This window comes from Peromyscus leucopus, chromosome 18, assembly GCF_004664715.2.
Source record: "Peromyscus leucopus breed LL Stock chromosome 18, UCI_PerLeu_2.1, whole genome shotgun sequence".
Taxonomy (NCBI): Eukaryota; Metazoa; Chordata; class Mammalia; order Rodentia; family Cricetidae; genus Peromyscus; species Peromyscus leucopus.
In genome coordinates this window covers 15005087-15123386 of record NC_051078.1, presented here as the reverse complement: position 1 = coordinate 15123386, position 118300 = coordinate 15005087, and the positions used below count along the sequence as shown (strand labels likewise).

Sequence of the window (118300 nt, the reverse complement as noted above, 5' to 3'; positions counted from 1 at the left end):
TTCTCGAACTGCACCACACATACATCAGTACTTTTTCTACATCTTCAGGCACTTCCAGTGTACACCCAATGTTAAAAGCCAATGCTTTCAAATGGCTGAGTTGATGATTTCAGGAGTAAGGGTGTCAACAGTTTCATTTTCTTTCCAGTCCAATTAAGTTTTAAATCAATAACCTATGACAGTAGACACTACTAGAAAGAGTAAGCGGCATTCACTCTGGTAGCATTTTATTCAGGGAGTTCTTCCTTGATTTCATCAAGAATGGAAGTGGGAAGGGGAAGAAAGGATAGGAAATCAAACAAGGAATATTTTAGGACATATTTAATAAAATAACCTGCTCCTTCAAAACCTCTTTTGTACAAGGTAAGACACAGTGAAGATCACAGTCACAAACAGAATCCACTTAGGCTGAGGCTACAAAGAAAAGGAATGCATGACTTAGAAGGTTCCTGATGGGAAATCACAGCATTTCCAGGCACTTACAAAATTAAGTTCAAAGTTCAAATGAAAGCAAATTAAAAAAAATAATTACACTGTTTTTCCAGTGACTCATTAACTGTTCCACACGGCAATGTGGCACCCAGATTCTTACGTGTATTTCAAAGACACGAAGGCATAAAGTGTAAACTTCCTTTCGGTGCTGGGCATCTAAACCAGGGTACTGTGTACCTGAGGTGAGTGTTACCACCAAGCTATACCTTCATCCAGAAGGTGAAAATTGAAGTGATTTCTTCTCGTAAAAAATAATTTTCTTTATGTTTTCTAATGTGATGAAAAAGAAATTTGTCCAAACAATGACATTATTAGCTGTGAGAGAGGAAGAGAAATGTGCAGTACCGATGCCTGCATTTTTCAGTTGGGACTAGACAGAGGATGGGGAAAGTTCAAGTTCAAAGCGTACTTCTGTGGGCTTCCACGTGTATTGGGTTGAGTCATTAAAGCAGATATAACTTTGGGGCAATTGTCATAGTGGTATGTTTCTACACAAATGGAAACCATTTTCAATTGTCAACACACTTGGATTTTAGAAGCTGAACAAAACAACATTTTATGGAGACCATGTAGACTCTCAGCTCAACATACAACCACAGAGGAAATAACAGCTCCATCGATCAAGAAGCTTCATGCAGCAGAAGAAAAATGTGCATAACTTTTACGCACTTTCACCTTTCACCACAAAGACATCGGCTATGAAAGGAGCTGAAAGGGCAGCAAGGAATCCCACCACACTGGAACACGGGAGGAGCCGGCATCCCCAAGGTTGGTGAAATTATTCACTAGGGAAAAATTCTTCACATGGCAAATTCAGCTGGACTCACCAGTATCACCCAGTTGGGAAGGAAAGAAAGTTCACTCTCTGGGCCAAAAGCCCGAAGCGGCTGTTGGGAGCAAGAGGGCGACCAAGACCGAGGAGAAGAGGTTCACAGCGTTGTTGTCCAGGATGGGCTTCCCTGCTATGTGCTTGGTCTCCCGGGCCGGGCTGCTGACCACCAGCCCGGTGCTTTCATCCAGACCTGAGATGGAAGGAGGAGAATGGTGTGGGAGACACAAGCAACCGTTAGTAAGAGCAAACAAGCACTTGTCTCCAGAGGAGACAATCTGTGCAGGAGTCTCGGTGCTTTGGGGAAAGACTGATATGGTGTTATATTTAAAACCCTTGATTATCAAAGACCTTCCTGCACAGGGGGCCTTTACAGCACCTCAGCAGTGGTCTCTTATATCTCTGGAGTTCCTTTAGGAATGGAAGGCCTGGCTTCCCAGTGGTCTCTAAGACAAACCTGGGGATCCAACATCTGGGGTCACATCTGGCCTCAGAACGGGGCATCAGGGACCAGTATGGTATGGCTGCAAAGAAGGCTGTTGGGACTCACGTCTATGCTTCTGCTGGAAGGGAAGACTGGATGTGACAGCATGTAGAGCTGGGGTAGGGGAGGTGATCACACCCGAGAGCTGTGCTCTCATGAACAGGGTTGACGACCTTACAAAAAGAGGCTGCAGGGAGCAGCTGGGCCCTCTGCTCACAGGACAACACAGCAACAAGGTGCTAACTTGGACACAGGGAGCCATTGCTGGATCCTGCATCTACTGAGGGCTTGATCACAGTTTCTGCTCTTAATAGACCACCTACTCCCAACATTTTCAAAAACAGCACAAACAGAATAAAATACAGGCACACTAAAACTCACACTTACATATTTTCTCTTTAAGATTGTGTGTGCTTGTGCACGGGTCTGTCTGCATAAGCACATGTGTGGGTGCACGTGGAGGCCACAAGAGGAAGTCAGGTCCCTTGGAGTTGGAGTTAGAGCTATGGACAGCTGGATGTGGGTGCTGGGATCTGGACTTTGGTCCCCATGATTGATTGAGCAGCAAACATTCTTAAGTGCTGAGTCAACTCTCCAGTCCCCACATATCATGAGTAAAAACTTAACTGCTGACAGCTAAGGGAAGTCCTAGCTACTAGGAATGCTAAGGCAGGAAGGAAGCTTTAAGTGCAGGAGTTTAAGGCCAACAAGAGCTTATTTTAGAAACAAATCAACCAAGAGACAAAAGCCTCAGGGGTGATGACAGAATGTCACGGTGGGGATAATCACCACAGGGAAGAAGGCCATTCATGTAGCCAGACGAGTATAATTATCAAATGCACTTGGCAAAAACAAATAGAAGGAGGGACATTAAAATGATCCAGGGCTGGAGAGATGGCTCAGAGGTTAAGAGCACTGACTGCTCTTCCAGAGGTCCTGAGTTCAATTCCCAGCAACCACATGGTGGCTCACAACCATCTGTAATGAGATCTGGTGTTCTCTTCTGGCCGGCTGGCATACAAAATAAACAAATAAATCTTAAAACAAAAAAAGATGTGATCCAAGTGTCCTGTTTTTCTAGGACCGACTTGGTGACAGCTCAAAATCAAAGTCTGTTTCTTGCACTATAATCACTGTTCCTTAGGATTTAGAAATCTCTCTGAATTAGTTTAACACAAAAGAATAAGAAAACCAAAATTATGGGGATTCCCCCTGTCACTTCTGGCATTTGGGTTGGTTTCATCGGCACATTTTCTTTTTCAAGTTTTTAAAGTGTTCATATTTCTTCCCTATTTCTTCAAACAAAAGTTACAATAAAATGGTGTCTTACAGCCGGCAGTGGTGGCGCACGCCTTTAATCCCAGCACTAGGGAGGCAGAGGCAGGTGGATCTCTGTGAGTTCAAGGCCAGCCTGGTCTACAGATTGAGTTCCAGGACAGGCTCCAAAGCTACAGAGACCCTGTTTCGAGAAAAGAAAAAAAAAAAAAAAAAAAAAAAAAAAAAAAGATGCTCTTACCAGAAAACTGCATTGTTGCCCCTAGGTATGAGTCCACAACTGATCCTAGTAACCCAGCCAGACCTCCAAATGCAATTATGGGCCACTGGGGAGCGGAGATGTCTAAATCATTCACAAACAGCAGCTGTGTGAGGAAGTAGGCCAGGCCCACACAGGTACCACCAAGGAGACTGGAGACGAGTCCCACCACGGTGACGCCTCCGTTGGTTCCTGAAGGAGAAACACACCAAAGCATCTGGTTAGGACTCAGCAAGTGAGGGATACCAAGGAGAGCAAAACAAAACAAAACCCCACACGGGTACATACATGCCTAATTAAAATGAATTCAAAGAAAAGAGCGCTGGCTCTCTTAAAAAATAAACAAACAAGCCGGGCGGTGGTGGCACAAGCCTTTAATCCCAGCACTCGGGAGGCAGAGCCAGGCGGATCTCTGTGAGTTCGAGGCCAGCCTGGGCTACCAAGTGAGTTCCAGGAAAGGCGCAAAGCTACACAGAGAAACCCTGTCTCGAAAAAAAATAAATAAATAAAAAAAATAAACAAACAAACAACTAATACACAGGGGCTGGAGAGGCTGCTTGTGGTATAGAGAACTTGCCAAGCACACATGAGATCCCAGGTCCAATCCCCAGAACCCACCTCTGCCCCCAAGAAACAAAAATCAAAATGCTGCTATGTGAAAGTTGCACACACTCATATGGGACACCGCCATTGGAATATATACATCCACTGTTTAATTCAGATCACAGGATCCACCGCTTCCTCAAATACTTGTCATTCCTTATGGTGAAAGCATTAAACATCCCATTTTTCTAGCTCTTACAAAGGATAACCTAGCCTAAGTTGTCTCTAGTCACCTACTCTAGACTACAATACCAGAATGTCATTCTTGTCTACTGAGCCCCACTGTTGATCTTTCCTCATCTCTCTCCTCTCTCTAGCACTGGCAATGACAGTCTATCCCCAACTTGTGGGCAGTCAACTATTTTCCCAGGTTATACCCACGCGAAACCATGCTGTACTTGGGAGAAAGTCCTCTAGGCTGGAGAGGCAGCTCAGCGGGAAAGTGGGTGAGCTTAACAAAAGTTAGAGTCACCTGGGAAGTGCCTCAAGGAAGGACTGCCTAGATCAGGCTGGCCTGTGGGCATGCCTGGTGGGGATTACCTTGGTTACAGTAAATGAGGCAGGAAGACCTGCATCATTCCCTGGGCAGGGATCCTGGACTATACAAGAGTAGACAGAGAAAGCCAGCTGAACACCAAAGGCATGCATGAACGGATGGCTCTGTGTTCCGGAGTGTGGTTGTGATATGACCACCTGCTTCAAGTTCTTTGCTGCTCTGACTTCCCTGTAATGATGGGATGTAACTTGGAAGTGTGAGCCAAATAAACACTTTTCTCTTTTCTTTCTTCCTTCCTTCCTTCCTTCCTTCCTTCCTTCCTTCCTTCCTTCCTTCCTTCCTTCCTTCCTTCCTTCCTTCCTTCCTTCTTTCTTTCTTTCTTTCTTTTTTTTGAGACAGGGTTTCTGTGTAGCTTTACACCTTTCCTGGAACTCACTTGATAGCCCAGGCTGGCCTCAAATTCACAGAGATCCACCTGGCTCTGCCTCCCGAGTGCTGGAATTAAAGGCGTGCGCCACCACCGCTCGGCCTCTCTTATGTTTATTTAGTCAGAGTATTTTATCATAGCAATGGGAAGGGAAACTAAGACACGAACATGTGCAAAATTTTGATATATAGGATCACAGGAATAAAATCAAAAGATAATTTTATTTGCATATAACCTATTAACAGCTTCCTTCCCACATACTTTAGATTACTCATAATTACTACATCTGGCATGGTGGTGTGCACCTTTAATCCCAGCACTTGGTGGCAGAGGCTGAAGGATCTCTGAGTTCGAGGCCAGCTACACAGATAAACCCTGTCCTCCCAACTCCAGTTACTACTACACTGTAAATAGTTATACAACATTGGTGAGTAATCATAAGGAAAAAGGACTGTAAAGGCTGTTCTTTTTAAGATTTACTTTATTTTTTGTTTATGAGTGCTTTGTATTTGATGGCTAAGGAGGCCGTCAGACCCCCTGGAACTGCAGGGATTGTGAATCGCCATGTGGGTACTGGGAATCAAACCTGGGTCCTCTGGGAAACACCCAGTGTGCCTAACTACTCAGCTATCTCTCCAGCAACCTTCCGTTTTATAAGACTTTATTTCTTGCTTATGAGTGTTTTGTTTGCATGTATGTCTGTGCACCGTATGTGCATGCCTGGTGCCGTGAGGTCAGAAGAGGGCCTGAGGTACCTCTGGAGCTAGAGGTATAGCTGTGAGTCGCCATGGTGGTGCTGGGAACTGAACAAGCACTGTAAGAACAAGCACTCTTAACTGCTCAGTTATCTCTCAAGCCCGCCCCCACCATCAAACTGTTTTATATATATATAACCCAATGTTGATTGAATCCATAGATTTGTAGGGCAAACTGTTTGTTAAAAATATAATTGAGCCGGGCAGTGGTGGTGCACGCCTTTGATCCCAGCACTTGGAAGGCAGAGGCAGACAGATCTCTGTGAGTTTAAGGCCAGCCTGGTCTACAGAGTGAGTTCTAGGATAGCCAATGCCACACAGAGACCCTGTCTCAAATACATATGGCCCTCAATACTTGAGTGTCCTCCTTTCTTCCTTGTCCATTGCTCTGTGGGTCAATCTCTTAAGTTTCTTTATTGTGTATCTAAGTCTCATTCACATTCTCTACAGATAGAATCACCAACTTACAATTAAAAAGACCAAATATAAACTGTAAAAGGCTCTAGAGGAAAACATTAACTCAAGAGGTTTGGCTCTTAGTTTGCATTAATCAAACTCAAATCGAGACTCACAGCTGGGGCTGGGGAGATGGCCCTGTCAGTAAGGTGGTGGCCACGTAAGCCCAAGAGCCTGGGTTCAGTTCCCAGAAGCAAAGGAAAAAGCCGGGTGTGGTACCATGTGCTTGCAACCCCAGCACTGGTGAGGCAGGTTCATCCCTCTGGCCTGCTGTCCTGCCAGCATCGCCTACTTGGAGAGTGCTAGACCAAGGAGAGATACTGTGCAAAAAACAGAGTGGATGGCTTCCTGAGAAGTACACCCAAGCCTGACCTTTGGCTTCCAAATGTGTACATATGCAACACAGACACACACAGACACAGACACACACACAGACACACACAGACACACACACACACACACACACACACACACACACACACACACACACACACAAACTCACCAACTGGAACTTTCTCCCAGGTCGTTATCAGCCGAGGTGTGCTTTTGCTCAGAACTGGGCCAACTTCAGAAGCCCAGGTATCTCCAGCAGAGCAGGCCAGTGCAGCCAAGAGAGACAAACACATCCAGGAAGCAGTGGGCTGCTTGGAGAAATCTACGGGCATTTCCCCGGGGCCATTCTCTATCATGTACAGCAGAGCCAGCTCCGTGGGCACGGCTCCATTACAGAATACCTGAACCCAGTTCCTTTGGCCTCCTGGAGACAGGCAAGCAGATGGAGAATGGAAAGCAAAAGAAAAAAAAATCATTTATAGAAACATCTATTTTTAAGTTTCAGAAAAGTAGAGTAGCCTAAAAAAATAAAAGTGGCAAGGTATCTTTGTCCATAGTCTATACCGTTATTAATAAATGCAGAATGAATAACAGCAGACTGGCACGAAAATCCTGCAGTTACTTGTTACTGTGGCACAAGAAATAATTAATTGAATTAGGCTACAGAAGCCATCCTCAGATAAGATTCATCTGTTCTTCCAGCCTGACGGCTTCTAATCAAAAGCTCCTGTTAGGATGAAGTAGTGTCAGAATAATTCATCTCACCTTCCTTATATTCCGAATCTAGACGCTTCTTCACCTCTCCTTTCCATTTGGTGAGTTTTGAAGATGAGAGGAAAAACATCAGCAGAGAGGTAAAAAAGCTGAAATTTGCAATGGTTAAGATAAATCCAACCACTAGCCCTGGAAGAAACACATGTAAGCGCAGAATTAGACTTAAATCCAGAAACTGATATTTTGAGAGGAAAAAAAAAAAGAATATTTTCATTCATTCATTTATTCATTCATTCATTCATTTATTTATTTAGGTTTTTAAGACAGTTTCTTTGTGTAGCTTTGCACTTTATTTATTTATTTATTTATTTATTTATTTATTTATTTATTTAGGTTTTTAAGACAGAGTTTCTCTGTGTAGCTTTGCGCTTTGGAGACCAGGCTGGCCTCGAACTCACAGAGATCTGCCTGCCTCTGCCTCCCGAGTGCTGGGATTAAAGGCGTGCACCACCACTGCCCAGCTCATTTATTTTCAAATCAAAATCTGACATACATTTCTAGCACATCTTCATGAATCCAACTCAGTTACTACCAAGCAGCAAACTGAAGCCGTTTTAACTGATAGTTTTCAACCATATTTTGATCTCAGACAACGATATAAGATCATTTTAAGGCAGACTTTCTATACTCAATTTGAAGATGAGAATGACTTAATTATTCGGCCATAAACATTATACAGCAGTCAGAACAGAAGGTAAATCTGGAGATTTTTTCAAACTGCCTGTAGTGCTCTCGGGAGTGGAGATTATCATTTTACAAGTTCCTAACTTTTGCATTTCCTCCCTTACATCCTGGGATTTTCTTTTAAAATGAAAAGTCAAAAGAAAATCAACTTCTCATGTCTTGCAAGAACTTTTATGAATGTGATTTTGGATTTTCACACTTTTCTCTGGTGTCAGGCAACCCTTCAGTTTTCAAACAGTGACTGATTTTAAGGAAGCATTCAAAACACATGCCCACACTCTCAACTGTCCAGAAGACGGAGGCGGGAGGATGTCCAGAGCCAAAGAGTTTGAGACTAGTCTGTGTAACGTGGGATCTCATGTACACAAACAAGCAAACATGTTTGGAGAGGATGCCCGCACCTGAAGGAGCGTGATGTTTCAGGATGCTCTCGCTGTCTGGGGTTACATATTCCTGCGGGCCCATGTGCCATATGGGTGAAGTGTGTCCTCAGAGTACCCCATCTGGAAGAGTCTGATGGCCACTCTCTCTTCACCAGGGATACCGATTATGGTTGTGTAAAGGAGGTGTCACACTTGCTGAGCTCTGCCCCAAGGAGGCCACCTCCTTCTGACCTGTCGATTTATATTGTTTCTCAGTTTGTGCTCATCAGAACAGCTTCTAACGATAATGTGACTTCTCCCATAGACTGACTACAAGAAGAAGGCATGTCTGAACATATGTTTTATATTCCTGTCCACCCAGTAGTTCTACATTTTAGATGATAATAAAGTGGCAATTAATCTCCGTGACAAAGGATAACATCAGCTTCTTTTCTTGGCTCTCATCAATTCAAAAGTGAGGCTTCTGTTTCAGGAAGATGAGCCAGAGCTGAACACAGTGAGGGAAATGGGTAAGACCACACTCGCAGGGACGATTATACTGCCTCTGGCCTTTCCTGACACCTCACCCTGCTGGTACCCTTATCTTCTGCTCACAGCACTTCCTGGTAGGCAGGGCTCTTGATGGGATCACATTTATCTTTGTTATCTATCTTCCATGATGAGAATTGGAAGTTCTGAGAAAGTGTTTGAATCCATTGCATTTACTGTTACCAATATCACAATATCCTGAGCACCTAGAACTGTGCCTGGCACACAAGGTCTTTTCACTGGGTATTTACTGAAAATGAAGGGAGAGGTGGTTACTCATTAAATCGAATTATCTAGGCAGTTGAAATTAAATTGAAACTTGCCAAGTCAAAGGCTGAATACGCTGTGCATTACCAGACGGAACTATGCTAACAATGACTGGACAGTCCTTCCTTGGAGTAAGTCGCCTGTACAGAGTCCTGTCCTTCCCACCACACCATCCTGAAGTTTCTTTTTCAGCGTGTACCTTATGCTCTGTGTCGGCTCCACACACGGAAGCATTTCTGTGCTATGAAGGGCTCTAAGTGTCTGGATCTTTTTTTTTTGTTTTTTTTTTTTTTTTTTTTGGTTTTTTCGAGACAGGGTTTCTCTATGTAGCTTTGCGCCTTTCCTGGAACTCACTTGGTAGCCCAGGCTGGCCTCGAACTCACAGAGATCCGCCTGCCTCTGCCTCCCAAGTGCTGGGATTAAAGCCCTGCGCCACCACTGGCCCACAAGAGCCAAGATTTTTCAGTCAATGTACACTTCCTTCCTAAACACTTATTTTGTGCCAGTCATTATCCAAAGAACATTCGGTACTCAGGGGCTTTCCCTCTGTGTGCTGTGACAGTTGTTAGGTAAACCGCTCAGGGTGGACGGAAGCCTTGTTCTCAGGAAGCTTACGATACTAAATACTGGGTATTTGGCAACAGTTAAAGACATTTCACTTTCCCTTTTGATTTCAATAAGAAAAGCAAGAATGACATCAGAGAAAGCTATCGAGAGCAAACAGAAGGGATCCAAAGAAGTTTAAAATTTTTATATGTTCTCACGTATATTCTCAAGAAAAGGCTCTAGGCCATTACCTCTCAAGTTTAAGTTCCATAATCTTAATATAAAAACATATTTGGCTATGAGATTTAGTTTGAAAAAAACCACACTCACACACAAATTCTAGGTAGAATTGTAACAATTCTTTTTATAAACAAAATGTAACTGAAAAGACACCATAGATGCAGAAGAAGGTTACGAGTTGGTAAAATGCAGAGAACATCTACAACAGTTTCTCAGAACATTTAAGCATGCTGGGGTTTTAAATATTTACCTCTCTTTATTTCTTAGCTGCTCCTTACAAATTTGCCAGTTATGAACACAGATTTCTACCTGTCTGAGTCCAGGTACCAGGAAGAGCACAAGTCCAAATTCTTATCTTGCTACTACAGTTTTCATTCTAAAAAATGTTGTTTAGAACAAACTGCCCAACAAGATACGTAGGGGCAATGACAAAACACAAAGGCAGGCAGCAATATGTAATTACAGTCATATGCAGTTCTTCATTATATGGGAAGTGTGTTTAAGGCTGGTGTCGGGGATGCACCTGCTCTAGGTCTCTTCAACGATTAAACTGGCCTAGACCAGCCTTACAAAAAATAAAGAGTGCTACAGAAGGGGTGCACAGTCACCTTGTGCTGTTCGTGAAGTGAAAGAAAGTGTCATCAAACAGTGTACGCACATCCTACATAGCGTCCACGAACTACCAATGGCGTCTACAAAATGTGTCCATTTCCCAGACCTGTACTATCACCTACCGGTAAAGGAGGGATGGGGTTAAAGGTGACGGCCCTGAACTGGATTGCTCGAGGCCACTGCCCCACATATGGGGAAAGTGCATTCAGTTCAGCAGCAATGGGGCACAGTGTGAAGACACCGATACCCCAGAAGAGAAGGATGCACAAGGTGAATCAAGACATAAAACTGCAATCTTTAGAGCGAGACATTCAAATCATTGTACAAGGGAGAAGTTTTTTTTTTTTTTTTTTTTGGTTTTTCGAGACAGGATTTCTCTGTGTAGCTTTGCACCTTTCCTGGAACTTGCTTTGTAGACCAGGCTGGCCTCGAACTCACAGAGATTCGCCTGGCTCTGCCTACAAGTGCTGGTATTAAAGGTGTGTGTCACCACCGCCCGGCAAGGGAGAAGTCTTCAAAATTACTTATTGTAGTAAATGATATAATGAACACATATAGCATATATAGAATATGTCTTTTGTGTAATTTATTTGCTATATTTTTTTCACAATTTTTTTGTAGATCTGCAACTTTCAGAAATGAGAAAAGAAAAACAAAACGAACAAAAAACTCTTTACCATGTTTCTGTTTCCCCAAAGTTAAGAAAATATATTTATTCTAGGAAAGGTCTCAATACCCCCAAACCCACAGATATGAGATCCAGTCCCAAGAGCCAGACTGTCTGGATTTTTGTCCTGTGGTAGGGATAATTCCAAATAATCATGATGGAGTCTATCCAGTAATCTCAACCTAGCAACAGCAACCACAGGAAACACCATTATACTTTCCAAGTTATTTCCTCTGGTGGAGCAGAAATGTTACTGTTTTCTAAATTTAGACCCCAAGCCACCACATTTGCTGATGATCTGGGAATTGCTGATAATCTAGTCTGTCTCAGGCCAGGGAGATTTAAACTGGACCGGTTTCCTATTGTATCTGGGAGGGTCACTGTGCTGCAAGTCAGGGTTGTTCATCTGTGTGCCATTTCCAATCTCCTTTGGAAGGTGTTCAAGTTGATTGTGAGCTACACCCAGATTTGTAATGAGGCTACATAATTCACTGGTTTCAGATAGCTGTTTGACTTTGTTCTCTCCAATGCTGAGTGTACTGAGTTTCAGCAGGTTTTTATGTCCTTTCCCACAGTCGTTATATAATTAGAATGAAGGTATGGGGGGTGGGGAGAATCTAGCCTATATATCACTGAAGGCATTTCTCTCAGCTCATTATGCCATAAATCAAGTATCTGCAACCTCATCAAATAAACTGGTCAGTGAATTTTCACTGAGAGCCAGCATCATGAGATTTACTAGACAGCCCAGCTCTGCGGAGGGTGGGGTGGGGGTAGGGGGTGGATGGAGGGATTGCAATTGGTTACTGCATGACAACGTTCTGTTAGTTTGACAGATGGTGGCAGGATATGTATAGGCCTCTTGGATAACTCCAAACACATTGAATTCTCCTTCCAGCATCTGCTCAGTTCCCCAGTTACCTTGGTTTTTTTTCCTGGTCTCAGGCGACAGATCTGGCTATCTGATGCCCTGATTGGGCAGCACTGACGTCTTTCTTCCCATCTCTGTCATTTTTCCCTTTGGTTTTCAGATTCTTTTCCTTTGCTTTCTTCCTCCCAAACCTCCAGAGGCCCCTGCCTCCTTTTCTCTTCCCCTGGAGGATGGCACTTTGGGATCTTTTAAATGTTCTTAAAGTCAACACTTCTTAAAGTGTTGACTTGAAGAAGTCATGAGCTTGGAGTCGCATCCATCTGTTCCATGTTGGATAGCTCTGGTAGCTCATTTTGAATGGTGCCGGTCAGTCAGTGATCTATCAGGGCTTCAAAATTCCCTCATGGCAAGGAGAAGACAGTAGTCTCCCCAGCCTGTGCCCCAGTGGGTGCCTCCTCTCCCAGAGTTGCAGAGTGAGGCGAGCATCCCTTGATACCCAGCAGTGGGGTGCCAGACCAGCTTGGGGAAACCTCAGAGGGATCCTTGAGGAAGACATGCTGGACCCAGGGAGGCTTCTGCTGGAAGCAAATCAAAAAGACTTTTCAAGAACTTCAGGCCTGGTGAGGTGGTTCAGTGGGTGAAGTCACTTGAGGACCTGAGCTTGACCCCCGGGAACTGGCATGCTTGGTGGAAGAGCTGACTCCCACAGGTTGTCCTCTGAACCCCAAATATGTATACTCACTACTCTCTCCACCAATACATAAATAAACAAATAAATAGATGGGGGAGAAAAGACTTTCAAGGCATTGGCCCTTCTTGCTGTAGATCAAGAATAATAAACACCGGGGTTGGGGATTTAGCTCAGTGGTAGAGCGCTTGCCTAGCAAGCACAAGGCCCTGGGTTCAATCCTCAGCTCTGAAAAAGGAAAAAAAATAAATAAATAAATAAAAGAATAATAAACACCAAGGCAAGGGCACATGAGAAAGTGTGGCAGTTTGAAGAAAATGGTGCCCCAAAGCCCAGAGGAAAGAGCACTATTAGGAGGTGTGGCTTTGTTGGAGGAGGTGTGGCTTTGTTGGAGGAGGTGTGGCTTTGTTGGAGTAGGTGTGGCTTTGTTGGAGGAGGTGCACCACTAGGGGGTGGGCTTTGAGGTCTTAGAAGCTCAAGCCTGGCCAGTGTGTCACTGTCTCTTCCTGCTGCCTGAGGATCCAGATGTGGAACTCTCAGCTCCTTCTCCAGCACCACGTCTGCCTGTGTGCCGCCATGCTTCCCACCATGATGATAATGGATTAATCCTCTCAACTGTAAGCCAGCCCCAGTTAAATGTTTTCCTTTATAAGAGTTGTCATGGTCATGTTATCTTTTCACATCAATCAAACTCTAAGATATAAAGTATATTTTTTAAGCAAAACATGATTGGTATTATAGTCAAACATTGGTTGCTCAAATTACTTGTTAAAGAGTCAATACTTCCAAAGTGCTAAATGCCCAGCACACAGCAAGAGTGACATTGCTCTTGTTAAGCAAATAGTACATAGTCATTCTTAATACTTACTGAATATATAGTAAGAACATTTATAAGAAAACGTCAATGCATCTACTTAACTTTCAATCTCAACTACTACAGAAAGAAAACCATCAGTAGCGTGCAAATAATATTTCTCAACTATAAAGGGAATTGTGATTCTGAAGATTTATATCCAATAGTAATCGATAACATCCAATAAACACTGGCTCTGTCTAGTGAAAAAAGAACTCTCAGGTAATCATTTTATTTAATTATCATTGATTCTATAGGGATATCCAGCTAAACTTGTAGGGCTTTTTTTTTTTGGAGACATGTTCTCATATAGTCCATACAGGCTCAAATTTGAACTATGTAACTAAGGGTGACCTTGGACTCTCAGGAACCTCCAGCCTGCACCTCCATGGTACAGAGATTATAGAGCTGTTGAGATTACGGGAATGTGCTGGAGGGCCTTTTTTTTTCCTGAGATGGGTTTCACTCTGTAGCCCTGGCTTGCCTGGCTTGCTATGTAGAACAGGCTGACTTTAAAATCAAAGAGATCCACCTGCCTCTGCCTCCTGAATGCTGGGATTAAACCAAAAAGGATCCGGGGCTGGGGACATAGCTCAGTGGGAAGAGTGTTTGCCTAGAATGGTCAAAGCCCTGGAACTGAGTCCCAGAATCACATAAACTGGTGTGATGCCAGATACTTGTATCCCAACACTGTAAGGTGCAAGCAGGACTTCAAGTTATCTTCAGCTCTGTAGAATTTACTAAGACCAGCTTGAGCTACGTGAGGCCCTGCCTCAAAATAAATAAAAAATAAAAAGTTCAGGGGGCTGGAAAGATGGTTCAGAAGTAAAGCATTGCTCTTCTGTTCCCCAGAGGACCAGAGTTCAGTCCCTAGCACCCACATCCGGCAGCTCACAACCATCTGTAACTCCAGATCCAGGGGATCCAATGCCTCTACATCCTTGGCCTCAGCAAGCACCTGCACTCAGGTGCACATACCCACATGGAGACACACACATACCTATACATAATTAAAAATAATAAAAATAAACCTTGAAAACGTGGTACACATACACAATGGAGTGCTACTCAGCAGAGAAAAACAATGACAGCATGAAATTTGCAGGCAAATGGATGGAACTAGAAAAAATCATCCTGAGTGAGGTAACCCAAACCCAGAAGAACAAATATGGTATGTACTCACTCATAAGTGGATACTAGATATAAAGCAAAGAACAATCAGACTGCAACCCACAGAACCATGGAGGCTACATAGCAGGGGGGACCCTAAGATGACTGTGGCTTATAATAAGTTTTGGTTTTACTCAATTACTGGGCAAACCTCAATGAAACATTTCACTATTAAGATAAGAATTTATACTGTATCAAGCTGATAACAGAAAAATAAATTTAAAAAAGCGAGAAAAAAAAAAAAAAAAGAGCCCAGAAACATCTTTTACTGTCAAGTGTGGTAGCTCAAGCCTGTAATCCCAGCACTGGAAAAGCCGAGGCTTTACCACAAGTTCAAGGTCAGCCCTTGGGGGGAAAAACATAAAACAACAAGAACAACAAAACACCCTTTTACTTTCACGAAACTATAGCACCATGGTAGCCCATGCTGTGACCTTGGGAAGGTACCAAGCCAGTGAGCTGGCCTGGTGTTTACGTTTCTTTAATTCTGTGATCTATCCTCCAGGTTAGACACTGGAAACCCTCACAGGAGACAGGGAGAAGGCCCAGTTTTTCTTCAAGGTCACCTTGCCTGCTTTTAGGGTTGTTCTTTTACCAGCCACACTCTTCCCTCTCTGAGGGTCTACTCCAGCTGACAGACCTTCACAGACAGTAACCTCTGTATAAACAGAGGGGACAGAGTGTTGACTGTGCACAGGGACTGGTAATCAGCAGCATTCCGAAGGCTGGGTAGGTGACGTCAAGAAAGGCTAGCATCGCCTGGGCGGTGGTGGCGCACACCTTTAATCCCAGCACTCGGGAGGCAGAGCCAGGTGGATCTCTGTGAGTTCGAGGCCAGCCTGGGCTACCAAGTGAGCTCCAGGAAAGGTGCAAAGCTACACAGAGAAACCCTTTCTTGAAAAACCAAAAAAAAAAAAAAAAAAAAAAAAAGAAAAGAAAGAAAGGCTAGCATGAACAGTCCTCATATATGGGAAGTATTTAGGGGGAGAGCACACGCCTTGGTGGTTGTGAATGTTCTCTTGCCAACGCAGATCCTGTTGGTCTTCTGCTCGGAAGCTAGCAATGCCTGATGCTTTGAGAGAAAACCCTTCCTGGAGGGCACCAGCCTGAATGGACCTGCTAGCCCTAGTCTGTTTCTTCAACTTTCTCTCTCACTATGCTCCCCGTCCTCACTACCACTTGCCTGACTGAGCTATCTCCTTACTGCTGAACAAGTTAGACCGGCATGTTAAGGCTGATGCACTTGTTCCTGTCAGCCCGGAACTGCTTCTGAACCATTCTCATGGCTGGCTTCTCTGGGCCATAGCTCCAGATTGCCTCAGTGAAAACCGTAGGACCGTATCTAGGGGAGAAAACTGCCCTGTGTCTTCTAACATACATGCTTTATTATATTTTCATTTTTTCCCCTCAAAAACCTCAATATTATCTGAAAAGTTTTTTTTTTTTTTTTTTTTTTTTTTTTTTTTTTTTTTTGAGACAGGGTTTCTCTGCGTAGCTTTGCGCCTTTCCTGGAGCTCACTTGGTAGCCCATGCTGGCCTCGAACTCACAGAGATCTGCCTGGCTCTGCCTCCCGAGTGCTGGGATTAAAGGTGTGCGCCACCACCGCCCGGCGTCTGAAAAGTTTTTATACATTTTTATTTACTTATCATTTAATGGCCCCCAGCCCCAAACAGTAAAAGTTCCTGGAAGGCTGAAGCCGAAAGATTTCATGTCTGAGACCAGCTTGGGCTATACAGTAAGACCCTGTTTCAAAAACAAAATAGGTGTGGTGGCACACACCTTTAATCCCAGCACTCGGGAGGCAGAGGCAGGTGGATCTCTGTGAGTTCGAGGCCAGCCTGGGCTACAGAGCGAGATCCAGGAAAGGCGCAAAGCTACACAGAGAAACCCTGTCTCGAAAAAACAAAACAAAACAAACAAAAAAATAAATAAAAAGTAAAGTAAAATAAAAGAGCCAGGCAAGCAGAAGCCTTGTGTTGGGTCACAGTTTTATTCCCTGTTTCTGGAATAGTGGCAGAGAGTAGGAAGTGCTCAGTAAATAAAGAACACAAAAGCCTGTGCCCAGTTCAGGTCTAAAAAGCAACCTAAAACAAGATTTGAACCCAGCTGTTTGAGATCATTGGGAGCAATTTCCAAGAGTTGTTTTTCTCTTCCGTTTTACACCTAGAAAGAGTGTCCCAGTAATTCTGCCAGTAGGAGACCACACTAAGCACACAAGAGCCAAGGTCAAGGTCCACAGAGGCCAGGCGGTGGTGGCCCATGTCTTTAATCCCAGCACTTGGGAGGCAGAGGCAGGTGGATCTCTGTGAGTTTGAGGCTAGCCTGGGCTACAGAGTGAGTTCCAGGAAAGGCGCAAAGCTACACAGAAAAATCCTGTGTCTGAAAAACAAAAACAAACAAACAAACAAACAAAAAAGGTCCACAGAGGGCAATCCTGTTCACCTATTCACATCAGTCACAAAGTGGAATGTGCACGTTGCTCTAAAGGTATTTGTTTCTGCAATTCTACAGAATGGGAATGCTGAATCACTGAGATGAAGTTCAGTCAGTTCAGTCATAGCCAGACCTGGTTGCACATGCCTTTAATCCCAGTACTCGGGAGGCAAAGGCAAGCAGATCTCTGTGAATTCAAGGCCAACCTGGTCCACATAGTGAGTTCCAAGCCAGCCAGGACTACATAGTGAGCCTCTACCTTTAAAAAGGTTTTAAAAAAATAAATAAATAAATAAATTCAGTCATCATCAGCACTCAGAAAACATGAGATTCGATAAAAGAACGTATTTACAGTAGAATGACTTCAAACACTCAGAATGAAAACATACCTCCTAGAGCTCCACTGTGGTCTAGACTTTTCTTTTTGAAGCCATTACAGGCAATCAGAACAGGAACCACAACGGAGAACAGCCAGCGCCAAGGAGAAACAGGCCGCAGGTTACCTGGGAAGCGACAGAGGCAGAGAGATAGGCTGTAAGCTACCTGAAAAATCACAGACATGGAGAGCAGTGTGACGTCTGCACAAGTTAGTCCTCTAAAAATGTACTCATTGGGTATTTAAAAAAAAAAATTCATACAATATACTTAGATCTTCCCATCTCTCATTATATTCTGTCACTCTCTAAAAACAAACAAACCAAATGCACACAAATGAAAATCAAAACAAACAAAAGACAAATGAGACGGAAGAATGCCGAAAGGAAACAAAAATTCCGCAAGGATACCATGGAATTCATTTTGTGAGCCAAAGACTCCTGGGCACTGGGCCCGCCCTGGAGTGTGGTTGATGCATCTAGTGAAACCCCACTGGAGAAAACTGATTTTTCCCTTTGCTAGCGAGGTACCAAAGTGCAAACAGATTCTTGGCTAGTGATGGGATCCTGTGTCCAACTCCCCTTCTCAGAGCTGGGACAACGGGTGCCTTGGATCTTGCATAGGTCACTCTTAACACTAAGCTTTAATAAAGTGAGTTCCAGCAGGGCAGTGGCGGCGCATGTCTTTAATCCCAGCACTCAGGAGGCAGAGGCGGGTGGATCTCTGTGAGTTCGAGGCCAGCCTACACAGAGATACTTTGTTTCCAAAAAACAATACATACATACATACATACATACATACATACATACAGAGAGAGAGAGAGAGAGAGAGAGAGATCCAAATTAAAATACTATCCTAGAGAAACAGATCAGGTCGCCCAAGGCAAATAATTATGTTCAGACTTGAATACTGTCAGAGGAACCATCGTCCTGGAGTGGGGCCCACTAGGCTATGTTCAAGTGTTGAAACCATTTACAACTTCTTAGGATAATATTGCACACATGAGCACCTGGAGAATTGAAATAAATCACTGCTTCCTAAATTTATTTTTAAAAGTTTTTAAATTTTTTTAAAAAATGCTGTGGAATAATCCCTTGGTATGATGTGAAGATATGTGCTTGGCTTAATAAACAAGCTGACTGGCCAATAGCTGAACAGGATATAGTTAGGCAGGAGAGCCAGACTAGGAGAATACCGGGAGGAAGAGGGCAGAGCCAGGAGTTGCCAACTAGACGTAGAGGGAGCAGGAGATGAATGTGGCATACTAATAAAGGTATTGCCATATGGCAGGCATAAATAAGGACTATGGGTTAACTTAAAATGTAAGGGCTAGTTAACAACAAGCCTGAGCTACTGGCCGAGCATTTACAATTACTACAAGTCTCTGTGTGGTAATTTGGAAGTGGTTCCTGGGACAGAAAAACTTCTGACTACAAGGGGGCATGATATTAAATTTCAGGCAAATTTATTTCTCTCTTTCAAAGAGATTATCTTAAATAACATTCTGATGGGCAACAAATCTGATTCAACAGTTATAAGTCAATTTACCCAAAGACGGCAAAACCCAAAGCTGTTTTGTTTGGTTAACACTGTAAATCTTTTGAGTTAATATGAAAAGGTAGAAGATTTGATATAAAAGTTCTGATTCTTCATTTTGTTTAAGTCAGATATTCTGGCCTACGTGGCAGAATTAACCAAAGGCCAAGAAATGGGCAGTCATCTCCTTCAGACAGGTTATGGAGTTCCCACCACATCTGATTGCCTTCTGATAGTCACTATGGCTGAGGGATTTCTTTATCTAATGAAAAACATGGAACTATTGCTTACAGTCACATTTCTGTCAAAAAATTAGGAAATGGCTAAGTGTACTGGCATGGGCCTGTAAACCCAGCCCTCGGGAGGGTGACACAGGAGGATCACAAGTTCAAGGCCAGGTCTACATAGTGAGTTACAGGCCAGCCAGGGCTATGTCGAATGAGGCCCCATCTCAAAAGCCAAATAAGAAACACCAAAACCAGGAAATAGAAAAATAAAAAACCAAGAGAGCCAACTGAACAACAAAACATAGGGAAAATCTTATTCCAGGAAGCAAAGATATGGCATCATTCATTTGCATTGGTATTTTTACCATGGGTGTCGGGTTCCCTGGAACTGGAGTTACAGATAGTTGTGAGCTGCCATGTGGGTGCTGGGAATTCAACCCTGGTTGAACCCCGGTCCTCTGGAAGAGCAGCCAGTGCTCTCAACCACTGAGCCATCTCTCCAGACCCTAGCTTGTTCTACTTATTTATATAAGAATGTTCATGTTTCCTTCCCTCCAGGCCTCCTCCACTGTGCATCTTTATGAATGAACATCTCTCTCTCTGCCAAAGGACTATGTCCCGAAACGGCAATTACTTAGGGCTCACACTCTCTCTCTCCTTTCCACTTGTTCTTTAGTTGTAAACTGTGAACTGACCAGTATTCTGGTTCTGTAGGGAAAAGTAGAGAGTGTATGGACTGGAGAACTGGCTCAATGGTTAAGAGCACTTGCTGTTCTTATAGAGGACCCAGGTTTGATTCCTAGCACCCACATGGTGGCTCACAACTGTCTGTAACTCCAGTTCCAGGGGATCCGATGCTCTCTTCTGAACTCCTTGGGTATTAGGCAAGTATCTGGTGCACATACATAACATGCAGACAAACACTCATATAAATAAATAACTAAATAACTAAGCCTTAAAATAACTGAGCCTTTTTTTCTTAAGTAGGTTTATATAGGCACATTCTAAACTCTCAACTTCAAAACTCGAAAACAAATTTTGTGTGTATGTGTGTGTCAAGAACTGTAGTGCATGTCTTTTAATCCCGGTATCTGGGAGGCAGAGAGATCTCTTTAAGTTTCAGGACTGCCTGGTCTACACAGACAGTGGCTTTCTCAAAAATAAATAAATAAATAAATAAATAAATAAATAAATAAATAAATAAATAAATAAATAAATAAATAAAAGTGTGGCCAGGCAGTGGTGGCACATGCCTTTAATCCAAACACTCGGGAGGCAGAGCCAGGTGGATCTCTGTGAGTTCAAGGCCAGCCTCGGCTACAGAGTGAGTTCCAGGAAAGGCGCAAAGCTACACAGAGAAACCCTGTCTCGAAAAACAAAACAAAACAAAAACGTGCACGTTTATTAGTGCTGTGTTGTGTGCAGACAATGTGTATGTTTGTGGAAGTCAAAGGATAACTTTGAATTGGCCCAAGGGCTCCTGGGACTTCTCCTCTGCCTCCCACTTCCCAGGAGCACTGGAATTATATATGGGTACTACTGTGCCCAGCTTCATGTGGGCTCTGGGGATTTGAACTCAGACACTCAGGCTTGCATACCAAGTGCTTTATCCACAGTCATTGCCTCAGTCCCTGTTTTGAAATTTTAAACATCTGGATGTGTTGGCCCATATAATTCCAGAACATAGAGATAAAGGCAGAAGGAGCCATATTTGAGGTCAGTCAAGGCTGTAAGCTGGGGCCTTGTCTTGAAAACAAGACAAAAACAACAACAAAACACACACACACACACACACACACACACACACACATACACAAACACACCAAAAACAAAACAAAAGAAACCAAAAAACCCCAAACAACCCCAATAAAACAACAAAACAAAGACCTGGGTACTAAGCAGCCCCTGCACTTGCAGAGAACATGCAAAACAGTACATTCAATTCCTAGCACTTAACAGCCAAAACCAAAATAATCCTTGAACACCATCCTGGGGTAGGAGGCTGGAGAGATGGTTCAGTGGTTAAGAGCACTAGCTGCTCTTCCAGAAGACCTGGATTCAATTCCCAGCACCCACATGCCAGCTTACAACTGTCTGTAACTCCAGTTCCAGGGGACCTGACACCCTCACCCAGACACATATGCAGGCAAAACACTAATACACATAAAAGAAAAAATCTTTTAAAAAAAGCTATGAGATTATAAAAAAATCATAGGACCAACGTATGTAATCTAAATATATGAATGCCTAAATGAAATATACATTATCTTGTACAATTAGTACACGCTAAGGAAGAAAATTTTTGAAAGACCAGAGCTAAAGTACCTTATGTAAAGTCACACACAGTGGCTTACACCTGTAATCTCAGCACTCAGGAGGCTGAGACAAGAGAATGATTGAGTTCAACTCCAGTGAGGGATACACAGCAAAATTCGGCTTCATAAAACCACAGACATACCAATAACCCAAGCGAAACCAAAGTCCTTGTTTCTGCCAAGTGGCTGTAAAGTATACTGAGAATCAAACTTGGACGCACACTGTGACAGCCCCAGCTCCAGCACTAGAGGTCTGTTCTTTTGCAGTGGCAAATTCTTCAGATCTCCAAATGTAAATATTACACCTTCTTTAATCTTTATTTTCACAGGATTGTAAAACTGTGATACTACTAACTAGCCATATTGCTAATCTTACGAAAATAAAAAGCATCACCAAATTTTTTTCACAAAACTACGTTTTATGTCTTTTTTTTCACTAAGGTAAACAAAATAATTACTTGATACATGCATTTTATGATAGGTATAATTAATATTATCACAACAAACATCATAAATGGCCGTAAAATAGTCAAGACATCGTTTATCTTGTTACAGTAGCAAACTAGATTCAGGTTGTGGTAGTACACCCAATCATTCTTAACCATTTACAGGACGTACTTTTTGGATTTTGAAGTGGTACTTTTAAATTCCACCCATAAACTTCTAGAACAACTTAGGGCACTTCTACTTACCATAATAGGTGCTAGCTGTCATTGACATAATCCAGAATGCTAGGGAAATGGAAATGATCAGGCTCAATATTACGATATTAGTAATCATCTTTATATATTTTTTGCATGTACTGTCTTCAAGATCTGTCATGGAAAATAAAGCTACGGGCACCTGGGGGAGAAGAAAAAAAAAATAGCATTTCAGACGAAGAAAGTCATTTAACTTTCTTGCAACAACACTCCTTTAGAGGCGAAAGGAAATGCCAACATCTTCCACCAACCGAATGACAGACTGCAATCGTCGATGATCCCAAACTTGTAGACACAGCGGCTCGCCCCTGCGAGGTTAACGCCTCCCTGGGCAAAGGCGCCGGGAGGTCGCGGGGCCAGCGGGGCGGCCCGGCGGGCTCGCACCTGGAGGGGCCCGGAAGGCGCACGGAAGCCCGGCAGCCAATGGGCGGCCCGCGCCGCCGAGCTCCGCCCCCCCGGTCAGCAGCGGCTCCGCCTGCACGGGTACGCCCGCCTCGGCCACCGAGCCTGGGCCCCGGAGCAGCTCGAGCGAGCGCCTCTGAGTCCGTCCCGGGCTGCCTGCCCTGGGGTCTGCACGGCGACACGCTGGGTGCGCGCATGCGCATGCGCAGTAGCTCCGCCCCGCTCACGTGACCGTGTCAGGCGGAAGCCGGGCTGCAGTCCCGCTATAGCGTCCTGGGCAGTTCGGCGGCGCGGTTGTAAGGCACCTCGGGAATAGACAGGACAGGACGACTATTGTGGACATCCTAGACTGAAAAAAAAAAAAAAGTCACCAGCAAGTGTGGCGTGCGTGGGGTGCTAAAACCTGCCCTTGATGGAATAAAGAAAGGCGAGTGAATTTAGAACCCGCAACGGGCTGTAATTTATGAAGCGTTCACACCAGGTGATGCGGTGTCATGTGAAGGACAAAGGGATGGATCGTGTAGGAGCAGACTTACTTAGGAGGTAGTTTAAAACAACAGCTTAGCTGGTACTGTGATGTGTAAAGAGAAGCGTAGCCTTCTGCTATTGAGGTTTCACGTAATTATTGTTCTAACACGTTGTGGCTGTCCCCACACACGGTATCAAGTGTGGGTATCCTGTCAGTTCACTGTGACACGGCAGACCATCCTATCCAGTTCACGGACAATCTGAGTCTCGTGACTGATCGCGCCTTTTATAGGGAGGTGCTCATCGTTTCGGCCCCACGTGGCTCTGGGTATTCGAACTCAGGTTCTCAGGCTGGCCCAACAAGTGCTTTACCTATACAGAGTCGTCTCCCCAGTCCCAGTTTCAAAACAAAGCTCTCACTAGATGTGGTGGCCCATGCTTATCATCCCAGAACATAGGAGGCTGAGGTGGATTATGAGTTATTTTCTCTGAGCGAATAGTAACTGGCTAATAACCACGTAGTTCTGGGTGTTTCCAGCTCATTGTTGACAGTGTGACGGAGGTGACGGGACTGTTTAGGTGTGGTACACAACTGTGACATAACCCAGTCACTCCTTAAAAGCTCACATTTCCACTGCTGGAGGGCACTTTTAAAAAATTGATGCTATTTTAAATTTCAAAATATACGCAAAGACTGCTTTTCTTTTGGTACAACACAAACCTGCAGTTAGCTGTTCTGCATAGGTAATTACTTGTATTACTCCATCACACTATTCGGCCACTATTTGTGTTGCCAGACTATTGGGTTACAAGTTACTAACAACAGGTAAATTCTTTTTAATTAAAATTTTTTGCATTGCTTAGAAAACTTCTAAGCTGGACTTGTCCATCGACAGCATGATCTTGTCTGATCAGTTGTTCTAAAACAGTGACCTCGCTGTGATTGTCAGCTTCTCTAATGACACTAAAAGTCTGTGTCGAGTCAGTTCTTTTGCTGGCTTTTTTAGTACTGGACTGTCAGCTCAGGACTTGCTTCATGCTTGCTAGGTAATTGCTCTACCAGTGAACTGTATCCTTAGCCTTAAGTCAGTATGGATGTCAGGGATGTTCTCGGCTGGCTAAAATGACACGTGAAATCATAGTACCAGTGAAATGTGCTTTCAAATGAGTATCCCTCCCCCGCCCAACCAGTCATCCAATGAAGGACGTTTCCCGTATAACTGAGGCAGAGTCGGGAGGGCCCCGATTTCCTCACGAAAGTGTCCTGCCTAAACAGCTATTTAAAATAACACTTCCATCAATGACTCAGACTCAGGAGTTGCTGACACCCATCTCAAGCTTTTCCAGACACCTTCAGGTGTAACATTCAGGGACTTCACAAATTAGTGCAGAGCGCAATGCTCATGAGTAGACTGTTGGATTGACAGCAAAGAGATACGTATGCAGAAATCCTGGGGCTGTATGCAGCAGCTGACTGTGGGCCCATAGGAACCTGTCTTTCTGTGCACATAAGACTTCTTCAGTCAGAAGGCCCTACTTCCCCTTTGTGTTCAAGCCTCATGCACGTGGTGTTACAGGCCTCTTTGTAACGTGGTGTTACAGGCCTCTTTGTAACGTGGTGTTACAGGCCTCTTTGTAGGTCCTAGCTCAAGTTTAGCAAAAGAATCCTGGAAGAGCCGAGACAGAGAAATAATGCTTCAAATGAATACTCTCCCATTGCCATTTTTGGACTGAATTAGCTGAATTTTGTCTTTTTGTGATGTGTTAAACTGACCAAACGTCTCTCCAACCCTGCCCTTTTGCTGATAGGTAATAAACAAATTATTGTTTCTTAAGACTGAATTTGGGGAAATTCTCTTCATCATGACTCTGTGGCTGTGGAGAGACATCATTACCACAGCAACCCTTACTTACGTATGTATGTATTTATGTATTTTTAAAGCATTTAATTGGAAGCTTGCTTACAGTCTCAGAGGGCTAGTCCATTATCACCATGACGGTACAAATAGGAGACATGGTGCTGGAGCTACATCTGATCTGCAGGCAGGCAGGCAGCGCACCCCCAGGGACACACCTGCTCCAACAAGGACACATCTCCTTCAACAAGGCTATGTACCTCCTAGTCCTTCCAGATAGTTTCTCAAGTGGGCACTAAGTATACAAATATATGAGCCTTTGGGGGCCATTTTCATCACACCGGTGTAGAAAAAAAAGTCCTTAAAGGTATTGTGGCCAGAATTCCAGTAGCATGAAGGCTAAGGCAGGAAAATAGGGAGTTCGGTTTGAGACTACTTCAGTTTGGATTGCGTGTTGAGACCTTCTCAAAACATACTGAAAGTATCCTTAATATGTTTAGGATTCATTTTAGGTAGAGGAGTATTTTGCCCTCATGTATGTATGTGCACCATGCATGCCTGGTGCACGTGGAGGCCAGAAAAGGGTACTGGATTCCCTGTAACTGGAGTTATGCACTTTTGTGATCCAGCATGTGGGTTCTGGGAACGGAACTTGCTTCTACAAGAGCAGCAAGTACTTTTAACTGCTAGGCCATTGTTCTAGCCCTTCTCTTATCTATTAATTCAAAGTAATTATGTGTATATATGTTTGTCTCTATGTGCGTGTGCGCGTGCACACACACACACACACACACACACACACACACACACACACACATATACATGCACATGTGTTTGGGTACCCTCGGAGGCCAGAAGAGGGTGTTGGAGTCCCTGTTGCTGTAGTTAGAGTTGAGAGCTGTGATACATGGATGCTGAACCCTGGTTCTCTGCAAAGGCATCGAGCGTCCCTTTTTATTTTTAAGGACAGGGCCTTACTATATGGCCTTGGCTGGCCTGGAACTCACTATGTAAGCTCTCAAATATTAAGGACCAGCCTTAACATTCTTCTTCCCAGGGGCCCAGAAGAGAAGCTACAAATGGCGAGAATTATTTTTGGGAAAAGAATCTAAGTACACCAAGCTCTTTTGTCAGTCTACTTTATTCCTCTGGGATAAAATTCTATTTACACAGCTTCAGTTCTGTTCTCGTGCCTAGCTCCTTTCTTCCCTGATTTCTCTCTACATTTATCTGTCGTCCCCTCTAACTTCTATCTTAATTCTCTCATCTTAGTTCTGCTCCATCTTGGTCTTTCTCATCTCGTTCTTCCCCATCTTCCATCTCTTTCTTCTAGTTCTCCAGTCAGAATCCTCCTCAGCCTCTGAGGTTTACAGTTAGATAAACCCATGCAATAGCAGTGCTCTAGCTAGAGCAAGGTCACCAGGCTTGAATTCTTGCAGGGTCATAAAGGCAGACAAGAGTTCAGGCTTTCGTTTACAACCCAAAAGGGGAGTGGTTAAAGGAGGAGGTCAACTGAGAGCTAAGACCGGTTCATCTATCAAAAAGGGAATTTATGCGCCGGGCGGTGGTGGCGCACACCTTTATCCTAGCATTTGGGAGGCAGAGCCAGGCAGATCTCTGTGAGTTCGAGGCCAGCTTGGTCTACAGAGCGAGATCCAGGACAGGCACCAAAACTATACAGAGAAATCCTGTCTCGAACCCCCACCCCGCAAAGGGAATTTATTTGCTCAATCTGCATTCCTAGAGGTGGTTAGGTAAATGTTAGGAGTCTATAATGTGAATATAAATACCACTAAGGCCGTATAAGAAGGGAGGGTCTGAGCTTAATTTACCTTAATTCAGAAGATCGTGTGGCGTTGGATGCTTGATAGGTATTTCAGATAAAATACATGGTTATGAGTTCTTGTAAGCATATATAGCATACAAGGAAATCTTTGCAGGAATCTGCTAATATATATACAAAAGCAGAAATATCACCAAGACTTCTTAAGTCATGGCTTGACCTTTGGAAAAGTCCTTGACCCTTCCAAGTAGTAGCTTTTGTGATAGCTGAATTCCATTACATTTTCCTGTGGCTTACAGCAGTAATCCAAGCTTGCCTTGAACTACAGAGATCCACTTGTCTCTGTCTCCCGAGTGCTGGAATTAAAAGTGTGCACCACTAGCCAGGCGGTGGTGGTGCACCCCTTTAATCCCAGCACTCGGGAGGCAGAGCCAGGCGGGTCTCTGTGAGTTCGAGGCCAGCCTGGGCTACCAAGTGAGTTCCAGGAAAGGTGCAAAGCTACACAGAGAAACCCTGTCTCGAAAAACCAAAAAAAAAAAAAAAAAAAAGAAAAGAAAAATGTGCACCACCATGCCCGGCCATCATTTCTTTAACCTCTGGGCCATCTCTCTAAACCTAATTCAAAGTTGTTTTTTTTTTTTTTTTGTTTTTGTTTTTGTTTCTGTTTTTAATAGACTTTACCGATCTCAGGCACATATATCATTTATTGACGTTGAATTTCATTCTTTTTAACTTTTGGAGAACAAACTTTAAGAAGGTAGGCAGCATGTAAACCACTTTGTTGACTTCCATTTAATTCCTAAGAGTGGGAATAGTGAGGATGGGAAAAGTGAATGGAAATCTTTTCCTACTATAGATTTGAGAAAAGGGACCGTATACATTTCATTTGTTCATCCAGAATGCCAAGTATCTCTTAGTAAATGTTAAAAAATACCATTTTTATAATTAAAGTATTAAAGAATACTATTAAAAAACAATGTGTTGATCATTGTATCTATCACCAAGTCTTTTTTTTTTTTTTTTTAATGCCAAATGCTGTTTATTGAAGGAGGGAGGAGGTCTTAAATACAGGCTTACAGCACAATGGGAGAACCCCACCCTGGAGGGCAGAAGTTCGCTACAGATGTTTTACAATCGTGCATCTAAGCTGTTAACACCCATTATGCAGGATACAGACAAGGAACTTCCCTTAACCATTCAGGAGGGTGAAACCTGGGAGGGAATTAGCATAGGGAGGATATCAAGGTCAAGGTCAGCAAGCAAGGCAACAGTCACCCAAAATGGGGGCCAGGACCCTACAGGTCCCCCTTTTACTAATAAATGAGCTTCTGACTTAGGTTTTGTGGGACGTCAGCAGGTCATCTTCTTGTATAATATTAGAGGGACCAGCCTTAATATTATACATCCCAGGGGCTCAGGAGAGAGAACTACTAACGGCGAGGACTATTATCAGGAAATATAATCTCAGCACACCGAGTTCTATAGTCCACTTGCTTTAATTCCTCTGGCATAACATCCTTTATACACAGCTTCAGTTCTGTTCTCATGTCTAGCTCCTTTCTTGCCTGATTTCTCTCTATATTTATCTACTGTCCCCTCTAGGTTCTATCTTAATTCCTTCATCTAGTTCTGTCCCTTCTAGGTTCTCATCTATCTAGTTCTTTCCCCTATCAGCTCTTCTCTCTCATCTGGCTTTTCCTCATCTTGTTCTTCCCCATCTGGCTCTTCCTCATCTTCCATCTCGTTCCTCTAGTCCTCTCTTTTAGCCCTTCAATCTAGTTCTTCCCCATCTCAGTTCGTTCCTCTCAAGTTCTTACCCATCTAGTTCTTCCCTTCTCTTTTCTCTTCTCCTCTGCCTCCTGGAAGTCTCGGTATATAAAGGGAGGGTCCGAGCTAAATTGTGTAAAGCTATTACTTAACGTCCACCTCTCCTAGGCGGTGTCTCCTTGTGGAATTTACCGTAAATCAGGAGACTTGCATGTGGGCTGTTATCATTGTTAGTCCACCTGGGACTAACAATGGGCGCCCACCTGGGTGGTGTTTCCTGTAGTCCTTGAAAGTGGCCAAGGGAGATAGATAATCTGATTCCAGAGAAAGCCTTTCCTGAGGCTGTTCTCCAAATACCTGGAATGTGTATGTCCAGAGAGTGATCAGTCTACACTGTTAGCCCTTCTTAGGGAAAAGTCAATTGGGAAAGCTATGAAGGCACACATGATTTTCATAACAGAATACAGCTGATATATAACAAGCCAAGTAACACCAAAAACTCCTTGGGATTTGGCTTCCTCTGGAGGAATTCCCTGATCCCTCCAGGTAGTGACTTTGCCATAACCAGCTGAGTTCTTATGATATATTCCTGCGGCCCGCAGCATCATCTTACCCTATCACCAAGTCTTTGTGTGTGCTGTCATAGAAGTTACTGTCATAGAACTATAAGGAAAGTGTATTTATTTACGTTTCAGGGTAAACACTCAAACCCAGAGCCTTACGTAGAGTAGGTAGGTACTTCTACCAATAAGCTATATCCAAACCCCACCGGAATTTTTATAGTCCTTTGTGTATCTAGCTTAGAATGCATAAACACTTCAAACAGTATACTAATGTATATTTAGCAACAATGTGGAACTAACTGTCATTAAGGCATCACTTATTTTTACCTGTTTGACAATTTCCTTCAACTTAGAGAGAAGGAAGACTAAGGAATTTTTATGGTTTCAAATTAGGATAAGGCCCTTTCCAGGTACATTTTACCTTCTAGAAATAATAATAGGGATGACAGTAATTCCTTGGGAAAAAAATTTTAATATTAACAAATTTCAAATACATTTTTGTGAGTACAATATTATTGTTTAATATACACTACAAAATCCTTAACTTTATAAAGTATCCAGCTGTCTAAATATCAAAAGAATTCCACTCCTGATATAAAGATTAATTTCTCTATTATATCAAAATTAAAATTTACCCGTATTCTAACACCGAGAAGTAACAACATAATAAAGTCTACCTCAACACCATCAACAAGGATCTCATAAACATCTTTGATACATTTAAAGTTTATCATTTGCTGTTCAGAAACACATGATTTTCCCATTTTAACACATATTAAAGGATCAAAACACGAGGGGAGAAGATGTGTTCATTCTACAGCTGTGTAGACCACAGGTATTTCCATTTCTTATGCAAGTGGGACAGAGCAATGCTTTGGTGAGAAAACAAAGACATCTTCTTGTGGGAAAAAGAGGAAGAATGGATAATTTTTTAAAAACTGTTTTCCAGAAACCTGTAGATAGGGTTATTTCCCCCCAAAATATCAAGTTTCAAATACTCCAGTACTTAGCTTTGACCTACTTATTGCTGTTTTTCCTTCGACAAAGCTATCATTACAGTTTTGCTCAGTTTTTTTTAAAGGGTCCAGTGTCTTACCACCCAAGCAACACTGAGCTCAGACCAAACTCTAGTGATCAACCCTCCTTTGAGAAGTCATTCTAAGAAGAAATCTGTTTGACCTCAAAAGAAAATCACTTGGTTGTAAGAAGGTCTAAAGTTCCTTTGTTTCCCATTGTGTTTCAACTCAATAGTGTGTACCAAAGCATTTTACACCAATTTCTTCTATAGATTTCATCTCATATTTGAAATACTATTTATTTTAGGAAGCTTGAAGCAACTTAAGGGCAGACAATGTTGTGTTTACCCCCTTTGGGGGGTTGGAGTTTCAACCCTAGGCTGCATGACGCTGAACATAAGTCACATCTCCCAGCCCAGTATTCCTCTTCATATCAGGTTCCTAACCTTCAGCTGTGGTGGGGTTTTTTGTTTGTTTGTTTGTTTGTTTTTCTCCCCTCTTGTAAAGGCTAGTAGCCTGTAGACACACTGGATCAATAGAAGATCTGTGAGGTACAACTGAGGGAAAGTGGTTGTGATTTTGATTAGTTTATTTTTGAAACATGGTCTCAATAGCATAGGCCACCCTGAGTTTCTGATCCTCCTGCCCACTCCTCCCAAGCACAGGCATTAGGGACATTTGTCCCCATGCTCCTCGTGCCTCATCCCATTTGTTTTACAGTATACAGTCAACTAAGAAAGCTATCAGCAAACTGAAAACAGGATTTAAAGATTCCTCGTATGTTTTCAAAAGCCTGGCCGGAAGTTACGTTTCTCCTACCTCCACTTCCTTCTCTCTCGTGGCTAAGATAACAGGTGTGCGTTACCATGTTCAGACACGCCGCTATCTTAAAGACAGACAGAGGGATTATTAATACATTCATGTAGGAAGAGTTTGAAGCATGTTATCAGGAAAGTAAGATGGAGAAGATACACAGGAAATCACAATTGCTGTGGTGGTTTATTCAATGGTGTCAGATAATAGTGAATGAGAAAGACTGGGGAAATGGTTAAGTGGTAGAGCATGCATGCACAGAGCCCTGGGTTTAATTCACAGCACACAAAACCCTCCAAAGAAACTCAATGTAATGTATATAAGAATGAAGACTAAGAAACTTGGCCAAAAGCTTGTTGTAGTTTATAACGTTGTACACTTATGACTTAAAAAAATACTAAGATATGAAGATACTGTATGTAGGTTGCAACTGGACCACATTAGTTAGTGGTTGACGCTTGGGGTACATGGGTGAAGCACATAAGGTTACACTTGGAGAATATATGTTATGTTAGTATTAGTTACCCAGCGTACTTTATCAAGTAGGTGCAGTCAGTGTGTTTGCTGTTGATATTTGAGAGGATACAGAGACATCTGAAACAGTATTAGGAAGAGATAGGCAATGACAAATCTGAGGAACTACATCCAATACTTAAGACAACTAACAAGGTTTATCACATCTACAAAAGGACTGTAAGACATTTGTTATAAGCATCACATGAAAACTAAAAGGGACACTTCTACCATTGCATTTGCAGGGAAGACATCCCCTACCACAGAGTGCTCGATAACTTGGGGACAAAGAGAGACAACCCAAAAGCCGGCAAACAATCCCATTCCATTTCTTTGTAGGAAAGACTTATAGTTCTTTAGGGTCAGGCAGGTCACGGTCATATGGAAATCTCACACACTCAAAGCAGAACTAAACAGCTCACTTCTCCGAGTTGCTTTACATTACTGAGCCATAGCTTTCGAAGGAAGAACTCTTACTGAACACTTAGTGACATAAGGCAGGCCTTTCCAAGTGGCAGCCAGAGGACCAAACTTGTACTTCTATCTTAGAAATAATCAGCGTTTGCATAGCTTCATCACAGAGATACACAATGTTTTAGAGAACTGTATTTTATTTCCATTAGGAATTAAGGTTGATTTTCTAAAAAAAAAAAAAAAAGAAAAAGTAAAAAAGCAGGTTGATGGGTAAGATAAATTGATTTTGTTTTAACACAACATAGTTAAAGTACTTTTCTGTGAGTGTGATTTATTAAGTGGGGAACAAGAGCTATTTTTGACATATAAAAGGCAATTAGAAACTAGTTTAGGCAGGGCAGTGGTGGTGCACGCCTTTAATCCTAGCATTCTGGAGGCAGAGGCAGGGGGATCTTTATGAGTTCAAGGCCAGCTTGGGCTACAAAGAGAGTTCCAGGATAGTCAGGGCTACCTAGAGGAACCCTGTCTTGAAAAACTAAAAAAAAAAAAAAAAAAAAAAGAAAGAAAGAAACTAGTTTAAAAAAAGAAATAATAACTTAAGGATTTTGCTATAATTTATCATTTATAATGATGGAAATTCAGTATTTTTATTATAAAAAAGATAATATACACTCATCTATTAATTTTGTTAAAGTAAAAGCTAGATCCTGAATTCTTCATTATTTTCTTAGAAGCTGAGTATAAATCACCAGTTTTTCCCAGTCTGAGGTAATTCAGGCCTCACCTAATTTGGAGTCTCAAAGGTATTTCACATTCAAAAATATTATTTTCAAATTATTTTACAACCTACTTTTAAACCCAATGTTCTCATAAGGAAGGCCATGATAAGCTTACTTTGACTGGTTAAAAAAAATACAAAAAGTTAAAAAAGAAAAAAAAAAAAAAAACTTGCCCTGTACCCCAGAGGTTTTATTCTATAGATTTTTCAACCACCATCCCAATAATTTAATTAATACAAAATCCAGTAGTTTTCAGTTCACATTTAATGATTAGCTCCTACCTTGCATGTTCTTTAGAACGTAATATCCCAACTTTGGCGTTGAATGTTTTCCTTATATGAACACATCATTGGTCATTCCTATTTGACAGCGGTTTACAAAGCAGAAACACCCTGCAATCGGTGTTTCCGAAGACAGTGTCTAAGAACATAATCCTCAGTAAGGCACTTTCGCTCGTTCTCAAAGTTGTCATTCAGGTTTTTCATCTTTCTTAGATTCAAGTCTCCGTAAGTCATGTAGTGATTGCTCCTTCAAGTAAAACTTTAAGTACTTGATTTTAGTACATTTGCAGTTAAGTAGCATCGATGATAAGATCGGAAGATGGGCATCAGGCTCTGGGAAGGAAACGTGACTGCAGATCTTCTTGTCTACTTTAGATTTAGAGACCTGGTAAGGTTTTCTCTTGTTGATCTTGTTCAAGAAGTTTGAAATCTTCCAAAGGAAGACTGCTTAAGGCCGCTGGTAAAATGTGTTCTGAGATGCCCTTAGGGAGCATGTTACTTGCTTCTAGATTCTTCACAAAGCACGTGGCTTTGATCCATCTTCGAGTTGCTCTGCGTTCCCTTTGCAGGCAAGTTTTCATTTTTCTTCTTAAGCTTGCTATTTCTTTTTCTAGTTTAATTATCCTTTTTTTCGCCTCCATAGGGTTCCTAAAGGCGTAACTGTGTTCAAGTAGTACTTGCTGACTACTGTTCGGCTTGAAATGACGTGGTCCAGTTGGAGTAAAACTGTCGTTTTTCTTCAAAAGATTCCTTGACTTGAGTTTCTGAGCCGAATAGAGAGTTTAATATAAATTATGGATATCACAAATAAGTAAACAGTGTCCAGTTTTGAGTAACATGGTATTTAAACTGCTCTTTTAAGAACTGCTTTTAAAGTTTAATGGGCAACACCATACTATCTCATGTAACCATGGCTTAAGTTTCTCAATAGATTGAATGAACTCTAGTCACCTTGTACTTTTCTGAGACATGGTGTCTCTACATAGACAACTCTGGCTGTCCTGGAACTTGCTTATGGAGACCAGGGTGGCTTGGAATTCAGAGACACACCTGCTTTGATCTCCTGAGTGCTGGGATTAAAGGCGGGTATGTGCCGCCATGCCTGGCTAGTTACTTTTTTCTTAGGTCCTTTCTCTACAGAGACATTAAACCATTGATTTAGAAATCATCAGTGGATTTTCAAGGAATCTTCCACATTATTCAATATGATTCTTTGGAGGTTTTAAAAATCCTTTTCAATTCTTTTTACTAAGACCAAACTAGAATTTGTTTAGATATTTCATTTATCTATGGCATTGATCTCCTTTTTGTTAAGTATTAGTCCCTCAATTTGATGAATAATTCAGACCTGGAATCTAGTTAAACAAAAACTCACGAATAGAGATATGTTCTCAGGCATCAAGTTCCCAAACAGATTTACTTATTAATTCTTCACACTAAATCTTCAAAGATTTAAAATCTGGCTAGGAATTTTTTTGTCCAAACCAAAAAGCTAAGGATCTTGTTCACTATACTCCAGAAACATTAAACAACTTATTGTTTTCCTATTGTGTCACATCTTCTAATTGTCTTTCATTTATTAAATAAACATTCATTCAAGGTAGAATGGTACACACTGTGATCCCTGCATTCAGGAGGCTGAGGCAGGTGTGCCATAAATTTGAAGCTAGCCCAGAGCTACACAGTGAAACTGTCTCAAAAATGCCAAAATATAAAGAAAAAGAAAAAACAATTTTTCCACTTTGGAGGCAGGGGCAGGACAGCTAGTTCAAGAGTAGCTTGCAGGGCTGGAGGGTAGCTCAGTAGTTGAGCACATTGGTTGCTCTTCCAAAAAAACACAGATTCAATTTCCACCACTTATATGGTGGCTAACAACTGGTCATGACTCCACCTTTCCAGGAGATTCAAGGTCCTCTTCTGGTTTCCACAGGCACCAGGCATACTTTCGGTACAGATATGCACTCAAGCAAAATACTAATACACACAAAATAAAATAAACCTTAAAAACAACAACAACAACAACAAAAAAGGAATAGCTTGGGCTAGAGTTTGAAGATAGATTGGGCTACCTAAATAGCAAGATTGTCTCTCCAAACAAACAAACAAACAAACAATAAAATAAAGCAAAGCAAAATCCAACTCAACCACTTACTGGGGACCACTTAATTCCTAGGGAAATAATGTTGAATAAATTATAGTTCCTACTATCATAAAACCTATAGCTGGCCTCTCTTCATAGAGAAATGGCACAGTCTCCCTTTGGTTTTCATTTTCTCAACATCTAACAGATTGTGGCATAATGAAAAGTTTAATAGTTATTGGATAATAAATGATCAAAATGTCAGAAATACGGTTCCTTCTTTTCTTTTCTTGAGATAATGCCACACATAGCCCTGGTTGGTGTCGACCTTTCTATGTGGCAGATGAACTGCTCCTCCTGCCTCTGCCTTCTGAGTACTTGAATTACAAATGTGCATTCCCTGTGCCCGTTGATGGACATTTCAATTTCAATATTTGAGTGCATACTCGGGGTCAGGTACTCTTTGAGGTGCTCAAATTTGGAAGATTTAGAAATAAGAAAGCCCTTGATGTCCTGTGGCTTTTCTAACATCATCATCATCAGCAGCAGCAGCAATATACCACCTTCTCACCCATTAAAACATTAACTCATGTCCACTTCCAAATTCAAATGTCACAGTTAAACAATAGCCTTTTCTTTCTCAGTGAGAAGACACCCTTTTTCCAAACTCTCTGCGGCTTCTACCTTTCCCTTTCTTTAGGTGACTTTCTCAGTTTTTCTTCTCTAATCAGATCTCCCTAATCACACCAATGTTTCCTTCTTTCTCCTTTGTCTCTTTCCTCTGGTGCTGGGCATCACTTTGGACACCCTCCATCACAGAGCTGTATTCGCAGCCTTAAACCAAGTGGTTCTGTTTGTTTGTTTGGTTTTTGAGACAGGGTCTTAGAATGAAGCTCTGGCCACCCTGGAACTCAGTACACAGACCTGGTTGGCCTCTAACTCACAGAGCTCCAAATGTTTCTGCCTCTGAGTGCTGGTATACACCACCAGCCTGGCTTAAACTTGTTTTAACTCATTCCCCCTGTACCCAATTCTCTCTTTTCTTTCAAATAAATCAACATTTCATAGTTTCTTACTCATCTCTCAAGCCCCTGGCTTTAGTTTTATCATCTACTTAAATTGCCAAATGCATGGTCAGAAACCTCCTCCAGTATTCCAAACTCCTAAGGCCTCACTCCTAAACGGAATGAGCTCTTTAGTTTCTTATAAAGCCTCAACCTGAACCACCATCTCTTGGCGTAACTGAATGTGTTCTTTAAGTACTGACTAGCACATCACTTGTCATCTTCAAGTCAGAGCAGAGTGACTCTGAAGAAGGCTTCATTACTAATCCTTTCTCTTTTTGCCAATGGTACATTTACTGATAATGACCAACAATTTTTAGTTATGTAAGGCTGCAATTCTGGTCAAGTACCCTATATGCAAAGTGCCTGGGACCACAAGTGTTTCATACTGTGAGGATTTGCATAGATTTTTTTAACCTGCTGAGCATCCTTAGTTTTGGACATTCAGAAGTCCAATGTCTGAAATTTGTTTGGACTTCACAGGAGAAACAACTGGAGTCAGGAGACCTGCGTTCTGATTCTGGCCTGTACCTTTATTACACAAGAGTGGAAGCTCTACAGCTGTTCTGAGGTGTGTCATTACACACTCATTTTAGCACAGTGTGAAGTGCTCACGTGCACAAACAAAAAGCAACAGGAGCTAAGACATGGTGTAAGAAAGGAGAGCGACATCACCTACCATAGACTTTATATGGGTACAAAAATCAAAAATAGTTGGAACGGCATCCATTTTAAGTCGTCGAGTTTGGCCTGTTAGGTCAAAACAGGAGGCTTCAAAGTGCTTTGAACAAAGAAAAGTGTGTTTTCCTGGCACAAAATTTTTGCGCCTAACCAGGCGAACCCATTCTTTTCTTCTTTTGGGATCCAAAGGAAACCTTAAAACAAGCAAACAAAGAGCAACTCAAATTCCAGCTGGCCTACTGTTGGTGTACTTCATAGTTAAGTTTAAAAGTCCCTCATTTATGTAAAAATTACACAACCTCCAGATGCCAATTTATAATAATTTTTACATTATAAAAATTAGTGAAAAACTAGTAGGTTTATTTTTCAAGACTTTAAAAAGAGGCATTCCTTCCAACCTAGCCCTTAGCAAGGGCAATAACTGAAGTACAAATAAGACTCTTATACAGAATGATCACAAGCAGGAGTAATTTCACGATGCTTTTATCTGCTGCTGCAACAAATATATCCGGTATGTTAAGGATTAAATTTTAACAAGAAAAATCTGGGCAGATACACTCCTTTCTGTCTTCCCTACATTTCACCATTGTTTTATACTCTTTCCATTAAAATTTCCAGTGGTACAAGTTATATATTTTCAAAGACAACTTAGTGTATGTGTGCATGCATGCAGAGGTGTGTGTGTGTGTGTGTGTGTGTGTGTGTGTGTGTGTGTGTGTGTATGTGTGTGTGTGTGTGTGTGTGTAAACAACTTTTGGGGAATTCTCTCTTTCCACCATGGGTTCTGGACATGGAACTCAGTTTCTAAGGCTTGTATGGCAATAATATGCTGAGCCATCTTGTTGGCTCCAAAGTTGTAAGTTTCTTGAGGAAAGCAATTATTACTATTTATCTGTTTACCTTTGACCATGCCTTGTAAACAATAAGAACTCAACAAAAATTTGATATATTAATACAAATACAGAATATATTAAAAAATTCTGGAGCTATGGAGCACAGCAGAAAACAAAAAAAAGATAGATGATCTGTAAGCTATCCTTTTCCTTTCATATTTATTTCAAATACGAAAGATACATCCATCCAACACATTCTGCTTACGGAAGACACAAATATAAAGGGCTGTTTTGTTTTTTTTTCTTTTTTAATTTTATTTATTTTATTTTACAATACCATTCAGTTCTACATATCAGCCACGGGTTCCCCTATTCTCCCACCTCCCACTCCATAAAGGGCTGTTTTTGAAAATTCTAATAATTCTAGCTTTGCTAATAATTGACTTGGAAACGTAAGACTAAACATCCACACATAGTTAAATTTCAATTACAATTCTTTTGTTTTCTTTTTCATTTAGGGCCAGTGCGATGACTCATTAGGTAAGAACATTTACCACGGAACCTTATAACCTGAGTTTGATTTCCTGGACCCACATGGTGGAAGGAGAAAAAACCAACTCCCACAAGTTGTCCTCTTCACAGGCAGGCCATGGCATGTACACACACAGTCTTTCTCTCTCAAAGACAATGAGTATATGAATGTTCAAAAGATCCCTTTGGTACCCTATGTATGTGATATATGTGTGTGGGCATGTGTGCCAGCTTGCAAATGTGAGGCCAAGCTGGTGGAGCTGGTTTTCCCCTTCCACTTTGGCATGGGATCAAATTCAGATTGATATGCATGCAAGTGTCTTTGCTCGATGGCAAAATTCTGCCAGCTTCTAAGTCTTCTTTAGTTTGATTACTATATCCTTTGTATGTACTAATTTGTGTTTAAAAAAAAAAACAAACATAAAATCCATGTTGAGACTATGTGGTGCAGAAGGCTTATCACATGTATGGAATTAGATGTCCACACATTGCCAGTGATGAGGAGCAGAGATGAAAACCCAGGTTTACTCTAAATGTCCTTCCTTACAACAGACATGCCCTGAAGATTTGCTCTCACTCCACAGCTCAGAATATTTTTAATTTCATTAGATGTCTTCTGATAAACTTACCAACCTTGCTTAGTTCTCAGTGCCCTCTGCCCCCTTTGAGACAGGTCCTACCTATCTAACCCAGGCTGGACGGACGGCAGCACACTATGTAGTCCAGGGCTAACCTAAAACTCTGCAGCCAACCTGCCTCGCCTTTCAGGTGGTGGGATTACGTGAGTGAGCAGCTGCATTTGGCTTAACACTTACCTCCTAATCTGTTCTCATTTCTAAGAACTCTTATCTCATTTAATGGTTTGTCAAATCGAATTAAGTGGATTTAATTTTACTAGGGAATCAGTAAAGATGAGCAGTAAGTATTATTTGGGGGTTCATTGGTTTCCACCTTGTGTGCTGAGATGATGGGCCTGTACCACCACAGCTGGCTTTTAAAGCATTTTTATTTTTATTTTTTTGGTTTTTTTCGAGACAGGGTTTGGTACCTGTCCTGGATCTCGCTCTGTAGTCCAGGCTGGCCTCGAACTCACAGAGATCCGCCTGGCTCTGCCTCCTGAGTGCTGGGATTAAAGGAGTGGGCCACCACCGCCCGGCTAAAGCATTATTTTTAATTATGCTTTACAGGTGTTATATTTTGTTTTTGAGACTCTAATGTCCCCGTGTTGACAGCAAACTCTATAGCTGAGGATGACCTTGACCTCCTGTGGATTACAGGCCTATGCAACGTTGCCTGGGCCTTGAATATGTTATTTGGATTTTTCACAGTATATTTTAAAGGTAGATGTATCTCACTGTCTAAATTTAAATAATATAAAACATCTTACAAATATTAACAAATTCACATGGTGGTAACAGATGGATATATTCTTGTCCACACAACAAACCCAGGTTTTTTTGTTTTTGTTTTTTGAGACAGTGTAGCTTTGGAGCCTGTCCTGGATCTCACTCTGTAGCCCAGGCTGGCCTCGAACTCACAGAGATCCGCCTGTCTCTGCCTCCCAAACGCTGGGATTAAAGGCGTGCACCACTACTGCCCAGCCACCCAGAGTTTTATAAACATTTACGTTTTGGGAAAAAAAAATTACTCAATAGTTTGAGTGATGCTATTTTGCTTGCATTTTAAATAAATGGTTGAGTACCTCTTACATTCTTAGGCACTGTAGACATGGTGGTTAAAAAAAAAAAGCCTACCCTCTGAGTGTATACCATATTGAGAAGGTAAAGAGTCACGTAGTCCTAACATATGAGCAGACTGGCTGAGAACATTGTTGTTGGACAACCAAGCTAGTTCCTCGGCATACTATCTGGACACAATAGGCAAATTTACTTAACTTTTTTAGAGCCCCTGTTTTGAAGTTAGTGGTGCTAGGATCAAAACCAGGGTCTCAGATATACTAAATAAGTAACCACCATTGATGAGGTAGATTCCCAGCCCTGGCTATTTTATTTCTACTATCTATATGGAAGGGAGAAATGCTTCTAAGGGGTAAGAAGACAGCTCTGGTGGATCCCTGTGTCAGTGACCATTTGGAAAGTTTCAGGTCAATGAGAGACCCTGTCTCAGACCAAAAAAAAAAAAAAAAAAAAAAAAAAAGTGTCTGAAGAACAACAGCGAAGGCTGGCTTGGTCTCCAAGTACATGTCTGCAAATTCGAATACATACACATATTTCTTTTAAAGATCAGAACATGTAAATGCTTAGCTTAGTGGCATAGTAAGTCTTTTGTAAAGGAGTAAGTATGGAGCTGTATGGAGTGGGACATGCTGACTTATTTAGAAGGCCCTACGAAAGGACCTTAAGTCGGAGTAGTTAAGTTATAGGAATATCTCAGGAGCAGGACATGAAATAAACACGGAGGCCTTCTATGTTGAAAATATCGCAATACATTCCAAGTGTCATTGACAAGCCAAAATGGGCTGAACTGCATAACAGAATCAGCTGTTAAATACAACCATTATTAAAGACTAATTTCCTAACATTTACTAATAACTTTTTTTAAAAAGATTCATTTTTAATCATATGTGTTTGTGCGGCTATGTACACACAAACCCAGGGACCCAAGGAGGCCACAAGTTAGATCCGTTAGAGCTGGAGTTACAGCTCGAGCTGCCGGTTTCAGGTGCTGGGAATTGAACCTGGGTGCTCTGGAAGGGCAGTACACATTCTCAGCTGCCGAGTCTTCTCTCCAGCCTCAATCTCTATTTTTAAAGTTATTTATGTCTACTGCATCTGTATGGTAGACCCACGATCAATTAGTGTGATAGTGTACATCTCTTCTTATCTCCACAATCAGTCATGTCATATCGGTGGATGGAAACCAAGCTTGGTGAGAGTAAATGCACCTTAGAAACTGGGCAAATACTACAGATTGGGGCCTTTCCCCTTTCATGGACAGACAATTGTTAGTACGGAGCTATAGACCATTGATTATAGAAGGGTGGTTAGAAGTGTATGAATGGAAGCCAGTAAACCAGTTAAGATGCTGTTACAATATCCAGTCAAGAGGGAATAGTGATACATCAAGTTGGATTGCTTCCAACTTGTTGGGTAGATGGTATTTGATTTACTGAAAAGGGGGATATGGGCATCAGTATATTTGTTGGATGGCAGTTCACTACTGATATTGTCTCTATGGGACTGGCAGAGGACCAGGGAAATTGTACACATTTAGCCCACAGTCTTTTACTCATTAGAGATAAGGACTCTTACTGTTTGGGGAATCTAAACATAGATTACAGGTGGGACAAACACAGGCAAATCATTTGGGTAAGAGTATAGGAAGATATTAAAACAAAGGAACCCAAAGGACAAAATTTATAAAGCTGCTGACAAATTTAAAAGTGGAGATTATTTCACTGAGTAAAAAAGATCACATCATTAAAAATGAGACACACAGGTCATGTTCACAGAAGCAATTTTAGAAGGTTATGAAGGAGATGTAGATTGGAATAGGTTAAGAAGTATAAAAAAATTGAAAATCAATTTAGGCAACAATTTTAAAAATGACTTTTATTTTGTATGTGTACATGCCTGAATGTATCTATGTGGGCAAGAGCCCAAGGAAGTCAGAAGAGGGGTTAGATCCCCCGGGTCTAGTTTGTGAGCTGCCATGCGTGTGCTGGGAACCGAACTCAGGTCCTCAGCAAGAACAGTAAGCACTTTTAACCCATGAGCCATCTCTCCAGCCCCTAGGGAACAGAATTTGTGCAGATGGATAAAGAAGTCTATGGTGGCCAGGCATGGTCGCACATGTCTTTAAGGCAGGGCAGAGAGATCTCTGTGAGTTTAAGGCCAACCTGGTCTACATAGTGAGACACATATGCGCACGCACGCGCAAACGGTCTCTAAGTCCTACAAGAGAAGTTAAATACTATTTGCATTTATAAAAACAGGAATATATTTTTATTATAATGCAATTCTAAAACCCACATGTTTGTTTGCTTTGTTTTTGCTTGTTGTGTTTGGAGACAGGGCCTTATCTTGTAGCCAGGCCTCAAATTCATTCTGTAACTCAGGTTGGCTTTGAACTCATAGTGATCCTTCTACCTACTCCCATGTACATGGAATACAGGAATGTGCCTGCCTAGCAATTATAAAGGCTTAAATTTCTAAGGCTATCATAAAATGCTAATTTCATATTAGATGAACAGTATTAGACACTGTGCATCTTTTTTTTTTTTTTTTTCTTGACCCAGAGTTTTATTCTGTGCTCCTGACAGGCCTCGAACTTGAGGTGGATCCTCCTGGCTCAGCCTCCTATATTCTAAGATTATAGCCTTGAGCCACCATACCCCGCTCTCCACTGTAAATCACTTAAACATTGCTTTTAGTGGCTAGACTCCTCCCTTTCATCTTCCACACCAGATTACCAAACCCAATAAATTCTCCTCCATCTTTCAACATCTGTCTGCTTCTCTCCACCCTCACTGCCAATAACATCTATTCTAGACCACTGAATGGATTCCCTACGTTCATGTAAATTTAATTTTGAGAACGGGTCTGTGTACCTCAGGCTGGCTTCAGATTAATGACACCCAGCCTCTTTTTTCATGTGGTGATACATGAGATTACAGACATGTATCACCACACAGGCTTGCTCTCCCTTTTGTTATAGCTTCCTATTTTCTTCTTATTCACCTCTCTCACTTCCTCTCATTCAGTGCTCCCGTGCCCACAACTAAGCAGCAGTATTCAGTTCAGTTGACATCTAGCATAACTTCCCTGTGAAGGCAATAGCAGATAAATTAACATTCTACAATAGGCTCCTTTCTCATCAAATCCATCTCTGGTGACACTGTAAGTATCAGTCTTAACTCTAGCTGCAGCCAGAAGGCTTTTGATTATGTAAATCTAATCATGCCATTCTTTCATTCCTCAGGGCTTCTCAAGTACTCTTGGAACAAAACAGAAACCGCGTTAGTACAGAGGACCAAACCTATGTCATCCTCTGGTCTCATTTGACACGTCACCTCTTCTGTGAAGTGTCCTTTGACTTTCCAAGGCTAAATTAGGTCTCTTTGAATGTCTTTTCTGTGGCACTCAACTATAATTATGCCTTATTCAATTCTAAAGTCCTCTATTCAATTCTAAAGTCCCGGAGGGTAAGGACTTTCTCCATCATTAGCATAATGTCAGGCAATTAGGGACCTGGTGTACATCAGCTGTAAGAATGAATAAAGCATTACATTTGCATGAAGTAGTTTTATAACAAACATCAGAAGGATTTTTTTAAGTGGCAGCTTGTAGTCGGGGGATGCACTTAGTAATAGTGAGGTAGGGAGAAGATCAAAGGTATTTTCTATATTCTAAGATCACAATTTATATGGTGGGGTATATAAAAATCAGAACTGTTTTCACTTAAGTTTTTAGTATTTCTTTGCTTCAGGAAGGTGGCCGTTCTTGAAGGAAAGTTGAGCATTTCCTGAGTACCTATTATATTCAAGGCATTGCAGAGTTTGTTTTGACTTAAACAGAACGTTAGGTTCATTTTATGATTCTGTTCAAGAGAAAGCTTTTGTTTGCGCTTTGATAAATACGGCTTAATTACACGGCCGTCAGTGATGACTCAGTTCCCCAGCAGTTACTGTGTGTGCCTATTAGCAACCTTTCCCACGTCAACTCAGCTAGCGAAAAAATTTCCTAATTTTAACTCGGACACAGCAGGCTTTGAACGTGATTTGTTGGCTTGAAACGGGAAATGATCTTTCCCGTATGGCGTCATTCGTCTCAAGGCACGGTCTAAGATATAAAAATAAAAGAGGAGAAAAATAAAGGCATGCCCGTCACTTTTTTAATGTAAGGGGGTCTCATTCACAAGAATCCGGGTTTCTTGTCGGAAATCGGAGAAAACTTTCCGGGGAGGAGGAGAAAAGGGTTTCCAGCTGCGCGGAACGCCCCCCCCCCATACACACAAAAGGACACACAAGTGATGTTGTCCCCCCTGCTGCTATTCTTAGCAGCCTGGCGAGTGACTCAAGTCGGGGGGACCTCGGTTCCCCGGACGCGGCCGGTCCTTAGCCGGGTTGGAAGCGGGCCCTCCCCCCCCTCCCACGCCCCCCGGTCTTGTCTCCGTCACCCCCACCCCGGCTCCCTCGCCCAGGTTACCTGTGGAAGCTGACGTTAATGTGCTTGTCGTAGGTCGCGGCGCAGCCCGCCGCGGCGCAATTGGTCGGCATGTCCCCCGGCCCCTCATCCGGCGCTCCCTGACGCCACTTCTCCGGCGCGCAGCCCGCCGAGGCTGCCGCTGTCACCGCGCCAATTAAAAAATAAATAAATAAGTAAATAAATAAAAATAAAAGACGACGACACGCCGAGCAGGCGACCGGGGCGCGGCAGCAGCAGCAGCAGCAGCAGCAGCGATCGCGCAGCGGCGGCGATCGATCGATTGATCGATCGATCGATCGCTCGAGCTCGGTGCCGGGGGCCCGCCGGGTGGGGAGAGGGGGGGCCGTGCACCACGACCGGGGCGCGCGGGCCGCCCCACTCCCCTCTTTCTGTATATTACTAGGGCCGGTGTGCGCCCGCCGAGCCAACGGTCCCCGAGCTCCCGGGGAGGACGCTCGCCTTCGCCAACATGGCGGCCACACCCGCTCGCCCTTCCTCTCCCCCCCCACGTCCCCCCACGTCCCCCCCACGGCGCCCACCCGGGGTCCCAAAGAGAGTAGAGTAGACTTTTGAGTCTCCGATCGGGGAGAAGACGGCACCGGGGTGGGGTGGGGGTGGGGGGTCTCGCCCACCAAGGAAGGACACTGACACACTCAGCTCTGCGACTCTTATTCAAGAGCAGGCCCGCTACCGGGACACTGGCCCCGCCATCTCAGCCGGGGATGTCGGGGGGGACAGTTATGTCGGGCGGATGGATGCGGGACGGAAAACCAAGGGCGAAAGCCTGGCACCGCGCGGGGAACTACACATCCCAGCGAGCACCGCGCCCGTCGCGCTCTTCTTCCCCCTCCCACGGCCGTCCTCGCGAGACTCGGAAGTCGCCTCCTTCCGGCGTGCCGCCGGAAATGACGGCCGGGACACGGCCTCCTCCTCCTCCTCCTCCACCTCCTCCTCCACGGCTCCTTTCTCGCGAGGCGGAAGAGCAGCAAGGGGGCGCTAGGAGAGGGTAGTGGGCTGAGCGACGGTCCGGCGAGCGAGCAAGCGACAGAGCTAGCGAGCAAGCCAGAGATCTGGGGTGCGGGGAAGTTGGGGAGCAGAGCCTGCTCGGCGTGCGAGCACGGGGAGGCCAGCGCCTGCCCGGCCCGTTAGGAACCGAGGGGAGAGGAGCCAGGGGAAGGAAGGCAGCGGGCGGACGGACGGACGGGCGGGCGGGTCCCCGGACAAGAAGGGTTCCGGGGGTGCGAACGGCGCTGCTTCTCCCCCACCCCCTCCCCCCGGATGGCGACCGCCGATCCTTCGGCCCCGGCCTCCAGCGGCCTCTCCCCGAAGGAAGAAGGGGAGCTTGAAGATGGGGAGATCAGCGACGACGATAACAACAGCCAGATCCGGAGCCGGAGCAGCAGCACCAGCAGTAGCGGCGGCGGCGGCGGCGGGCTGTTACCGTACCCGCGGCGGAGGCCTCCTCACCCGCCCCGGGGCGGCGGATCCGGGGGAGGAGGAGGCGGCGGCGGCTCGTCGTCGTCCTCGTCTTCCTCGCAGCAGCCGCTGAGGAATTTCTCACGCTCGCGGCACCCGTCCGAGCGGGGCCACCTCAGGGGACCCAGCAGCTACCGACCCAAAGAACCGTTCCGGACTCACCCGCCCCCGGTGCGGATGCCTCCGGGCTCCCTGTCGGAAAGCAGCCCCCGACCGTCCTTCTGGGAGCGGAGCCACCTCGCCCTGGACCGTTTCCGCTTTCGAGGCAGGCCTTACCGGGGTGGGAGTCGGTGGAGTCGGGGGCGAGGCGTGGGGGAGCGAGGAGGCAAGCCGGGGTGCAGACCTCCCCTGGGCGGAGGAGCGGGATCCGGATTCGGCAGCAGTCAGAGTTGGCGAGAACCCTCTCCGCCTCGCAAGAGCTGTATCCTTAACGTGGCGGTCTGCCCTGGGTGTGTCGCCGGAGCTCCCGTGGGCGTCACGGCTCGGTCCCTGAGTTTTAACTTTTCAGAACCACGCATTTGTCTCTGTGTCCGCCGGCAGTTGTCATGTGCCACACACTCCACCGCTGTTTTCTCAGATTGCTTTATTATTGGATGGACTGCCTTGGAACATGAGCGTGTCATGGATTCGGGTCAGCTAGGGGAATCAAGTACAATCTGGGTTTTTAACGGAATACCAGCAGCCCAGATTTCATTAGCATTTGCCTTTTTTTTTTTTTTTTTTTTTTTTGCTAGCACCGGGTTTTCGTGTTTTATGGGGAATTCACTTAGGTTATTAGAGGAAAGAAATGCTCATAAAAGCAACACTCATAACATCTTGAGGAATCCTGTTACTTATGTTTCATCCTGACTTTAAGTTTTAAGTTAAGTTTTCCTCTGTAATTTTACGGTTCTTGTGAATTTTTTCTTACTCTTCTAGAGTTATTCGTTCTCATTGCTGCCTTTTAAAGTGTGTGTATGCAGACCCTTTATTTTATTTTTTACCAGTTTTAGTAATTCTGATCTTTAAAATTCATACATAGTTTGGAAAGCTATATGCATTAAGTTCACTTTCGGGAAAACTATATGCATTAAGTTCACTTTTGGGCTTTATATCTTTATATCTTTGTGCTGCCTACGTGTATAGATCAGAGAAAGATAAACTTACCAGCACTTTCATTTTAGTGTGTTAGAAAGGGAGGGATGTGTAGTGTATGGACAAGCTGGGAAGAAAAGCAGTCGATTTCCTAATTTTTGCTCCCTCTAACATTATTGGGTTATCTTAACATTACCAAGTTTACTCGGGATTTATGTTAAGAGATTAATCGTCCAAAAGCGTTTCGTGTTTTACGATGGGTTTATACCTCCCGACTTTTACTAATTGTTTAAGATAGTTTTACTAAGCACTTTTATTACTAGCTATAATTCCCACGATGTAATAATTGTTTGATATATTTTCTATAAAATTTACATAGGACACTTAATTGGAACATATTCAGAATTGTTTTTATGAAGCACTTTAGGCTATATTGGCTTTTTCTAGATGTCATGATGTTAATGGGCAAGGGGTATTTAGAGAAACAACAGATTTTGGCTCCTGTGACCTGAAAAAGCTTTTACTTCTATTGCCTAACATTGGTTTAGAAGCATCTCAAGATTGTTTTGGAGAAACATCACAGGTAGGCAATCTTTTAAAACACAGTCAATGTTCTTTCATGAAGATCAGAAAACCTTTGGCCATGATTATGTGCAAACATGAGCCATCCATGATTTTTTTGCTCTCTGAATTAAAAAACAGAGGATATCCAAATACATAAACATGTTTTTAAGCTTACACAGATGAAACGTGTAATTTGGGTTGGAGAAACAAATGAAAATAGAATTTAGTAAAAAACATCAAATTGGAGACAGAAGTACTGTGGCAGTTGGATGGTTTCCTTAGTTCCTGGACGTTAGAAAGGGTAGTGGCTAGGCTTGCCTGCCTCTTTCCTCCATGTTTTTGTCCGATTATTGCTGCTGTTGGGGGTTGTGCATAGACTAGATTTTAAGTACTTACTGCAAAAAGTATAGGGAAGGGCGGGGTGGTGTTGGCGCTTGTCTATAATCCCAGCAGAGGCAGGGGGATCTCTGTGAGTTTCATACCAGCCTGGTCTGTAGTCCAGCCTACAAAGCAACTTCCAGGACAGCCAGAGCTGTTAAACAGAGAGACCCTGTCTAGAAAAACCATTAAAAAAGAACTGAAACAGAATCTGGTCCATTCTGTTTTCTTTAAAGTTGCAAGTAATATATCCTAATTATGTTTAAAAAAATAGACAAAAAATTATACTCAAGCTATTTCATTTCTAAATCAGTTGCGTCAGAATTGCCCTCTTTTTAGGCAATATTTGTAAAATAGCCTTTTTGTTTGTTTGTTTTTGTTTTGCTTTTTTGTTTTTCGTTTTTGTGTAGTTTTGGTACCTGTCCTGGATCTTGCTCTGTAGACCAGGCTGACCTTGAACTTACAGAGATCCACCTGGCTCTGCCTCCCAAGTGCTGGGATTAAAGGTGTGCACCACCACTGCCCGCCTGTAAAGTAGCCATTTTTATAATCACAGTAGACATAGGAATTAAGCTGAGCAGGATACTGATATTAAAAGAACGTGGATGGAGCTTTATATTCAAGTTTTATTTGCTCACATTATGTTTTTCCTTCTCAAGTTCTCATTAGGAACTCTACCTCTAGTGTGGTTTACTGATATTTCGTGAGAACAGTAATGCAGACAATCAAACCAAGCATCCTGTTCTTAAAGTGCAGTATCTGAAAACAATCAGCAAAATCGCTGATTTCTGAAAAGTTGTCAAAATCACAGAAGCACACTGGATATTTACCTACACTCTTTAGACAGGGTTTCTCTCTGTAGCTTTGGAGACTGTCCTGGAACTCTGTAGACCAGGCTGGCTTTGAACTCTCAGAGATCCGCCTGCCTCTGTCTTCCAAGTGCTGGGATTAAAGGCACTGGCCACCACTCCCTGGCCTGTCTCAGTTTGTTTGTTTATTTTGTGAGATAGGGTCTCGAGTAGCATAGGCTACTTCAGGACTCCTGTCTCCTGTCTCAACCTCCTCAGAGTTAGGATAGACATTTAGGCTAGACATTTTGTCAGTCTTTGTTAGTGTTAAGTCTCCCTGTATAACTACCATTTTAAACTTTGAAATCAGATTAGGACAGTGTCTGCCATCAGTAGAGTTAGCCTATCTTCATTTTTGATTTCAGCTAAGGTTGAAAAGTGGTTCTTCCTTTAAAACAGCAGGTTTAAAAGTCATTTTAAAGCCAGTCTCTCTCATCTCTCTTTTCTTTTTTCTTTTGATGCTGACTATTGAGCCCAAGGCCCTACTATAGAAACTGCATCACTGGTTCTTTTAAAATTTTGCTTGAAGAGAGGAGCTTATGAAGTAGCTCCCAGTCCTGTCTCAGCTTCCCTGGTTGTAAAGATTAAGGTATTTGCCACTAAACTCATATAAAGGCAGTTTTTTTCCTCTTTTAAAGATTTATTTTTATTAATCTTAAATGTATACGTGTGTGCATACGTTCACACTAGTGTCCCAGGAGACCGGGGTGTCAGATTGCCCCGAGCTGGAGCTACAGGCAGTTGTGAGCCTCCTGACATGGGTGCTGGGACTTGAACTTGGGTCCTAAGCAAGAGCAATACGCACAACTGCTGCACTGTCCTCTCCAGCCTAAGCAGTCCTTTTCTTCTTCTTCCACTGAGCCTCAGCAAGTAGCACATAAAATACAAGTTAGAAATAACATCTTGACAGACAAGCAAGTGTTGATTTGATCCTAATGCTGTAGAGGTGAGAAAGGGTGTCTCAGAGGTAAGTTAATGAATGTAACTCAATTATTTTTACTCATTTTTCAGATAGGTTACTTTTGTTGGAATATTGAATCTATTCACTTTGCAAATATTTGCAGTGTCTTTGTTATTTATTTGGTTTTATTGCTATAGTTCTACTTTTAGATGGCTCAGCTGGACTATAGATAATTACAGTATTTATGCATAAAGAATGCATAAATGGCCAGGGAGAATAAATAATTCTGGCTTCATCTAGGATGTGTCTTGAATTGGGGTCAAGTTGAAGAACAGAAGCCTAGCTACAAAGCTGCGTAAATTGTGATGAGCCGGGAAAAGGTAAGGTTGGAAAGGTAAGCGCAGGTCAGATAATAAAGGCATTCATTCTAAGGACTTTGTGCTCTAATGGCAATGAAAAAGAATGTTCTGAAGTTTTATAATCTAGAAAGATTACCTTAACAGCCGGGCAGTGGCGCACGCCTTGAATTCCAGCACTTGGGAGGCAGAGGCAGGCGGATCTCTGAGTTCAGAGCCAGCCTGATCTCTGTAGAGAGTTCCAGGACAGCCAAGACTTACACAGAGAACCTTGTCTTGGAAGCAAACAAACAAAACAAAGGTTACTTTGATAGCACTGTGTGCTTGGCTTGTGGGCACTAGAGAACCAAAATACCTTATCAGTTCAGATTCCTCTTACATGGTGGGTAAAACAGCGGGAGTTGTTTAGAACGTTTTCAAATTAAAAAAGACTGAGTTCTGACAACTGCAGAACACCATTTCAAGCTTTGAAGAGAAAGGCGTTAGGAAGCGTTAAACAGTGTAGATAAATGAGACACGAGAGTCTCCGAAGCAGAGACAGCAGTGGTGTATAGTGACTGCAGAAATCAGGTAGAATGAAGTTTAAAAATACTAGTCTATAAACTTCAATCAGTTTCTGTTGTCCTAATAAAACAAGCTAGATGCCATTTAGTGGGATGGTAGAAAAGAAAGGTATTGAAAAGCCTCTTTTAGCCATGTGGTGGCACACACCTTTAATCCCAGCTCTTAGGAGGCAGAGAGGCACACAGATCTCTGTAAATTCAAGGCCAGTCAGGGATGTTACACAGAGAAACCCTGTGTTTGTATAGTGGGCAGGGGCACAGAAAACTTCTTTTAAGAAGCAGAGATTACTAGAACAGTTTTAAAGCAGAACTATTGATTTTTAAGTTGAATTTCATTTAGTTTCTCAAATATGTGGTTATGATTCCCCTCTTTGAATTGGTTGTCAGGAGTTTGAAATCCTTGTTGGCCGTTTGTCCTGTTAGTAGAGAAGGCATGTGTTAAGTTACAGCCAGTGGAAACACAAGTGGTTTAATAAACTACACAAGTTACCGGGGTTGTCACTTCTTAACTTGCAGAGTGAAATTCATATCATATTCATAAATTGTTTGAAATTAAAAAGTGCATTTTGAGTAACATTTACAATTTTATTTTTTGTTATATGGCTTTTCTGTTAATTGTGCATGTGTCAGATTTAGCACATGATGAATTCTCAATTTATTATGTATTAGTTTTTAAAGAAATGTCTCTTTCATAAATTACTAATTGTCAGTGTTCATTTTTTTTATTATTTATTTTTCTAAATTTGAAATGAGAAGAAACTAATAAAAGAGAAGATTCCCTCCTGACTATCAGAAGTGTAAATTGTCAACATCTGTGACAAAACCGTTTCTTCCCCCTTCCTTCCGAAAGCATCCTTAACATCCGTTCGCTTTGGGTTTTCCTCATCCTTACAGAAGGAAGGATGCCACAACCTAACTGGTTGGACTGCCTGTGGATTCAGCTGGTAATTTCTGACACTAATGATTTTGTAAGTGGACTGTTTGTATGGATACTTGTTAAATTGCAATATGGGCACATAAGCAGGCGTTAGCAGCACATATGTTAAATGGATTTTAGTAATTAAAAATATCCGTTCATCTTGAAAAATTAAGGGAGAAAAATTCATCTATAACCTAAGTATTTTTGTTAAATTTAACCGGAAAATTTTTGGAAACTGGTTTCCTTAATACGCTGTTCAGCCAAAAGTTTTGGAAGATCTCCATCAAGAAAACAGAATCATTCGTCCAAAAGTGAAAACTGTGCGGAAGAGACTTTCGAAGATTTGCTTCTAAAGTATAAGCAAATACAGCTGGAACTAGAGTGCATCAACAAGGATGAAAAACTCGCTCTGAGTAGCAAAGAAGAGAATGTGCAGGAAGAGGCTAAAACACTGCATTGTGAGGACCAAACGAGCACTGATAATGCCAGTATTACAAAAGACTCAAGTAAAGAAGTAGCTCCCGAGGAGAAGACGCAGGTCAAAACTTTTCAGGCATTTGAATTAAAACCACTCAGGCAAAAACTGACTTTACCAGGGGATAAGAACCGGATGAAAAGAGTGAAAGATGGAACAAAGCAGCTATCCTTGAAATCCAGCACCACAGATGCTAGCCAAGGTAATGGAATAGCGATTCGAGTTCGCTCTGTTAAATACGTTTTGTTTTTAAAGTGTTTGGTCACAACAGTTTAAGTGTGCTTCAGTACTTAGAAGGATCCCAATTTTCTATCAGTTTTTTTTGTACCTTCATTATAGGTCGTCTTATTACTTAATAATAGGTTTTGTTCACTAAATATTGTAGTTGAGGCAGGGTTTCACTCTCTAGTCCAGGCTGACCTGAATCTTGCCTTGTAGTGGTCCATGCTGGCCTAAACCTTGTAATCAATCTGCCTCAGCCTCCTGAGTGTTGGCATTGCAAGTGTGTGCGTGCCACAGTTCCTGACTTGTGCTGATCTTTATTTTTGTTTTTGGCCTGGTTTGCTCTCCAGGACTTAAAAATGTGTTGAACATAAGTGATAATAGTGAGCACCTTCCTTTCCTAATGAAAGCATGATACTTCAGTGTTTTGTAGATTCTAAGTTTTTTTTTTTTTGATTTATTTATTTATTATGTATACAGAAGAGGGCACCAGATCTCATTACGGGTGGTTGTGAGCCACCATGTGGTTGCTGGGAATTGAACTCAGAACTTCTGGAAGAACAGCCAGTGCTCTTAACCTCTGAGCCATCTCTCCAGCCCAGATGTCTAAGTTTTTAAGGTTTATTGGGTAAATAACTATTCCTACTTTGCAATTTTTAAAGTTGTGAATATATTTTGAAGTTTAACTATCTTTTTTGTCACTATTGATGAGTTTTTAATTTCTCTTAGTATAACAAATTATATTAATTGATTTTTGTAGTGTTTCAGTGCTTTTCTATACCTGAATTAATTTATATATATTGTTTTTAAAAATCCACTTAATATTTTCTTTCCTAACATAATTTATATGCAGTAAAATAGACGTTGTAGTCTATAATTCTCTAAATTTTGACAGATGTTGACAGTTGAGTAACCTGGTAATAATCCTCACCAGCCATTACAATTGAGATGCATCAGTTCTCTAATATTTTTCTTGTTCCCGTGTGTGATGTTTGTGTGTCATCAGCGGTCTTGTAGGACAAGCGCTTTACCTACTGACTCATCTTGTTATCCCTGTTCCTTTAATACTTAACAGGGCTCTTAATCTTCAGTCCATCTGGTAACCACTGATCTGCTCCCAGGATTTCCCAGAGTAACATAAATGCTATCATACAGCTATTTTATTTATGTATTTATTTTATTTACTTTTTTGGTGGTACAGAGGATTGAACCGATGGCCTCACACATGCTAAGCAAGCCTTTTATCTCTGAGTGAGATTCTCACTTATCTTTACTTTCTGTTTTGTAATGGAAATAGGCAGGGCCTCACTAAGGTGCTCAGTAGTAGCCTTGACCTTGTGATTCTCTTGCTTAAACTTCCCAAGTCACTGAGATTGCAGGCTGGTTCCATCAGGCCTGCCTGCTGATTCTAGGCTTTTCACTTAGCACACTGTTTGAAATTCATCCATGTAGGTCTGTATATCATTCCTTTTTTAAAAAAAGATTTTATTTATTAATTATGTATAGTGTTCTGTCTGCATGTGTCCTTGCAGGCAAGAAGAGGGCACCAGATCTCATTACAGGTGGTTGTGAGCCACCATGTGGTTGCTGGGAATCGAACTCAGGACCTCTGGAAGAGCAGTCTGTGCTCTTAAACAAAGCCATCTCTCCAGCCCCCCCTCTTTATGCTGAGTGGTATTCCCTGTATTACTCTACAGTAGTTTATGCATGTGGTAGAGGGATATTTGCGTTTTAATATAAATAAAAGGTTGGCTGGTGGCTCATCTGTGCTCCTAACCTTTAATTTCACCCCCACTTCCTGTTTTCCTTGCCAAATTTTAATGTATGGTTCTGATACCTGGAAAATAAATTGTGGATAGTTTCCAAGTTCTTCTGTGGAATAGTTTAAGATTAGAATCATCCCTGGAATATTTAAAAAAAAAAAAAAAAGAATGTATTAGTGATAAACAGAACTACATGAATGAATTTCAAACAGTGTGCTAAATGAAAAGCCTCAAATGAGCAGGCAGGCCTGGTGGTTCCAGCCTGCAATCCGAGTGACTTGGGAAGTTGAGGCAAGAGAAATGCACACACACACAAATTGCCACCTTATGGTAGATTTGTCTGTATGTTAAGACAGAGTTAAGTCCTGGCGTGTACCAGGACTTCTGATAAGGCCAGCATATTTCTGTGGGTGACTGTGTCATGCATATGGGCCTGCTTCATAGGTACAAAGAAAGTTCTTTGCCACAAGCTGCATCCCCCAGCTTGTATTTCCCTTTTTGCTTTAAGTAATGCCAAGTTGAGAAGTTTGACAGTAATTGTTCTTTCTTTTTTTAATTTTAAAACAAGGCGGGGGCGGGGGGGAGGGGCAGTTATGCATGCAGGTTTGCACATGTGCTGCTATAGTGCATGTGTAGAAGTTAGGGGACAACTTTGGGGAGTCATTTCTCTCTTTCCATATTTGTATGTGTTCTGGGGATTGAACTGAGATTGTCAGGCTGTGAAGCAAGTTTGTTACCCAATGAGCCATCTCAGTATCCCCAAAACTCATAAGATATTTTTTTCCCAAATTAGAATTCTATGTTGGTTATCTCACCATACTGAAGATAGTTTTTTGCTTATATTGTTGATTTTAAAAAACCAGCTATCATTCTTAAGAATATTTAATTTGAAGGCAATCTAGCTTTCTCTAATCATTTGGAAAAAATCTTTTTTTGTGTGTTTGATAGTATATAGTTTAGTGTTGATTGTAGTTTTTATTATTATTATGCAGCTTGGGATTTGTTGTGCTTCTTGATTGTGAATTTGATCTTCCATTGTTTCTAGAAAAAAATACTCTATGTAGTTACATGCTATGCTAATATCTGTTTTCTAGAATTCCGTATTGATTCATGCTGTAGTCTGTCATTTCACTGTATTTTTCCTGTCTCTTGGTTTAGTCATAGGGGTTTATCCCTAGAACTCCGCTGCGTAAATTCTGGCAAGCTTCCTGTGCTGTGTCTTTGATTTTGTACATTCTCTTTGCAGTCCTGTTCAATCTGCTTTAAGCCCAGCTCTTCAGATTTCTGTTTCAGTTACAGTTGTTGTTGTAATATTTCCATTTTTTCTAAAATCACTTTTACTTTTCTCTCATAACTGAATAAAAAAGTTTATTTTTTTCTTGTGTATCATTGTTTTCAAGTTGTGTGTTATATAGCCCAGTCTTTTCTCAGATTATTTTGGCTAAGTCTGGCCTTGAACTCCTGATCCTCCTGTCTTTGCCTCATAGGTAGGCCTCCTCCATACCCAACCCAGCTTTCTGGGATCAGTTTTTATATTTGAAGTTTTCAAGGCCACTCATTGGTATAAATTTGTAAATGAGAGTGATGACTGCTTTTGATTACATATTCTAAAGTTCTTCCCTTCTAATAAGTTACAAGTGTCAGCTATTTATAATTTCTGTGAAGTATAACATAGCAGGATAGACAAGTTCGTTATGTGTGAATGCTTGCAGTAATTCAAATGAAAATTCAAATTTGACAAGCTGGCTTCTGTGGAAGAAGAGTCAAGGAAACCAAAAAACCACCCAGTGCTTATCTGGATCATTAGTTATATGCATAGATGTTTCTGCACACATACCTGCTCTTTCCTTTGCTCAAGAAGACTGCTGTCCAATGCCTTTTCCCGTTCTCAATGGTTCTTTTAAACTTTCATATTACGTGTGAGCTTGCTCTTATTTGATGTAAATAAATGAATTAAAGTCAATTCCATCTTTTTACTTCTGTATCATAATGACACTATCCATATTAATTTTTCATTTAAATTCTTAAACTCAGAGGAAGCAGAGACCTTCTTCTTGTTTGTGACCACTTTGTTTGATATGCCTGCCTCTTCTCTGCTGTTTTTCTGCTTTATTTTTAACCACTTTCACTTATGGAGATACTTGGAAAATATTTGAGATTTTTTTTTTTTAATCTTGAAATTTAATCTCCTCTTTTTTTTTTTTTTGGTTTTTCGAGACAGGGTTTCTCTGTGTAGCTTTGCGCCTTTCCTGGAACTCACTTGGTAGCCCAGGCTGGCCTTGAACACACAGAGATCTGCCTGGCTCTGCCTCCTGAGTGCTGGCATTAAAGGCGTGCACCACCACCGCCCGGCATGTCTTTATTTTTTTGAGATAGGATCTCATCACATAGCTCTGGTGACTTGCTATATAGTCTAGGCTGGCTGCAGTTTGCCAGCTCCTGCCTCCCATGTGCCTTTTAAAAGCAGTGACCATTTTATTAGTGGTACATGAAAAAAAAATAGCTCAGAAAAAACGGTAATGCATTTTTACATACTAAATGAATTTTTAAAGATGCCCTGTATTGTAATGAATAAATCATTTAACTTTGAAAAGGACTGGAAGTGTGCTTGTAGAAGTCAAAGTTTGGAAGTGTTTACTGTGAAGTAGAGCAAGGAGTGTTACTGAAGTCAGACGGTGTGAATGGTATAGCTCATAACACACTGAGATTCCGGTGTGGTAGAAGGGTGTGGTTTGTATTCCTATATGACTCAGATCACTTGGGCACAGCTTTATATGTTTTCTGTTTTCTGTTTTTAGAGATTCTCTTACTGTTGCTTTGAGATGAAAATCATGTATAGGTAAATGTGAGATTTATCTTGGGCTAAAATATTTCTTTCTTCCCATTTTCCTTTCCTCTCTTCTTTCTCTCCACTCCTCCTCCTCTCCCGTTTTCACCTCTTCCTCTTCTTCCTCTTCCTCTTCTTGTCCTCCTCCTCTACTGAAGATAGTACTGTGAACATCACACAAGCTAGGCAAGTAATCTAAAATACCAAAACTCCCAGCTTTCACAGTATACTAGTGCACCATTCATTTTGTACTGAAGAAGCTTTTTTCCCCTTTTCCCTTCTCTGTACCAGGATTGAGCTCGGGGCCTTACACATGCTGAGCAAGCTCTCTATCACTGAGCTATACTTCCAGCCCTCTTTATACTATTTATTTTGAAGTAGAATCTCACTGGGTGTCCAGGGTGTCTTTGAACTCATTTGTAGTCCAGGCAGGCCTTGCATATGTGATCCTTCTTGCTATAGCTTTCTAAGTAGCTGGATTTCAGGTCTGGAACACCTGGCTTGACTAGAATAATAAAAAAAAAAAAATTTTTAAAGTCTTAGAGGAAAAGAAATCTGCCTCAGATGTGATGATTACTCTTGTTTGCTTTGTGTAGGGTACTTGATGTATTGAATAATCTGTATATTTTTCACCAGTGGTCCATCTGAGCAACTAAAGTAGGATGTTTAGAACACTAACAGGCATGGTATTATGGAGAAAATAACCAACTAACGAGGACTATGGGGATCCAGCCCCTCGATAGTCCCCTCCCAGGGTCCGCGGAAGGCTCTATCAACCAGCAGAGAATCTTTAGGGTCGGTAAATCAGTCTACGCACTCAGAGTTCTTTGATCCATTCGCTTTAATTCCTCTGGCATAACATCCTTTATACACAGCTTCAGTTCTGTTCTCATGTTTAGCTCCTTTCTTGCCTGATTTCTCTCTATATTTATCTACTGTCCCCTCTATGTTCTATCTTAATTCCTTCATCTAGTTCTGTCCCTTCTAGGTTCCCATCTATCTATTTCTTTCTCCCATCAGCTTCTCTCCCATCTCCTTCTCTCTCATCTGGCTCTTTCTCATCTTGTTCTTTCCCATCTGGCTCTTCCTCATCTTCCATCTCGTTCCTCTAGTCCTCTCTTTTAGCTCTTCAATCTAGTTCTTTCCCATCTCAGCTCGTTCCTCTCAAGTTCTTACCCATCTCGTTCTTCCATTCTCTTCTCTCTTCCCCGTCCTGTCCTCTGCTTTACAGTTATATATCTCCCTAAAATCACAATCCTCCCCTCCACCCAAGACACTCAGCCTGAACTTCCTCAGGCAGTGATTGTCCGCTATCAGGATCAAATGGAGGGTTGATAAGAATTACAAAGAAGGGCACTAGTTGTTAATTACCATTTGTGACCCAAAGGGGAAGTGACTAATGAATCAACTAAAGGCTAAATATGGGTAATATCTAAGAAGAGGGGTCTTACGTGCACAACTATAACCTTAAATGTGTTTGGTAAAGGATGTTAAAAATCTGTAAGTTGCTAGGTCAATGGGAGAAAATAAAACTGTCTTCTTTTTTCCTGTGGCTCCTATCTGTCCAAGCTGTCTGCCGTTTTTCTGCAGGGTGGGGGAAAGTGTGCTCAGTCTCTAGGCAACCTGTGTACAGCTAGATGCCTCTGGTGATACAGGGAGGCTTGAACTGGGAGTTCTGGCTGAGCATAGCTGTTAGCACAGAAGTTTATCTAAATATTCCTAGAAGTGGTTAGGTAAGTAGTTAGAGGTCTATAAAGTTAGTAAGGCTGTAAGAAAGAAGGGTCTAAGCTAAATTGTGTAAAACTATTACTTAGTGTCCACCTGGCCTAGGCGGCGTCCTCTTGTGAATTTACTGTAAGTCAGGAGACTTGTACGTGGGCTGCTATCACTTGTTAGTCCTTGGAAGTTGGGCGCCCCCCTGGGTGGTGTCTCCTTGTGGAATTTAAGTCAGGAGACTTTTAGGTGGGTTGTTATCATTGTTAGTCCTTGGCAGTTGGGCGTCCACCTGGGTGGTGTATCCTGTAGTCCTTGAAAGTGGCCAAGGGAGATATCTGATTCCAGAGAAAGCCTTTCCCTGAGGCTGTTCTCCAAATTACCTGGAATGTGTATGTCCAGAGAGTGCTCAGTCTACACTGTTAGTCCTTCTTAGGGAAAAGTCAATTGGGAAAGCTATGAAGGCACACATGATTTTCATAACAGAATACAGCTGATATATAACAAGCCAAGTAACACCAAAAACTCCTTGGGATTTGGCTTCCTCTGGAGGAATTCCATGATCCCTCCAGGTAGTGACTTTGCCATAACCAGCTGAGTTCTTATGATATATTCCTGCGGCCCGCAACAACCAACCATAAAATACTAGGTTTGAAATTTAAGCCTGCAACTCTTTTTTTTTTTTTTTTTTTTTTTGTTTTTCGAGACAGGGTTTCTCTATGTAGCTTTGCGCCTTTCCTGGAACTCACTCGGTAGCCCAGGCTGGCCTCGAACTCACAGAGATCTGCCTGCCTCTGCCTCCCGAGTGCTGGGATTAAAGGCGTGCGCCACCACCGCCCGGCCAAGCCTGCAACTCTTGAGTGTTAACTTGGTTAACTGAAGCCTTTATCTCAGTACTACGGTAGCTGTTGGTGCTATTACTGTATGATCCCTACAACTGTTGCAGATTTAGGACCATACCCTAGAAGTCTGGGTTCACATAAATGCTCTGGCTTGTGTTCTCCTAAATAAATAGTCAGCTTTATAATACAGAAAGCTATAGTTTAAGTATTGAGTTTATTTTAAATAAAATTTGTCATTGTAGTTCCTGTTTGGTAATTAGGCTTTGCTTCGTTTATCTACTCCATAAGTTCTGTTCCTATTCTAAATAATTATTTTTAGTTCTAAAGCTATTTTTATCAAAGTATCTTATTTAATACTTGTACTAGCCTTGTAACTTTAGAATGATGGTACAAGCTTAGTCAGATCCATATTCTCATTCTGTCTGTCTCTCTGTCTGTGTTGTATGTGTGGTGGCAAGAGGTCAATCTTGGGTGTTCTTCAGGATGATCTAGTCTGTGGTCTCAGTGGGACCTGGGGCTCAGTCATTGCTGGCTGGCTGGCTAGTGAACACCAGCTGTCATCCATCTCCATCTTCCAGTGCTGACGTTACAAATGGAGTTCACCACTCCTGGCTTTTTATGTGGTTTTAGGGTCCTAACTTAACTTCTCATACTTGTGTGTCTACCATTGTATAGATGAAGATACTTCTTCAGTCCTTCATTCCCTTTAATATAGCATTCTTTCATTTTGGTTGAGAGTCATGAAAACAAGACCATAATAATGAAACCCTTTAAAATAATTCCTGATTATTATATAGTGTTGATTAATTGTGGCTATATTTTGGAATATTCAAAAGATGCTGTTTTATTTTAAAGGATTAGAAGATAAAGAACAAAATTTAACCAGAAGAATTAGTACCTCCGATATTCTCTCTGAAAAGGTAAGACTCTGCTTTGTGGGATTGAAACTCTCCGTATGACCTATACTTGCATTGCTATAGACTGTTCTTTTGTTTTAGAGACTTGATCTCATTATGTAGCTCTGGCTGGTCTCAAACGTGCCTTTACTTCCTGATGGCTACGAGTGCTGCTGTGTGCTACCATGCCCAACTTATTTATAGTCTATTATTTTGAAATTATTTGGACATTCCGGAGAATTGTCTTAAGAGTTCCTTTCCACTAAAGTCTATAAACAATTAACTTGATTTACAATTTATATCTATAGGTGATCTTTTTGTTTATCATTTTTTAAACTTTTAATTTTGATTCAGAATTTATCTTCCAGGTTTTTTTTTGTGTGTGTGTGTGTATGTGTGTGTGTGTGTGTGTGTGTGTGTGTGTGTGTACGTACACATGTACACTTTATCCTATATGAGATGTTTTGGAATTAGGTAGACTTTGAATCACATTTTAGCTACTTTTCTTACTATATCAAAGAAGTGCTAAACTGAGTGAGTTCTTTGGCCTTTGTGTTCCTCTATTTTCTCTAAAATGAGTTTAATTGTCTTGCATTCTCAGGGTTGTTGTGAGGCTTTAATAGAATAAAGTACAGAAGTATCAAACATTGTTTAAAATGTGATACACATTGAGTAACTCAAGCCTTTTCTTTATTATAGATCTGAAATATTTGCAATTTCTTCTATTGTGATTTCAGTTTGTTGTTATGAGTAAACTGAAATGATTCAGAGTCTAGGAAAGATGGTCCTGAATTTAGGAAGGATAATGTGACAATGAGTACACACTCATAAATATTTGTTTTTTAATATCCTCACAGTAACCATATGAAGTAAGTTGACATTATGTATGTTTCATAGATGAAGTAAGATATGTTTGGGTAGGTTAAATGACTTGCTTAATTTGCATAGGAATTAGATGTCAGAGCTAGAAGCCCTACTTCAGTGATCTTGGTTTTGAGTATCTACAAGTACCAAATATAGTTACACCACAGAATCAGTGATATTTTTTATTTCATTCCAGGGGGAAGAGTTGCAAAAAGTAATCTCAGTAAAAAATAACTTTTCTGTTAAAAATCTAAATCTATATTTTCCAGTAGAATTTTCTATAAGTGAAAATATTTTATAGTTACACTATCCAGTGTGATAGCTATTGATAACAGCACACATGCTTTTTAAGAACTTAGTTTGAACTGTGGGGCTGGAGAGATGGCTCAGCAGTCAAAAGTTCTTGGTGCTCTTCTAGATGATCCAAGTTTGTTTTCAACGCTTAGAATGGGCACCTCACAACCATCTGTAACTCCAGCTTCAGGGGATCTGACACCCTCTTTCTGGCCTTTGAGGGTATCTGTATACATTATTTAGAACCCATTGTGGTAGTACAGGCTTGTAATTTCAACAATCAGGAGATTGAGTCTGTGAATTCAAGGCTAACCTTACCTGTGTAGTGAGCTCAGACACACATGGCTAACTTGGGCTACATAGTGAGCTGAGACAGACAGCTGTGGTACTTGTAGTTTTCAACAGTGGAAAGGTGAGGTTATTAGCTAGCATTCCCTCTTTTCCCTATACTTACAAATCAAAATAATTGGAGTATAGGAAAAATAGAATTACATAATACCAATTAGAAAAAGTTAAGTGGGTCTTAATGTATTGGGATATGAAACTATTTCTTGTACTGCTTCATATCTTTAAAAGAATTCTCCAAACATCTCAAATCCATGAATACTTAAGAACTGTTTAGAGTAGCTTGGTATTTCCAGTTACAATTCAGCGGAAGTATGTAGAGCAGGCTAATTTTCTAAAGCCACTTCGGGTTACACTAGTAATAAGTTCTGGTGAGCTGTTCTAGAGTGGCTAGAGAGACAAGATTTTCAGTGTTTTCATTGTAAAGAGGAAAGTAATGCTTGTGATAATTGGATCTGACATAAGTGTTATAGTATATGCATATACTTAAACAGTACAAGTACTCATCAGTTTATACAGTGTTTATGTAGCAGTTAAAAATTTGAAAGGTAGAGTGAAAAAAATTAGGGAGTTACTTTAGTAGGAAAAGCCTTTTTAAACCTTTGCTTTTAAGATATCCTATTTTAGGCTGGGTGGTGGTGGCGGCGGCGGCGGCGGCGGCGGCGGCGCACGCCTTTAATCCCAGAACTCGAGAGGCAGAGACAGTTGGATCTCTGTAAGTTCGAAGCCAGCCTGGTCTACAGATTGAGATCCAAGATAGGCACCAAAACTACAGAGCGAGATCCAAGATAGGCACCAAAACTACATAGAGAAACCTTGTCTCAAAACTGCCCCCCCTAAAAAAAAGTATCCTGTTTCAGTTTCTTTGATGAAAAGTGGTTATTCAAAATATTTTATAATTCAGGGAACATACATACTTAGAGCATAAAACATTCAAGTGCAAACTAATGGGTACATCTTTTTCCACCTGCAATAATGTTAAGAAGTTAACATGATCCTTGGTATTGTTTTTGCTGTGCAGTCTGATAAGTACTTCATTCTTCATCCTGGCTTCTTGCTGTCAACGTCCCTCTTTGAAGCTTGTGTAGCTCCTTAAATGGTGTCCAGCTCTTAACTTTCCTCTTGCTTCATCTTTACATATTTACATACAAACCAACAGTTTCTACCCATTGATCTTCTGTTTGTGGTATAAGTCTTGGGTTATAGAAAGTAAATGAGTTTTTCTTATTTTATCCATATTTTCCATTTAAATATTTGTTTTAATACTAACTTTAAATTTTAATTAACTTGGTGAAAGATTCAGCTTGGCAGAATGTTTAACATTAAGTAATAGACTTTCAAACTTGTAACTTTTCCCCCTGTTTTAAAGAAACTTGGTGAAGATGAAGAGGAACTGTCTGAATTACAGCTCCGTCTTCTGGCTCTTCAGTCGGCCAGTAAGAAATGGCAACAGAAAGAGCAGCAGGTGATGAGGGAGAGCAAAGAGAAGCTGACCAAGACGAGAGCTGTGCAGCAGCAGAGGGCGAAGGCCAGCACAAAAGTGCACTCAGCCAGAAAAGCGAGCACCGCAGGTGAGGCGGCGAGTCAGTCTGTCGCTATTGTGCCATTGAACCAGTACGTCTTGTGCTATCTAGTTCTTAATTCGGAGACTTAAAAAATAACTTATTTCTCTTAAAAACAAAAATTGAAAAGAAAAATAAGACAAAATTTTTCTTCCCCCAAAAGACACCCCCCCCAAAAAAAAAAGCCAAAAATTGCACAAAACCACATGGAGTCTGTTTTTTTATTGGTCAACTACTCTTGGGCCTGGAGCTGGTCGAGGGGGAGGAAAAAGGAAAATATAAAGGTGGTTGGGTAGGAAGGTGGGTAGGATCAAAGAGGGGAAAGAATATTATGAAAATGGAGGGGAAAATTGAATGAATATTTCATTTTATTTGTATGGGTATTTTGTCCCATGTATGTCTGAACCATGTGTATACTTGGTGCCTGTAGAGGGAGACGAAGACAGGAAATCTCCAGAATTGGACTCTCAGATGATTGTGAGCTGGGAATTGAACCTGGATCTTCTTGCTCTTAACCACTGAGCCATCTTTCCAGCCCTATAATTCAGGGAGTTTTGAGTTTGAGAAAGTACGAAGTCCTAAATTGGAAGATAATGCTGTTATAAATAGAATTTAGGGAGACCCAGCTGTATACATTAGCTGACAATATGAAAATGTTTAAGTCTCTTCTGACTTAAGAAGTCTTAATGCTTAGTTACTAGATAGTGACATTGCTGTGTTTTTCATGGGAAGCTAAACAAGCGTTGAGGAAGCAGCAAACAAAGGCGTGGAAGAAACTCCAGCAGCAAAAAGAGCAGGAAAGACAGAAAGAAGAGGACCAGCGGAAACAAGCCGAGGAAGAAGAGAGGAGGAAAAGAGAAGAAGAAATCAGGAAAATCAGAGACCTTTCCAATCAGGAAGAACAGTACAATCGATTCATGAAATTGGTTGGTGGGAAGAGGAGATCAAGAAGCAAAGTAAGGGGTATAGAACTATCACACTGAAATGTTCAAAAACTTTACAGATATCTTCATTCATTCATTTGAGGGTTGGTAGACAGGCGTGTACCATAATGTGGTCATGGAGATGCAACTCTGGTCTTGTGCTTAGCAGCACATGCCTTTATCTATGGAGCCATCTTGTTGGCCCAGAATGTTCATATTTAAGTATTTTGTTAATATCATTTCAAAGATTCAGTCAGCTAAGGAAAATTATAGATACCTTATGTTTGATAGAACTATCTTTTTTTCCTCTGTATGTGAGGGAATGTGTGTTGTGTGCACAAGTGTATGCATTCTCACCCTTCAAGTGCATGTAGAAGCCACAGGTTGATGTCAGTATGTCTTCTTATTCTCTTCTCCACCTTACATTTTTGAGATATGGGGTCTTACTGAACCTGGAGTTTACTGTTTTGAGTTGGCTGGTTGTCAAGCTCTAGGATCTGTCTCTGTTCTCTCGTATTGGGGTTACAAGTGTGTATCACCATATTTGGCTTTTTATCTGGGTCCTATGGATCCAAACTCAGATTCTCATGCTTGCATAAGAAGCCTTTTATCCACTGAGTTCCTTCCATCAACCCTATAAATAATTCTTGGGGGAATAGTAAGGTATAATTGGAAATGAATCCTCCCAGTCGTAGATTATAAGAAATGAAAACTGAAATTTTGGTTAACCAAAGCCTGTATTTCAGCTGGGCCTGGTGCTGTACTTCTATAATCTTTACTTGGGAGGCTAAGACAGCATGATCACACATTCCGGCTTTCTTGAGTAACTCAGTGAGACACTGTCTCAAAAAGTTACAAACGAGCCTTCCAACTCGACTCTGCTTTTAGCATTTTGATCATCTTCGATTTAGAAAAAAGGGTTATTAAATTATAGTAAGGTTGCTGGGCGGTGGTGGCACACGCCTTTAAACCCCAGCAATCGGGAGGCAGAGGCAGGTGGATCTCTGAGTTGAAGTCTAGCCTGGTCTACAGAGTGAGTTCCAGGTAAGACTCCAAAGCTACACAGAAACACTGTCTTGAAAAACCAAACAAACTAACAAATAAATAAATAATTACAGTAAGGTCCTATTATGAAACATATGAAAAAATATTTCCTGTGGGGACAGCGTTAGATTAGTAGTTTATTGTTCACTATGTAAAGTGATAATTGTGGAGGATAATTGGTATATACTAATTTAAAATATACTGTCTTCCTATAGTAATAACTTTATTGCTGCTAGCTATTTTATATTTAGTCCTTAACATTATTGACAATGACTGAGTCAGCCATTACCTTTATGGGTACTGTCAGGAGAAGTAAGATGGAAGAGTTAATGTTTGACTGAGTATGACCAGTGACGATGGTTTTGGAGTTTTAAACTTTTAAGAATGTTAAGAATATATTATTAAGAGTATACTATTAAGAATAAACTCATGAGTTTACTAATTAAACATAAAGAAATTGAAAAGGTAAGAGTTAAGGAGAGAAATGAGAGGAAGCTTTCTTTAGGCAAGGATTATAATTACTCATAATTAAGACTTTACAAATAAAATCTTTGTCTAGAGATAAGTATTATATTATTTGTATGTTATCTTTGCATAGTTTTTTTTTTTTTTTTTTAGTTTTTGTCATAAACTCTGCAAGAAAAACATAAGAAATAAAAATCATGGCACATAAACATGCCAATCCACAGTTGATAATTTTCAGATACTGTTGGTTTATTTGTAACTATAATGTTCTTGACTTTTCTGTGTATGAGTGTTTCCCTGTGTGCATGCCTTGTACCACTTGCATGCCTGATGCCTGTGGAGGCTAGAAGAGGGCATTGGATCCTTTAGAACTAGACTTCGAGTTGTGAACTACCATATGGGTGCTGGGAATTGACCAGCGCTCTTAACCACAGAGCCATTTTTCTAGCTCCAATTCTTGACTTTACAAAATATAAACTGATATTATAATCATAATGCAAAAATGACCATTTTCCTTCTAGTTTCATGCCTAAAACCATAACTGCATAACTGTTGGAAGGACTTTGTGATTTCTTTTTATTAAGAGGGACCCCATTTACTTAATGGCTTAGATAATGGGGGAATTCATCTGTATAGATAACACTTGGCTGTCATAGACACCTTCCAGATTGCTGCCATGGGCAGGTCTCATAGAGTCATAATAATTTTGGGTATTGGTCCCAAAAGATAATTATCAACTCTTTTGTGATAAGTAACCCAGAATAGCCTTTGTTGAAACTAAGAAAATATTGTATGCTTAGTCCTCAGATCCTGACCTGAGGAGATCCTTGGATAAGCAACCTGATAGTGGAGGAGGCATTTATCAGTATGATAACTATGAAGAAGTTGCGATGGATACAGATAGTGAAACTAGTTCTCCAGGTAGGAGTCAAAACTTGGAAACATTTTGATAATCACAAATAAGCTACTCCAGACCTCCAAAGAAATGTGTAAAGTGAAAAAAAATGTGAAGGTGAGATTTACTGGATTTTCTGTGACATGGTAACTACTTAGAATAAACCGTGAATGGATAGTTTTAACCTTAAGTTTTAAGTGAGAGGCTTAAATGTCTATTGAGCATTTGATCTAAAATAGGAAGATTGTGGGATTAAAGTCATGAGCCACACTTCCAGCTCAGGCAGTTTTTCTGGATACTCAGATGTGATTGACCATGAGAGAACTGTTTTCTTACTAATACTATACACCTGCACCTGAGACAGAACAACAATACAGTGGACTTTGGAGAAATTGGAATGTTTAGGAAACTGATGATCTCTCCCTGTGGTTATGTTGTAAGACCAAATCAAAACTAGAACTCCAGTTCCATGAATCTAGACTAGAGAGAAGACAGAAATACATGATTTATAGATGTTTTAGGACATTGTTTTAGCTGATGTTTGATAATCTTATATTTTTGATAAAGGAAAGGTTGGTCTTTTATTTTCAGGTACTTGGAGGTGATTTATTGCAATTCTGAAATATTAACAACACTTAACTCACTATAACCCGTAAAATAACTTAATGCATGGTTTAATACTTTCATAAAACTTTTTTATAGAGAAAACATACTTTCAACTTTGTCCGATTGTAACCTTTTTTAGTATTAGGTATTTATCATGTCTTGTTCTCCCTCCCTCCCTCCCCTTCCTCCCCACTCTTCTCTATCCTCTTAGTTTTCTGAGATAGGGTCTTTGTGTATCACCCAGGCTTTCCTTAAATTTCCTGGGCACCCCAGGCTGTTCCTGAAACGGATTCTCCCTTCTCTATTTCCCAAGCACTGAGACTGCAGGCATGTGCACCACATCTGGCTGATCCTTAGAGTTTTCAGGATAGTGTAGTTAAGATTAACCAACATTCTCAGATGTAGGCTGTGAATCAACTGTACAAAAGTGCAATGATGTCTCTGTATTGACTTGTGAGACAGCTAGGAAAAGAACTCAGTCTAAAATGTGAAAAAAAAATTCTGTTGGTTGCATATAGTACATAGTCCTCACCCTTAGTTCCATTTCAACTTAAAATCATGTTCTTACTTTCCTTAGCACCATATTAAGGGAGAAATGGAGTCATGGTGTTTCTCTTTTCTCCCCTAGGGCCCTTTGACAGAATTCAAGAGAATTTATGTCATCATTTTGTAAAAATTATGTTAAGGGAAAAAAAGTGCTCTATTCTCTGTTAGTACTATTAATTAGACTTTCCACATCCTAGTGAAGTACAGGGAAGTTGCTTCTCTGTTTTGTTTGAGACTGTGTTTCCCTCTATAGCCCAGCTGGCCTCAGACCACGCATCCTCCTGCCTCAGCCTTCTGAGCCCTGGGATTATAGGCATATGTTACATGCCTAACAAAAGATGAATTTTGAGGAATTAAATTTCATCTTAAAGATAACATTTAACTTTATGACGCAAGAACAATTTTATATAGTTAGAAAAGGATGCATAGAGGTTTAGGATTTTGTCATAAGCTTATAAGGCCTGATTTGCACTCTGCTAATGTATTTATTTCCTTAACGCTTACCTATACATTTTATATGTTCCTGCCGAAACATTTTATTAAAACTTCTGTTGAATTTTGTTCCCTTCTAAACAGCGCCTTCACCAGTACAACCACCATTTTTCTCTGAATGTTCATTGGGGTATTTTTCTTCAGCACCATCTATTTCTTTGCCTCCACCAGCTCAGGTTTCAGTAAGTAAAGAAAATGACTGTGTGTCTTGTAATTTGTTTCATAAAACTGGCATGAATTGCTTGCTTTGAAGAGTGCTTAAAAAAAATCATTATCACTTAGTAGAATTAATAGCAGAAATACGAAGAATTAAGCAGTTGATTGTCTAGCTATTCACTTGGTAGATTTTTTTTTTTTTTTAACTACAGCTCATTTTAATTCCATTTTGAATTCAATTCTTCTCTTTGCTTCTCAAATAATTGCTGCTCAGGAAACATTCCACAGCAGAATAAAAATTGTGACTTCTGTGGATTTTATTTTATTGGTTTTTTTGTTTGTTTTTTTTTTTTTTTTTTTTTGGTTTTTTGAGACAGGGTTTCTCTGTGTAGTTTTGTGCCTTTCCTGGATCTTGCTCTGTAGACCAGGCTGGCCTCGAACTCACCAGATCCTCCTGCCTCTGTCTCCAAAGTGCTGGGATTAAAGGCGTGCGCCACCACCGCCCAGCCTCCTTTTTGTTTTTGTTATTGTTTTTGGTTTTTTTTTTTTTTTGGTTTTTTCGAGACAGGGTTTCTCTGTGTAGCTTTGCGCCTTTCCTGGAACTCGCTTTGGAGACCAGGCTGGCCTCGAACTCACAGAGATCCGCCTGCCTCTGCCTCCTGAGTGCTGGGATTAAAGGCGTGCGCCACCACCGCCCGGCTCCTTTTTGTTTTTAAGGCAGGGTTTCTACATAGCCCTGGGTGTTGTAGAACTCAGTATATAGGTAAGACTGGCCTCCAACTCAGAGGTCCTCCTGCTCCTGTTTTCCAAGTGCTAGGAAGATTTAAATAGGCTGCTTACTCCTTTTTAGATAACCATAGGTACTTTTTTTTTTTTTTTTTTTGGTTTTTCGAGACAGGGTTTCTCTGTGTAGCTTTGCACCTTTCCTGGAACTCACTTGGTAGTCTAGGCTAGCCTCGAACTCACAGAGATTCGCCTGCCTCTGCCTCCCGAGTGCTGGGATTAAAGGCATGCGCCACCACCGCCCGGCCCCATAGTTACTTTTAACTTGAAAATCAGACAAAAGAAACATATTATCTATAATAATTAAATCCTTCCACCACTTGGACTCTGGGGACTGCTTTAACCCATTGGGCCATCTTGCCGGCATCATCTTCAAGGAACTGTCAATCACCCTGTGTTTGTTTTGACACAGGGTCTTGCTCTGTATCCCTGGCTGGCCTGTAATTTGCTATTCATTTAGACAAGAATGGCCTCAGAGAGGGCAGCCTGCCTCTGAGCATTGGGTTGCAGGTGCCTGCCATCACTCTGGGCAGTATCAGCCCAGTTTTTTAAAAAAAGAAAAAGGGAGGAACCATAAATAAAGGTTCTGCAGTTACTTCTAGATTTCGAGCATCTAGATATCAAACAGTATCTGCTACTAGGTAAGAACCTTTCCATTGAAATTTTCCCTGGTAAAGGTGTGATATCTTCCAGTAGAATTTATTGGAAAGGGAAATTGAAATGATTTCTATTGAGAACAAGGAATGAATGAGCTAAAATGTGAGGAGAATTACTGGAAAGTCTTTGAAGCAAAACATCCAAAATAAGGGGTTTATAGGAAATCAGGTTTCCTATGTAATCGCTAAGAAGCCATTTTTTTTTCACAAGGATTTTAAGGAATGCTATGCAGGTGCTCTGGGCTCTTATTCTTATAATCTCTTTGATTTATATTTAATTTTAATGATACTTAAAATTTTTATTACTACATATTTTAATTTGTTAATATTTTAAATGTAGCACTAGGCATGGTGGTACATGCCTTTAATTCCAGTGCTTGTGAGGAGCATGCAAATAGATCTCTTGAGTTGGAGGTCAGTCTGGTCTACATCGTGAGTTCCAGGCCAGTCAGGGCTACCTAGTGAGACCCTGTCTACAAATACACACATGCTTTAACTTGTTTTTACTTTTAGTGTTGTTTTTAACTTGATTTCATCTGAAGGGAATGACCTTGTCTAATTTGATTCTTACACCTTCTAGAATTTTAAATGTAGATAAGGACAGGAACAGAGGTGTTTATATTTGTATAATTGCTATGGAATTCATAAATGTTTCAAACATTATTTGCAAAAGTACCATTTTCATGCTTGAATATTAAATTCTGGGTTAGCTTTGAATTATACATATTATTAACATCACTATACATAATACTCATTAGTATACATAGAAAAATTAAAAATAAGAATATATACCTTTTCTGATTTAATATTGCTTCAGAACTGTTTGAAGTTAATAAAATCTGATTTAATTTTTCTTTTAAATTATTATTTCTTTAACAAACTCAGTCTGTGCCATCTCTGAGCCAGCCTTATGGAGAAGGCTTGTGTGTTTCTCTTGAGCCTCTACCTCCTCCACCGCCTTTGCCACCTCTTCCCCCTGAAGATCCAGAGCAGCCTCCAAAACCACCTTTTGCAGATGAGGAAGAGGAGGAAGAAATGCTCCTTCGGGAAGAATTGCTTAAGTCTCTAGCCAATAAAAGAGCTTTTAAGCCGGAGGTAATTTAGAGCCTGGCCCTCTAGGTGGCGCTCTCGCACCTGCCGTTGGGGCGGGTCTGCTTTTGTCTGCCTGTGTGAGTGAGGCTTTAGTGCTCTCAGGCAAGTGAAGTCTGGTGCGATGGAAATGTTTATCTTCTTCTTCTTAGGAAGCATCCAGTAATAGCGACCCACCTTCACCTCCAGTCGTGAACAGTTCTCAGCCTTTGTCCAGAAGCAATCTGTCAATAGTCAGTATTAATACAGTGTCTCAGCCTAGGATACAGAATCCAAAGTTTCACAGAGGACCTCGTCTTCCACGAACTGTGATCTCGGTAAAAACAAGCATAAGACAGTACCGTTCATACAGCTTATGAGAATTTTCTTAAAAGAATATTTTCACTGTCATGTCACTGCCGTCTAGCTTACTTATATGCAAAAATAAGTTCCTATATAGATACAAGTTAAAAATGGTAAAGAGGTGTGAAGTAAGAGCAGCATGTTCACTTGAAGATTGGTAGAATTTGGTAATGCTGTGTTTGAGAATGTATCCTCAGAGTGTGGTAGATGTTTTTTCCTCTGCTCTTAAAGATTATAAATTGGCCCAATTTCAATCTTTTCTGGTGTTATTTTACCGAATGGATATCTAAAAATTTTTCTCTTTGCACTTTAAAAAAAGTGTTTTTAATAGGATTGGGAATTAAACCAAGACCCTCACCCACAACAGGCAAGCACACTGCCACAGAACTATATCCTCAGACATTTTAAAAAATTTGGAAACAAGGTCTCACTAAATTGCACAGGGAGGCCTTGAACTTGATAATCCTGCCTCAGCCTCCAGACTACTAGGAATTGCAGGCCTATGCCACCAGGCCAGGCTGTTTCTCATCTTATTTGTAACTTGTTCATATTTTCACCCAGAGATCAGATCATACTATAATGGGAGAATTTATGACCTGAGTCTGGTGATAACCTGCAGTCCCAGCTTGAGTGTGAAGTCTGCCTGTGCTACACAGTATGACTCTGACCCACAAAACCGGAGACTAGGGATGTGGCTTGCTGATAGAGTGATTTACCTAGTATGAACAAAGCTCTGGGGTCAGACCCCAGCACTAGAGAATAAAGTTGAAATGACAATTTTTAAAATCTTATTTCCTGTTGACTTTAGAGGAAAATAAATAGAGCAAAGTCAAGTTGAAATTTTGCCATTTAAGTAAAGTAACTTTGGTCTGTCAGCCTATATGTGTAGTTACAATGTCTGCAAAGTTTTATAAATGATTTCTTTGCCCTTTAAGAGTTAATTTAAATTGGAGTGTCTTTCTTTATAGAAAGACAAAAATTGTGAAGATTATAATAATTATAGTAATATTGGGAAAGACAAAAATATAGACTGCTTCTTGTGCTTGCATTATAACCCATATGGGGCTATAATCATAGACTGTAACCAGAAGATGCCACCATATACTATGTAGAGTTATTTTTGTGTGTTGATATACAAAGAATTTAAAAGGCTTGTCCAAAGCTATATATACACTTAGTTGTCACAGAGTAATGAAGAGAATCGAAATGCTTTTCCTGGGGGCTGGATGATTGCTCAGTGGTTAAGAGCACTTGGTACTTCTTAGGGGACCAGAGTTTGGTTGGCAGGACCTATGTTACGTGCCTCAAAACCACTCCAACTCCAGGAAATTGAATGCCCTTTTCTGGCCTCCAAGGCCACCTGCACATACGTGTGGCATACACACAGACACATAGACTGACAAACACACTAATTATTTTAAAAAATGAAAACACAAATGCTTTTACTGCTGTGAATAAAAATTACATTGTTTTGCAGCTTCCAAAACATAAATCAGTGGTTGTAACCCTGAACGATTCAGATGACAGTGAGTCTGATGGGGATTCTTCCAAGGCAACCAATAGTGTTTTTGGTGGATTAGAGTCCATGATCAAAGAAGCAAGACGAACTGCTGAGGTATGTGCTGTAATTAATGCTGAAAGCAGTTGAGGTGTTGGCACTCATTAAAGTTAATTTTGTTCCTGAAAAATTAGATCTTAGAGTGAGGGCAGTGCTTTATGGGGAAAGTTTTGTGCTTTTACTACTTAAATAATGAACCGTCTATTGATTACATAGATTTTTACGGTTTTGAAAATTCCTTCAGTGTTTCTAATTACTCCCTTTTCAAAGTAGCAAAATGGGTTCATTTTCTGTATACAAGGGAGATGTGTTGTTGTCCAGTATTGTGTTACATTAACTAATAAAGTCTATAGTTTAAACCCTTCTAGGGTTTTTTCTGTTCCAGTAGTTGGTCAGATATGATTCAGTTCAATATTTTTTAAAGGTTTTGACTGGGCAGATTATGTAATTGAGTTATGTAAGCTAGTTGACAACTAGCTTCTTTATTTTTTCTTTTTCTTGTCTCCCCCCGCCTCCCCAACAGGGGTTCTCTGTGTAGCTTTGGTGCCTGTCCTGGATCTCGCTCTGTAGACCAGGCTGGCCTTGAACTCACAGAGATCCGCCTGGCTCTGCCTCTTGAGTGCTGGGATTAAAGGCATGCGCCACCACTGCCCAGCAGCCTCTTTATTTGTCAAAAGAAGAGGGAGGATATTAATATATTTCTAAATATATTAGTATATACTGGGGTGTAAAATATAAATACTAGTGTAGAATTTTTGAAAGCTGTTCATCTGGTTGACTTAAATACTTTTTAGCAAGCTTCAAAACCCAAAATTCCTCCAAAATCTGAAAAGGAAAATGACCCTCTGCGGACGCCTGAAGCTTTGCCTGAAGAAAAGAAGATTGAATATCGATTGCTGAAGGAAGAGATTGCCAAGTAAGGAAGATTTTATGTAATTCATTTTAGGGGAGATGTTTGCTAAAGTCACTTTTGTCTGTATGTAAACTATGGCTCTAGAATATGAGCAATGGTGATTTTATCTTAGTTAGGGAGTCAGTGTTATGATTTCCACATGGAGAGGTTGGTTATCACCTGTCAATGTAAATACAGCAAGGAAAGCACAGAACTGCACTGTTAGCTTTGCATGCCAACCTGAGTCTGTCATGTGCATGTATTCTATAAAACAATATATTTTAAAGAACTCTGGCCTAATTCATCTCTCTCAAATTTAGTCGTGAGAAGCAGCGGTTGATTAAATCTGATCAGCTGAAGACAAGTTCATCGTCCCCAGCAAACTCGGATGTGGAAATGGATGGGATTGGTAGAATAGCAATGGTTACTAAGCAAGTTGCAGATGCAGAAGCAAAGCTTAAAAAACACAAGTGAGTTTCACTCAGTGTCTGATTAAATATGTCATGTATCTGAATGTGCCTAGATTGGAGGGTCTTTGTCTATATTTATACCTGCATATATCATTATTAATTACTCTAGGATTATGGGGACACACACACACACACACACACACACACACACACACACACTTCAGAGGCAGACAGGTTACATTCCCTCCCCACTAGCCTCTTAAGAACTCCATATAGGGATGTGTTGGGTACCTGGACAGGAGTGTAGATGTGTGAGGGGAGGTGTGCTGGGCAACCCCTGGATCATGAATTCTTATACATGGTAGAACTATAGCAGCTACTCCTTCTATTGACTGACACATTTATGAAAAGTAATTAATATTTCCATTAGAGATACCAAGACCTTAAAGGAAGGTTGGCAGATTGAAACCTAGCTAAAATTACTCATTTTAGAATCTCTTAGAATCTCTTCATTGGAAACATGTTTTTATTTTTTTAGAAAACATATTCATATAACTTATATTGTGATGTATGTGTATATTTAAATTTATTTTTGAGGTGTATGGAGCTCTTAGTAGCCTGGAATTTGGTGTGTAGATAAAGCTGGCCTCAGGTTTCAGGCACTCTAGTGTGAGATTTCTCTAAATTTTTTATGGACGCACTTAGTGCTATGAACTTTCCTCTTAGCACTGCTTTCATAGTGTCCCATAAGTTTGGTTATGTTGTGCATTCATTTTCATTGAATTCTAGGAAGTCTTTAATTTCTTTATTTCTTCTTTGACCCATGGTGATTCAGTTGAGTGCTGTTCAATTTCCATGAGATTGTAGACTTTTTGTAATTTCTGCTGTTTTTGAATTCTAACTTTAACCCATGGTGATCTGTTAAGATACAGGGAGTTGTTCCAATTTTCTTGAACCTTTTGAGATTTGCTATTTGACCAAGTATGTGGTCAATTTTAAAGAAGGTTCCATGAGGTGCTGAGAAGGTATATTCTTTTGTGTTTGGGTGAAATGTTCTGTAGATATCCGTTAAGTACATTTGAGTCATAACATCTGTTAGTTCCCTCATTTCTCTGTTAAGTTTTGGTCTGGCAGACCCTTTACTCGGAGGTAATGTCTGCCTTTGAAGTTGAGGTGTGTTTCTTGTATGCAGCAGAAGGATGGATCCTGTTTTCGTATCCATTCTGTTAGCCTGTGTCTTTTTATAGGCGAATTGAGTTCCTTGATATTAAGGGATATTAATGACCAGTGATTATTAGTTCCTGTTATTTTTTCATTTTGCTGCTGCTGGTGGTAGTATGTGTGTGTTTCCCTTCTTTGGGATTTCCAGGTGTGTAATTATCTATTGCCTGTGTTTTCGTGGGTGCAGCTAACTTCCTTGGGTTGAGTTTTCTTTCTAGTACTTTCTTTAGGGTTGGATTTGTGGATAGGTATTGTTTAAATCTGGTTTTCTCATGGGATATCTTGTTTTCTCCATCTACGGTGATTGAAAGTTGTGCTGGGTGTAGCAGTCTGGACTGGCATCCGTGGTTTCTTAGTGTCTAGGACCTTCTGGCTTTCAGAGTCTCCATTGAGAAGTTGGGTGTAATTCTGATAGGTCTGCCTTTATGTTACTTGGCCTTTTTCCTTTGCAGCTCTTAATATTCTTTCTTTATTCTATATGTTTAGTGGTTTGATTATTATGTGGTAAGGGGACTTTTTTGTGGGGGGGTCTAGTCTATTTGGTGTTCTGTAAGCTTCATAATTCTTCATAGGCATGCCCTTTAGATTGGGAAAGCTTTCTTCTATGATTTTGTTGAATATATTTTCTGTGCCTTTGAGCTGGAATTCATCTTCTTTTATCCCTATTGTTCTTAGGTTTGGTCTTTTCATGGTGCCCCAGATTTCCTGGATGTTCTGTGTTTGAATTTGTTGGATTTGACATTTTCTTTGACCAATGAATCTATTTCCTCTATCATATCTTTAATGTCTGAGAGTCTCTCTTTCATTTCTTGTATTCTGTTGGTTATGCTTGCATTTGTATTTCCTGTTTATTTACCCAATTTTCCATTACCAGAATTCCCTTGGTTTGTGTTTTCTTTGTTTCTTCTATTTCAGTTTTCAAGTCTTGAACTGTTTCCTTCACCTGTTTGTTTTTTTCTTGACTTTCTTTAAGGGATTAATTGACTTCTTCCAATTTTTTGTTTGTCTTTTCCTGTTTCTTTTAGGGATTTTTTTTTTATTTCCTCTTTAAGGGCCTCTATCATCTTCATAAAGTTTTTTTTAAGGTCGTTTTCTTCTGCATCATCTGCATTGGGATGTTCAGGTTTTGCTCTTGTAGAACCATTAGGTTCTGGTGGTGCCATATTGCTCTTTATATTGTTGAATGTGTTCTTACACTGCCATTTACCCATCTGGGTTTGGGATAATTACAGGTACAGGTGTTGATTCTTATGATGTCTTTCTTGAATGGGTCTTTTGTTTCTTTATTGTCTGTTTCCTTTATTGTCTTTTGGCCTGAATGACCAAGGGTTCTGGTGGTTGGCTGGTTGTCAAGTTGAGTAGGGTTGTCTCAGCTGAGGTTGGTGGGGGTTTGTGTGCCTAGATACAGCATACTGTCCAGTTCTTCTGGCTGGTGTGGGTTGTGCCTATGCCTATGGGATCTGTTCTTCTAACTGGTGTAGGTTTTGCCTGTGCCTGTTCTTCCATCTGGTGTGGGTGGCACTTGTCTGCTGATGTTGCTGGAGAGGACTGTTCATGCAGAGGATGCTGGGGTAGGTGGGATTGGGGAGCAGAGTGGGTCTGTTCTTCCAACTGGTGTAGGTGGAGCTGGTGTAGGTGTAGGTGTAGGTGGAGCTTGTGCCTCTAGAGGCTGCTGATGTGGTGGTGGATCCGGTTGTCCAGGGCGGGAGGATGAGTTTGTGGGTTTGGGTGGCACAGAGTGGGTCTCGTGGGTTACAGAGTCCAGTGAGAAGCAGCAGTGGTGGAGCGCCTGCCTGAAGGACGCTCATGTGCTGGCCGACTGCTGGGACCGCGCCCAAGGACTTTTTACAGACAAGCTTCTAAGTGTTTGTCTGTGGGTCATTAAGGAAAAGGAAGGAGTAGGTGTTCATAGCCTCATTTCTAACATTTCTGATCCTGGTATTCTGGTATTCTTTTTGTGAATCATGAAAGTGAATGTAGTTGTGATTTTTTTTTTTTTTTTAAACAGGAGCAATGCAAGGCAGTATGAGATCTTATATACAGAACATGTTCTGTTTTCCTTCTGACCAATATAACTAGATATTAAGTATTTTGAGCACAGTATATTCTGAAAGTGTTTATAAGTGTATTTGGTGTTGGTATTTGTCTTGTGCTAAACTGTATTTCATAGCATGGAAGGTACATCTTTAGTTTATGAACGGAAGAACAGTTTATGTCTCTTTCAAATTCTAACTTGCATGTAAGATTAAAAATTCTTTGAATGCATTATTATATTATTACTTTTAAATTTCTCTGTTTTGATGGTGTCAAACTGCTAGTTTAGGAAATAATAAGAATTTTATTATTTACCACTCAGGATTCTCTTGATCAAAGATGAATCAGTTTTAAAGAATCTAGTACTGCAAGAAGCCAAGAAGAAAGAGTCTGTTCGAAATGCCGAAGCAAAAATTACAAAACTTACAGAACAACTTCAAGCAGCTGAAAAAATCCTCAGTGTTAACAGGATGTTTTTGAAGAAGCTCCAAGAACAAGTAATGTTCTTTTTAAAAAATTAAATACTGTAGTTTTTTGTTTACTGCATTTTAAAAAAAAGAATTGTATTTTTATTCCTAATGTATGTGTCTGGTGTTTGCCACATGTGTGCTGATGTTCACCAGAGTCAGGTGGTATCCCCTGGAACAGCCCCACTTGGGGGCTGGAGCTGAGCTCCAGCCCTCTGGACAAGCAGTTAACTGCGGAGCCATCTCTTCAGCCCCCAAACTGCATATTTTATAGGGTGTGTGTGTGTGTGTGTGTGTGTGTGTGTGTGTGTGTGTGTGTGTGTGTGTGTGTTCGTGTTCCCTCTAAGGCAAAGGGGGAAAAATTTGAACTTACACCATCAACATATATGTAACCTGTGGTCTCTTATCGAGACATACTGTTAAGGTATTTTTACTTTGATAATGCCTCTAAAGCTATTGCGTTTGAGAGGATATTTCCTAGGATTTTCAATGATACGTTTTCTCTTTTCAGATTCACCGAGTTCAACAGCGTGTTACCATTAAGAAAGCTTTGACTCTGAAGTATGGAGAAGAGCTTGCTCGGGCAAAGGCAGTGGCCAGTAAAGAGCTAGGGAAACGCAAGCTGGAACAAGATCGCCTTGGAGTAAGTTGCTTGTAGGAATATTTTTGGCGAGTCGGTTTTTTTGTTTTTAATGGTCCTTCTAAACTAAGAGTTTAAACTAAATTAACTCCAACTTTGCTGTAAATTCAGAGAACAGATTGTATTAATAGTCTCTATAAAATCTAGAGTATATTTTAATGATACCTACATTTTTGTATGCTTTTAAAATTTATTTTGCATTGGCTTTAGTTTTTGTTGGTCACAGATTAACTAGCAAATGTATGTTGACTTGTTAAATAGTTTGGCTCTCCTTGTCAGTTTGGTTTTGTGATGTTGGTATTATATTCCAGTGATAGAATTATCTTGTGGGGAATTGTATATGATTGCATAAAGTGCTATAAAATATTTACTTTCTCCCCCAGCCAAACAAAGTGATGAGATTGGATAATTCTCCAATATCAAGTCCAAGAAAGCATTCAGCAGAATTAATTGCTATGGAAAAAAGACGACTACAAAAGCTAGAATATGAATACGCCTTGAAAATTCAAAAGTTAAAAGAAGCCCGAGCCCTCAAAGCCAAGGAACAACAGAATCTTGTTCCTGTTGTAGAAGAGGAACCTGAGTTTTCTTTACCTCAGCCCTCACTTCACGATCTGACACAAGATAAATTGACCTTGGACACAGAAGAAAATGATGTCGATGATGAAGTTTCGTCAGGTTCCAATAGAGAACGGAGAAGATCCTTCCTGGATTCTAATGCTTTCACTAAGCCCAACCTTAAGCACACAGACACCCCTAACAAAGAGTGCATAAACAAGCTCAGTAAAAGTACTGTAGAAAAGCCAGAACTGTTTCTAGGGTTAAAAATTGGTGAATTACAAAAATTGTATTCCAAAGCTGACAGCTTAAAACAGCTGATTTTAAAAACGACCACAGGCATTACAGAAAAGATTTTGCACGGTCAGGTCAGTGCCATTTCCTAGTATGTATGAAGTCTAGAGTTTACCTGGTGCCTCACTTGTCATGTGGAGTTACTGTGATTTTGGTTGCTTTTGCAGGAGATTGCTGTGGATGTGGATTTTGTTACAGCTCAGAGTAAAACAACGGAAGTGAAGCCATGCCCCTTTAGGCCCTACCAGAGCCCTCTTCTAGTCTTTAAATCCTACAGGTATAAAAGATAGTTAATCGTTTGAAATTCAGGGCTCCCCTGGCTCCTAATGCTTTATGTTGAAGATATGTTAATAGATAGAAGCATTTGAATTACAGTCACCTGGAAAGCAAACCTTTCAAGGAAGGCAAAAATGTGTATTGCCGTTCTCAGATCATGCCAGAAAGTGCAGTTCAGCATGTTCTTTGGGTTCAAATTCTGTTAAGTATTTTAGGACTAGAGTTTTGTGAAATTTTTAATTTATTCATTTATATATTCTTTTTATTATTTATTTAGTTTGTTCATTTATTTATTTATTTATTTATTCATTTATTTATTTATTTTTGAGATAAGGTTTCTCTGTGTAGCTTTGGAGCCTGTCCTGGAACTTGCTTTGTAGACCAGGCTGGCCTTAAACTCAGAGATCCGCCTGGCTCTACCTCCCAAGTGCTGGGATTAAAGGTGTACGCCACCACTGCCATCAAATACATTCTTTTTTAAGATAGACTCACTGCATAGCTGTGGCTATATTTGAACTTGCTCTTTAGCCTCAAATTTTAAGTAATCCTCTTGACTCTGCCTCTCAACTGCTCTATTATAGGTGTGTGCTGCCACATCTGGACAGTACAGATGTTCAGTTTTGAGTTTCTATTTAGCACTCTTCAGTTGCAATTGGCCGGCCTTCAGAAGGTTGACTTGGACATTCTGAGATGACTAATGTTGTCACACAACATTTTCAGAATGCTGGAAGTTGTGGATGGCTAAATGGGTGTGGTCTTATGATAAAATTATAAAACATTTAATAAGTAGTATGGGCTCATATCCTAGCATTTTTATTGGCTGGTAATGTATGCAAGAAATACTAGTAAATAGCATTTTATTGTGTGGTAGGGGAAAAAAGCTTAGAATATAGCATTATTTATATACTTTTTTCTGTATTATAAATAGTTTAAAGCTTTATGGTGGTGGTTGTTATTTATACTGGAAATTGAACTTAGGGCCTCATATATGCTAGGCAGGTATCTACCACTGAATGCTTTCCAGGCCCTTTTTTAAAAATAAGGTGGAGCCTTCCTACATCAGCTTGGCTTTCTTTGAGTTCAGCCTCTCAAATGCTAGAAACAGTTGTGTACCACCTCACTTAGTTTTCTACGTGATGTCTCTCATGTTCCCATTATAAAAGTAGTTATTCTTGCTATGTATATTCTGGCTATTTGTAGTTACTTTTGGGTGTTAATTTGATTAGGTAAGCAGGGGTAGAAGTTTTAACCGAGAAAGAAAAATGTCTAGCTCTTAGAGAAATGTGTATGGAGTATAATGTACCTTTTCATTTTCTTTCTAGATTTAGTCCTTATTATCGAACCAAGGAAAAACTTCCCCTAAGTTCAGTATCATACAGTAATATGATTGAGCCAGATCAGTGTTTCTGCCGTTTTGATTTAACAGGAACGTGTAATGATGATGATTGTCAGTGGTGAGTAGTTTTTATTTGGAAGAAATTTCTAGAGAAAGTTATGGTTCCTTGATTTAGATAAGTACATTGTTATCTTTTGTGCTTTTGTTTTATTTTAGGCAGCACGTACAAGACTATACACTTAGCCGAAAACAGTTGTTCCAGGACATTCTGTCATATAATCTGTCATTGATTGGATGTTCAGAGACAAGCACTGATGAAGAAGTTGCTTCTGCTACAGGTTTGTAAAGAGTTCTTGTTTAACTTAGGGAATTAAAAAAAACATACACAGTTTATGACATTTTAAACAGCCAGTAATTCACACTTATGACACTTACCTAGATCTGCTCTATCAAATACAGTAGTCACTAACTGCGTATTGGCCTTTAAATGTAAATTTAAATAAAAGCATAGTTCATCAGTCTTAGTAGCCACATTTTAAGTACTTGGTAGCCAAGTGGCAGGTGCTGGCCAGTAGGACAGCAGTGATTTAAGACATTTCCATTGTTTCAGAAAGTTCTTTTGTCATCTAAATGGTTCAGTTTATTAGGAAAAAATAGCAACACTTGCGTAGACGGTTTACTGATGACTTTAATGTAGACTTTTACTTTATTTTGCTGTTTTCAAAAGCACGGGAGTGTTAACGAATGGATGGATGTTTCCTGTCCAAACCGCCTGGTCCCAACTGACTTAGAGGCTGAATATGATTATAAATGCTTGGCTGATAGCTCAGGCTTGTTACTAGCTAACTCTTAAATTAGCCCATTTCTGTTCATCTACATATTGCCAAATGGCTCATGGCTTTACCTGTCCTCTCGCGATGCCTTGCTTCCTGGGTGGCTGGCTTGCTGGCTTCTCTCCTGATTCCTTCTTTCTTCTTCCCATCATTCTCAGTTTGGCTTTCCCACCTAACTTCCTGCCGAGGGACTGGCCTGTCAGCTTTCTGTTAACCAATGAGAGTAATACATATTCAGAGTGTAGAAAAGGATTGTTCCACAACACAGGAGCACTAAAGGTTAACAACATGGTTTAGCCTCTAAATCTTGTAGTAAAGTAGCAAGTACTTTATTATAAAATTTGATGTAGAAACCATGGATTACTAAAAAACACCTGTGAGCTAGTATTGTTGAATTTCTCCCCAGATTTTGGTGCCAAATAATGTCTTTTGGGTTAAAGGAATTAACGTGTGTGCACGTATGTGTGTATCACTATCCAGAGTGATTATAAAGTCACTGAACTTCATCATTCCTCATTTGGGCCTTCTGCTTTTACTTCATAATGTAGTCCATTTTAGTTCATGAACTGTCAATCTCAGTATATATTGTGGTATGATAGGAAAGATTTGTCATAGTAGTTAAGCTAACTGTAGGCCTTGACCTTTCATAGGTGATAGATGTTACTGAGTAGTACCATATATAGCTTAAGTCTTAAGTTACTCTTTGCTTCGTAATCTTTTAATTAGCATAGTTATTTTATTTTATTTTTTTTGGTTTTTCGAGACAGGGTTTCTCTGTGTAGCTTTGCGCCTTTCCTGGAGCTCACTTGGTAGCCCAGGCTGGCCTCGAACTCACAGAGATCCGCCTGGCTCTGCCTCCCGAGTGCTGGGATTAAAGGCGTGCGTCACCAACGCCCGGCTTAATTAGCATAGTTATTACAGTCAATTTTTTATATTGAATATAGGATCACTTTTATTTTCAGAAAAGTATGTTGAAAAACTTTTTGGAGTAAACAAAGACCGAATGTCAATGGACCAGATGGCTGTTCTCCTTGTTAGCAATGTTAATGAAAGTAAAGGTCATAGTAAGTATGTATGTGTGTGTATGTATGCATGCGTGTTTATTTCTGTAGAACTGCAGACCATCTGGCATTATGTGAATGTTGTCTTTTAAAGTCTTCAGTATGATAAAGAAAACCTAGTTACACCAGTTAACAATCTTCTCCTGTCTGTGTTAGCACCTCCATTTACAACTTACAAAGACAAAAGAAAATGGAAGCCAAAGTTTTGTAGAAAACCTGTATCAGAGAATAGCTTCAGTAGTGATGATGAGCAGTCTACAGGACCAATTCAGTATGGTAAGAAGATCTAGATCTAGATGAGATCTAGAATTAAGGTGGTGGTCTCTTCTTTAAAACACTGACAATTCTTCCAGTGTATCTATTAACTTAGTTTATAAAATATGTTTTCTTAAACTTGTATCATTGGTGTTTTTCATTGTCTTAAATGCAATTGCAATATAAGTATTTGTTGTGCAGAACTGATCCTGACATTGCAGGACATTTTCATTCATGCTCCTTGCCCAATAAATGGGAGGAACACTAATAACTATGTTTCATATATTTGCAGACATGCTCTAGTGGGGTGAGCATAGCTTCATTTGAAAACCACTGCCTTGCCGGAGTCTTGAAAGCACATGTTCTTTTTTGCTTTATTTTGGAGTCTATTTTATGACATGCAGTAAAGTGTGTGTGTGTGTGTGTGTGTGTGTGTGTTTGAAACCAATGAAGAAACTCATGGTTGAGTACATCTTGCATTCTTATTTCTAGTTTGCATAATTTTTGGATTAATAATGAAGCCCAGGTTCACTCATCACTCATGTGCTTATTTGTGATTATATAATGTATGATTCTGTCATTGATATGTAGAAGAAATACTTTGTAACTTTTAACTTAGATTCCCCCCCACATAGACAGGGCAAGGTCTCATGTACCCAAGGCTGCCCTTGAACTCCTGATTTCCTGCGTCCACCTCTGGAGTGCTGGGTTTATAGGTGTGCGCCATCATGGCTGCATTTTAACATTTAGTTTATTTTTTAAATTATAATTCACAATTATTGATATCACTTACCCTAAACATAATTAATATGTCTAATATAATTTACCAGCAGACCATACTTCTAGTTTATAAGCTAAGTCTTATTTATTCTTATTTTCCTGATGCTTGAAATAGCACCATTCTTACTTCCGGAAGTGCTGAGATTGGAATGGTTAATTTTCTGACGGTTCAGATTTAGAGCTGAAAATCATCTAACTCCTTGGGTTGTTAAAGAAGATATAAAGCTAATGGTATTTGTCCTTACAGCCTTCCGACCAGAGAACCAAATAAATGTTCCAGCTTTGGATACTGTTGTCACTCCAGATGATGTTAGATATTTCACCAGTGAAACTGATGACATTGCTAATTTGGAAGCAAGTGTACTCGAAAATCCTTCTCATGTACAACTTTGGCTCAAACTCGCATACAAGTGCTTGAATCAAAATGAGGGGTAGGTCAGCTTCACATTGTTTTGAAATATTTATGCCTTTCTTTTTTATTTTATTTCAACTATGGTCATTAGGTTTCCTTCTCATTATCAGTGGAGTCTTGTTTTGATAAAGAATCTCACTCTGACCGAGGCTGGTCAGAAACTTGCTTCCTGGCCCAGGCAGTCCTGCTTCAGCCTCCCAAGTGCTGACATTACATGTGTGAGCCAGTGTACCTGGTTGAGTATTTTAGTTTTTGAAACAAGGTATTATGTAACCTTGATTGGCTTAGAATTTGCTGTGTATTTGAGGATGACCTTGACCTATGCTTTCTTTTTACTCTCCAAGTACTGAAATTATAGGTAGATTCCATCCTTCCTGGCGTTGAATCGTTATTTTGTTTTTTGACAAAGCCAAAAGTATTCTGTTACTGCTCTAAAGCGAGTTGAAAAGTTTAAGAATAGAGCGTGTTCATGGCTCAGTCAGTTAACAGGTGGTAAATTATACTGGAGTTTGTTGCACCTGGATCTTTAATCCTAGCAGGTGGATCTCTGTGAGGTTGAGTCAGGCCTAGGCTACATAGTGAGTTCTAGGCCAGCCAAGGCTACATAGTGATAGCCTGTCTTAAAAAACAAAAACAAAAAAAGTCTGTTGGCAAAATTATGATGAGAATGGGACAGTTTAAATTTTAGGTTAATTTGAAATGGAGATTTAAGTTTATTTGACCAACTTCAAAGTCTGATGTAATTAGTGTTTTTTCTGTGCATGGTTATATTCAAGTTACGATAAGTAATTTCATAGCTAGTAGTTTCTGTTACAAATTTCACACTCTGCTTTTTAATAGTGGAGAGCAAGCCAGGGAATAATCTTTACAATGTAATTTTAAAGTATAACGATTTTTTTTTTAAGTAGTCTACTGGGAAAGACTTATCTCAAAACTTTAGTATAAAACCTGTTAAATAAGGCAGTGGCTGCAGAGTGCCGATAAACCACATGTACCTGAATATGGTCTTATTTAAGTTGCCTGGTATGATTTCCATGAGAATAGGGTAAGTTACAGTGCTTTCTTGTCTGACTCGTTTATTGAGTAAGGGACAAAAGAACTGTACATTACTCTATGAATAGGATCATGAGAGAATTATCTTCTTTAAGAGATAGCAAGCCCTTGAGCTGAAAAGAACTATTATATTGAAAGCTTTGATATTTTGTGCTGGCAGTAGCTAGCCTTGAGAGAGTTGTTTAACTTTTTCTGTTTTCAAACAGTAACAATCATAAAAGGTATTGCTGAATATGTATGTAGATCACATTTGAAGTGGATAATCTTAGTGCTTTTATTATACTATGTTTTTGTCTGTGATAAAGGCTTGCTGAATATCCACTTAAAAAGAAATTATTTAGTCTATGGGAGATCAGGACCTTTGGGCTTTGACAAATGTGACTTGAAATTCCAATTTATTACTTTTTCTCATTGTGGTCCTGGCTCTTGTAGGTTCTAACAGAAAGTAGCGTTTCAGTTTGGCTAATTTGAGTAGCTCTCCTTAGATGGTAACGTTAATATGTTTGTTCAGTCTGTTTCTGCACTGCTGCTGATTGACCCTGGTGCCATGTGCCTGCTAGGCACTGAGCTTTAGCCTTAGCTGCTCAGACGTCGTGTAATGGAATGCTTTGCCCTTCCTTTTTAACACACAGACTGTGTTCAGAATCTCTGGATTCTGCTCTGAATGTACTGGCTCGAGCGCTGGAAAACAATAAGGACAATCCAGAAATTTGGTGCCATTACCTCAGATTGTTCTCCAAAAGAGGGACCAAGGAGGAGGTGCAGGAGATGTGTGAAACAGCTGTGGAGTATGCTCCTGACTACCAGAGCTTCTGGACTGTAAGTAGAGAAGACAGCGATCATGTGGTTGAGATGGATGCTGTGCTCATAATTCCTTGGTATGTAGCTTAATAGACTACTTTATCAATGTGTAGATTTACTTACCAGATTCTCAGGTTCCCAGTCACTTCTCTGTAGAGATAGATTGTTGAATAAAAATGAATATTTAAAGAAGACATTGTTAAATTTATTGGTTAAAGAAAAAATAATTAAAATATTAGACACATTGTTATGCAGTTTTCATTTGGACAAAATTAAGGGAGTTTCACAAAACGTGAAAAAAAATTCTTTTAAATTTATGTTGTGTAAAATTAAAATTACTAGGATTTAAAACAATTTTTTTTCTTCACTGTTTGTGAAGTCTTACCTGTAATTTCTGCTAGTACTGGACCTTTCTTTGAGAGAATAGTTTTTTTCTTTTATTCATTTATTTATTTATTTATTTACTTATTTATTATTTTTCGAGACAGGGTTTCCCTGTGTAGTTTTGGAGCCTGCCCTGGATCTCCCTCTGTAGACCAGGCTGGCATCGAACTCACAGAGATATGCCTGCGAGTGCTGGGATTAAAGGCGTGCGCTAACGCTGCCTGGCCAGAATACTTTTTCTTATGTAAACTTAAAATGGTAATTGATCCATTTGTGAAAAGGATTCATGTTTGTCAATATCTGAACTCAGGAATAACTCCTGCCCACTGAACTCAGGAACCATTAGATTCGGATAAATTTTTAGATGACTAAGTTATCAGATGTCTTTTGTTGTGTTTCTGAATTAGCTGAGCCTTAAAACCGGATCCTTGTGAACAGTAAGCACCCGCTTTGCACTGAGTTATATTTCAGTCCCGGAAACAGGTTTATAAATGTCACTTTGTTTGTTTGTTCCTTTGAAATGCCATTTCCTGGCTTGGTTAGGCTGGCTCACTCCTGGGTTAAAATAATCCTGCTTCCTCAGCTTTACGGCATTTCTGTGCCAACATGCCTCAGATTTGTCATTTACCTCTGAACATAAGTTTGGATAGCATAATGCCTCTTAGTAAATGAATTAATTATTGTAACTTGTCCTTTCTGAGCTGAGCTGCTGAATAGACTTGAATAGCAAAGGCTGTTTATTATTTATTTAATAATATATTTAATAATAAATATATTTATTATTCTGAAGCTGATACTGTTGATTATCACAAGATTTTCCATGGAAAGAATATTCAAAAGATGTGTATTTTTCCTAAATTTGTTTGGTCTTTAATCTGTCATACATTTCTAATCCAGAAGTCTCTTTTAAATTTTTTTATCTCATGTGCATGGATGTTTTGCCTGCGTGTATGTCTGTGCATCACTTGTGTGTTTGGTGCCTGGGGTGCCAGAGTGCACAGGAACCTCTGGGACTAGATTACAGACCATTGTGAGCCACTGTGTGGGTGGTGAGACTTGAACTCAGGACCTCTGGAGAAGCTCTTAACTGCTGAGCTGTCTCTCCAGGCCACAGACTCTTCAAATTCTTCAAATTTTAAATAGTCACATACCTAAACAACACAGATTGTGCATGATCATAAAACTTAGGCTTTGTATATCTGTCGTGGTTTTGATCATTGTATGTTGATTCAGAGAAATGAAGTGAATTGCTCTCCATGATGATGTGGAGAGTAAGTACATCTAATTGTTTTAGTTCATGTGATTTTTGTGTTCTAATCTGTCACAGAAGGGCCGGTTGGGATATTGTACTGGAAAGTAAGTTTTTTCATAAACTGTACATCTGTTGAGACATAGACTCTTAATTGAAAAACAAAAACAAAAAAAATCTCAGATTTTTCCTGTAAAGCAAGATTAATTATTTGACCCTCTTTTGACCAGTTTCTACACCTAGAAAGCACCTTTGAAGAAAAGGATTACGTGTGTGAGAGGCTGGTGCAGTTTCTGATGGGGGCAGCCAAGCGGGAGTCCTCAGACGTGCTGTCTTTCCAGCTTCTGGAGGCTCTCCTGTTCAGAGTCCAGCTGCACATGTTCACGGGGAGATGCCAGAGTGCTCTCGCAATTTTACAGGTGAGCGTTTTCACACTATTTCCTTTCGGTTTGGAGAGCATGTGTACTGCTCTAAGACGTGAGTAGTAGCCTTGTTGGATTGTAAGGCACAGGCTTTGGATTTGAACTCTTCTTTGGTCACTTACAAGTAAATTGTGGGGACATTCTACTTTTGTTTGGTCGGCATGCTGTCTTCTTTTAGAGTTCTTACAAGGAAACATGGGAAGACTGTTTTAGATACTCACCAGCTAAGCCTTCAAATACAATCTAGAAGGATCAGCCCATAATGAAAATCACCTGGATTAATGGGGGAGGGGGGGCATGTTTTCACTTTTTTTCTGTTGTTTGCATTGTCTTTAACTTACCATATTTTAAGTGTAAGGAAACTTAATACTTTTCTTCGTATTTTATCATAAACTTTAAGGTAGTTAAAATCTGTGTTCATCTCAAGATTGGTAATTTAAAAATTTAGTGACTATAAAAATTTTTACTTACCAGCTGGGCAGTGGTGACACTTGCCTTTAATGGAGCATTCAGGAGGCAGAGGCAGGTGGATCTCTGTGAGTTTGAGGATAGCCTGGTCTACAGAGTGAGTTCTAGGATAACCAGGGCTACTCAAAGAACCCTGTCTCAAAAAAACAAAAAAAAATTTTTTTTCACTTATGTATTTAAGAATCACTTAAAATATAACAGTTTCATTCTTTAGATTTGAATCTTATTGTGGATAGAAATGTATTTTTAAAAACACTTTCAAATTATTTTCATTTTCCCTAGAATGCATTAAAATTGGCTAATGATGCAATAGTAGCCGAGTACCTAAAGACAGATGATCGCTGTTTGGCGTGGCTGGCCTACATTCATCTTATTGAATTTAATAGTCTCCCTTCAAAACTTTATGATCCATCCAATGCTAATCCTTCAAGAATTGTTAACACAGAACCATTTGTAATGCCATGGCAAGCAGTTCAAGATGTAAAGACTAATCCTGACTTATTATTAGCAGTTTTTGAAGGTAAGTGATATTTATAAATTATAACATGAACCATTACAAATTACAAAACCAATGTTTAGCACACAGGTTCATTTATTCATTAGGATTCTTCATAAAATGCGATAACTTAAGTAAAACAGTTTATTATCTAAATATTCTTAATATTACTGAATTACTTAAGATGGTCATTACATCTATGAAAATGAAAAGTTACATTATGATTTATTATATATGGCAAAGGATATCAGTTAAATGTGTTGTTAATAAATACGTGTGCATCTGAATGCATACACCCTTACTGATAATATAATTGGGGTAGAGGAGTTGATTGAATTTGAGAACTAGGTTTCCTGTTTATTTGATTTTGGTTTTGTTCTTTTGGCAATCTTTTAAGGAGGAAGCTTAAAGGATAGTTTTTTTTTTTTTCATCTAGCTAATATTTTCTCCATCAATGAATTTTATGACTATTATATTCTAAACATATATCTGCCATTGAACATATAATAAAGTTTAAAACCTGTTCCTCCCTACAATAACGATAAAATAAGTATAATCTCTGTGAGATCTCTGCATTTGACATAATTATTAAGTATATAAGACCATATATATAATGTATTAGTATGTAGTGTGAATTGTGTGCTACAGAGGGAAGAATCTGGTATTTATAGAATTATTTGGTACAAGTCCTGAACTCAAGAGGGAGAGATTATTATAGGTTTGCATGTTCAAGGAAGGTGTCTGAGAGGTGGAACTGAGCTTTGAAGCAAGAGAGGACTGTGATGTGCCCAAGGGACCTTCTCAAAAACTAGGCCTGTGCTTGTTTCTCTATATTTCCTGAGCACTTTGGATGAATTCCTAGGTAAGCACCTAGTAAATCGTTGAATAACCCAGTGAAGAAAGAGAAAAGGTTGTTCCTGTTAGCGGAGCTAGAGAAATAAAAAGCAAGCTAATGAGAGTTTGTATAGTGAGTTTAAAGAGAATTTGAAGGAGAGTCCTTAGAAAAGAATTCTGCTAGGTAATGAAAAGATTAAACTTGGTTAATGGGATGATGGTGAATTTTAAGACCTTTTGAAGTGTCACAGAGCTGACTGCTAAGAGATTCTTTAAGGAGAGAATGGTTGAAATTTTTACTGTATACAGGGAAACAAAGCAGAGTGAGATTTCTGGGACTGAGGAGGTATAAGAAAAGTAACAGGGCCAGTGAGATGGTTCTGGAGAAAGGCATGGGCAGCCAAGACTGATGATGGTAGTCCATCCTCAGGGGAGACACACACACACACACACACACACACACACACACACACACAAAATGAGAGGGGAGATGGAGTCTCTGCAGCTAGTCTTACTTTGCATAACACAAGTATGTGCCACAGCACACACCCAAGAGTGCTGTGGCACATACTTGTGTTATGCAAAGTAACATTACCATTCCATAACAAGGTGCAGGCTCAGCTGAAGGACTGATCTTATGTTTTTGGTGGAAAAATAAGTTTTTTAAAAGTGAAGGAAGGGTCTAGTTTAGGGAAGACATTGAAGTGGCTGTGAAATAGCAAAGGGGAAGACTCTTTTCAAGTCACCAGAGAAAGGTTAAAAGAGAATTTTGTGGTTCTATTTTTGGAATGAGTTTTAAGGAATTTAAGATAGTTGCAGACACTAGCAAGTAAAAATGGCTTATTGTGGGATCTCGTATGAGACAGTAATATATAGAGGTTTAGGAGTTTAGTAATACCTGAAACACCTCATTTGGGTAAAGGTCAGGGTTAAGTGGAGCTGCAAAGGATGACAGGAGGAACGGCTAGGGCTTCCCTTTTTCCTGGTCTCTTAGAGTTGTTATAGTCAAATGATTGACTGCATGTTTGGTTCACTTTGTGATGTTCCCTGGTAGATGCAGTGAAAGCTTGTACAGATGAGAACCTTACCAGTGGGGAAAGAATAGAGGTCTGCCTTCCACTGTACACAAACATGATTGCTCTGTACCAGCTGCTCGAGAGGTAAGGCTCGATTAACAAACAACTCGGTTAAAAGTCAGTCCTGGCAGAAGTGTGTTCAGCCATCTTTCTTTTCCTAAGGTTTGAGGCAGCAGTAGAGCTTTGTAAAAGCTTATTGGAATCATGTCCCACAAACTGCCAGCTACTGGAGACCCTCGCTGCTCTGTATTTGAAAACAGATCAGTATGACAAAGCCCAAACGGTATGGCTAACCGCATTTGAAAATAATCCCCAGAATGCAGAAATTTTTTATCATCTGTGCAAGTTTTTCATCTTGCAGGTAAAAATAACTCATGATTCTTAAAATACAATGTTTCCGTGCTTTTGTATTCCTTTACCAATGACTTCCCCTGGAATATGTTCTTATTGGTCCTTCTGCCTTCTGTAGGTTAAACTAGATTTTCCTGGTTTGCTACAGTTTTACTATGGCATTTGCTCCAGTGCTTTGTGTCTGTGAACTCCTCAAAAGCACAAACTGTTACTCATGTTTATACCCATAGTATCCGTTTCAGTTGCTACTTAAGATCTTAGTGGATGAATTGGAGCCTGGGATAATACTAGATACATTGTTTAATGGCTAGTTGATTTTAATTCAGAGGTGTTTCAAATTCATTTCTGTTGCTATGATTTTTTTTAAAAAGTGATAAAAACAGCTTAGGGGAAGGTGGGTTATTTTAGCTCATAGTTCCAGGTCAGGTCCATTGTTTCAGCACAAGGAGTGTGAAGCAGCTGGTCATGCATTCACAGTCAGGAACAGAGAGGACAAAGTGTGTGTGTGCCTGTTCGTGCTCATCTCCTGTCCATACTACAGTTAGTTCAGCATCCTCTGCCTTCAGAATGGTACCATCCACAGTGGACTGAGGCTTCCCATAGCAAGTCGCAATCAAGACCATCTACACTGGTCAACCCATCTGGACAGTCCCCCTGAGACTCTCTTCCCAGGTGGTTTTAGATTGTGTCAAGTTGACAGTTAGAACCAGTCATCTCCAGACGTGAGAATGTGTCCTAAACTTACTCATTTTGTCCCCATCTGCCCAAGAAGTATAATTTTGTCATGATTTTTCAAGAAAGGCTTTCAAACATTTTCATCAGTTACTATAACCCGATATGTGTCACTCCTTTTTTTTTTTTTATAGAACCAAGGCGATAATCTTCTTCCATTTTTGCGGCAATTTATCGCATCCTTCTTTAAACCTGGGTTTGAGAAGTATAGTAACATGGATTTATTTCGGTAAGTTGTACAAATTTTGATTTGTTGAGTGAGAGAGAGAGAGAGAAAATATAGGTCAGTGGAAAGATGTTTTGTTCTTGTTGGTTGATTGCATTTCAGGCTGAGTATTTAGCAGTTGAACCTGCTCACAGAACTATTAGGAGGCTTAGATAAACAGAATAATAAAAATGAAGGCAAGATATAAAATGCTTTCTCATACAATGTAAGGCTTACTGTAACTTCTCCATTTAGCTTGTTGATATTTGCTAACTGTGGTGCTTAATACTGTAGTAACTATGTATCCTGAGATAGTCTCATTGATTAAGAAATGTGTCTTAATTGCTGATTAACAATGGATCAAAAACAAACTCTTAGTTTTATACCTCCTTCAGCCTCTGAAATGTTTTGTAAACAGCTTTGGAGGATTTTTTTTCCTTACCCATCAGTTTCTCAGTAGCTCTGTATTTACTGTTCTTGCTTGGCTGAGAGCTCTGTTCTAACATTTAAAGATACATCAGATCATGAAAGTGATTTTGTGGAAGACATTACTTTTCTTCCTTCCTCTTCTTTACTGCTTTGTAAGGGATCGGTACTGTTTTTGTTTTGTTTTGTTTCCTTGAACCAGAAAATACTTCAGGTTTCCAGAACATTTTATTACTCCAATGCATCGATGTAATAGTGAAGGAAAAAAAAAAAAAGTCCTCAGTCAGTATGTAATGGCTGTGGCTGTGTTCCAGTAAATCTTTATTTATAAAAATAACTATAGTTTGCTGATTGTGAGAAAAACAATCAAGAAGAAAGTATTTATGATATTCTCTATTACTGCATTATTCTGAGAGAAGAAAGCCCTATGTCTAATATAGCCTTAAATTTTTTTCTTTTAAGATTTTAAAAGTTATAAAGTGTGTGTGCGCGCCCCCCCCTCCCCCCAGTCCATCCGTCCGTCTGTCTAGCTGTATTTGTGAATGCAGTACTCAAGGTGTCCAAAAGGGGACATTGGATCCCCCTGGAGCTGGAACATTTGTGAGCAGCCTGACATTGGTGCTAGGAACTGAACTGACTATATTAGCCAAAGGGCCTAATATAATCCAGAGCCCTGGATATTGGGAATTAAACTCAGGACCTTTGGGAGAACAGCCAGTGATTTTTAAAACCTCTGTCCAGCTATTTCCCAATAACTCAGATTTTTTAAAAATTGGTTCGTTTATCTCAGATATTTTTTCTTTGTAAATTTGGACCTTTACATCTTGTCAATTAATCCTCCTAATAACTTTAGCACCTTCTAAAAAAATTCTTTCGCTGGGTGGTAGTGGTGCACACTTTGAGGCCAGCCTGGTCTGTAAAATGATTTGTTATAGTTTATTGAACAAAATCTGTGCACAAGTATCAAAGACCAAAAGGGGAACCTGAGCTGAATCACAAGCCACCGCTGACACCTGCCACCATGGCTTTCTCTGCCCAAAAGGGCCACCCCTTCTCAGTCACCTCCATTCCCACAGTAAAAGTCACCTCTTGGACTAAAACGCTCTTTTCAGTTGGGTGGTGGACGAGTAACAGAATTCCTGTAACATCTTCCCCTTTTTGTCTTATTAAGAAGGAAAAGTTGTACTGTAACATAGTAAAACTATATACAATAAGAATTATTATCAAGTATTATCTAAATAGAAAACAAAGATAATAACCTTAACAAAAATTAAACTACATACAACAAGAACAATTGTCAAGTAAAAAAATACATTCTCAATGTCTAGTCCATAATTGGCAAATTTACAGAGATTACTCCATTAGCTGCCTATTGTAGAATACTATTTTAAGGTGTTGTTGATGTTACATTTGCTTAACTTTGTGAAGCTGTGTTACTTTGCCTTTTTTTTTTTTTCCCCAGGCAGGGTTTCTCTGTGTAGCTTTGCGCCTTTCCTGGAACTCACTTGGTAGCCCAAGCTGGCCTCGAACTCACAAAGATCCGCCTGGCTCTGCCTCCCAAGTGCTGGGATTAAAGGCGTGCGCCACCACCGCCCGGCTTACTTTGCCTTTCTAAAACACTTGATATTCTAATAAAGAGCAGAACCATCAATAGCAAGGCAGGAAAAAAGATAGGTGGGACTGGCAGGCAGGGAGAAAAATAGAAGGAGAAACCTGGGGGGCGGGAGTAAGAGAACAAGGAGAGGAGGACATCAGGGGTCAGCCACACAGTCAGCCACGCAGTAAGAGTGAAAGTAAGATATACAGAAGTAAGAAAGGGAAAAAGCCCAGAGGAGAAAGGTAGATGCGATAATTTAAAGAAAGCTGGAAAGAAACAAGCCATGCTAAGGCCAGACATTTATAATTAAGACGAAGCGTCCGTTTGTGATTTATCTGGGAGCTGGGTGGCAGGCCCCCCAAAAGAGCAAAAGAATAGAGTAAAAACAAACAATAGCAGCTGTCCTCTCCTCAAGAGTTCAAAGTTTTGTACCTAATATGCCTTTTGTCAAGATTCAGGAGAACTGTAACTGTAATTGCTTACACTGGTCTGCAGAGTGAGTCCAGGACAGCCAAGGCTACACAGAGAAACCCTGTCTTAAAAAACAAAAAAGCAACAATGAAAAAAAATTCTTTGCTATATCAACATTAATATTTTAAATAGTTACAAGCAAAATAGTTTTAAATGTGAATTAACAAAAGAAAAATATAAGGGATTCAGAAGTTCCCCTCCTTCATACCTCCCCCCCTCTTTAAAATTAAATTGATTTCCAACTTTGGCAAAGGACTAATTCAAGGCCAGACAAAACCCTTTACAGACTTGTGTTCTGGTTTTCCCTTGGGCATGGTGGTAATTGGTTTAGATTAGAAGGGGATGATGCCAGATTTTGCCTTGGTAACTAATCAAAGGTCTTTAGATCTTCTTGAGTCTAGCTTAATTGAGCAGAATAAAAAATGGTAGCAATAAAAATTTGGAGCTAGATTGCCTCTAAATCATCTCATTGTTTTCTACCAAGACATCTTGCTTTATTAAATTCTTCTCTGAAATAATCATGTATCACCAAGAATTAGGAAAAGACACTTGTACTTTTAAAAGTTCTTATCTAAACAAAACAAGGATTAATTTAAGAAGCCTTTTGGCCAAGCATAGTGGCACACACTTGTGATCCAGGCACTTGATAGATTGAGGTAGAAGGATGTGAGTTTAAGACCAGCCTGGGCTACATAGTGAGAAAACAAAAAGTCTTTTGAATCAAATATCAGGAGAATGCCAACAAATGAGGTAATTTTTGGCATTGCTACACTTATGTATACACCCTTATGTTTATATATAATTTTAAGCTTACATTATAATCAGTTAATTAGTAGAAACCAATGTTCATAATATATTCAAGATATAATTCTACCCCCCTCTGTTTGTGTGAGACAAGATTTCTCTGTAAGTATCCCTGGCTGTCCTGGACCGCTCTCTGTAGATCAGGCTGTCCTTGAACTCACAGAGATTTACCTGCCTCTTCCTCCTGAGTGCTGAGATATTAAAGGCGTGCGCCATCATCCAGCTCCAAAGAAATAATTTTATGGGCAGAAATTATAAAGGAAAATATGTGGCACTGTAATATTTACCTGGAAGTAAATTTGATCAGCTTTTTCTTTGTGACATTTAGTATAAAGATGACAAGCAGTATGAACTATTTCATTTGTTTCAAATAAATTTAGAAAGTTAACTTGGTGTTTTCATTCACTTTGAGGAAGTTACCGTAGAGATTATACAGTTTTATGTATTTTAAATTTGAAGTCAATGGAGGATTCTAAAATCCGTAGAAATCTAGTGGCTGGGATAGTGTGGGATGATAACCCGACTTCCAGATGTCCTGTGTTGCCGCCTTCCCACAAGCTGGGCTAGCCTTTTAAAACCCTCCTCCTTGAAGTCCTTTTAGAATCTAATGCAGATGATTATAATAGATTTCCATTTCAAGATAGAGGAATCTGAGACTCTGGGATTCCACATGAAAAGACTGAGGTACATCAGAGGGAAAGCTGAAGTAGTGAAAGTCCAACTTCTTGTTTGAGTTTCTGAGAACCTTTAATATTTTATCTGTTTTTGAAAAGGGGGCAGTATAATCTAGAGCATTTCTGTACTTTGTTTGATAATGGCTCTCTTTCTGATAGTAGGTAATATTTTATTTGTTATGTCTAAGCTTTCGTGTGTGTGTGTGTGTGTGTGTGTGTGTAAGTGTGTAAGTGTGTAAGATTCAGATAGCGGGTTTTGTAAGCACTTTTCCCCCCTATAAGAATACAGATTTTGTGGAAATTTCAAAGACTTGGTAATCTTACTTGGTCTTTAATTTTGATTAGATTCAATTAGATGATTTGTTTAATTTGGGGGATAGAATTACAAATTTATTTGGGGAGAGTTCATATTGATATAAAAGTAAAACTTTGAGTAAGTATGATTTTAGAAAAGTTCATTATTTTGTAGAAATATTTCAACTAAGTTGAAATTCAAGATTATCCATGTTTGTATTTTAATCCATGTGTGCCTAGGCATAATTTCATACAATGTAGGGATTTTCTTCTTGCAGATACCTCTTAAATATCCCAGGACCACTTGACATTCCAGCCTGTTTATGTAAAGGGAATTTTGATGATGATGTATTTAACAACCAAGTCCCTTATCTGTGGCTGATTTACTGGTAAGACATTACCCACTGTGAAGAGGAACGTTACTTGTTAAGCCTATCTTATATTTATAGCTGATGTTTATTACTGAATTATGGAGTATTAAAAAGTGTCACTGAAGGAAATTTAAAGATGCTAAGGCTGGTTACTTTCTCAAAGACACGAGCAAGTATACTTTACTGTAATAATATCTGTGATGTTTAAAATGTCCATTGTCATTCCCTTACCTAACAAAATCAAACTGTAAACATACATGTTCTTCATTTCTTAAACAGTCTTTGTCATCCTCTTCAGTCAAGTATTAAAGAGACAGTAGAAGCATATGAGGCAGCATTGGGGGTGGCCATGAGGTCTGACATAGTGCAGAAGATCTGGATGGAGTAAGTGTCCTCCTTTTGAATGGGATTTTCAGAATGGTCCTGTGGTGGGACAGGGTGGTGAGCCCGTGGTGAGTTCCTGCTTGCATGCTAAGTACAGTGTTTTTCTCTTGGCAGTTATCTTGTCTTTGCCAATAATAGAGCTGCTGGATCCAGAAACAAAGTCCAAGAATTCAGATTTTTTACTGACTTAGTGAATAGATGTTTGGTTACTGTCCCTGCCCGGTACCCCATCCCTTTTAGCAGTGCTGATTACTGGTCCAACTATGAATTTCATAATCGGGTAAGGATTTGTATTTTTTTTGTAGATGTTTGTACATAACAAAGAAAACTGAACACTGATAGCAAAGTAAAACTACTGTTTTACATCGAGAGCTTTTCCTTTTTCCACTTTCCTAACATTCCCTGTCATTCTGTCATCAGCTCTTTATGCTTCCAAGTCTAGGAAGAGGGGCCCTGTCGGGCCCTGTAGAAGTCAGCAAATGCAGAGCTACGAGGTGCTGCTTACATTTATAGTACTAAGACCTGGTTAACATGCACCAACAGTGGTATATTACAGGAACGAGGTGCTGTTTACATTTATAGTAGTAAGACCTGGTTAACATGCACAACAGTGGTATATTATAGGAACAAGGTGCTGTTTACATTTATAATAGTAAGACCTGGTTAACATGCACAACAGTGGTATATTACAGGAACGAGGTGCTGTTTACATTTGTAGTAGTAAGACCTGGTTAACATGCACAACAGTGGTATATTATAGGAACAAGGTGCTGTTTACATTTATAATAGTAAGACCTGGTTAACATGCACAACAGTGGTATATTACAGGAAGGAGGTACTGTTTACATTTGTAGTAGTAAGACCTGGTTAACATGCACAACAGTGGTATATTATAGGAATGAGGTGCTGTTCACATTTGTAGTAGTAAGACCTGGTTAACATGCACAACAGTGGTATATTACAGGAATGAGGTGCTGTTTACATTTGTAGTAGTAAGACCTGGTTAACATGCACCAACAGTGGTATATTACAGGAATGAGGTGCTGTTTACATTTGTAGTAGTAAGACCTGGTTAACATGCACCAACAGTGGTATATTACAGGAATGAGGTGCTGTTTACATTTATAATAGTAAGACCTGGTTAACATGCACAACAGTGGTATATTACAGGAATGAGGTGCTGTTTACATTTATAATAGTAAGACCTGGTTAACATGCACCAACAGTGGTATATTATAGGTGATGAAGCAGAGTGCTTCATTCTCTTTCAGTCTTATTTCAATTAATATAATGTAGCCAAAAGCTCCTACTTCTGAAGTTCAGATTAGATTTAGACCCCACCCCACCCTAGAGGATGGTTCTGCACTAATCAGGATAGCCAGGCACTGTGCGTAGTGCTTCTGTGCCGTTCTTCATCCCAGGAACTAGAAACACTGTGGACATTAACTCACGCAGATTCTCACAGGGATTCCATGAGCAAGAGGTGGCAAGTAGTTAGCCCTCTTGACTCGCCCAGCAGTGCAGCAAGCAAAGGTAGACTCGGGATGAACCTCAGACTCCTGGCTCCTGTCAGGGCTTCGCCCTTGGCTCGCATCCTCAGACCATAGTCTCTCATTTAGATCTAAAATGAATGGTAATTGATCACACGTTATAACTGGTTCGTATGTGTCTTAAAGACTTCTTTTTCATTAAAATGCATGCAGTAACTGGATTCTGCCTTGTAGTTGCACACTCATTTCCCCTCCATCAACCTTTGCAGGTCATTTTCTTTTATTTGAGCTGTGTTCCAAAGACTCAGCACTCCAAAACCTTGGAACGGTTTTGCTCTGTTATGCCAACTAATTCTCGACTTGCACTGAGGTAAGAAAAATTTTGGTGTTCAGCTCAGTAGTATAGGCCCTTCATATGAAATTATTCTCGAAAACTTGGTATGTGTAGTTCAGCCCTTTCCTCATGGATATATATACTACTTTATCTCAGAATTGTGAAATCATATTTAGTTATTTATATAAAAGCCAATGTGAAAATCTGTTCATTTCAGAGAACTGTAGATTATAAATATACTGTTTGTCATTAGCATATATATACATTGTAAGCAGTAAATCTGTTACATGGTAGAAGAATATGAAGAAATTTTCATGGCAATTATTCAAATATTTAGCATGTAATGGAATCTTACAGATTGGTGACATAAAATCAAGATTTCCTGAACTTAAGTCCTCACACCCTATTTAAGCACTGACCTGGGCTTTCCTACATTCAGTTAGAGTAAGGGAATGTCGGAACACTCCCTTGTGGTTCATGTGCTCTGCCAGGGTAAGCAGTGGAGTACTTGACCCTGTCCGGGCCTGTCCATCCGTCCACTTGGGCCGTCGTTTGCACTGTATTGGTTGTATCTTACCACAAGATACCCGAGGTGTTGATTGGATAGTCTCTTGTGGTTTAAAGTAGATTCTCCATACTGTGATGCCTGTGATATATATAATAGAACTCTGAGAAATAATCCAAAGGCTTAAGTTTGTGAGAAAATTAGCTATATTGTTCATGGCTAATAATTAAATTTCATGCCAACCATGTTAATCTTCAGAAACTAATGGTGGAATTTTGAATAAAGAAAATTATCTTTGATAAGCATGTTAAGTAGAAAATATGATTGTATCTAGTTTCTGTTATGATAAGCATTGTAGAACATAGGTAGTTTAATTGTGGGTCAACCACATTCCTTTTGTTTGGTACATTCTTCCTATGGTTATCCCTGCTACCTCCCTCCACCATGAGAATAAGAGCTTGACATTTAGCCATTATATTTCCATTTTAGTCTCAAATATTCAATATGCTGTATGCTCTATGAAGGAAAAATATTTTTAAAAATTGCATTAGTGTATTGAGGGATATGTGAATGTCCCCGATAGGATTTAACCTACCAACCTTTGTACCTTGTCATACATTCTGTTATAGAGCGCATTTGGGGTGCCCTATACTTTGAATGCTTTGTTCATTTTCTTGAATGTGCTTTACAGGCTACTTCAACACGAATGGGAAGAAAGCAATGTTCAGATTCTGAAACTCCAAGCCAAGATGTTTACATATAATATCCCAACATGCCTGGCCACCTGGAAAATGTAATGCAACAATCATGTACATGTTTTTATAGCTATGCTTTTATTTGTAAGGGTTGCTCCAGACAGGTAAATCTGCAATAGCATCTTCCTCCCTTCCTCTCCTAGGCAGATCTAATACAGAGTTGTTTGGGGCACTTGCTGTAGTTTAATACTTAGAGTGAGTAAAATGCTTGTTAATAGCTGCTCCTACGATCTTAAAAAAAGTAATAATGATAATATCATTTTAATGAGTGAGAACATTTATATAACAATACAATATTGTTATCAAACAAGTAAGTGTGTCTAACACTTTAGGACCATCTTTCAATTGTAGTGTTTTCCCTGTTATAGGCTGGTTTCTCTCTTACTTTAAAGATATTAGTACCCGGTCTTTTTTAAACTAGTTTTCAATTGTGTTTCTTTCCCCCTCCCTCCCATGAATCTTATTCATGTTCAAAAACACTGGTCTGTTTATTCTTGTAAAGTTGATAAAAATTGTTGAATTTTTCTTTTCACTATAGGTTACTCTCCTTGGAAGTTTAGCCTGTTACTTTCAGGAAGTTTTGTACTCAGATTCCCACAATCAGTGTTCTACCAGTGATGGTGTTTCTTTTGTTTGAAGCTATATACAAATTTTCCCCCTTTTCTATATTCCTTTTTTCCCTTAGAGCCATTGCTGCTGAGATTGTTCTAAAGGGACAAAAAGAGGTAAGCCATCCGTTATTGAATTATCAGATGGGCCACTTTTCCCTTTTAGCTGTTCTGCCCCTTTTGTTGGCCTCTCACTTTAAAAGGACTAAAGATAGAAGTTAACATTCAGAACTCTACTTGGAATCTCTAAAGCCCAAGACAAGTAGTTTTGACTTGAATGCTAGTGTACTGTAAAGTTCCGCCTTGACTTGGACAGGATTGGGAAGCTGTTGTCCATCATGTGTTCTGATGACGGTGTGTCTGTCTATCTTATAGGTCCACCGTTTATATCAGAGAGCCTTACAGAAGTTACCTCTTTGTGCATCACTATGGAAAGATGTAATGCTTTTTATCTTTTATTTTATCTTGACGTTTTCCTATAAATTTTCTGCATGTGCCATATCCATTGATGTGGTAAATGCTTAAAATCGAGCTATCTCTTACTTCTATGCTTCCCTGTCTTTTACAGCAACTCTTGTTTGAAGCATCAGAAGGAGGTAAAACTGATAACCTGAGAAAACTAGTTTCCAAGTGCCAAGAGATTGGAGTCAGCCTAAATGAGCTCTTAAATTTAAACAGTAACAAAACAGAAAGCAAGAATCACTGAACACTGGGTGCAGTCAGTTCTAAGCCCTTATAATAATTGCCAAAATTATTTGAATGATTCTTCAAGATTAGGCTGATCCCTGGCTAAGGTCTGTGTAAGACAGACAAGCATTATTGATCATATCAAGTTCCCTACAATATCCTGTCCTTAAAACCGGAAGCAATGAACATGAATGACACTCTTGGAATGGATAAATGAACTTCCTGTTTGGCCTGCTTCTGGGCCCTGCCAGATTCTCTAACATCATGTACGTAAGTATAGCTCCTCAAAGCGACTGATGTTTCTTTTCGTTTGACTTTGTTTTGGTTTCATTTTTTCCTTTCCCTACCTTTATGTTGTGCTACTCCTGATCCACTTGACACTCTCTGATGCCTGAGAGCTTCTTGTTTGGGATTTAGTTTCCAGGGCCGTGTTTACAGGAAAGGAGCAGGCAGCCCCTTTTAGTTCCTCTTCTTTAAACCTCTGAGATTCTTCCTTTCAGGGTTGCACACGTAAGCAGTCCATCTTAAGGAAAGTGTAACTGCCATGGCCACAAGTCTGCTAGTTGCACTTGAATGTTCTAGCAGGGTTGTTTATTGCCCTTCCTACGTTCTGGACTCCTTGCTGAGACTGTTTAACTTGAAGATTTAAAGAAACTATTGCAAATGCCAGTGCATCAGAACCTAAGAGTGGTCAAATATTATGTGCAATTTTTTTTGTAAAGAAATTTTAATTTATAATAAAGTTTAACAGTTTAAAGAAGTTAATATTTGAACTGCTTTGTATTGACGTACTACTTTGTAGTATTAAATTGTTGACATACAAAATATTTTTAATATAAGTTAACTTTTGTAAAATGTTGCTGTCTTTATTCACTTCTCACTCTGGTGGGAAAAGGTTGAAGTAGGAGATAGGGATGCTTCCCACGAAACCACTGCTGTCTTCTGCAACTCTTCCACATTCCCAACAACAAAACAAGACAAGACAATGACCTCTTAATTAATGAAGATAGGTGTTCTCCAAAACATAGTTAATGTTCTTCAGTTGTAGTTTGAGTTAGCTACCTAGACACATGCTGGCTTCTGTGAAATATGCCATTGTAAAGAGAAGTTGCTTTTTGTTTGCTTTACTAGAATAGTTGTTTGCCTTGCTAGAATAGTCGTTACCAGCACAGTGCTTTAAATGTAGCCCCAGAGCCAGCTGTGTGCAGCCTAATTGTGGGAGGCAGAGCAGCAACTGCCTACGTTACAGACAGATTGATACAGCCTTACGTTTGTGTAGTGCTTACTCAACATAGAAACTGCATTTTGAAGAATCACCATGTGCCTACAAGGTGGCACACAATTTGCTAGCTAATACTGTTAGGCTAGGTCAAGACTGTTGGGCTAGGTCAAGATTGGAACCATTTGTCTAGTTAGTGTCTTTCATTTAACCAAACAACAAAACAGCAATTTTTGTTGTTTTTTTAGTAAAGTCAAAGAAAATTGGTTAGAAAATAAAGATCCTAACGGGGTATCCTTCCACTGTATGTATTTAAATATTTATTATTGCTCTGACTATTTGAAAATTACGGTTATATGTTTAGCAAATTGTTTTTAATCAGGATGCTTTGCAGGTAAACTGTAGGCTGAGCAAAGCTGACAACCCGGGTTGATCCCCAGAACCCATAGAAAGGTGGAAGGAGAGAACCACGGACACAAGTACACAAAACTGTTCTGCTCTACATACATGAGTAGTGTGCACCTTTCTCCACCATCAGGCACAATACCCTTTCCATCTGTTTCTATACAATTTAATGGTTGTAATTGAACTATCTCAATTTTTTAGAAGGGCCAAGTTAAGCTTTAAAATCTTCTTAGCTTAATTGTATGTGTATGGTGTTTTGTCCACATGTCTGTGCACAGTGTGCATACAGTGCCCTCAGAGGCCAGAAGAGGGCATTTGATATGAAACTGGAAATATGGATGGTTGTGAACCACCAAGTGGGTGCTGGGAATCAAATTCAGGTACCCTTTAAGAGCAGTGAGCACTCTTAACTGCTGATCCAGCTTTCTAGCTCCTGTATTTTTGTGGTTTATTAATTAATTAATTTTTATTTTGGTGTGTGTGTGTGTTAGTGGTTCCATGCACAATAGCTATTTTCTGCACACACACACATATCCATGTCTTTTGAATTGTTGCATGCAGAGCTCTACTTAAGCTATGCATGAAATTCTGGATACCATCCATGAAAGATGTACATTGTAGCATCCTCAGGGTTTACCATTCACATGCCATATAGGAATATCTGGGTTTTTTGTTTGTTTGTTTTTTTAAATCAGTTGTCAAATTGCTAAACCACAAAGGTATTATGCCTCTTTTTCTACCTGTTTTAAAGACATAGTTTGTGTAGCCCAGGCTGGCCCGGAAGTTACTCCATACAACTGGGCTAGCCTCTCACCCTTGTTCCAGTTCTCCCACCTCTGCTTCCATGTGCTGTGATTGCAGGTGTGTGCTCCATGTCCCTCCTGATGGTGGCCTTTTTCCTGTCACTCACAAACTCACTTTAGCATTTACATAGAGTAGCAAACACTCCTTAAGGATAAGGTTCCTAATATTTCAATATTCAGTTACTTTTTTTTTTAAATGACATGCTTTCAGCAATAGCTAAATAAAATTTTAGGTTAAAATTGGATTGGATGACATGTTCTTATGATCAAATCTTCAGAGAGCGAGAGAATGAGAGAAATAAATCAGTGAGAACTACATTCTCCTACAACCTCTGCCTTGTCTGGAGAAAGACACAAAAGAGGCATTTTTATGTTGTGGGACTTTATCTGTGATAGAGGAAATGCAGTAGTAGATTGCCTTGAATTTTTATGTGTTTTTCCTCATTTTAGAGAACAGCTTAATATTTTTATTTGTCTTTTAACGGAAAGTGGACCTTGTAACATTTTTTTCTCACTGGATTATCTAGGGCGGTTTGCTTTCAATGAAAGGGCATATAAACCCACATCATAAAGTAAGCAAGAATCTCCAGGTGCAACATCTAAGAGTTAGAGGCGCTCTGCAGACAAGCAAAGGCGATTGAGGCTGACAGCAGACCCAGAGGGCCTTTAGTGGAGATTGTAGTTCAAATATTTATTTAGGGCTCTGAGAAGGTAGGAGCATGTAGGTGGAATACAAAGCAAGGCCAGTTTTCCTTAAGTCTGCCTTCATATTTGTGTGTTAACAGTGAGGGGGAATGGCAAGATTCACACTCAGTCCCCTATAATGTTTGAGAAGTATGCCTACAAAGAACTCTCGGTCTTCTCTGTCTCACTCCTCTCTCTTTCCTTTGCTAGCCTTTCCTCCTCTCCCATAGGCCACCCAGACGTCCCTCTGCAAGCACTCTTGGCTTGGACATTTCACTGTGGAGAAGGGGCAGTGAGCAGTCATCGAGGGTTGGCTGCCCCCCCCCTCCACCTTTCCCCACCACACACATGACTCTCCATAGGAATGACAGTACACTTCTCTGTTGAGGTGTCTGCAGTAAAAGTGGGAGCGACTTTCAACTTCCTGACACCTTTGAGGTGGATGCACTGCTTCTGCCTGCCTTTTACAGCTAGTAGAGTAGATGTGGTTTGTCTATGCTGTTCGTTTAATGACCCTCGAAAGAGGAAGGCCACAAGACCTCCTTCAGAATCATCTCAGAACAAAGTTGGGCATAGTTTCTTTCCAGAATCGGTTTATGCTATGTGCTAAATTCAGAGACGAACAAAAATGTTCCCATACTTACAGTCTAACAAAAGCAGAAAAGAATATGCCAGGGGGACATCCCAGAGCATCTCTGCACTTCATCTGGGAGAGGCTTCCTGGGTGGAAGTCAGTTCCTACATCTCATGGAGGAGGAGTCTCATGAAAGCCAGTGTGACTTCAGAATATAATGTGCCATAAAAGCCTGAGTTGTAGGAAGGTTTGCATGTCTTCAGAAACATACACTAAACAACGAGCAAAAAAACAAAATAATCAATCTGGTAACCATCTAGTGCCACACTGTACTTGGGAGGCTGAGGCAGGCGGATTGTGAGTTCCAGGCCATCCTCGGGTACATAGTGAGACCCATCTCAAAAAGAAGCAACGTCTTAGAAGAGCTCCTTTGACAGTGTTTAGATTCATTTTCAGCTTGTTACACATAACACGGAAGGGTGTGGGAATGCCACGGTAGCCTAACTGCCAGAAGGTGTCCTCTTGTGGCACCCTGTGCTTAGAAAGTCCACATGAATCTGACTGGAACCTTGGTAGGGAACGGATGGCTGCAAATAAAGCTCCTACTTGCTTTATTCCTCCCACCCCCGATTTGTTTATAGCGCATGAATAAATGCTACTGTCAGCATTGCTTAGTACATGCAAAGCACTATTTCAGTCCACTGGAAGCCACACAGTTTCCCGTTAAGTCTTAAGAGCCATGATTATCTGTACAAAAGAACTACCAAAGTTGTTTTTGTTACTTTTAAATGAGTTTTCCAAGTGACATTTTAGCTCAGTATCAGACATGCCTTCAATCAGTTGGAAGCTAAATCCAGAAATAAAGTGATTCTGTTGAAGAACAAAATCAGTTGCACAAGCGTAGAACTTGTGTCTTTATGGTTTCCAGCAAAACAGGACTGTCTGAGGTCAATATGACTGATATGTGAATGTAATCAGTGCTGGTGAGTCAGATGTTTTCCTCCAGTTCAAAGAGAAAACTTACTAAATAGAACATGTAGAATATATGAGTCAATTATATTTCAAAAAAAATTTATGTGCCACTTGGCAAATAGTAAAGGCCATCCAAAGTATATAGAAATATATCTCTTTAAGGGCCATCTTCAGTGAGTTAAGTAAAAAGCCTAAATCAAGATAAAGGAATTTCTATAATCAACTTTAAAGAGTTTATATTGCATTCTCCCTTTTAAGTTGATAATCTGGAAGCTTCAAGGCTGATGATGAAGTCAGCTGAACAAAGATGGTTTTACATTATTATAGCTTGGTCAATTCAACAAGCTGAGTCATGCACATATTCTTACTTAGTGAAGTCAGTCTTGTGAAGATGGCTAGCCCACAGCTTGGAGTTGCTGAGTGATAGATGACTGTTGCTCTGTTTACATTAGTGGAGATAATCAGGGCATCTGCTGCTAAGGCTGAAACACACTCAACTTGGCAAGTCATCAGTCAGGAGACTGCCTGGGGATAGAGTTGGCATATCACGCTGGCTTAGATGGAGATTCAGAGAAAGCTTCAGGCAAGTTGTGTGTGTGTGTGTGTGTGTGTGTGTGTGTGTGTGTGTGTGTGTGTGTGAAGCAATAAGATGGGGAAGCACCTACCAGAGTCTTCCTCTAGGTATTAAATAGAACTGCCATCAGCCAGCTCTGCAACGACCGCCTACTTCATTGCTGCTTCTTAATTAATTGTTAATTTCACACCGATATCTATAAGATATGGAAAGGTATCTACTTTAGGCGTGTTAAAGGTCATATAATAGAAATCATCTTTAAAACACCTAAAGCACAAATAGTTTGAATGAGCAGCAACACTCTAAAATAAGTTTGCTTTCCATGGTGTAGTTTCATTACTCTCACTCAGTGACAAACGTGATCTACTAGGGCTTAGGTGTGATTTAGTTGCTCCGAGAAATACATTGGGGTGTGGGATACAGCTCAGTGTAGAACACTTGCCTAACTTACTTGAAGCCCTGGGTTTTACCTCCAGCATTGCAAAGCAGCAGCTAGAAACCTGTGCAAACATCTATTAAAGATGCTTTTGACCTTGGGTTATCATCTGAATTATCAGTGTGATGACTAGGCTGGTTTTTTGTAGTATAATAGAGGATTGAGACCTTTTAATTCAATACTCAATAATGACTTTAGCCAGTCAAACCACTTTACACTTTATTGGCATTGCCTATGAAAGGCACGGCAGGATTGACCAATTAATCTTACTTACAAGCAAAAATCTTGAAATGACCTCATCAGAAAGAAGCTTATATAAAGCTTGTATTGAAGGCATATTTAAGAAAAATACCACCCCACCCCCTAAACCTAGCTGAAACTATTCCCAAAGAGCCACCACATACGGTCAGTATAGTCTTGCACATGGGTACATGGCCAAAAGGCTGAAATGGGGAATGAAATGAAACCTTAGGATCCATCCAAGCACTGTGGGGGCACTACTAGTTGAGTCAACATGGAAACTGGGGGCCTTCCACTTCCTGAGAACACGGGACAAAGGTGAGTGCAAACCTCCATCACTGGCAGTTGGTCCTGATGGTTCTCAACTGCTTCCCCAAGCCGTCCTTTCTCACATTTGGTTTAGCAGGTGAGAAAAATGAGGAAGGTATAACAAACCCTGTCCTGAGCGTTTCACAGAAGTTCCACCACTTCACTTTTTCCCACTTACTCAGGAAAAAAAAAAAAAAAAATCCCTGGGCTGCTTCTGTGGGAGCTGCACATAGTTCTTAGGTACTATGAAGACAACAAAAAACCCAAGTATGAAGAGTGCATGCTTGGAGTACCTCTACCGTATCACTGTTACCATGTCACCATCAATAAAAAGAGTGTAGTAAAGTTAGTGTTACTAGCTCTAAAAACAGTGGACTGCTAGAATCCCTTCGTTTACAATTTTCTGTAATTCATTAGTTTGGAACAAGAGAGGTGAAAACATGAATTTCAAACTTAGGTGGTCATAGGGTATTTAATAAGAACACTTGTGGTTTTACCCGGTTCCATGTGCTGAGGTTAAAATTCTCACAGCCATATATACATACTGTAATCTCCATTTACAGATGCAAATTCAATAACAAGAAATTTTTAAATAATCCAAATCGCAAAGGTAGCAAAAAGGAGCCTAAGGTAACTTAGTGAATTTGATGCACTGAGACTCATCCTAAGACCCTTGAAGGAATTACTGAGAGACTTTCACGTTCTTAGCAAGCTGGTTGACAGTCTAGAACTCTGGTAGCTGCCTCAACACAGCACAATTAGAACCTTCTGGGAGAAGCAGCAGAATTGAGACAATTCAGGGTGACACTTGAATTCTCAAGCTGAAATCCCTAGATTTTAATATCCTTCGGGGTTTTTTTCCTTCAAATTGAATCCCTTTTTCTAACTGAATTTCTGAGATTGTCCTCTGAAACTATAGTGGTTAACTATTTCACTACAATTGTGGGACGGCTTGAAGAATGTAACGTTGAGGACAGAAAATGAAATAACATTCTCACTACCACATGAAGTGTTTGAAGTCAAAACTACATTGAACTTGAGAAGTATGTAAGGATGGGAAACAAGTACATGTTTAGATATGTGAGAGGCTAAGGCTGAAAAGGCACAAAGCATTTTCATATCGCTAAAGTTCTTTTTAGCTGTCCTTGGATGCCAGGCCCGACTGACCTTAAGGGATGTGATCCGGTCAATTGCTTAAAACTTCTAGAGGGCCAAGTGGTGGAGCGCACCTTTAATCCCAGCACTGAGGCAGAGGCAGGCGGATCTCTGTGAGTTCGAGGCCAGCCTGGTCTTCAGAGAGTTCCAGGACAGGCAGTGCTGTTACACAGAGAAACCCTGTGCTGAAAAACAAAACAACTCAACAACAAAACGGGGGAAAAAGAAAAAACATGTACAGAGGAGGACCTAAAGACCAAGTAGACAGTGAATTAAGATTTAGTTTGCGGAGCTGGGCTTGGTGGTGCACACTTCTAATCTTCTAATCCCAGTACCTAGGCAGGCAAATCTCTTCAGTTCAAGGCTGACTAATCTACATGGAGAGTTCTAGGCCAGCCAGGGCTGCATAGTGAGAACCTGTCTCAAAATTTCTTTTTCTTCTTTTTTTTTAAACTTGTTAAAAGGAATTTCTAGAAAAGGCTTGAAAGCAAAACATGGTGATGATTGAGGGAACCCGCAAATAGATGAAACAGGATTCTGTTGGAGATTTTCCAGTCTAGGGAGTGGAGTGTGCTAATGATTAAAACATTGATCATGTGGTTTGGACTTAACATCAGGACGATAGAAATCCGGAAAGAACCTGATGATTATTCAGCAGGTAAAAAGGTTCTTGCCACCAAGCCTGAAGACCTGAATTCAATCCTTAGGACTCAGATGATGGAAGGAAAGAACTGACCCTTGGAAGTTGGACAACTTGGAAGTTGTTCTCTGATCTTCCCCCCCCCCCACACACACACCCACACACACCATGGCAATCTCATGCCTGCACTTGCAGGTAAATAATGAAAATGATATCTGAACATCAGCAGGTACAGTTCATACAGTCCTTTATGTTTCCTCTCCCATTAGCCACAGCGCTTTATCCTCAGCCTCCACGAATTCAAGGGACTGAGAATACTTTCAGAAAATGCATCAAGCTGGGCATAGTGCTATACACCTGTAGTCCCAGCAAGAGGTAGAGGCAGGAGGATTGCTATAAGTTAAAGGCCAACCTGGGCTATGTAGTGAATTCCCCTACTTCAAAAAGCAAACTTTTTATTTCTTGTCATAATTCCCATAATATAGAAACAACTAATGCCCTCTGAATACTAAGGCACAATATATGAGATGTATGCCTACCCGTTTTCAGGAACACAAACTCCTAATATTTATATTACCAGTGCTTTTTAGCCTAAAACTGTTCCTAAGGAAAAATGGTGACTTTCCAAGTTTTTAACAGGTAAGTGATCTTGAAACTTAAATCACTTAGGTGTTCATTCTTAGGAGAGTTCAGTTACTGCAGTGTAACCAGTTACTCCCCCCCCCCAGCCACCATTAGAAGCTTAAAGCAACAGACATCCCAGACACTGGGTCAGAAATCCTCCAGTGTCTTATCTGGGTGTCGAAGTTGAGGTTCTCATGAAGTTGGTCAAGGATTGCACTGTGTTCTTTAAAGCTCCATATATTTTCCAACTTGTTTGTGTAGCTGTTTGCAGCCCCCCGTTTTTCTTTCTGTAGGCTAAATAGCTTAATGACTGGGTAGTTGATCCCTCAGAGGGAGTGGACTGAAAGCAGCTCACACAGAAGCTTCATTTTTAAAACCTGAAGTTGAGAATGCCATGCCCCCTACCTCTGGGAATGACATACCTACCATCACACATTCTAACCATTAAGTGAGCTCATCTTGGGCCCTAGCTACGACAGTGGAGGAGGAGCGGAGCCTGTGTGGAGAGAAGGGAATGGAAACAAAGATGTGCAGGTTACATATCCCTCTTCAAATTAGCAGCAGAGCTATGGGTCGACGCAGGAGTGGATTTTCATCTCAATTGAATGTGGGAGCTGAGTGTGGAAACACCTGTTTGGTCAAGGCTGCCTTTTCATTCCAAACAAAAACTGTGCAGCGCTGTCCCAGCTTTCCTGAAATTCATGGCTGTATTGGAAAATGGGAAAGGTGATCAAACATTCTTCTAAACAGGCCATATCTGCTGGGCATTCTCATCTTATATCAAAGCTTGGCATAAAAAATCTAGAGCCAAAGAACTAATAAATGACGAGTATAGCCAAATATTGAGAAATCTTCTGTGACTACTGACATTAGGCCTGAAAATAGTGAAACAAGCATCTATTCTTTGGTACCATTTCTCTGTGAAGGATGATGAGGCTGCATCTTTTGGCCTTAGTTGACAGCGCCTACTTCTTAACCACCTTGGTATATCTTTACCTGTGAAGTCTGCCACACTAAACCAGGCATATCATCAACTATGCATTTCCCACCACGACCCTCTTATGACAGTTATGTGGACTTGTTCATCTCCATTGGATTTTGGCAGGGATAGATACTTGTAGTTACATATGAAGAAAACGTAAAAGTTTTTTTTATAGTACCAAGGAATTCAAGGGAAACTGATTATTCCAGAGATTTAAATGGGCAAAAATCAGCTACACAATCTTTTCCTAATTATTGTTTCAAAGCAACGTATGAAGAATTCTTATTTTTTCCTTTGAGAATTAAAAGTATGGACTGAGAGATGGTGACAGTTGTTCTGGTTTAGATCAAAGGCCCCTCTGTGTCCCAGAGGGCCAATTCTACTCTTGTTAGAACAAAGGCCTTGGGTAGAAAGTCAAAGTTTTGCGTTTTTCCTTCTTTTTTACAGGCCATTTCCTTATTGCTGCCTCAAATAAACTTCTCTGTGATGAACAAGTTTTGAGTAAAATATCATGCAAGTTAGTTTGCTAGCAGTGAAATAGAGATTTAAAATTTGTGTTCATTGCATAGAGATCAGATAAAACAGCAACCCCTCCCCCAAGGCAAAGCTTCTGTAATTACATATTTTACATATTTACATCCTTTTATACAGCTAATCCTTTGGGGGCTGCTATATCAAACAAAATACGTGGATTATAGACAATATTCCTTCCAATTCAGGAAGCCTGAAGCCTGAACTGGAAGAAATATTATAGTTAAGAAAATGGCAGATTTCGTGTCTGCTGTGAGCCAGGTCTTTATAGACAGCACCTTCTAGCTGTGCCCTCATACCATGGGGAACTAACAAGCCACCTGGGTTCTTTTTATATCAGGACACTAATCCCAGTCATGAGGGGCAGAGCCTCCTGAAACTGCTAACACCTAATACTGTTGACAGCATCTGCTTTTTGAAGCAGGACAAGCAGGCAGAAAATAGCAGTTGGACAGCGAACTTTGTTGGTTGATGTAGTGTCGTGTGGATAGGCCATCAGTACCATGTTGTAGAGCTCATGACCTATTTTACACCCTGAAGAAAGGTAAATAGAACTGTCCAAGCACACTACTACTAAGGACTGGAGTTGGGATGTGAACTTAGGCTCCATGGCTTTACAATCTGTGTGTTCACTATGTTATATTGCCCTTCAAAGTAACCACTCCATGAGTGTTCACTGAATAATCTCATTACTCTAAATGTGTACTACATAAATTCTTCATAGTCAAGTGTAATGTGGACAGAGTTATGTTTTAGAAATCCTGTAGTCAATACATAAGCCATCATTCCCTACCAGTTTTCTTTTTGGAAACTACAATTTCTCCTGTTTCCTCCCATTACTCCTGTTTTTCTTTACTAAGTGACACCTTTTCTTTTCCTGTTCTCGGTTGTCCTAAGAATGATAGCCCAGGTCCTCTTTAGACTTTACATCCTGTACGTGGTCAACTGCACTGGCTCTCAGATGTTAGCCTATATCAGAATCACCTCCATAGTACAGCAAAACAGATTGCTAAATGCTACTTCTCAAATTTCCGATTTGTAGGACTGGGTGAGGCCTGATGGCCAACTCTCAGGGACCGTTCTTTCAAAAGTGTTGGTGTAGCTGTTAGCAGAAATGTGTCCAGGACTCATCACCTCTATTTCCCATGCAAGCTTAACCCTCTACCTTGCCTCCAAAATAAACACGATAATGAGATCTATCTCATAGGCTATCCTAATTAAATGACGTATTATACATGAAGACGCCAACACACAAGATCAAGCTCACATAATAATGATTACTATGGGCTGCCTATCCTAGACAAACACACCTGAGGCATATTTAATTCAATAGCTACTCACAATAGAAAGCTATTCATTCTCCACACTTCTCATTAGATGGAACTGTGTGTCATGATTCTGGCTTCTCACAGTGGTTTTCCTAGGGGAGCTTCTCCAGTGTGATGTGATTGGACACTCAGGGATAGACTGTTGGCCTACATGGGCTGAGATGCTCCTCTCTTGACCATTTAAATTGATTTTTTTTAGGTTTATGTGTGTATATTTAAGTGTGTGCATTCATGTGGAGACCAGAAGACAATATTGTGCATCATCCTCAGAAACATTATTTCCAGACATCAAACAGGTCCAAAAGAATAACGGAATATTGAGGGAATGGGGCTTTTAGAAACTCTGTTTATAAAGCCTTTCGGCTTCTGCTACACTTTTTGTTGGGTTTTGCTTGTCTGCAACAGATTCTTACTCTGAAGATCAACTCAAAACAATCCCCCTGTCTCACCATCCTCAGCACTGAGTTTACAAGTATGTACCACTACATTCTTTTCTGCCTTGTTTTTTTTTGTTTTTTGTTTTTTTCTTGCCATGTTAGTCTTTCACTTTTCTCAATAGGTGACATTTTTGTTTCCTTCCCAAAACGTGTCAATAGACACAGTTTTGCTTCCTGCGCTGTCAGGGACAGTCAAAGTACAATTTGAATTTTTTTCACTTCAAGTCCTTTCTCATTATGATACTAGGGAGTGTTTCAAGTCCATTCTCAGATGAGTGAGTGTCTTTAATTTGAAAATTTGGGAAAACGAATTTAATACTTCTAGTTGAGTCAAATGCACAGGAGACTTAACGTGATCTGTGACGGGAAAGTATCTGCAAAATTTGGGCCACGGGCTAGACAGAAAAAATTGCCTGAGAGCTGCGGTTTTTAACCTGTAGGTCATAACCCCTTGGAGGGCCGAAAAACCTTTCACAGGGTTCGCCTAAGACCATGGAAAACATCAGAGATACACACTACGACTCCTAACAGTAGCAAAATTACAGTTACGAAGTAGCAACGAAAATAATTTTATGGTTGAGAGGGCTACCACAATATGAAAAACTGTATTAGAAGGTTGCAGCCTTAGGAAGGATGAGAACCACTGGATTAGAGAGGGTTTGCCCTGATAAAGCAAAGTCATTGAGAGGAGGCTAGGAACAAAACAAAGAAATGTACTTTCCACAGTTCTGGAAGCTGGAAGTTGAAAACCAACCTGAGATCAAAGCGTTGATGTCTAGGGAAGGCCTGGGTTGGGGCAAGAGAGATAAGCAGATCGCTGGGGCTTTCGGGCCGGTCCTCCTGTGCCTGCGTGATAAATTCCAGACCAGTTAAAGACCTAGGCTGAGAGGGAAAACAAAAGCTCCTAGAGATGGCTCAGCAGGTAAAGGCACCCTGTACTCGAGTCTGATGAATGAGTTCCATCCTGGAATCCACATGACGAAAAGACAGACGTGACTTCCACAAGTTGTCCGTCCTCTCTTCTCCACATGTGCACTGTGGCAATACATCAGTGAATAAAACATAAATTTAAAGAAGAGTGGACAGCGCGCGCATGCGTGCATGCACACACACACACACACACACACACACACACACACACACACACAACCACAAGAAATGGGGTGGGGTGGGAGGAAGGGGTCCAGTAAGATGGTTCTGTGGGTCAAAGTGAGTACCACGCAAGCCTGACAGTCTAAGTTCGATCCTGGGAGCCCACATAAGGAACCTAAGGCAGCCAGGCGGCGGTGGCTCACGTCTTTAATTCCAGCACTCAGGAAAAGAACCTAATGCAGGGTGCGCATCTGTGATCCCAGCATTCCTGTGGCAAGATGGGACGGGGAGACAGGAGAAGAGCCCAGAAGCCCGTCTCTGGAAAGCTAGCCTGGAGGATACAGTGCAGCTCCAATAAGAGACGCCCTGCCTTAAGCGGGCAGGGGAGAACGGATATGGAAAGATGTCTTTAGAACTCACATGTGCACTATGGTGTGCGCGCACACACGCGTGCTCACACACACACACACACACACACACACACACACACACACACACACACTTAAAAACTGGAGGAAGGGGACAGAAAGTGGTGAGAGACAAGGACTTGAAGCAGCTGCTGAGGAAATATTTTGTAGCCTCTTGGCTTTGCTTTGTCGCCTTTATGTCCGCTATTTCTGCCTTTTGAGCCGTGACTCAGGTTACTTGACTTTCATCTGCCCTTCTCACTGCTGGAGAGTCAGCACCACAAAGCAGAATTGGACTGTGCAACTTCCTGCAGTCATTATTTAAATCAGGAGTTTGAGGGGAAAGATCAGAGCTGGTCAAAGACTGGGAAATTGCAGGACAGACCTTGAACTCTACAGCAGGTCCCTGATTCCTTGAATTAAATTTTAAGTCTATCCTTTACCACACTGAGTAGACTGACGTCCCACTGCTTGTGACCCAGAACTGTGCCCTCCATTTACAGGACATGGATTTGGTGACTGTGTGTTCCAGGGAGCTTATTTTGGGTATGTGGGGTGTTCACTGATGGCTTCCTGGTTTCTTTTCTTTTTTCCTTTTTTGGTTTTTTGAGACAGGGTTTCTCTGTGTTGCTTAGGAACCTGTTCTGGAACTCGCGCTGCAGACCATGCTGGCCTCGAACTCACAGAGATCTGCATGCCTCTGCCTCCGGAGTGCTGGGATTAAAAGCATGTGCCACCACCGCCCGGCTGGCTCCCTGTTTTCTAAATAAATACACTAGTTTCCTCCATGGTGCTTTCCAGGTGCAAGAGAAGCAAGTGTTCTTCCCCTGGAAATCCCACCCCCTCTCGCTACGTCCCTGACATCTGTGGGGACTCCAAATTAAATACACACATCCAAGATACAAGAGAATGCATCCAGTGATTACCTTTCCAAGTCTTGGTTACCTCACTCAGAACCAAGGTTTCCAGCTCCATGCATCCATCCACCCACCCACCCACCCACCCACCCACCCACCCACCCACCCACCCATCCATCCATCCATCCATCCATCCATCCATCCATCCATCTATCTATCTATCTATCTATCTATCTATCTATCTATCTCTCTGTCATTCATTCATTTATTTATTTTGTTTTGTTTTGGTTTGGTTTTTGGTTTTTTCCAAGACAGGGTTTCTCTGTGTAGCTTTGCGCCTTTCCTGGATTTCCATAGACCAGAATGGCCTCCAACTCACAGAGATCGGCCTGGCTCTGCCTCCCGAGTGCTGGGATTAAAGGCGTGCGCCACCACCGCCTGGCCCAGCTCCATTTATTAACTAACAAGTTTATAATTTCTTTAGTCAGATAGTATTTCACCATGTATGTGTTTCACATTTTTTTAAAAATCTCCTCAGCTGTTAATGGACATCTAGGCTATTACAGTTTCTGACTATTTTGAGTAAGGCAGCAGTGAACATGAATGAGCAAGTATATCTGTCCTTTGGGAATATGCTCAGGGTGGTACAACTAGGTTTTTTTTGTTTTTGTTTTTGTTTTTGTTTTTTCGAGACAGGGTTTCTCTGTGTAGCTTTGCGCCTTTCCTGGGATTCACTTGGTAGCCCAGGCTGGCCTCGAACTCACAGAGATCCGCCTGGCTCTGCCTCCTGAGTGCTGGGATTAAAGACGTGCGCCACCACCGCCTGGCTACAACAACAGATCTATTTCTAGCTTTTTTGAGGAACTCCCACACTGATTTCCACAGTGGTTGTACTGTTATACTTCCACCAACAGTAAATACACAGTAAATACCTTTTCCTTTCCCCATATCCATATCAGCATTTATTGTCATTTTTAAAAAAATCTTAACCATTTTGACTGGGGAAGAGGAAATCATCTCTAAGTAGTTTTAATTTGCATTGGTAACTAAGAACATTGAACATTCTAAAAATCATTTTAAATCCATTTTATTTCTTCTTTTAAAAATTCTCTTAAAAATCAGGTTGTTCCTTTTCTTGGTGTTTAGATGTTGTTCATTGTCTATTATCAATGTTACTCCGTCAGATGTATGGATGGTAAAGATTTTTTCCTTATCCTACAGGCTGTCTATTCACTTGAATGATGTCTTCCCTTGCTGTACAGGAGCCTGTGTGTGTGTGTGTGTGTGTGTGTTTCCATTTGTCAATTGTTGGTCTTAGTGCCTGTACTATTGGGGTCCTGTTCAGAAAGTCCTTTCCTGTGTTCACAAATTGAAGTGCATTCCCTACCTGCTAACACAGTTGTTCTCAACCTGTGGGTCGTGACCCCTTTGGGGATGAATGACCCTTTCACAAGGTTTGCCCAAGACCACTAGAAAACACAGATTTACTTTACAATTCACAACAGTAGCAAGATTACAATTATGAAGTAGCAATGAAAATAATTGTATGATTGGGGGTCACCACAACATGAGGAACTGTATTGCGGCATTTAGGAAGGCTGAGAATCACTCTTCTATCAGATTCAAGGTGCTAGGTCTTCTGTTGAGGTCCTTGATTCATTTGGAGTTGAGTTTTGTGCAGGGTGCAAGATAAAGATCTAGTTTCATTCTTCTACACGTAGCTATCCAGTTTGACTAGGATTATCTAAGGTTGCCTTTTCTTCAATGGGTATTTTCAACTTTCTTCTTAAAAAAAAAAATCAAGTAGCTGTGGGAGCCAGGGCTTTTATCCAGGTCCTCAGTTTATCTCATTGATCACTGTGTCTGCTTTATGAAAATGCCATGCTGTTTTTGTTACTGTAGCTCTACAGTATAACTTAAATTAGGGATTGTGATAACTCAGCAGTGTTTTTTTTTTAATTGTTTACCATTGTTTTGCTTGCCCTGGATCTTTTATGTTTCCATATGAATTTTAAGATTATTTTCTTTAATTCATGTGAAAAATTGTCTTGCAATTTTGGTGGGGATTGCATTGAATTTATAGGTTGCTTTCAGTAGGATGAGCATTTTTACAATATCCACAAACATGGAGGTCTTTCTATATTCTGATATCTTCTTTATTTATTTCTTTAGTGTCTTAATTATGGTTTCCATTGTACAAACCTTTCACTTCCTTAATTAAATTTATTCCAATTAAGCTGACTTGATATATATATATATATATATATACTGAGACAGTGTCTCACTGTGTAGCTCTGGCTTTTCAGGAACTTGCTGTGTAGACTAGGCTGGCCCCAAATCACAGAGATATAACTACCTCTGCT

The 118300-nt window shown here is 40.4% G+C and overlaps 3 protein-coding genes across 10 annotated transcripts; 1 reads left to right on the top strand and 2 right to left on the bottom strand.

The window, feature by feature from the left end:
* Positions 1-210: 210 nt before the first annotated feature.
* Tmem19 (transmembrane protein 19) lies at positions 211-44312 on the bottom strand. 2 transcript variants are annotated; one of them, XM_028877969.2, is made up of 7 exons: positions 44292-44312; positions 22272-22422; positions 17516-17629; positions 7175-7312; positions 6579-6833; positions 3322-3531; positions 211-1514 (listed from the first exon to the last, which is right to left on the bottom strand). In XM_028877969.2, exons 2-7 carry the CDS (start codon positions 22399-22401, stop codon positions 1351-1353), a joined length of 1011 nt encoding a protein of 336 aa, XP_028733802.1. In that variant the 5' UTR covers positions 22402-22422; positions 44292-44312; the 3' UTR covers positions 211-1350. The 2 variants fall into 2 exon arrangements, with proteins under 2 accessions (XP_028733802.1, XP_028733801.2); XM_028877968.2 differs by lacking the exon at positions 44292-44312 and adding an exon at positions 22532-22877.
* Thap2 (THAP domain containing 2) lies at positions 29830-46126 on the bottom strand. 6 transcript variants are annotated; one of them, XR_003735448.2, is made up of 5 exons: positions 44941-45029; positions 44292-44430; positions 36759-36954; positions 32936-33699; positions 29830-32101 (listed from the first exon to the last, which is right to left on the bottom strand). XR_003735448.2 is itself a non-coding variant. In XM_037196759.1 (4 exons), the coding sequence occupies exons 2-4, from the start codon at positions 44360-44362 to the stop codon at positions 33313-33315; spliced, it is 654 nt and encodes a 217-aa protein (XP_037052654.1). In that variant the 5' UTR covers positions 44363-44430; positions 46044-46126; the 3' UTR covers positions 32779-33312. The 6 variants fall into 6 exon arrangements, 5 of the variants coding, with proteins under 5 accessions (XP_037052654.1, XP_037052652.1, XP_028733804.1 ...); XM_037196759.1 differs by lacking the exons at positions 29830-32101; positions 44941-45029 and adding an exon at positions 46044-46126 and having other exon boundaries at positions 32779-33699; XM_037196757.1 differs by lacking the exons at positions 29830-32101; positions 44941-45029 and adding an exon at positions 45930-46029 and having other exon boundaries at positions 32779-33699.
* Positions 45271-102433, top strand: Zfc3h1 (zinc finger C3H1-type containing). 2 transcript variants are annotated; one of them, XM_028877967.2, is made up of 36 exons: positions 47343-47424; positions 49833-49912; positions 51208-52047; positions 60068-60132; positions 62981-63182; positions 63906-64129; positions 66406-66526; positions 68229-68326; positions 70625-70834; positions 70981-71145; positions 72648-72785; positions 73523-73644; positions 73941-74090; positions 77608-77782; positions 78264-78395; positions 78776-79318; positions 79412-79521; positions 80843-80974; positions 81073-81194; positions 82652-82753; positions 82907-83026; positions 84033-84216; positions 85883-86069; positions 87915-88103; positions 88857-89094; positions 90959-91064; positions 91143-91341; positions 92198-92292; positions 96813-96923; positions 97185-97289; positions 97404-97569; positions 99049-99149; positions 100310-100411; positions 101059-101098; positions 101357-101419; positions 101550-102433. In XM_028877967.2, exons 3-36 carry the CDS (start codon positions 51981-51983, stop codon positions 101685-101687), a joined length of 5022 nt encoding a protein of 1673 aa, XP_028733800.1. In that variant the 5' UTR covers positions 47343-47424; positions 49833-49912; positions 51208-51980; the 3' UTR covers positions 101688-102433. The 2 variants fall into 2 exon arrangements, with proteins under 2 accessions (XP_028733798.1, XP_028733800.1); XM_028877965.2 differs by lacking the exons at positions 47343-47424; positions 49833-49912 and adding an exon at positions 45271-46188 and having other exon boundaries at positions 51631-52047.
* The last annotated feature ends 15867 nt before the right edge of the window (positions 102434-118300 follow it).

Excerpts from the sequence above, each read along its gene's own strand:
- Tmem19 (XM_028877969.2), bottom strand. The coding sequence starts at position 22,401 with ATGACAGATCTTGAAGACAGTACATGCAAAAAATATATAAAGATGATT. Across the intron at positions 7,313-17,515 it reads CCACAGTGGAGCTCTAGGAG|GGCTAGTGGTTGGATTTATC; the intron begins GTATGTTTTCAT and ends TGTTTCTTCCAG. Across the intron at positions 6,834-7,174 it reads AGATTCGGAATATAAGGAAG|GAGGCCAAAGGAACTGGGTT; the intron begins GTGAGATGAATT and ends GCCTGTCTCCAG.
- Thap2 (XM_037196759.1), bottom strand. The coding sequence starts at position 44,362 with ATGCCGACCAATTGCGCCGCGGCGGGCTGCGCCGCGACCTACGACAAG. Across the intron at positions 36,955-44,291 it reads ATTAACGTCAGCTTCCACAG|GTTTCCTTTGGATCCCAAAA; the intron begins GTAACCTGGGCG and ends GCTTGTTTTAAG. Across the intron at positions 33,700-36,758 it reads GTACCCATATAAAGTCTATG|AAACTCAAGTCAAGGAATCT; the intron begins GTAGGTGATGTC and ends TATTCGGCTCAG.
- Zfc3h1 (XM_028877965.2), top strand. The coding sequence starts at position 45,570 with ATGGCGACCGCCGATCCTTCGGCCCCGGCCTCCAGCGGCCTCTCCCCG. Across the intron at positions 72,786-73,522 it reads AAGCAAGACGAACTGCTGAG|CAAGCTTCAAAACCCAAAAT; the intron begins GTATGTGCTGTA and ends AATACTTTTTAG. Across the intron at positions 99,150-100,309 it reads AATTCTCGACTTGCACTGAG|GCTACTTCAACACGAATGGG; the intron begins GTAAGAAAAATT and ends TGTGCTTTACAG.